At 44.4% G+C, this 144,179-nt stretch overlaps 4 protein-coding genes, 1 long non-coding RNA gene and 1 other non-coding gene across 10 annotated transcripts; 3 read left to right on the top strand and 3 right to left on the bottom strand.

The window, feature by feature from the left end:
* Nucleotides 1–32,923: 32,923 nt before the first annotated feature.
* On the bottom strand, nt 32,924–63,395 carry LOC118379652 (spastin-like). The gene is made up of 16 exons (XM_052496501.1): nt 63,015–63,395; nt 62,702–62,785; nt 62,514–62,597; nt 58,713–58,879; nt 56,591–56,727; nt 55,328–55,421; nt 49,453–49,527; nt 48,383–48,454; nt 47,591–47,666; nt 46,542–46,665; nt 41,808–41,855; nt 39,994–40,036; nt 39,766–39,845; nt 39,591–39,661; nt 36,710–36,750; nt 32,924–36,327 (listed from the first exon to the last, which is right to left on the bottom strand). The coding sequence occupies exons 1-16, from the start codon at nt 63,130–63,132 to the stop codon at nt 36,202–36,204; spliced, it is 1,440 nt and encodes a 479-aa protein (XP_052352461.1). The 5' UTR covers nt 63,133–63,395; the 3' UTR covers nt 32,924–36,201.
* Nucleotides 63,396–63,966: 571 nt separating this feature from the next.
* Nucleotides 63,967–81,468, top strand: LOC127915840 (protein dpy-30 homolog). Of its 2 annotated transcripts, none has more exons than XM_052496487.1 (4): nt 63,967–64,169; nt 67,387–67,427; nt 80,256–80,395; nt 81,149–81,468. In XM_052496487.1, the coding sequence occupies exons 1-4, from the start codon at nt 64,160–64,162 to the stop codon at nt 81,219–81,221; spliced, it is 264 nt and encodes an 87-aa protein (XP_052352447.1). In that variant the 5' UTR covers nt 63,967–64,159; the 3' UTR covers nt 81,222–81,468. The 2 variants fall into 2 exon arrangements, with proteins under 2 accessions (XP_052352447.1, XP_052352436.1); XM_052496476.1 differs by having other exon boundaries at nt 63,974–64,169; nt 80,253–80,395.
* Nucleotides 81,469–84,457: 2,989 nt separating this feature from the next.
* On the top strand, nt 84,458–84,529 carry trnah-gug (transfer RNA histidin (anticodon GUG)). Its single transcript has one exon. It is a non-coding gene; the product is annotated as a tRNA-His (tRNA).
* A 368-nt stretch (nt 84,530–84,897) lies between these two features.
* memo1 (mediator of cell motility 1) lies at nt 84,898–118,978 on the top strand. Its single transcript, XM_052496460.1, has 9 exons — nt 84,898–85,383; nt 102,909–102,990; nt 103,272–103,340; nt 103,780–103,892; nt 108,429–108,540; nt 113,762–113,904; nt 114,556–114,632; nt 115,805–115,909; nt 118,445–118,978. Exons 1-9 carry the CDS (start codon nt 85,323–85,325, stop codon nt 118,574–118,576), a joined length of 894 nt encoding a protein of 297 aa, XP_052352420.1. The 5' UTR covers nt 84,898–85,322; the 3' UTR covers nt 118,577–118,978.
* A 245-nt stretch (nt 118,979–119,223) lies between these two features.
* On the bottom strand, nt 119,224–120,097 carry LOC127915838 (uncharacterized). Of its 4 annotated transcripts, none has more exons than XR_008092457.1 (5): nt 119,961–120,097; nt 119,793–119,904; nt 119,681–119,708; nt 119,513–119,596; nt 119,224–119,428 (listed from the first exon to the last, which is right to left on the bottom strand). It is a non-coding gene; the product is annotated as an uncharacterized LOC127915838 (long non-coding RNA). The 4 variants fall into 4 exon arrangements; XR_008092462.1 differs by having other exon boundaries at nt 119,793–119,876; nt 119,933–120,051; XR_008092465.1 differs by lacking the exon at nt 119,513–119,596 and having other exon boundaries at nt 119,224–119,484; nt 119,653–119,708; nt 119,793–119,876; nt 119,933–120,051.
* Nucleotides 120,098–120,712: 615 nt separating this feature from the next.
* Nucleotides 120,713–124,735, bottom strand: LOC127915971 (uncharacterized). The gene is made up of 12 exons (XM_052497050.1): nt 124,730–124,735; nt 124,135–124,168; nt 123,980–124,096; nt 123,716–123,789; nt 123,186–123,263; nt 122,998–123,036; nt 122,460–122,544; nt 122,162–122,382; nt 122,060–122,131; nt 121,920–121,991; nt 120,900–120,935; nt 120,713–120,861 (listed from the first exon to the last, which is right to left on the bottom strand). Exons 1-12 carry the CDS (start codon nt 124,733–124,735, stop codon nt 120,748–120,750), a joined length of 948 nt encoding a protein of 315 aa, XP_052353010.1. The 3' UTR covers nt 120,713–120,747.
* Between the last annotated feature and the right edge of the window lie 19,444 nt (nt 124,736–144,179).

The following is a 144,179-nucleotide window of genomic DNA, read 5'->3' as shown; positions in this document are numbered from 1 at the left end:
AATGGAGACTATCCTGGACAGACAACCTGGTTTATTATTCTGTAGAATGGAGACTATCCTGGACAGATGGACAGACAACCTGGTTTATTATTCTGTAGAATGGAGACTATCCTGGACAGATGGACAGACAACCCGGTTTATTATTCTGCAGAATGGAGACTATCCTGGACAGATGGACAGACAACCTGGTTTATTATCCTGCAGAACGGAGACTATCCTGGACAGATGGACAGACAACCTGGTTTATTATTCTGTAGAATGGAGACTATCCTGGACAGATGGACAGACAACCTGGTTTATTATTCTGCAGAATGGAGACTATCCTGGACAGATGGACAGACAACCTGGTTTATTATCCTGCAGAACGGAGACTATCCTGGACAGATGGACAGACAACCTGGTTTATTATTCTGTAGAATGGAGACTATCCTGGACAGATGGACAGACAACCTGGTTTATTATTCTGTAGAATGGAGACTATCCTGGACAGATGGACAGACAACCTGGTTTATTATTCTGTAGAATGGAGACTATCCTGGACAGACAACCTGGTTTATTATTCTGTAGAATGGAGACTATCCTGGGTAGATGAACCCGGTTTCAGCATTATGATCCCCAGCTGTTAAGTCCTGGTCACAGATTGCAGCTTTGTTTTTCAAGTCAGAGTAAAAGATCTTTACTTGAGAGCAAGTGGTTTCCATTGACATCAATGGATGATTTAAGGGGAAATGTCTGATCTACCTCTCAACAGAAGATTCAGCCCCACGCGTTAAGGCCAATGACGGACAACGGAAACCCCCTGCTCTGTTTAGTCAGGCTACATCCAGATGTCCAGTCAGCGGAGGGTTGGAGACATGGTCACGTTCAGCCTCTCAGTTTGCGGAGACATGTCTTAGCAAGAAATGTGTGGACGTGACAGACTGATTCATCCTCCCCAACCCCCGTCCACTACATCCCCCGTCCACTACATCCCCCGTCCCCAACCCCCGTCCACTACATCCCCCGTCCACTACATCCCCCGTCCCCAACCCCCGTCCACTACATCCCCCGTCCACTACATCCCCCGTCCCCAACCCCCGTCCACTACTCTCTTTTATAGCTTTGTGGCTGTTTGGGGTGTTAGTGGTGAGTTAACTCTACGGTATGGAAACATGGTATGGCTGTGGGGTACACACACTCACTCACACACTCACTCACTCCCCCCCACACACACACACACACACACACACACACACACACACACACACACACACACAAAGTTAGCGATACGCTCTTAAAATGAAAGGTTCTATCTAGAACCTAAAAGGGTTCTTCGGCTGTCCCAATAGGAGAACCGTTTGAAAAGCCATTGGTTCCAGGTAGAACCCTTTTGGTTCCAAGTAGAACTGTTTTGGGTTCCATGTATAACCCTTTCCCCAGAGGGTTCTACATGGAACCAAAATGATTCTCCCTGCAACCAAAAAGGGGTTTTACCTGGAACCCAAAATGTTCCCCTGTGGGCACAGCAGCACAAACCCTTTTGGAACTATTTTCTGTAAATGGGGAATGTGTAAGCCAGCCCTATGGAAACCAGATCACATAAAGCTAGACCTAGGGCTCTTGAACACATAAACTGCTACCTCAACGGCATTTATGGAACAGGTGGGTCTAATCTGGATACTGATTGGTTAAAACCGCATTCCAGTCGGTGTCTATTCCACAAGTTACCACCTGCTAAATCTATGATGTTAAAATGCCTGTTCCATCTGACTGCGCAATCCACTGTCTCATCAGCCCAGCCAGGCAATTTATAAACAATAAATAGCATCTAGACGTTATCTCACATTTCTTATAGACTCATATTTAGTTTTGAACAGCAGAGGTTTGTAATAGCCTTGCTGTCTCTCTCTCTCTGACAATGTTCTCCAGTTGTCCTCTGGTAATAAATGCCTTCGGGAGTTGGGATGAGACAGACAGGCAGCCAGTCGAAATCATGAATCAGCTGGCATTATTTTGAGGGATATATACAAAGAAATGTCAACAGAAAAACAGGAACTTCAGCTACTTTCTGGCTGCACTGTTTGACGTGACTGTGGTAGCCAAAGTTGGCTGGCTAGGAGTAAGAACGTTGCCAGTAATCATGCCAATGGAACATTTAGAATGAATGACTGGGATTTCCTCCTCCCCCTCTTCCTCATCATCCTCTTCTTCCTCCTCCTCCCCCTCTTCCTCCTCTTCTTCCTCCTCCCCTCCTATTCCTCCTCCCCTTCCTCCTCCTCTCCCTCCTTCTCCTCTTCTTCCTCCTCCCCCTCCTCCTCCTTTTCCTCCTCCTCCCCCTCTTCCTCATCCTCCTCTTCTTCCTCCTCCTCCCCCTCCTCCTCCTCTTCCTCCTCCCCTCCTCCTCCTCTTCTTCCTTCCTTTAACCAGGGAGCCCAATTGAGCCCAGAGTCTCATTTTCAATGAGACCACAAAGCAAGATATCAAAATATAATCAGATCCAATAAGAAGTCCATTACATCGGAACATCACCATCACCAACATCATCAGAACCTAAGTTACTAAATCAATCAATCAAAACAATTCCACACCTCCTCGGTTAATTAACCCGTTTATCATCAGGGTTTTCAAAATGGCCTAGTGGCACCAGGGAATTCAAATGTAATTCATTTTGTAAGTGATTCTAAAAATGTGGAGCGTGAAGTCTAGAGGTGGTAACTCTCATGTCTAAAGTTTAGTAACGATGTTAGGTAACAGTGGAAGCTTTTGTAAAAAGGCTTTAGAAATGAAAACACAGCAATGTATCAATCTACGTGACATCACAGAGGACCAACCAACTGTCTGGTAGAGAAATGTAGTGATGACATCACAGAGGACCAACCAACTGTCTGGTAGAGAAATGTAGTGATGACATCACAGAGGACCAACCAACTGTCTGGTAGAGAATGCAATGATGACATCACAGAGGATCAACCAACTGTCTGGTAGAGAAATGCAGTGATGACATCACAGAGGACCAACCAACTGTCTGGTAGAGAATGCAATGATGACATCACAGACGACCAACCAACTGTCTGGTAGAGAAATGTAGTGATGACATCACAGAGGACCAACCAACTGTCTGGTAGAGAAATGCAGTGATGACATCACAGAGGACCAACCAACTGTCTGGTAGAGAAATGCAGTGATGACATCACAGAGGACCAACCAACTGTCTGGTAGAGAAATGCAGTGATGACATCACAGAGGACCAAGCAACTGTCTGGTAGAGAAATGTAGTGATGACATCACAGAGGGCCAACCAACTGTCTGGTAGAGAATGCAATGATGACATCACAGAGGACCAACCAACTGTCTGGTAGAGAATGCAATGATGACATCACAGAGGACCAACCAACTGTCTGGTAGAGAAATGCAGTGATGACATCACAGAGGACCAACCAACTGTCTGGTAGAGAAATGTAGTGATGACATCACAGAGGACCAACCAACTGTCTGGTAGAGAAATGCAATGATGACATCACAGAGGACCAACCAACTGTCTGGTAGAGAAATGCAGTGATGACATCACAGAGGACCAACCAACTGTCTGGTAGAGAATGCAATGATGACATCACAGAGGACCAACCAACTGTCTGGTAGAGAAATGCAGTGATGACATCACAGAGGACCAACCAACTGTCTGGTAGAGAAATGCAGTGATGACATCACAGAGGACCAACCAACTGTCTGGTAGAGAAATGTAGTGATGACATCACAGAGAGCCAACCAACTGTCTGGTAGAGAAATGTAGTGATGACATCACAGAGGACCAACCAACTGTCTGGTAGAGAATACAATGATGACATCACAGAGGACCAACCAACTGTCTGGTAGAGAAATGCAGTGATGACATCACAGAGGGCCAACCAACTGTCTGGTAGAGAAATGCAGTGATGACATCACAGAGGGCCAACCAACTGTCTGGTAGAGAAATGTAGTGATGACATCACAGAGGGCCAACCAACTGTCTGGTAGAGAAATGCAGTGCTGACATCACAGAGGACTAACCAACTGTCTGGTAGAGAAATGCAGTGCTGACATCACAGAGGACCAACCAACTGTCTGGTAGAGAAATGCAGTGCTGACATCACAGAGGACTAACCAACTGTCTGGTAGAGAAATGCAGTGCTGACATCACAGAGGACCAACCAACTGTCTGGTAGAGAAATGCAGTGATGACATACATGGGCCTCCTTCCAGACCTTGGGGATAGTACCAGATATAATCATCAGGTTAGGAGGAGTAAATGGGCCTCCTTCCAGACCCTGGGGATAGTACCAGATATAATCATCAGGTTAGGAGGAGTAAATGGGCCTCCTTCCAGACCCTGGGGATAGTACCAGATATAATCATCAGGTTAGGAGGAGTACATGGGCCTCCTTCCAGACCCTGGGGATAGTACCAGATATAATCATCAGGTTAGGAGGAGTACATGTGCCTCCTTCCAAACCCTGGGGATAGTACCAGGTATAATCATCAGGTTAGGAGGAGTACATGGGCCTCCTTCCAAACCCTGGGGATAGTACCAGATATAATCATCAGGTTAGGAGGAGTACATGGGCCTCCTTCCAAACCCTGGGGATAGTACCAGATATAATCATCAGGTTAGGAGGAGTACATGGGCCTCCTTCCAAACCCTGGGGATAGTACCAGATATAATCATCAGGTTAGGAGGAGTACATGGGCCTCCTTCCAAACCCTGGGGATAGTACCAGATATAATCATCAGGTTAGGAGGAGTACATGGGCCTCCTTCCAAACCCTGGGGATAGTACCAGATATAATCATCAGGTTAGGAGGAGTACATGGGCCTCCTTCCAAACCCTGGGGATAGTACCAGATATAATCATCAGGTTAGGAGGAGTACATGGGCCTCCTTCCAAACCCTGGGGATAGTACCAGATATAATCATCAGGTTAGGAGGAGTACATGGGCCTCCTTCCAGACCCTGGGGATAGTACCAGATATAATCATCAGGTTAGGAGGAGTACATGGGCCTCCTTCCAAACCCTAGGGATAGTACCAGATATAATCATCAGGTTAGGAGGAGTACATGGGCCTCCTTCCAGACCCTGGGGATAGTACCAGATATAATCATCAGGTTACATTACATTACATTTACATTTAAGTCATTTAGCAGACGCTCTTATCCAGAGCGACTTACAAATTGGTGCATTCACCTTATGACATCCAGTGGAACAGCCACTTTACAATAGTGCATCTAAATCTTTTAAGGGGGGTGAACACGGCCCCATCCACATCAACGGGGCTGTAGTGGAGCAGAGCTTCAAAGTTAAACACCATCGAGAGCATCTTGACTGGCTGCATTGCTGCTTTGTATGGCAACAGCACCGCCCTCAATCACATGGCACTGAAGAGGGCGGTGCGAACAGCCCAGTACATTACTCACTCTAATGACATCACAATACCCCATAATAACATCACAATACCCCATAATGACATCACAATACCCCATAATAACATCACAATACCCCCATAATGACATCACAATACCCCATAATAACATCACAATACCCCATAATGACATCACAATACCCCATAATGACATCACAATACCCCATAATGTCAAAGTGGAATTATGTTATTTTCAAGAATTTTACATATGATTTAACAATGAAAAGCTGGAATGTCAGTAAGTATTCAACCCCTTTGTTATGGCAAGTTCAGGGGTAAAAAATGTCACATAAGATGGACTCTGTGTGTGATAAGTGATTTTTGAATAACTCTCTGTACCCCAACACATAATAATGATCTGTAAAGTCCCTCAGTCGATCAGTGAATTTCAAACAGATTCAAACCACAAAGACCAGGGAGGTTTTCCAACGCCTTGCAAAGAAGGGCACCTATTGGTAGATGGGTAAAAAACCAAAACAGACATTGAATATCCCTTTGAGCCTGGTAAAGTTATTAGTTACACTTTAGATGGTGAATCAACAAACCCATTCACTACAAAGATAAAGGGGTCCTTTCTAACTCAGTTGACGGAGAGAGAGGAAACCGCTCAGAGATTTCACCATGAGGCCAATTTAAAACAGTTATAGAGTTTAATGGCTGTGATTGGAGAAAACTGAGGATGGATCAACTAAATTGTAGTTACTCCACAATACTAACCTAAATGACAGAGTGAAAAGAAGGAAGCCTGTACAGAATAAAAAATATTCCAAAACATGCGTCCTGTTTGCAACAAGGCACTAAAGTAATACTGCAAAAAATGTGGCAAAACAATTTACTTTTTTGTTCTGAACACATTACTGAATACCACTGTCCATATCTTCAAGCATAGTGGTGGCTGCATCATGTTATGGGTATGCTTGTAATTGTTAAGAACTGGGGGGGGTTCAGGATAAAAAAAAAACTGAATGGAGCTAAACAGAGGAAAACCTGTTTCAGTCTGCCTTCCACCGGACACTGGGAGATGAATTCACCTTTCAAGATATATAACCTAAAACCTAAAACACAAGTACACTGGAGTTGCTTACCAAGAAGACAGTGAATGTTCCTGAGTGGCCAAGTTACATATTTTACTTACACATCTACTTGAAAATCTATTTCAGTGATCAACAACCAACTTAACAAACTTTATTTTTTTTATTTAAACAGGCAAGTCAGTTACATTCTTATTTTCAATGACAGACTGGGAACAGGGTTAACTGCCGGTTCAGGGGCAGAACGACAGATTTGTACCTTGTCAGCTCGGGGGTTTGAACTTGCAACCTTCCAGGTCCTAGTCCAACGCTCTAACAACTAGGCTACGCTGCCGCCGTTAAGAAACTTTGAAAAACATGTTTTCACTTTGTCATTATGGGATATTGTGTGAAGGAAAACAAAATGTCTGGAACACAATGTGGAATAAGTCAATACAATTACCTCGTACCCACATCAAGGAAACACCATCCACCTGGTGACCGTGTCAGCCAGTTACGATGGGATAAGGACATCCCAGCCGGCCCTCCCCTAGCTCAGTCAACGCTGTGCTAATCGTGCGTCACCCGGGTGCAGCAGGCACGGGTCTCGAACAGATACAGGACTATTAAATAATTGAATATAAATGTTGTTTGTATTTTTTGATCACAGAAACAATGGTTCAAGCCCAGTCAGAGGCAAGTTCAGAGAGGTGTTGCTAACACACCTGCTATATGAACACGGAGAACACGTTTTCATTTAGCGTTAACTTTCTCGAGTGTGTTTTTTTTTTCTGCAATTGATTTAATTGAGGCCACAGGGTCTCTGTTGTGGTGGAGTCTCCCAAGTCTGGAGCCATTCCACTCTGTCTATTCACAGACGGCTGCACAGGGGCACAACCTAGGGAGAGTAAGTTGAGCCAAACGGATAAATTGACCCACCCCTGTTTCTAGGAAACCATACACAAAATGATTCATTTGACCAAATATTTAGCAAGAGGTCCTCATTTAATGGAGTCTGTGAAGGAAGAACGGGTATGCAAATTAGGTTTAAAAAAAAGATTTTCACCAAGTCAAATTAATTAATTGCGTCTCATGATGCTTGTATCTAAACCAAAGTAGATCATTTTAAGATTGTTCTATACATCAGTTGGGAGTCTCTATAAGCTTCAATATTTGTTTTTAAATGTGACCTTTATTTAACTACGTAAGTCAGTTAAGAACAAATTCTTATTTACAATGACGGCCTACACCGGGCCAAACCTGAATGGCGCTGGGCCAATTGTGCGCTGCCCTATGGGACTCCCAAGCATGGCTGGTTGTGATACAGCCAGGATTCGAACCAGGATGTCTGTAGTGATACCTCCAGCACTCCTATGAAGTCCTAAACCTAGCATTAAAGTGAATATTTGTACTGTAGCTGAGTGGGCTAATATAGTCAAAATGTTTGCCTTGGGGTATGTTGAGCCAATGGCCATGGGGTTAGTTGGCCCAATGGTTGAGCAAATTCAAGCATTTTCTTCCCAGGCGTAACGCATAGAATCTGAGTTATAGATCTGTCATTCTCATTGACAGCAAGTCTAACACTTCCGGTTCCGGTTGGAGCGAGCGGTCGCATTCGCACTTCGCTCTGCAGGTTGTATAACTTTTTCATTACATTTCATTATAGTACAACGGTTGATTTGTCTAATCTTAGCAATTCTTCTTAGCTAGCTACATAGCCGTCCTTGTATCAGAGATAATTGCATAATTATCGTATTTCGTCGCCCTAACGTAGCCTTCACTGCTATTCGCCCAGGAGCTAGCAACGCTAGCTAACGCACACAGATTAGCATCACTGTAGTGCTATTCACTCAACTGTACGACTTGATTAGTTCAGTGTTAGCTAGCTACATAGCTGTCTTTGTTTCCAAGATAATTGTGTAGTTTAGTGTGTGTAGCCTTGGAGTGATTATCTTAATTCACTGAGGTTCGCTAGCCAGCTATTGTCGTTCTTTTAACTCAACGTAACGTAAACAACACTGCTAGCTATTAGTGTAGTGTCTACAACGCAGCTACTGCCAGCTAGCCTACTTTAGCAGTACTGTATCATTTTAATCATTTTAGTCAATAAGATTCTTGCTACGTAAGCCTAACTTTCTGAACATTCGAGACGTGTAGTCCGCTTGTCATTCCAATTTCCTTGCATTAGCGTAGCCTTTTCTGTAGCCTGTCAACTATGTGTCTGTCTATCCCTGTTCTCTCCTCTCTGCACAGACCATACAAACGCTCCACACCGCGTGGCCGCGACCACCCTAACCTGGTGGTCCCAGCGCGTACGACCCACGTGGAGTTCCAGGTCTCCGGTAGCCTCTGGAACTGCCAATCTGCGGCCAACAAGGCAGAGTTCATCTCAGCCTATGCCTCCCTCCAGTCCCTTGACTTCTTGGCACTGACGGAAACATGGATCACCACAGATAACACTGCTACTCCTACTGCTCTCTCCTCGTCCGCCCACGTGTTCTCGCACACCCCGAGAGCTTCTGGTCAGCGGGGTGGTGGCACCGGGATCCTCATCTCTCCCAAGTGGTCTTTCTCTCTTTCTCCCCTTACCCATCTGTCTATTGCCTCCTTTGAATTCCATGCTGTCACAGTTACCAGCCCTTTTCAAGCTTAACATCCTTATCATTTATCGCCCTCCAGGTTCCCTTGAGAGTTCATCAATGAGCTTGATGCCTTGATAAGCTCCTTTCCTGAGGACGGCTCACCTCTCACAGTTCTGGGCGACTTTAACCTCCCCACGCCTACCTTTGACTCATTCCTCTCTGCCTCCTTCTTTCCACTCCTCTCCTCTTTTGACCTCACCCTCTCACCTTCCCCCTACTCACAAGGCAGGCAATACGCTTGACCTCATCTTTACTAGATGCTGTTCTTCCACTAACCTCATTGCAACTCCTCCAAGTCTCCGACCACTACCTTGTATCCTTTTCCCTCTCGCTCTCATCCAACACTTCCCACACTGCCCCTACTCGGATGGTATCGCGCCGTCCCAACCTTCGCTCTCTCTCCCCGCTCTCTCTCCTCTTCCATCCTATCTTCTCTTCCCTCTGCTCAAACTTTCTCCAACCTATCTCCTGATTCTGCCTCCTCAACCCTCCTCTCCTCCCTTACTGCATCCTTTGACTCCCTATGTCCCCTATCCTCCAGGCCGGCTCGGTCCTCCCCTCCCGCTCCGTGGCTCGACGACTCATTGCGAGCTCACAGAACAGGGCTCCGGGCAGCCGAGCGGAAATGGAGGAAAACTCGCCTCCCTGCGGACCTGGCATCCTTTCACTCCCTCCTCTCTACATTTTCCTCCTCTGTCTCTGCTGCTAAAGCCACTTTCTACCATTCTAAGTTCCAAGCATCTGCCTCTAACCCTAGGAAGCTCTTTGCCACCTTCTCCTCCCTCCTGAATCCTCCCCCCCTCCCTCCTCCCTCTCTGCAGATGACTTCGTCAACCATTTTGAAAAGAAGGTCGATGACATCCGATCCTCGTTTGCTAAGTCAAACGACACCGCTGGTTCTGCTCACACTGCCCTACCCTATGCTCTGACCTCTTTCTCCCTCTCTCTCCAGATGAAATCTCGCGTCTTGTGACGGCCGGCCGCCCAACAACCTGCCCGCTTGACCCTATCCCCTCCTCTCTTCTCCAGACCATTTCCGGAGACCTTCTCCCTTACCTCACCTCGCTCATCAACTCATCCCTGACCGCTGGCTACGCCCCTCCCGTCTTCAAGAGAGCGAGAGTTGCACCCCTTCTGAAAAAACCTACACTCGATCCCTCCGATGTCAACAACTACAGACCAGTATCCCTTCTCTCTTTTCTCTCCAAAACTCTTGAGCGTGCCGTCCTTGGCCAGCTCTACCGCTATCTCTCTCAGAATGACCTTCTTGATCCAAACCAGTCAGGTTTCAAGACTAGTCATTCAACTGAGACTGCTCTTCTCTGTATCACGGAGGCGCTCCGCACTGCTAAAGCTAACTCTCTCTCCTCTGCTCTCATCCTTCTAGACCTATCGGCTGCCTTCGACACTGTGAACCATCAGATCCTCCTCTCCACCCTCTCCGAGTTGGGCATCTCCGGCGCGGCCCACGCTTGGATTGCGTCCTACCTGACAGGTCGCTCCTACCAGGTGGCGTGGCGAGAATCTGTCTCCTCACCACGCGCTCTCACCACTGGTGTCCCCAGGCTCTGTTCTAGGCCTCTCTTATTCTCGCTATACACCAAGTCACTTGGCTCTGTCATAACCTCACATGGTCTCTCCTATCATTGCTATGCAGACGACACACAATTAATCTTCTCCTTTCCCCCTTCTGATGACCAGGTGGCGAATCGCATCTCTGCATGTCTGGCAGACATATCAGTGTGGATGACGGATCACCACCTCAAGCTGAACCTCAGCAAGACGGAGCTCCTCTTCCTCCCGAAGGACTGCCCGTTCCATGATCTCGCCATCACGGTTGACAACTCCATTGTGTCCTCCTCCCAGAGCGCTAAGAACCTTGGCGTGATCCTGGACAACACACTGACGTTCTCAACTAACATCAAGGCGGTGTCCCGTTCCTGTAGGTTCATGCTCTACAACATCCGCAGAGTACGACCCTGCCTCACACAGGAAGCGGCGCAGGTCCTAATCCAGGCACTTGTCATCTCCCGTCTTGATTACTGCAACTCGCTGTTGGCTGGGCTCCCTGCCTGTGCCATTAAACCCCTACAACTCATCCAGAACGCCGCAGCCCGTCTGGTGTTCAACCTTCCCAAGTTCTCTCACGTCACCCCGCTCCTCCGCTCTCTCCACTGGCTTCCAGTTGAAGCTCGCATCCGCTACAAGACCATGGTGCTCGCCACGGAGCTGTGAGGGGAACGGCACCTCAGTACCTCCAGGCTCTGATCAGGCCCTACACCCAAACAAGGGCACTGCGTTCATCCACCTCTGGCCTGCTCGCCTCCCTACCACTGAGGAAGTACAGTTCCCGCTCAGCCCAGTCAAAACTGTTCGCTGCTCTGGCCCCCAATGGTGGAACAAACTCCCTCACGACGCCAGGACAGCGGAGTCAATCACCACCTTCCGGAGACACCTGAAACCCCACCTCTTCAAGGAATACCTAGGATAGGGTAAGTAAGGGTAGGTAATCCTTCTCCCCCAACAAGATTTAGATGCAAGTGGCTGTTCCACTGGTTGTCATAAGGTGTATGCACCAATTTGTAAGTCGCTCTGGATAAGAGCGTCTGCTAAATGACTTAAATGTAAATGTAAATGTAACAAGCTGTATATCTGTTCTAGGTGCGCTATTTCTATGCTTGCCGTTCTGAAAATTTCGTTTTTGCGTCTTTTTTACACCATCTTCAAACATCTGGAAATAAAATATTAGGTGTTTATTGAAAAGATAACACTTTAGTTTACGATAAGGTTCCATTTGTAAAAGGTTTATAAAGGCATTATAATTACGTTATGAATGATTAAATTATTTTATGTTAAACCATTAATGAACGGTTAAATCGCATTGGTCCAAAATAGTGTAATAACTGGTCAGTGTTTTTACAGCGGTTTAGATGGTACAATGACTGACTGTCTATTCTCTACATTGCTTGTTTTGTCACATAAACTGAAATTAGCCGAACAATTATAATTTTAGCAACCAGGAATTTGCTGAGCGATTTCTGCGTATTGCACCTTTAAAAGATGCAACAACAAAAACGAAAATGAAGACAAAAAAAGTGATTGTGTTTGTTTGAGAAATAAGGATAGACATGGTTTTAAAAAGGTCGTGGTTTAATTCAGTACAGAAATGTGTAGGTGGCTTAATTTACCAGGCTAAGTTGTGTAAATAAAATTAAAAACTGTTATATGAACATGAGTTTTGATTATTTTCAGGGAAACACATCCTAAAGTATATGTAGATATCTTTGTTAGAAAGAATACTATATTTCCCTTGACCCCATTCTCCCCACTGTTAAGAGTTAGAAAAGTAGAATCCACAAGGTGCAATATCCCAATTTTGGTAGTGCAGCAGTAGTTTTGTTAAGTCAGTCACTCAGTAGGCCCATGTCAGCTAAAAATGTTTAGATTGCTAATTAAGGTAATCTAGCCAGCACCAAATGACTGACCCGGCATACAGGGCATGTGGTCAGGGGCCCTAACCTCCAGGGGGGCCCCCGTTGATTATGTTAGGCCCTCTCACTCAGATATCATTTGAATATGGCATAAGTCATGGCAATTTTTATTTTTATTTTTTTTAGAATTGACAGAAATATGTTTTAAAACTGCAACAATAAAAATAAAAGTTTTAAATTAAATTGGTTTTAATAGATGTTCTCCGCTCCATGAAAAAATTATTGTAGAAAAAAGGGCTTTAAAACCGCAACATTTTCTCATTAGTTCATTCATGAGTCCAATCAGTTAGTTGGTTTACCTTTCTTTGCTCTGTCATGTCTGTGTAGTTGGTCCCGAGGGTCTTTAGCATTAGTGGATTATATTAGGCTGACATTTATAACTGTAGTCTGTGTAGTTGGTCCCGAGGGTCTTTAGCATTAGTGGATTATATTAGGCTGACATTTATAACTGTAGTCTGTGTAGTTGGTCCCGAGGGTCGCTCGCATTAGTGGATTATATTAGGCTGACATTTATAACTGTAGTCTGTGTAGTTGGTCCCGAGGGTCTTTAGCATTAGTGGATTATATTAGGCTGACATTTATAACTGTAGTCTGTCTAGTTGGTCCCGAGGGTCTTTAGCATTAGTGGATTATATTAGGCTGACATTTATAACTGTAGTCTGTGTAGTTGGTCCCGAGGGTCTTTAGCATTAGTGGATTATATTAGGCTGACATTTATAACTGTAGTCTGTGTAGTTGGTCCCGAGGGTCTTTAGCATTAGTGGATTATATTAGGCTGACATTTATAACTGTAGTCTGTGTAGTTGGTCGCGAGGGTCGCTCGCATTAGTGGATTATATTAGGCTGACATTTATAACTGTAGTCTGTGTAGTTGGTCCCGAGGGTCTTTAGCATTAGTGGATTATAATAGGCTGACATTTATAACTGTAGTCTGTGTAGTTGGTCCCGAGGGTCTTTAGCATTAGTGGATTATATTAGGCTGACATTTATAACTGTAGTCTGTGTAGTTGGTCCCGAGGGTCGCTCGCATTAGTGGATTATATTAGGCTGACATTTATAACTGTAGTCTGTGTAGTTGGTCCCGAGGGTCTTTAGCATTAGTGGATTATATTAGGCTGACATTTATAACTGTAGTCTGTGTAGTTGGTCCCGAGGGTCTTTAGCATTAGTGGATTATATTAGGCTGACATTTATAACTGTAGTCTGTGTAGTTGGTCCCGAGGGTCTTTAGCATTAGTGGATTATATTAGGCTGACATGTATAACTGTAGTCTGTGTAGTTGGTCCCGAGGGTCGCTCGCATTAGTGGATTATATTAGGCTGACATTTATAACTGTAGTCTGTGTAGTTGGTCCCGAGGGTCTTTAGCATTAGTGGATTATATTAGGCTGACATTTATAACTGTAGTCTGTGTAGTTGGTCCCGAGGGTCTTTATCATTAGTGGATTATATTAGGCTGACATTTATAACTGTAGTCTGTCTAGTTGGTCCCGAGGGTCTTTAGCATTAGTGGATTATATTAGGCTGACATTTATAACTGTAGTCTGTGTAGTTGGTCCCGAGGGTCTTTATCATTAGTGGATTATATTAGGCTGACATTTATAACTGTAGTCTGTCTAGTTGGTCCCGAGGGTCTTTAGCATTAGTGGATTATATTAGGCTGACATTTATAACTGTAGTCTGTGTAGTTGGTCCCGAGGGTCTTTATCATTAGTGGATTATATTAGGCTGACATTTATAACTGTAGTCTGTCTAGTTGGTCCCGAGGGTCTTTAGCATTAGTGGATTATATTAGGCTGACATTTATAACTGTAGTCTGTGTAGTTGGTCCCGAGGGTCTTTAGCATTAGTGGATTATATTAGGCTGACATTTATAACTGTAGTCTGTGTAGTTGGTCCCGAGGGTCTTTATCATTAGTGGATTATATTAGGCTGACATTTATAACTGTAGTCTGTCTAGTTGGTCCCGAGGGTCTTTAGCATTAGTGGATTATATTAGGCTGACATTTATAACTGTAGTCTGTGTAATTGGTCCCGAGGGTCTTTAGCATTAGTGGATTATATTAGGCTGACATTTATAACTGTAGTCTGTGTAGTTGGTCCCGAGGGTCTTTAGCATTAGTGGATTATATTAGGCTGACATTTATAACTGTAGTCTGTGTAGTTGGTCCCGAGGGTCTTTATCATTAGTGGATTATATTAGGCTGACATTTATAACTGTAGTCTGTGTAGTTGGTCCCGAGGGTCTTTAGCATTAGTGGATTATATTAGGCTGACATTTATAACTGTAGTCTGTCTAGTTGGTCCCGAGGGTCTTTATCATTAGTGGATTATATTAGGCTGACATTTATAACTGTAGTCTCTGTAGTTGGTCCCGAGGGTCTTTAGCATTAGTGGATTATATTAGGCTGACATTTATAACTGTAGTCTGTGTAGTTGGTCCCGAGGGTCTTTAGCATTAGTGGATTATATTATGCTGACGTTTATAACTGTAGTCTGTCTAGTTGACAGACACTTTAAACACTTTAATGACTCAACACTTTAATGACTCTAAACACTTTAATGACTCAACACTTTAATGACTCCCTTGTAAACACTTTAATGACTCTAAACACTTTAATGACTCCCTTGTAAAAACTCTCTTTCTGTTCCAAGTCAGAAAGTTAATCAACTTGGCACACCTGATATTGCATCAATCATAATGGCCATGTTGAAACGAATACCCTCAGGCAAAACGAACCTTTACCTTAACGCACTCTAAACTTTACCTTAATGAACTCCGACCTTTACCTTAACAAACTCCAACCTTTAACTTAACATACCTTAAGGGAAGATTTCGGCAGTACCTGTATGGTTAGTGAGAAAGTCCATATTGCAAATGTACGGTCCCTTACTAGACGTCCGAAATCGTTTGTAAAATTCGCGGACGGCGTCGGGCCGAGCGGCAGGGCCGGACCTACCAGGAAGTCATCAAATGAACGTTGTCGGACATTCGGTTTCCGTTTTACAAAAATAATAAGATTTATGTCATTTTTCCCATGTCCCGGAAATTCCCACAAGAGGGCATAAGCAATCATATGGCTATTGCTACAAAACATCACGATTCACGACGGGGCCTTATCTCGAAAACTGAAAATATTTAGAAGCCGAAACTCGGTGAGCGTAGGGCGGCATAATGGGCAGTTGGCCCCGAACAAGATGGCGTCTAGGCCTCAACGGTTTTTGAGTTATGGCCATTTATCTGGGATTAAAGGTCCAAAATGAAAATAGAGAAATTATTTTTCCACTTCACGTCAAAGTCAAGGAGCCTCCGGTGTCAATAAAAAAGAACCAGCCATTTATCTATCGTCATTTAAGAGAAATCGTACAACGACACCTTGGTGATGTTCACGGATAGGTGTTTTTTTTTTCAACGGTTACAGATCCAGTTGCAGGTTGTTCTTACGAATCTTTTTAAAGTGTGCTGCGGAGCTCTGCGAGATTTCTGTGATTTTCTATGATTTTCTGAAATAACACACACTCACTAAACCCTCCGTAAATAACTCAGTTCTTAACGTAAAGACTTAAAACTCAGGATTCTGTAAAGGCATACCCCAATCATGATATGAGTTTATTTATAGCTTCCTGTGCCAACCGGAAGTGCCTTTAATGGTGTCACAGTGGCAGTTTCCATGGGTTAAAAAGGTCAGATCTTTTCAAAACTTCATATGTGTGACTAGGTAACCCTCATGAACTGTAAATCAGTCATTTCTCCCAACAGATGTCAAAGAAAATCTCTCACACGCACACACAGCAAGGATGGAGTGAAAAGTGCGGTTCTCAAAGACACAGAGAGCAGGCAATGGCATAAACATAATAATCTCTAGGCCGTGCCGAGTTCAACGAGATATCCCGCTTGACCGTAGCTCGCTCGGTCTAAGCGCAGCGACCATTTGAAAATTAGGCCCAAAATGAAGCCTGCCCCACAACGTAATTTGCTTTTGGGTGACAGTGAGAGAACCGTTAGGGTGAGAAGCACAATTCGACCTCAGGTACGTTCCTAAGGTCCTTCCGATCCGTGCAAGCCTAACCTTGACCGTGTGGCATTAACCCTTAATAGTTAAAAGAAGGTGTTTACTTCAAAGAGTTTGCATTGACTTCTCTCCCCATAGGAATACATTGCCTTTACCCCTAAATTCAACCTGAAGTCTATATGGGTTATGAATGCCGTATGAACCTGTCTTTGGTAACAGTCCATCAGGCCAGTATGAGGTCTACCTGTGTTGATTCTAAGCTTCCTGGACCAACCGGAAGTGGTTAAAATCACCCTAAAAGTGTTTTTCCATTACCTGCCTGCAGTTTGATAGACATAGTGCATTCAACCCTGTGTAAATCAGTCAATTCTTAACGTAAGGACTTAAAACTCAGGATTCTGTAAAAGCATAGCCCAGTGAGGATATATGTTGACTTATAGCTTCCTGTGACAACCGGAAGTGCCTTAATTGGTGTCTCAGGGGGTGTTTCGAGGGGTTAAAAAAGTCAGATCTGTCCAAAACTTCATATGTGTGATTAGGCAACCCCCATGAACTGTAAATCAGTCATTTTTCCCATAAAATTTCAAAGGAAAACTAAATCACACAGACACACAACTTGGAAGGAGGGACGTATTGGGGTTTGTAGAGACAGACAGTGCCTCCAATAGTTAGCTTTGTTCGAGCTAAAAAGAACCGTCAGACCTAGAGTTCGAAACTTTAGAAACCTGTTCTAGACCTCGGGTCGATAGTGCGTGGTGAGTTAGGTGGCTCTAGAAGGTTCTCGGACCGAGAAATAGCCTCGTACATTTGCAATGACTTCAATTCATTTTGACCATTACGAAAATGGCGACATTTAGAAAAGTCTCAGAGACACAAGACTAGGTGCATTGAAACCGGCTCGGCCCATAGAGACGGACCCCAACGTTTCGGTCCGATAGCTCATTCAAGGACCCCATAGCAAGGCATGGAAAAAAGTGGATTTTCAGCACCAATTAGGGTTTTACTCGGGCACCGAAGGACCTATCGAGCCGAAACTCGGGATTCGGGGTCGCCTCACATAGGCCTTCACATAATGTCCGACCTGGACCCGCAGCTAGAACGTAACTATGTGTTTTACGTTTTTATTATGTTTTAAACTAAAGGCGCTGTGAATTATGGGCCTGCTCTGACATATATGATAGTTGGCTTCTAAATGAGTTGGAAAAAGTGGGTTTGGTGTCAATTGGTATCAGTTTGGTGTCAAAATGACATCTAATTGACTGATGGACACTGACTTGCTAGTTGACTTTTGTACATTAGCAATATGTTTAAACGGAGAGGGACCATCACCAAAATGGCATTCTGAAATCAACACAAAAAATGGCATCACCATAGTCTCCAGGCTGTGCAGAGTTCAACGAGACGCCCCGCTTGACCGTAGCTCGCTCTGAGTGCAGTGACCTTGAAAAAGCAGAACCAAAATGAAGCCTGGCCCTCAATGTCATTTGCTTTTGGGTGACAGTGAGAGAACCGTTAGGGTGAGAAGCACAATTCGACCTCGGGTACGTTCCTAAGGTCCTCCCGATCCGTGCAAGCCTAACCTTGACCCTGTGGCATTAACCCTTAATAGTTAAAAGAAGGTGTTTACATCAAAGAGTTTGCATTGACTTCTCTCCCCATAGGAATACATTGCCTGCACCTCTAAATTCAACCTGAAGCCTATGTGGGTTATGAATGCCTTATGAACCTGTCTTCTATGACAGTCCATCAGACCACTATGAGGTCTACCTGTGTCGATTCTAAGCTTCCTGGAGCAACCGGAAGTGGTTAGATTGACCCAAAAGGAGTTTTGATGTACATAACCTTCAAAGGTGAAAATGACTGCATTCAACACTGTGTAGATCATAGATCAGTCAATTCTTAACTTAAAGACTTAAAACTCAGGATTCTGTAAGTGTTTATGTCAATCAAGACATGTGTTTACTTATAGCTTCCTGTGCCAACCGGAAGTGCCTTTAATTGGGTCACACTGTCTGTTTTGAAGGGTTAGAAAAGTCACATCTCTCCAAAACTTCATATGTGTGACCAGGTAACCCTCCTAAACTGTAAATCAGTCATTTCTCCCAGCAGATGTCAAAGAAAAGCTCTCACACGCACACACAGCAAGGATGGAGTGAAAAAGTGTGGTTCTTAAAGACACAGAGAGCAGGCAATGGCATAAACATAATCTCTAGGCCGTGCCGAGTTCAACGAGATATCCCGCTTGACCGTAGCTCGCTCGGTCTGAGCGCAGCGACCATTAGAAAAGTAGGCCCAAAATGAAGCCTGCCCCACAACGTCATTTGCTTTTGGGTGACAGTGAGAGAACCGTTAGGGTGAGAAGCACAATTCGACCTCAGGTACGTTCCTAAGGTCCTTCCGATCCGTGCAAGCCTAACGTTGACCGTGTGGCATTAACCCTTAATAGTTAAAAGAAGGTGTTTACTTCAAAGAGTTTGCATTGACTTCTCTCCCCATAGGAATACATTGCCTTTACCCCTAAATTCAACCTGAAGTCTATATGGGTTATGAATGCCGTATGAACCTGTCTTTGATGACAGTCCATCAGGACAGTATGGGGTCTACCTGTGTTGATTCTAAGCTTCCTGGACCAACCGGAAGTGGTTAAAATCACCCTAAAAGTGTTTTTCCATTACCTGCCTGCAGTTTGATAGACATAGTGCATTCAACCCTGTGTAAATCAGTCAATTCTTAACGTAAGGACTTAAAACTCAGGATTCTGTAAAAGCATAGCCCAGTGAGGATATGTGTTGACTTATAGCTTCCTGTGCCAACCGGAAGTGCCTTAATTGGTGTCTCAGGGGCTGTTTCGAGGGGTTAAAAAAGTCAGATCTGTCCAAAACTTCATATGTGTGATTAGGCAACCCCCATGAACTGTAAATCAGTCATTTTTCCCATAAAATTTCAAAGGAAAACTAAATCACACAGACACACAACTTGGAAGGAGGGACGTATTGGGGTTTGTAGAGACAGACAGTGCCTCCAATAGTTAGCTTTGTTCGAGCTAAAAAGAACCGTCAGACCTAGAGTTCCGAAACTTTAGAATCCTGTTCTAGACCTCAGGTCGATAGTGCGTGGTGAGTTACGTGGCTCTAGACGGTTCTCGGACCGAGAAACAGCTTCGTACATTTGCAATGACTTCAATTCATTTTGACCATTACGAAAATGGCGACATTTAGAAATGTCTCAGAGACACAAGACTAGGTGCATTGCGACCGTCTCGGCCCATATAGACAGACCCCAACGTTTCTGTCCGATAGCTCATTCAAGGACCCCGTAGCAAGTCATGGAAAAAGTGGATTTTCAGCACCAATTAGGGTTTTGCTCGGACACCAAATGACCGATCGAGCCGAAACTTAGGATTCGGGGTCGCCTCAGCTAGGCCTACACGTAACATAAGAAATGGACCCGCAGCTAGAACGTAACTACATGTTTTATGTTTTTTAATGGTTTGAACCAAAGGCGTTGTGAATTTTGGGCCAGCTCTGAAGTGTGTGATAGTTGGCTACTAAACAGGTTGGAAAAAGTGGGTTTAGTGTCAATTTGTATCAGTTTGGTGTCAGAATGACATCTAATTGACTGGTGGACACTGACTTGCTAGTTGACTTTTGTACATTAGCAATATGTTTAAACGGTGAGGTACCATCACCAAAAGTGACATTCTGAAATCAACCCTAACGAGCCATTGAGATGAACCAGAATCACTGCCCAGCCATGCCGAGTTCATCGGGCCAGTCAATTTCACATTCCTGCAGGATTTTTATAGCATGACAAATTCGTGATGGTACCTGCCCATTGAACCATATTGCAAATGCACAGTGACTTTGCAAAAGTGAGAAAACATAAACAAATGGACATGATGAAATCAACACAACGAGTGATGGAAATGTACAACTATCACTGTTCGGCCATCCTGTGTTCATCAGACCAGTCAATTTTGCATTTTTGAGCAAGGTCAAATTTCATATGGTAAATGCACATTGAAACATATTGCAAATGCACGTGCACTTACAATATGATTCTATAGTGAAAAAAATCACCTAATGGACATGATGAAATCAACACAACGAGTGATGGAAAGGAACAACTATCACTGCCCGGCCATCCTGTGTTCCCATAGCGGGCATTAATATCAGAATGACCGGTAAATGCATTCACAAGCATATTTTCATTTTTGGGTTACCAGGTGCCTATTTTCAATCACCAGTTGCACAACAATGCGTATCCATCAGAATATTTTAAACAGTCCATAAAGCACTCCGGACTGCCCCCATAGATAGAGGGCCGTAGTAGGGTACTCCCATAGCGGGCATGGATAATAGGAGTCCCGGTAAATGCATTTACAACCATATTTTAATTTTTGGGTTACCAGTTGCACAACAATGCACGTGCATTTGCAATATGATTCTATAGTGAAAAAACATCACCTAATGGACATGATGAAATCAACACAACGAGTGATGGAAAGGAACAACTATCACTGCCAGGCCATCCTGTGTTCATCAGGCCAGTCAATTTCGCATTCCTGCAGGATTTTTATAGCATGACAAATTCGTGATGGTACATGCCCATTGAACCATATTGCAAATGCACAGTGACTTTGCAAAAGTGAGAAAACATAAACAAATGGACATGATGAAATCAACACAACGAGTGATGGAAAGGTACAACTCTCACTGCTCGGCCATCCTGTGTTCATCAGACCAGTCAATTTTGCATTTTTGAGCATGTCAAATTTCATATGGTAAATGCACATTGAAACATATTGCAAATGCACGTGCACTTACAATATGATTCTATAGTGAAAAAACATCACCTAATGGACATGATGAAATCAACACAACGAGTGATGGAAATGTACAACTATCACTGCTCGGCCATCCTGTGTTCATCAGACCAGTCAATTTTGCATTTTTGAGCAAGGTCAAATTTCATATGGTAAATGCACATTGAAACATATTGCAAATGCACGTGCACTTACAATATGATTCTATAGTGAAACAACATCACCTAACGGAGATGTTGAAATCAACACAACGAGTGATGGAAATGTACAACTATCACTGCTCGGCCATCCTGTGTTCATCAGACCAGTCAATTTTGCATTTTTGAGCAAGGTCAAATTTCATATGGTAAATGCACATTGAAACATATTGCAAATGCACGTGCATTTGCAATATGTTTCAATGTGCATTTACCATATGAAATTTGACATGCTCAAAAATCATGCAGAAATGAAAAATTGACTGGCCAGATGAACACAGGATGGCCTGACAGTGATAGTTGCTCCTTTTTCCATCCCGAGTTCATCTGGCCAGTCAATTTTGCATTTCTGCAGGATTTTGAGCATGTCAAATTTCATATAGTAATTGTCCATTGAACCATATTGCAAATGCACGTGCACTTGCAATATGATTATATAGTGAAAAACATCACAAAATGGACATGATGAAGTCAACACAACGAGTGATGGAAATGTACAACTATCACTGCCCGGCCATCCCGAGTTCATCAGGCCAGTCAATTTTGCATTTCTGCAGGATTTTTGAGCATGTCAAATTTCTTATGTCATTTGGCCCACAAAAAAATTCCTTATTCACAATTTAAAAAAATATATAAAAAAATATGATAATAAAATTGGACAAAAGTATATTCATACAGTTCTTAAACGGTCCAGAAAGCACTTTTTTACAAAATTTTGACATTTTTGACTTTTGACTTTTGACTTCCTATGAAATCATATTGGAATTGGACAAAACATATTCCTTATGCGCATGTAAAAAAAAAAAAAAAAATTATGATAATAAAATTGGACAAAAGTATATTCATACAGTTCTTAAACGGTCCAGAAAGCACTTTTTTACAAAATTTTGACATTTTTGACTTTTGACTTTTGACTTCCTATGAAATCATATTGGAATTGGACAAAACATATTCCTTATGCGCATGTAAAAAAAAAAAAAAAAATTATGATAATAAAATTGGACAAAAGTATATTCATACAGTTCTTAAACGGTCCAGAAAGCACTTTTTTACAAAATTTTGACATTTTTGACTTTTGACTTTTGACTTCCTATGAAATCATATTGGAATTGGACAAAACATATTCCTTATGCGCATGTAAAAAAAAAAAAAAAAAAAAAAATTATGATAATAAAATTGGACAAAAGTATATTCATACAGTTCTTACACATGTGTAATTGACAAAAAAATCGAAAGAATTTCGAAAAACGGTCCAGAAAGCACTTTTTTAAGGGGTGATAAGTTTTTGAAAAAAATTTCATTTTTTCAAAATTTTACTTTTGGACATTGACTTGGGTTACATATCCAATATGAAAAACCCCGGTGGAGCGCATTTGCCCCCTGTTGAATTTTTAAAGTGTTACAACTGGCAATTGCCATATGGCATTTGCAATACACTTTGCATGAATCAACGCCGAATTGGGTGGTATTGGCCAATGTGTATATGGTTTGTCCGATGCCAATGACTTGCCATTCATTTTTGTCCAATACAGGGGGGACTTCCCTTACAAACTCTAACCTTTAACTTAACGAACTCTAACCTTTAACTTAACGAACTCTAACATTTACCTTAATGAACTCTTAACCTTTACCTTAACGAACTCTGACCTTTACCTTAACGAACTCTGACCTTTACCTTAACGAACTCTGACCTTTACCTTTACTCTAACCTTTAGCATTTTCTTGGGTATATAATATTTATGCTGATGTAACTTTCTCACTCATCATTATTCACGATTCATTCAGGATTATCCATAATCATGGTAGCATCCATATTAACATAGATCTTAGGCTTGTGTGCGGCTGCTCAGCCATGGAAACCCATTTCATGAAGCTCCCGACAAAACAGTTGTTGTGCTTCGTTGCTTCCAGAGGCAGTTTGACACTCGGAAGTGAGTGTTGCAACACAAATTGCACACCATTTTTACGTGTAATGTGCTTCAGCACACAGAGTCCCATTCTGTGAGTCTGTGTGGCCTACCACTTCACGACTGAGCCGTTGTTGCTCCTAGATGTTTCCACGTCACAATAACTGCACTTACAGTTGACCCGGAGCAGCTCTAGCAGGGCAGAAATTCGACAAACTGACTTGTTGGAAAGGTGGCATCCTATGACGGTGCCACGTTGAAAGTTACTTAGCTCTTTAGTACGGGCCATTCTATTGCCAATGTTTGTCTATGGAGATTGCATGTCTGTGTGCTCGATTTAATACATCTGGCAGCAACGGGTGTGGCTGAAATAACCAAATCAACTAATTTGAAGGAGTGTCCACATACTTTTGGCCATGCAGTGTATGTATATACAGTTAGGGATAAAGTGACTGAACTCTCATGCATGGTTCAGTGTTGTTTCGAAACGAGCAAAGAAGGTACAGTAGTTAGTACCCCTGGTAGGCTCGCATCACTGGGCAGCTCACGGCTGGGTTTCCCTATGTAATCCATGATAGTTTGCAAGCCAGTGTAGTAGGATTCGATCAAGGTCCTGTATTGATGCTTTGCCTGTTTGATGGTACGTCGGAGGGCGTAGCAGGATTTCATATAACTGTCCGGAATAGTGTCCCGCTTCCTGAAAGCGGCAGCTCTAGCCTTTAGCTCGGTGTGGATGTTGCCTGTAACCCATGGCTTCTGGTTGGGATATGTACGTACGACACAGGAGGTTGGTAGCACCTTAACTGGGGAGGACGAGCTTGTGGTTAGTGGCTAGAGGCGGAAATTAGAGGAAATATATATAGTATCAAATACATCATTCAGACACAGTTTTCAAATACATCATATAGTTTTCATGTGTTTGATGCCATTCCCTCAGCAGCCCCTTGTGACGTGTCATCGATGCACTTATTAATGAAGTCGATGACTAATGTGGTAAACTCCTCTATTCCATCTGATGAATCCCGGGAACATATTCCAGTCTGTACTAGCCAAACAGTCCTGTAGCTTAGCATCCGCTACATATTTAGCAAGTCACTGATACTTCCTGTTTGAGTTGTTGCTTGTAAGCAGGAATCAGGAGGATAGAGGTATGGTAACATTTTTCCAAATGGAGGGTCATCTATAATTTTCTATGTGTCAGCGGTCATGAGGTCACAAAAACAAACAGCCCAAAATAAACTTTATGTCAAACTTCAGGCCTCACCTCTAACTGACTGACTGACATGGGGAAAAGAGAATCGTTTGAGTGAGATTGATTTGACGAGGATCTGCTCTTCAACGCAGAAGGGTTTTTAAGACGTTGACGTTCTGTAACAGACTCCGTCCGACCTGAACGACAGCAGCTGACCCCCGTCACTCTTTATTGACGTATGGCACTTGGAGAGAGAGAGTCCGTGAGATCAAGCTGCTTATCATAACTGACGTCATCATCAGTGCTGTTGACCTCTCCCTGAAGAGGACATGCACAAACATGAAGACACCGGTACATAATACATATCCTACAGGGACATGAAGGAGGGCTGAGGACTACACAGGGACAGGTAGGAGGGCTGAGGACTACACAGGCACATGTAGGAGGGCTGAGGACTACACAGGGACAGGTAGGAGGGCTGAGGACTACACAGGGACATGTAGGAGGGCTGAGGACTAGACAGGGACAGGTAGGAGGGCTGAGGACTACACAGGGACAGGTAGGAGGGCTGAGGACTACACAGGCACATGTAGGAGGGCTGAGGACTACACAGGGACAGGTAGGAGGGCTGAGGACTACACAGGGACAGGTAGGAGGGCTGAGGACTACACAGGGACAGGTAGGAGGGCTGAGGACTACACAGGGACAGGTAGGAGGGCTGAGGACTACACAGGGACAGGTAGGAGGGCTGAGGACTACACAGGGACAGGTAGGAGGGCTGAGGACTACACAGGGACAGGTAGGAGGGCTGAGGACTACACAGGGACAGGTAGGAGGGCTGATGACTACACAGGCACATGTAGGAGGGCTGAGGACTACACAGGGACAGGTAGGAGGGCTGAGGACTACACAGGGACAGGTAGGAGGGCTGAGGACTACACAGGGACAGGTAGGAGGGCTGAGGACTACACAGGGACAGGTAGGAGGGCTGAGGACTACACAGGGACAGGTAGGAGGGCTGAGGACTACACAGGGACAGGTAGGAGGGCTGAGGACTACACAGGGACAGGTAGGAGGGCTGAGGACTACACAGGGACAGGTAGGAGGGCTGAGGACTACACAGGGACATGTAGGAGGGCTGAGGACTACACAGGGACAGGTAGGAGGGCTGAGGACTACACAGGGACAGGTAGGAGGGCTGAGGACTACACAGGGACAGGTAGGAGGGCTGAGGGATACACAGGGACAGGTAGGAGGGCTGAGGACTACACAGGGACATGTAGGAGGGCTGAGGACTACACAGGGACAGGTAGGAGGGCTGAGGGATACACAGGGACATGTAGGAGAGCTGAGGACTACACAGGGACAGGTAGGAGGGCTGAGGACTACACAGGGACAGGTAGGAGGGCTGAGGACTACACAGGGACAGGTAGGAGGGCTGAGGACTACACAGGGACAGGTAGGAGGGCTGAGGACTACACAGGGACAGGTAGGAGGGCTGAGGACTACACAGGGACAGGTAGGAGGGCTGAGGACTACACAGGGACATGTAGGAGGGCTGAGGACTACACAGGGACATGTAGGAGGGCTGAGGACTACACAGGGACAGGTAGGAGGGCTGAGGACTACACAGGGACATGTAGGAGGGCTGAGGACTACACAGGGACAGGTAGGAGGGCTGAGGACTACACAGGGACAGGTAGGAGGGCTGAGGACTACACAGGGACAGGTAGGAGGGCTGAGGACTACACAGGGACAGGTAGGAGGGCTGAGGACTACACAGGGACAGGTAGGAGGGCTGAGGACTACACAGGGACATGTAGGAGGGCTGAGGACTACACAGGGACAGGTAGGAGGGCTGAGGACTACACAGGGACAGGTAGGAGGGCTGAGGACTACACAGGGACAGGTAGGAGGGCTGAGGGATACACAGGGACAGGTAGGAGGGCTGAGGGATTCACAGGGACAGGTAGGAGGGCTGAGGACTACACAGGGACAAGTAGAAGGACTACACAGGGACAGGTAGAAGGGTTGAGGACTACACAGGGACATGTAGAAGGACTACACAGGGACAGGTAGGAGGATTGAGGACTACACAGAGGCAAGGTAGGAGGGCTGAGGACTACACAGGGACAGGTAGGAGGGCTGAGGACTACACAGGGACAGGTAGGAGGGCTGAGGACTACACAGGGACAGGTAGAAGGACTACACAGGGATAGGTAGGAGGGCTGAGGACTACACAGGGACAGGTAGGAGGGCTGAGGACTACACAGGGACAGATAGGAGGGTTGAGGACTACACAGGGACATGTAGAAGGACTACACAGGGAGAGGTAGGAGGGTTGAGGACTACACAGGGACAGGTAGAAGGACTACACAGGGACATGTAGGAGGGCTGAGGACTACACAGGGACAGGTAGGAGGGTTGAGGACTACACAGGGACAGGTAGGAGGGCTGAGGACTACACAGGGACAGGTAGGAGGGTTGAGGACTACACAGGGACCGGTAGAAGGACTACACAGGGACAGGTATAAGGACTACACAGGGACCGGTAGAAGGACTACACAGGGACCGGTAGAAGGACTACACAGGGACAGGTATAAGGACTACACAGGGACCGGTAGAAGGACTACACAGGGACAGGTAGAAGGGTTGAGGACTACACAGGGACATGTAGAAGGACTACACAGGGACAGGTAGAAGGACTACACAGGGACAGGTAGAAGAACTACACAGGGACCGATTGGAGGGTTGAGGACTACACAGGGACCGGTAGAAGGACTACACAGGGACAGGTATAAGGAGTACACAGGGACCGGTAGAAGGACTACACAGGGACAGGTATAAGGACTACACAGGGACAGGTAGAAGGACTACACAGGGACCGGTAGAAGGACTACACAGGGACAGGTAGAAGGACTACACAGGGACAGGTAGGAGGGCTGAGGACTACACAGGGACATGTAGAAGGACTACACAGGGACAGGTAGGAGGGTTGAGGACTACACAGGGACAGGTAGGAGGGCTGAGGACTACACAGGGACATGTAGAAGGACTACACAGGGACAGGTAGGAGGGTTGAGGACTACACAGGGACAGGTAGAAGGACTACACAGGGACAGAGGAGGAGGGTTGAGGACTACACAGGGACAGGTAGAAGGACTACACAGGGACAGGTAGGAGGTTTGAGGACTACACAGGGACAGGTAGAAGGACTACACAGGGACAGGTAGGAGGGTTGAGGACTACACAGGGACAGGTAGAAGGACTACACAGGGACAGGTAGAAGGACTACACAGGGACCGGTAGAAGGACTACACAGGGACAGGTAGAAGGACTACACAGGGACAGGTAGAAGGACTACACAGGGACATGTAGGAGGGCTGAGGACTACACAGGGACAGGTAGGAGGGTTGAGGACTACACAGGAACAGGTAGGAGGGCTGAGGACTACACAGGGACAGGTAGGACTACACAGGGACATGTAGGAGGGCTGAGGACTACACAGGGACAGGTAGGAGGCTGGGTTGGGGATGTGGCACTGTACACATATGTGATTCATGACGACCTGATACACACACACACACACACACACACACACACACACACACACACTCCCCAAAACCGAACCCACCCCACTTGTGATTTATACTCACACCTGCACACCTCATCCAGCCTCCTCAGTCAACCTATGGTAGCCAACCAACCAGAAAACGTCCTTCCTGATGTACTGTGCTCAGCAAAGTTGGACAGGAATGTACAACAGAAATACAACCTTATGCAAAAGGACATATAAGAATCTCTGACCTACATGTTAATATGAATCCGTTTGTGTTGTGGTTCACTGTGTGTTTTGAGATGGGGTTAAGCGCAGCTATTGAGAAGTTGAGCAAACTAGCACTGTGGCGCCATCTAGCTACAAGACCTGGGATATGTTCTCTGAGTGAGTCCCAAGCGTGTCGTATCAGTATCCTCAAATTCAAGACCTTGAAGCCAGTTCCACTTAACGTTTTCATTGTTCCCCTTTAAGCAGGGGACTGATTTAGATCTATGACACCAATTCATTATCAGGTATGACAGAAAACTAGAAGTAGTCAGTCGGGGCCTCGTAAGGTAACATTGAATTACCCATGGTATTGTCTTTCAGGATAGGTTATTGCAGAGCAACAGTGGATACAATTTTGAGACACACAAAACAAAACTTTCAGAGTGGATTCTTCTTTAGACGCGTCTCTGTGTCATAACAACATCACACGATTAAAAACAAAACATTGGTTTATTTTCACACAAGACAAGCCCTTCCAACCCCCTCTAGTTGGAAGACAGGCCCTTCCAACCCCCTCTAGTTGGAAGACAGGCCATTCCAACCCCCTCTAGTTGGAAGACAGGCCATTCCAACCCCCTCTAGTTGGAAGACAGGCCCTTCCAACCCCCTCTAGTTGGAAGACCTTGCCATTCCAACCCCTCTAGTTGGAAGACCTTGCCATTCCAACCCCCTCTAGTTGGAAGACAGGCCACTCCAACCCCTCTAGTTGGAAGACAGGCCACTCCAACCCCCTCTAGTTGGAAGACAGGCCATTCCAAACCCCTCTAGTTGGAAGACAGGCCACTCCAACCCCCTCTAGTTGGAAGACAGGCCACTCCAACCCCCTCTAGTTGGAAGACAAGCCATTCCAACCCCCTCTAGTTGGAAGACAAGCCATTCCAAACCCCTCTAGTTGGAAGACAGGACACTCCAACCCCTCTAGTTGGAAGACAGGACACTCCAACCCCCTCTAGTTGGAAGACAGGCCCTTCCAACCCCTCTAGTTGGAAGACAGGCCCTTCCAACCCCTCTAGTTGGAAGACAAGCCATTCCAACCCCCTCTAGTTGGAAGACAGGCCATTCCAACCCCTCCAGTGGGAAGACAGGCCATTCCAACCCCCTCTAGTTGGAAGACAGGCCATTCCAACCCCCTCTAGTTGGAAGACAGGCCATTCCAACCCCCTCTAGTTGGAAGACAGGCCACTCCAACCCCCTCTAGTTGGAAGACAGGCCACTCCAACCCCCTCTAGTTGGAAGACAGGCCACTCCAACCCCCTCTAGTTGGAAGACAGGCCATTCCAACCCCCTCTAGTTGGAAGACAGGCCATTCCAACCCCCTCTAGTTGGAAGACAGGCCATTCCAACCCCCTCTAGTTGGAAGACAAGCCATTCCAACCCCCTCTAGTTGGAAGACAAGCCATTCCAACCCCCTCTAGTTGGAAGACAAGCCATTCCAACCCACTCTAGTTGGAAGACAAGCCATTCCAACCCCCTCTAGTTGGAAGACAAGCCATTCCAACCCCCTCTAGTTGGAAGACAAGCCATTCCAACCCCCTCTAGTTGGAAGACAAGCCATTCCAACCCCCTCTAGTTGGAAGACAAGCCATTCCAACCCACTCTAGTTGGAAGACAAGCCATTCCAACCCCCTCTAGTTGGAAGACAAGCCATTCCAACCCCCTCTAGTTGGAAGACAAGCCATTCCAACCCCCTCTAGTTGGAAGACAAGCCATTCCAACCCCCTCTAGTTGGAAGACAAGCCATTCCAACCCCTCTAGTTGGAAGACAAACCATTCCAACCCCCTCTAGTTGGAAGACAAACCATTCCAACCCCTCTAGTTGGAAGACAAGCCATTCCACCCAACCCACTCTAGTTGGAAGACAGGCCATTCCAACCCACTCTAGTTGGAAGACAAGCCATTCCAACCCCTCTAGTTGGAAGACAAGCCATTCCAACCCACTCTAGTTGGAAGACAGGCCCTTCCAACCCCCTCTAGTTGGAAGACAAGCCATTCCAACCCCTCTGGAAGACAAGCCATTGGAAGACAAGCCATTCCAACCCCTCTAGTTGGAAGACAAGCCATTCCAACCCCCTCTAGTTGGAAGACAAGCCATTCCAACCCCCTCTAGTTGGAAGACAAGCCATTCCAACCCACTCTAGTTGGAAGACAAACCATTCCAACCCACTCTAGTTGGAAGACAGGCCATTCCAACCCCCTCTAGTTGGAAGACAAACCATTCCAACCCACTCTAGTTGGAAGACAGGCCATTCCAACCCCTCTAGTTGGAAGACAGGCCATTCCAACCCCCTCTAGTTGGAAGACAAGCCATTCCAACCCCTCTAGTTGGAAGACAAGCCATTCCAACCCCTCTAGTTGGAAGACAAGCCATTCCAACCCCTCTAGTTGGAAGACAAGCCATTCCAACCCCCTCTAGTTGGAAGACAAACCATTCCAACCCCCTCTAGTTGGAAGACAAACCATTCCAACCCACTCTAGTTGGAAGACAGGCCATTCCAACCCCTCTAGTTGGAAGACAAGCCATTCCAACCCCTCTAGTTGGAAGACAAGCCATTTTAACCCACTCTAGTTGGAAGACAGGCCATTCCAACCCACTCTAGTTGGAAGACAAGCCATTCCAACCCCCTCTAGTTGGAAGACAAGCCATTCCAACCCCTCTAGTTGGAAGACAAGCCATTCCAACCCCCTCTAGTTGGAAGACAAGCCATTCCAACCCACTCTAGTTGGAAGACAAGCCATTCCAACCCCTCTAGTTGGAAGACAAGCCATTCCAACCCCTCTAGTTGGAAGACAAACCATTCCAACCCCTCTAGTTGGAAGACAAACCATTCCAACCCCTCTAGTTGGAAGACAAGCCATTCCAACCCACTCTAGTTGGAAGACAAGCCATTCCAACCCCTCTAGTTGGAAGACAAGCCATTCCAACCCCCTCTAGTTGGAAGACAAGCCATTCCAACCCACTCTAGTTGGAAGACAAGCCATTCCAACCCCTCTAGTTGGAAGACAAGCCATTCCAACCCCCTCTAGTTGGAAGACAAACCATTCCAACCCCTCTAGTTGGAAGACAAGCCATTCCAACCCACTCTAGTTGGAAGACAAGCCATTCCAACCCCCTCTAGTTGGAAGACAAGCCAGTCCAACCCCCTCTAGTTGGAAGACAAGCCATTCCAACCCCCTCTAGTTGGAAGACAAGCCATTCCAACCCCCTCCAGTGGCAGTTACAGCAGCTGAGTGACCGGCCGATATAATCATTCTCAGTGAAATCATCCTTTGGCCGACAGGTGTGAAACTCATCATTCCACGGAGGGCAGCGTGACTCCTCCCTTGTACTTGATTGATCAATTAACAAAATGTTACTTATGAGTTATAAAACACCCAATACCATGACACAACATTTTGGGATGTTCAGATAGAAATATGTAGACCAAGGAATCATGGGGCAGCAGGGTAGCCTAGTGGTTAGAGCGTTGGACTCGTAACGAGACGAAGGCCGAGAGTCATGAGTCCCCCCCGGAAGCCAGTATATCGGAGGACACACCGTACACCTGGCAACCTTGGTTAGCGCGCACTGCACCCGGCCCGCCACAGGAGTCGCTGGTGCGAGATGAGACAAGGACATCCCTACCAGCCAAACCCTCCCTAACCCGGACGACCCATGGACCTCCCGTTCGCGGCCGGCTGCAACAGAGCCTGGGCACGAACCCAGAGTCTCTGGTGGCACAGCCTTAGACCACTGCGCCACCCGGAAGGTGTTCCGATTTTAATTGAACTGAAAGGAAACAACTGAAACCAGCAGCCTCTCAGCCCTCCATGGAATGAGTTGGGACACCCCCAGCCCTCCATGGAATGAGTTGGGACACCCCCAGCCCTCCATGGAATGAGTTGGGACACCCCCCCAGCCCTCCATGGAATGAGTTGGGACACCCCCCAGCCCTCCATGGAATGAGTTGGGACACCCCCCAGCCCTCCATGGAATGAGTTGGGACACCCCCCACCCCTCCATGGAATGAGTTGGGACCCCCCCACCCCTCCATGGAATGAGTTGGGACACCCCCCACCCCTCCATGGAATGAGTTGGGACACCCCCCAGCCCTCCATGGAATGAGTTGGGACACCCCCAGCCCTCCATGGAATGAGTTGGGACACCCCCAGCCCTCCATGGAATGAGTTGGGACCCCCCCCACCCCTCCATGGAATGAGTTGGGACCCCCCACCCCTCCATGGAATGAGTTGGGACCCCCCCCCCAGCCTCAGATGAAGTTTGTAAGATGTAGACAGCAAATCAGAGGATGATGGGAATAAAACCAAAACGGATCATCAGTTACATTACAAAATAAGTCAATCAATCAATCAATCAATCAATCAATCATATCGATCAGAAATCTGGAGCTGTAGGATGCAACTTTATGACTTTATTGGGATCCCCCATAAATAGCGACAGCCCATCTTCCTGGGGTTCGACAAATAACGAAAAATACATTAAACATTGTAAAGTGTTTTAGTCTGTAAACACACGAACATAGACAGACTTACATGAACACATAGGGATAGGCCCGCGGTTGAATCTCGTTGCTGAGCCTTGGTTTTAAAAAGGTGATAACTTCTTGCTAAGTCTCCTCAATTTGCTCAACAGCCACACTTATTCATTGCCAGATTCAGAGGAGGTGTCGAACTTGCGAAGAATGATTTGTACCAAATACAATAATCTTTTAGTTTTAGAGATGTTCAGGACTAGTTTATTTTTTTATTTTAACTTTATTTAACTAGGCAAGTCAGTTAAGAGCACATTCTTATTTTCAATGACGGCCTAGGAACGGTGGGTTAACTGCCTTGTTCAGGGGCAGGACGACAGATTCGTACCTTGTCAGCTCAGGGGTTTGAACTTGCAACCTTCCGGTTACTAGTCCAACGCTCTAACCACTAGGCTACCTGCCGTCCCTACACTCTAACCACTAGGCTACCTGCCGACCCTACACTCTAACCACTAGGCTACCCTGCCGGCCGTCCATTCTAAAACTCTTTGTTTAGAGAGTTGCCGTGGTTTCACTAGCTGTCATGTACACTGAATGGACAAAACATTAGGAACGACTGCTCTTTCCATGACAGGGTGATTGATACCCTATTGATGTCACTTGCTAAATCCACTTCAAATCAGATTTTTGTTGTTGTTTTTAAATATGTTTTTTTTTTTAAGCCTTGAGACATGGATTGGGTGTGTGTGCCATTCAGAGGGTGAATGGGCAAGACAGAAGGTTTAATTGCCTTTGAACAGGGTATGGTAGTAGGCCCCAGGTGCACCGGTTTGTGACAACTGTAGGAAGCATTGGAGTCAACATGGACCAGCTTCTCTGTGGAACGCTTTCGACACCTTGAGGAGGCAATATGGGAGTAAGGGGTGGGGTAATATCCTGTCTTTAAGCAGTAGCTATATACACAGTAGTAAGGGGTGGTGGGGTGGGGGGGTAATATCCTGTCTTTAAGCAGTAGCTATATACACAGTAGTAGAAGTTCAACTCTCATGGCAGTCAATACAACAATATCAACAAATCAGAACGTAATTCCTGTCTCTATGCAATTTTCTACATTTTTAACCAATCAAATTCTACAGTGGTCTATTCTATGCATCTCAATTTCCCTCCCACAAAACTGAAGCAAAACGTTGAAACTGGGAGAGACTGTTTGCTATGGTGGTGTGCACTAATGAACACACCCCTGGTTCCATCACGTCTCAGATGGAACTAACCCAGCTAGCAGATTTGATTCGTTGGAAGTTAAGGGAACATACGGTTTACGTTTCACAATGGTTGTGGGAACGAAGCCATATGCTTCCCGAGCATTTAAAAAAATAAAAAAAGACGTTCTGAGAATAGAAGTGAAAACGTTGACTGTTCTGGGTTTAATTTTTAGGTTGCAGGGAGGTTCTGAGAACGTTTTACTCTGGTTACTTGATAAAACATTTTTTTAAAGATTTTTTAAAAATGTTATTTTATTTTCACAGTTTTTTTTTCTTTCTTCTATTTGTTAGTTGTATAACTTTTAAACTGCATTGTTGGGAAAGGACTCGTAAGGAAGCATTTAATGGTAAAGTCTATACTTCCCGGGGTTTTTTAATTAGCGCAGTGAAAATGGCAATTATAGGTTATTTTGGAGGTTTCTGAAAAACTTCCTTAAAAAGTTCACTGAATATTTCAATGGGACTTTTAATAACACTGCTTAGGTTGTTTGGAACTCCCAGCACAGCTTAGGTTGTTTGGAACTCCCAGCACAGCTTAAGGTTAATTGTTTGGAACTCCCAGCACACCTTAAGGTTAATTGTTTGGAACTCCCAGCACAGCTTAAGGTTAATTGTTTGGAACTCCCAGCACAGCTTAAGGTTAATTGTTTGGAACTCCCAGCACAGCTTAAGGTTAATTGTTTGGAACTCCCAGCAGACCTTAAGGTTAATTGTTTGGAACTCCCAGCACAGCTTAAGGTTAATTGTTTGGAACTCCCAGCAGACCTTAAGGTTAATTGTTTGTAACTCCCAGCACAGCTTAAGGTTAATTGTTTGGAACTCCCAGCACAGCTTAAGGTTAATTGTTTGGAACTCCCAGCACAGCTTAAGGTTAATTGTTTGGAACTCCCAGCAGACCTTAAGGTTAATTGTTTGGAACTCCCAGCACAGCTTAAGGTTAATTGTTTGGAACTCCCAGCACAGCTTAAGGTTAATTGTTTGGAACTCCCAGCACAGCTTAAGGTTAATTGTTTGGAACTCCCAGCACAGCTTAAGGTTAATTGTTTGGAACTCCCAGCACAGCTTAAGGTTAATTGTTTGGAACTCCCAGCACAGATAGGACACATGGAAATTAATTTGCTCAGGTATTAAATCATCCATAACACAGTTTTTTTATTTTTTATTGTGACACGGCATCAGTGAGATTCAAACTTATAATCTTCTGTTCTTCATCCATGAAATGAGTCCACTGCACCACCAGGATGCAGCTGGAATGCCGTGTTTTTTTAAACTCATACGAAGCTGTGCCATTTTTAGTCCATTTTAAAAACAGACCACGTTTCAAAAGGAAACAAGCACTCATTAAGATCAGCTATGGCCAATTAGTGGGTTACGGCCAACACACCTGAACACACTTATTAACAAGATAGAGGATAGAGAGCGTTTTGTTGACGCTGAGAACGGTATGTTTTTAAATAAGATTCTCAGAATGTTCTGTGAACGTTAAAGTTGTCTTGTGGTTTTTATGGAACGTTTTAATGCTCTCAGATTATTATTTGTATTTCTTAAATAGAACCATGAGGCAATCAGAAGGGAACGTTATGTTAAAGTACTGAAATTCCCACAGAAGAACGTTGTTTCTTAGCATTCTCTGAACAAGTTTAGAACATTCCCAACGTCAAACCAGCTGGAGAACGTTCCCAGAACGTAACCATGTTTGAACGTTTAGGAAACATTCTGGTTAAAGCAATGAAATACCGCAAAAAAAAAAAATGTTTTGTCAAGTTCCTTAAATGTGCTGAGAATGTTCCAAAGCCAAGCGGCTCCCTGTACCATTCCCAGAAAGTTGTGAAAAGGTTTTATGGCAAAATAAACATAGAACAACAACCACGTTCTAAGAGACATATGGTTCTCAGAACGTTATGTGCTAGCTGGGAAATGAGTTAGTTCCATGGTTCTAGAAGGCTGTAGTGTCTCCGTAGTCAGTGTTCCATCGTACATAGAGGTCCAGGGTTGTGGGACTGACACTGGGCTTAATACGCTTCAGAGAATCCTCAAAGTCCTTGCAGCGGATGTTACGCATCTGTAACAGCATACACAGAAATATATTCTCTATTTCATACGCAGAAATATATTCTCTATTTCATACGCAGAAATATATTCTCTATTTCATACACAGAAATATATTCTCTATTTCATACGCAGAAATATATTCTCTATTTCATACGCAGAAATATATTCTCTATTTCATACGCAGAAATATATTCTCTATTTCATACACAGAAATATATTCTCTATTTCATACACAGAAATATATTCTCTATTTCATACACAGAAATATATTCTCTATTTCATACACAGAAATATATTCTCTATTTCATACACAGAAATATATTCTCTATTTCATACACAGAAATATATTCATGTCAGACAGTCTATTATAGCTTTGAGCTGTTATAACTTACATCACTAGCAGCCATGTTTTTCACTTGCTCTGGTCCCAGTTCTGTGTGAACAGACAAAACAAACATGATCAGGGGCAAGGCATAAAGACACTTAGCGACCGCGTCAAGGCATAAAGACATTGTAGCGACCTTAACCCAACACTTAGTGACCGCGTCAAGGCATAAAGACACTGTAGTGACCTTAACCCAACACTTAGCGACCGCGTCAAGGCATAAAGACACTGTAGTGACCTTAACCCAACACTTAGTGACCTCGTCAAGGCATAAAGACACTGTAGAGACCTTAACCTGTTAGTCCTCTAGCGGCAATATTTCATTTTTGGATAAAAAGACATTGTAGCCCGTTTTAAGCGCAATATTTTGTCACGAAAAGATGCTAGACTATGCTTGGAATTGATAGTTTTGCAAAAAGACATTGAGCGTTTCCAGAACTGCAAAGATTTTCACTGTGAGTGCCGTTGAACAAAAGCTTCAGGCAAAACCAAGATGTTTGAGCGCCCAGGAAATGAACAGGATTTCTGAACACTTTTCCATGATCGCCTTATATGGCATGAATGCGACAGGAATGAACGCACACTTCCTATCGTTTCCCCAAGGTGTCTGCAGCATTGTGACATTTGTAGGCATATCATTGGAAGATTGACCATAAGAGACTACAATTAGTGTGACGGTGTCTGCGTGGAAATTGGGCAAAAGTCAGCTACCAGTATTTTTCCACCCGAATCAGAGAAGAATGCAGGCTTCCAGGGACGGCATTTCAATGAAGAGATATATGACAAAACACCTTGAGGATTGATTCAAACAACGTTTTCCATGTTTCAGTCGATATTATGGAGTTAATTCGGAAAAAAGTTCACGTGTAGGTGACTGAATTTTCGGTTAGTTTCGGTAGCCAAATGCATAGTAACAAACGGAACGTTGTGTCCTACACAATAATCTTTCAGGAAAAACTGGACATCTGCTATGTAACTGAGAGTCTCCTCATTGAAACATCTGAAGTTCTTCAAAGGTAAATTATTTTATTTGATCCCTTTGCTGTTTTTTGTGAATATGGCGTGCTAAATGCTAACGCTAAATGCTAAGCTAGCTATCACCACTCTTACACAAATTATTGATTTTCTCTGGTTCTAAAGCATATTTTGAAAATCTGAGACGACAGGATTGTTAAGAAAAGGATAAGCTTGAGAGCAGGCATATTTATTTCATTTCATTTGCGATTTTTAGAAATCGCTAACCCAACGTTATGGTAATGAGCTTGAGGCTGTATAAAGAAACGGGATGGGGCGGACTATGAGGTTAACCCAACACTTAGCGACCTCGTCAAGGCATAAAGACATTGTAGTGACCTTAACCCAACACTTAGCGACCTCGTCAAGGCATAAAGACACTGTAGCGACCTTAACCCAACACTTAGCGACCTCGTCAAGGCATAAAGACATTGTAGCGACCTTAACCCAACACTTAGCGACCTTGTTAAGGCATAAAGACATTGTAGTGACCTTAACCCAACACTTTGCGACCTCGTCAAGGCATAAAGACATTGTAGCGACCTTAACCCAACACTTAGCGATCTTGTTAAGGCATAAAGACACTGTAGCGGCCTTAACCACCCCTCAAGTTTGCTACAATATTATAATATACACCGAGCAGATAGTTTATTAGGTACACCCAACTAGTACAGGGGACGGACTCCGCTATGCCTCCAGAACGGACTGAATTATTCGGGGCATTCTACAAGGGTGTCGGAAACGTTCCACAAGGATGTCGGTCCATGCTGACGTGATGGCATCATGCAGTTGCTGCAGATTGGACGGCAGTACATTCATGCTGCTAACGGCTCGTTCCATCTCATCCCATTAGACTCTATTAGGTCGAGGTGTGGGACTGACCAGGCCACTCAAATACACTGAACTGACGGTCACGTTCCAGGAAATGGTTTTCCACTCTTCAATTGTCCACTGTACTCTATATCATCTACTGCATCTTTATGTAATACATGTATCACTAGTCACTTTAACTATGCCACTTTGTTTACATACTCATCTCATATGTATATACTGCACTCAATACCATCTACTGTATCTTGCCTATGCCGCTCTGTACCATCACTCACTCATATATCTTTATGTACATATTCTTTATCCCCCTACACTTGTGTGTATAAGACAGTAGTTTTGGAATTGTTAGTTAGATTACTTGTTGGTTATTACTGCATTGTCGGTACTAGAAGCACAAGCATTTCGCTACACTCGCATTAACATCTGCTAACCATGTGTATGTGACAAATAAAATTTGATTTGATTTGTGTTGGCGATGGCGTTGTTCACTGGAGCTGCTTCCTCTTGTGTTCAGCTGATAGGAGTGGTACCCAGTGTGGTTGGCAGCTGCAACAGCCCATCCATGACAAGGATCGGTTGAGTTGTGAGTTCCCCCCCGAGTTGCCTTTCTGCACATCACTGTTGCACTGCGCCGTCATTTGCCTGTTAGCTTGCGCCATTCTCCTTTTCACCTCTTTCATCAACATTTTCCCCCACCAGGACTGCCGCTGACTGGATGTTTCTGTTTTGTCGACACCCTGCCCAGGAAACCCTAGACGCTGTCCTGCGTGAAAAGCCCAGGAGGGCGTCTGTTTCAGTGATTATGGATCCGGTCCGCTTGGCACCGACGATCGCACCACGCCCAACGTCACTTAGGTCACTAGTTTAGCCCATTCTAACATTCAGTGGAGCATTACCTGAGTGCCTTGATGCCTGTTTTATATAGTAGGAGCGTACCTAATAAACTGTCCGGATAGTGTATAATAGGTACATTGTCTATTACTATTGCACATAGCCATAATTTTTGGCCATTGGGACAAGCTGAAAGATAGGCCTTTACTCACCCCTGATTGGTCCAAGAGCAGCATCCTTAGCCAACGATGTAAGATCACTTCCTGAATAGCCCCCCGTCATTCTGAGAAGGTTTATATTTCGGTTAGAGCATGTTTAGGTTGTATAGTTTTATCTCTATGGTTTATGCTGGGGGGTGGCCTAGAGTAGCGTAGTGTGAGAACTTACTTTGCTAGATGGGCTAATTCCTTCTGATTGAGTGGGTGTCCATGTTTTCCCAATAGATTCTTCAGCAACTTGAAACGAGTCTGTGATGATAGCAAACATAACATTGGTTAAAAAAATATATTTATTTTTATTATTGTTGTTTTTTAAAATCTACCCAGTAAACCACTCAAGACATAACAACGTTCAGTGTTGGTCCTACACAAGAGGAAACATGCAACAAGGGTTTACCTCCTCTGTTGGTAAGGCCACATGCACCCTTTTGGCAAATCGCCTGTGGAGGGAAAAACAAAATAACAAATTAAATATTGTCACCGGGGGTTTGAACCGGTTCAGGGAACAGAACCGGAAACAGAAGAAAAACAAATGACATGAACAGAATCACAACAGGGAATGAAAGTGATCTATACTGGTTTTGGAACAGAACTGTTATTTCCCCCAGCCGTTTTAGGCTACCTGCCTCTCCCCATCTGATGCATAGGCTACAGTAGCCTACCGACGTTACAAGACTGATTCAGAAACTAGGGAAAGACAGAGATTTTTTTTTTAAATGAGAAAATAATAGATAAAACGTTTTCAATGCTAATTAAGTATACTATATTTATCACTTTTCGCGTTGGACGTGTTTTGATTTTACTTCTGGTGACTCTCCGCACACACAAGCTTATCAGCTAGCTAACTCTGGCTTAACATTGGACCAAAACCAGGAAGTTCAAAGACATTCCAAGGTTCCTTCCTTCATAGAAGCTGCTATGTCACATGTCTAATTCTGTGGACCTAATTATCAGATAATGCATATCATAACAACATGCCCAGTGCTACAAGCCAAACCCTCTCCTCCTTCACCATCTCTCCCCCACCTGCCAAATGTTTTGTCACATCTCGCGCCCTACACTGGTCTGTCCACAATGCATATACTGTACATAGTTCCAGTACCTGAGACACTCTGTTGTGTCCAGTACCTGAGACCAGCTTCCTGTGTGTGTGTTGTGTCCAGTACCTGAGACCAGCTTCCTGTGTGTCAGTGCATCATATCCAGTACCTGAGCACAGCTTCCTGTGTGTCAGTGCATCATATCCAGTACCTGAGACCAGCTTCCTGTGTGTGTGGTGTGTCCAGTACCTGAGACCAGCTTCCTGTGTGTGTGGTGTGTCCAGTACCTGAGACCAGCTTCCTGTGTGTGTGTTGTGTCCAGTACCTGAGACCAGCTTCCTGTGTGTGTGTTGTGTCCAGTACCTGAGACCAGCTTCCTGTGTGTGTTGTGTCCAGTACCTGAGACCAGCTTCCTGTGTGTGTGTTGTGTCCAGTACCTGAGCACAGCTTCCTGTGTGTGTGTTGTGTCCAGTACCTGAGCACAGCTTCCTGTGTGTGTGTTGTGTCCAGTACCTGAGCACAGCTTCCTGTGTGTGTGTTGTGTCCAGTACCTGAGACCAGCTTCCTGTGTGTGTGTTGTGTCCAGTACCTGAGACCAGCTTCCTGTGTGTGTGTGTTGTGTCCAGTACCTGAGACCAGCTTCCTGTGTGTGTGTTGTGTCCAGTACCTGAGACCAGCTTCCTGTGTGTGTTGTGTCCAGTACCTGAGACCAGCTTCCTGTGTGTGTTGTGTCCAGTACCTGAGACCAGCTTCCTGTGTGTGTGTGTTGTGTCCAGTACCTGAGACCAGCTTCCTGTGTGTGTTGTGTCCAGTACCTGAGACCAGCTTCCTGTGTGTGTGTTGTGTCCAGTACCTGAGCACAGCTTCCTGTGTGTGTGTTGTGTCCAGTACCTGAGCACAGCTTCCTGTGTGTGTGTTGTGTCCAGTACCTGAGCACAGCTTCCTGTGTGTGTGTTGTGTCCAGTACCTGAGACCAGCTTCCTGTGTGTGTGTGTTGTGTCCAGTACCTGAGCACAGCTTCCTGTGTGTGTGTCCAGTACCTGAGCACAGCTTCCTGTGTGTGTGTCCAGTACCTGAGCACAGCTTCCTGTGTGTGTGTCCAGTACCTGAGCACAGCTTCCTGTGTGTGTGTCCAGTACCTGAGCACAGCTTCCTGTGTGTGTGTCCAGTACCTGAGCACAGCTTCCTGTGTCTGTGTAGCTCCCATCACCAGAAGCCTCCTGTGTGTGTGTCCAGTACCTGCAACCATCCAGGAGACTGTTGAAGGCACAGCTTCCTCCAGGAGTGTTGTGTCCATATACAACCATTCTTCCTGTGAGACTGTTGTGTGTCCAGTACCTGATACAGCTTCCTGTGTGAAGTGTACAACCTTCCAGGAGTGTTGTGTCCAGTACCTGAGACAGCTTCCTGAAGTGTGTACAACCATTCAGGAGACTGTGAAGGATCCCATATACACCTGAGACTGTTGAAGGATACCATATACTTCCTGAGACTGTTGTGTCCAGTACCTGAGCACAGCTTCCTGTGTGAAGTGTCCAGTACCTAGCAAGCTTCCAGGAGACTGTTGTCCAGTACCTGAAGCACAGCTTCCTGTACAACCATCCAGGAGACTGTTGATCCCAGTACAACCATCCAGGAGACACATATACAACCATCCAGGAGACTGTGAAGGATCCCATATATACAACCATCCAGGAGACTGTTGAAGGATCCAGTACCTGAGCTGTTGAAGCTTACAACCATCCAGGAGACTGTTGAAGGATCCCAGTACAACCATCCAGGAGACTGTTGAAGGATCCCATATATACAACCATCCAGGAGACTGTTGAAGGATCCCATATATACAACCATCCAGAGACAGCATATTACAACCATCCAGGAGACTGTGATCCAGTACCTGAACCATCCAGCTGTTGAAGGATCCTCCAGGAGACTGTTGAAGGTCCCAGTACAACCATCCAGGAGACTGTTGAAGATCCCATATATACAACCATCCAGACTGTTGAAGGATCCCATATATACAACCATCCAGAGACTGTTGAAGGATCCCTATATACAACCATCCAGGAGACTCTGAAGGATCCCATATATACAACCATCCAGGAGACTGTTGAAGGATCCCATATATACAACCATCCAGGAGACTGTTGAAGGATCCCATATATACAACCATCCAGGAGACTGTTGAAGGATCCCATATATACAACCATCCAGGAGACTGTTGAAGGATCCCATATATACAACCATCCAGGAGACTGTTGAAGGATCCCATATATACAACCATCCAGGAGACTGTTGAAGGATCCCATATATACAACCATCCAGGAGACTGTTGAAGGATCCCATATATACAACCATCCAGGAGACTGTTGAAGGATCCCATATATACAACCATCCAGGAGACTGTTGAAGGATCCCATATATACAACCATCCAGGAGACTGTTGAAGGATCCCATATATACAACCATCCAGGAGACTGTTGAAGGATCCCATATATACAACCATCCAGGAGACTGTTGAAGGATCCCATATATACAACCATCCAGGAGACTGTTGAAGGATCCCATATATACAACCATCCAGGAGACTGTTGAAGGATCCCATATATACAACCATCCAGGAGACTGTTGAAGGATCCCATATATACAACCATCCAGGAGACTGTTGAAGGATCCCATATATACAACCATCCAGGAGACTGTTGAAGGATCCCATATATACAACCATCCAGGAGACTGTTGAAGGATCCCATATATACAACCATCCAGGAGACTGTTGAAGGATCCCATATATACAACCATCCAGGAGACTGTTGAAGGATCCCATATATACAACCATCCAGGAGACTGTTGAAGGATCCCATATATACAACCATCCAGGAGACTGTTGAAGGATCCCATATATACAACCATCCAGGAGACTGTTGAAGGATCCCATATATACAACCATCCAGGAGACTGTTGAAGGATCAACCATCCAGGAGACTGTTGAAGGATCCCATATATACAACCATCCAGGAGACTGTTGAAGGATCCCATATATACAACCATCCAGGAGACTGTTGAAGGATCCCATATATACAACCATCCAGGAGACTGTTGAAGGATCCCTGTTGAAGGATATATACAACCATCCAGGAGACTGTTGAAGGATCCCATATATACAACCATCCAGGAGACTGTTGAAGGATCCCATATATACAACCATCCAGGAGACTGTTGAAGGATCCCATATATACAACCATCCAGGAGACTGTTGAAGGATCCCATATATACAACCATCCAGGAGACTGTTCCAGGAGACTGTTGAAGGATCCCATATATACAACCATCCAGGAGACTGTTGAAGGATCCCATATATACAACCATCCAGGAGACTGTTGAAGGATCCCATATATACAACCATCCAGGAGACTGTTGAAGGATCCCATATATACAACCATCCAGGAGACTGTTGAAGGATCCCATATATACAACCATCCAGGAGACTGTTGAAGGATCCCATATATACAACCATCCAGGAGACTGTTGAAGGATCCCATATATACAACCATCCAGGAGACTGTTGAAGGATCCCATATATACAACCATCCAGGAGACTGAAGGTTGAAGGATCCCATATATACAACCATCCAGGAGACTGTTGAAGGATCCCATATATACAACCATCCAGGAGACTGTTGAAGGATCCCAGGAGACTGTTATATACAACCATCCAGGAGACTGTTGAAGGATCCCATATATACAACCATCCAGGAGACTGTTGAAGGATCCCATATATACAACCATCCAGGAGACTGTTGAAGGATCCCATATATACAACCATCCAGGAGACTGTTGAAGGATCCCATACAACCAGGAGACTGTTGAAGGATCCCATATATACAACCATCCAGGAGACTGTTGAAGGATCCCATATATACAACCATCCAGTGGAGACTGTTGAAGGATCCCATATATACAACCATCCAGGAGACTGTTGAAGGATCCCATATATACAACCATCCAGGAGACTGTTGAAGGATCCCATATATACAACCATCCAACCATCCAGGAGACTGTTGAAGGATCCCATATATACAACCATCCAGGAGACTGTTGAAGGATCCCATATATACAACCATCCAGGAGACTGTTGAAGGATCCCATATATACAACCATCCAGGAGACTGTTGAAGGATCCCATATATACAACCATCCAGGAGACTGTTGAAGGATCCCATATATACAACCATCCAGGAGACTGTTGAAGGATCCCATATATACAACCATCCAGGAGTCTGTTGAAGGATCCCATATATACAACCATCCAGGAGACTGTTGAAGGATCCCATATATACAACCATCCAGGAGACTGTTGAGGGATACCTACACCATATATACAAAAGTATGTGGACACCACTTCAAGGAAACGTCTAGGATCAACAACGGCTCAGCCGCGAAGTGGTAGGACACACAAGCTCACGGAAAAGGACCGCTGAAACGCATAGAAACCGTCTGTCCTCGGTTGCAACACTCACTACCAAGTTCAAAACTGCCTCTGGAAGCAAGGGTCAGCACAATAACTGTTAGTCGGGAGCTTCATGAAATGGGTTTCCATGGCCGAGCTGCTGCACACAAGCCTAATATCACCATGCACAGTGCTAAGCGTCGGCTGGAATGGTGTAAAGATCCCCACCATTGGACTCTGGAGCAGTGGAAACGCGTTCTCTGGAGTGATGAATCACGCTTCACCATCTGACAGACAAATCTGGGTTTGGCGGATGGCAGGAGAACAGTACCTGCCCCAATCCATAGTGCCAACTGTAAAGTTTGGTGGAGGAGGAATAATGGTCTGGGCTGTTCATGGTTTGAGCCCCTTAGTTCCAGTGAAGGGAAATCTTAAACGCTACAGCATTCAATGGCATTCTAGACGATTCTGTGCTTCTAACTTTGTGGCAACAGTTTGGGGAAGGCCCTTTCCTGTTTGAGCATGACAATGCCCCCCGTGCACAAAGCAAGGTCTATACAGATGGTTTGTCGCAATCGGTGTGGAAGAACTTGACTGTCCTGCACAGAGCCCTGATCTCAACACCATTGATCCCCTTTGGGATGAATCGGAATGCCGACTGCGAGCCAAGCCTAATCTCCCAGGCCTAATTGCTCATTAGTGAGGCTGTCAGTGGACAGCAATGTTCAAACATCTAGTGGAAAGCCTTCCGAGAAGAGTGGAGGCTGTTATAGCAGCAATGTTCCAACATTTAGTGGAAAGCCTTCCCAGAAGAGTGGAGGCTATTATAGCAGCAATGTTCCTACATCTAGTGGAAAGCCTTCCCAGAAGAGTGGAGGCTGTTATAGCAGCAATGTTCCTACATCTAGTGGAAAGTCTTCCCAGGAGAGTGGAGGCTGTTATAGCAGCAATGTTCCTACATCTAGTGGAAAGCCTTCCCAGAAGTGTGGAGGCTGTTATAGCAGCAATGTTCCTACATCTAGTGGAAAGCCTTCCCAGAAGAGTGGAGGCTGTTATAGCAGCAAAGGGGGGACTAACTCCACACTAATACCCATGGTTTTGGAATGAGATGTTCGATGAGCTGGTGTCCACATACTTTTGGTCATGTAGTGTGCATAAGGTCTTTTATAGCTCATTGATAACCCATACAGGAAACACTCATAAGGTCTTTTATAGCTCATTAATAACCCATACAGGAAACACTCATAAGGTCTTTTATAGCTCATTGATAACCCATACAGGAAACACTCATAAGGTCTTTTATAGCTCATTGATAACCCATACAGGAAACACTCATAAGGTCTTTTATAGCTCATTGATAACCCATACAGGAAACACTCATAAGGTCTTTTATAGCTCATTAATAACCCATACAGGAAACACTCATTAAACAGTACACAGACGGGAGTAACATTACCGGGACATAACTAAAATGGTCGTTGGTCTTACCCCGTCAAACTGTATGAGAAACTCTGTTTTTAAACGTCGGCTGGCATCGTGTTCTCCTTCCCGTCTCTCACAGAGCAGGCTGTCGATCTCATCTGGGAGGACGGCAAACAGACAGGGATCATAGCGAACGTCACCACAACAGCTACTGTCTGTTCAGTCTCTCAGAAACAAACAAAAATATTTTTTGTTTGGGTTTTTTATATATATATATATATTTATATATATATATATATATATATATATGCCATTTAGCAGACGCTTTTATCCAAAGCGACTTACAGTCATGTGTGCATACATTCTACGTATGGGTGGTCCCGGGAATCGAACCCACTACACTGGCGTTACAAGCGCCATGCTCTACCAACTGAGCTACAGAAGGACCACAATTGATTGATTGAAAGCTGTAAAATGTCACTTTTTTTTGGACGACCTGACCAAATTCACATAGAAATGTGTGTTATAGATCTGTCACTCTCATTGACAGCCTGTCTAAGAAACTGTACATCTGATCTATGTGAGCGAGTTCTATGCTTCCCGTTCTTAAGTTTAGTTTTTGCGTCTTTTACTTTCGGTTTTGTACACCAGCTACGAACAAGCTGAAAATACAATATTTATGCTTATGGAAAATATATTTCACAGCGATTTAGATGGTACAATGATTCTCTTACACTACACTTACTTGTTTAGTCACATAAAAACTGAAATTAGGCAAACTATTGGAATATTAGCTACCAGGAAATGTCAGTGATTTCTGCATCTTTAACGAGTCCAATTCACCCCTTACTATGTAAAGCGCTTCGAGTAACTCATTATGTAGAAAGTCGCTATAAAAATTCAATCCATTATCACTATTAAACGAATGCAATGAACGGTCGGTTTCTTTGGACAGACTAAAAGCCTAGTCCGAGACTAACAAAAAAACAAAAAAAATGGAAAATGTCAAGTTCAAATATTAATGTTGGACGTCAGATCACTGTTGGATGATACTGAATATAGAGTAAAATCACTCAAACCAACCAATGAAGATGATGGCAGGCTGTAGTTCTCTGGCCACAGCAAACAGAGATCTGACCAGCTTCTCTCCCTCTCCCACCTGGGAAGGAGAGATACAGGTCAGAGGTCACTCAAGTAAAGGTCAACTTTATACAGTGGTTTTAAAAGAGTTCATAAGCAGTTTAAAGACTTATAACCATCTGTTTATTGATAGTTAAACTGATCAGCTAGTTAGCTAATCCACTAGTTGGGACATATTTCTACTTGGGCACTGGTCTACAGTAGTCCACTACCCTGGTCTACAGTAGTCCACTACCCTGGTCTACAGTAGTCCACTACCCTATAGACCCTGGTCAACAGTAGTCCACTACCCTGGTCTACAGTAGTCCACTACCCTGGTCTACAGTAGTCCACTACCCTGGTCTACAGTAGTCCACTACCCTGGTCTACAGTAGTCCACTACCCTGGTCAACAGTAGTCCACTACCCTGGTCTACAGTAGTCCACTACCCTGGTCAACAGTAGTCCACTACCCTGGTCAACAGTAGTCCACTACCCTGGTCAACAGTAGTCCACTACCCTATAGACCCTGGTCAACAGTAGTATACTACGCTGGTCTACAGTAGTCCACTACCCTGGTCTACAGTAGTCCACTACCCTATAGACCCTGGTCTACAGTAGTCCACTACCCTGGTCTACAGTAGTCCACTACCCTGGTCTACAGTAGTCCACTACCCTGGTCAACAGTAGTCCACTACCCTGAGAATAGGGTGCCATTTTGGACACAGTAAATCACCACAGTCTTAAGACTCCTCACCCATTTAGAGGTCAGACTGGAGGCACTGATGTTAAAGAAGGTGGCATGGGACTCCATGGCTACTGCTTTGGCCTGGGTAGAGGGACAAAACAGATCAATCATTATCACGAGAAAGAGGACTCCATTTCTACTGCTTTGGCCTGGGTAGAGGGACAAAACAGATCAATCATTATCACGAGAAAGAGGACTCCATTTCTACTGCTTTGGCCTGGGTAGAGGGACAAAACAGATCAATCATTATCACGAGAAAGAGGACTTCATTTCTACTGCTTTGGCCTGGGTAGAGGGACAAAACAGATCAATGATTATCACGAGAAAGAGGACTCCATTTCTACTGCTTTGGCCTGGGTAGAGGGACAAAACAGATCAATGATTATCACGAGAAAGAGGACTCCATTTCTACTGCTTTGGCCTGGGTAGAGGGACAAAACAGATCAATCATTATCACGAGAAAGAGGACTCCATTTCTACTGCTTTGGCCTGGGTAGAGGGACAAAACAGATCAATCATTATCACGAGAAAGAGGACTCCATTTCTACTGCTTTGGCCTGGGTAGAGGGACAAAACAGAGCAATCATTATCACGAGAAAGAGGACTCCATTTCTACTGCTTTGGCCTGGGTAGAGGGACAAAACAGATCAATCATTATCATGAGAAAGAGGACTCCATTTCTACTGCTTTGGCCTGGGTAGAGGGACAAAACAGATCAATCATTATCATGAGAAAGAGGACTCCATTTCTACTGCTTTGGCCTGGGTAGAGGGACAAAACAGATCAATCATTATCATGAGAAAGAGGACTCCATTTCTACTGCTTTGGCCTGGGTAGAGGGACAAAACAGATCAATCATTATCATGAGAAAGAGGACTCCATTTCTACTGCTTTGGCCTGGGTAGAGGGACAAAACAGATCAATCATTATCACGAGAAAGAGGACTCCATTTCTACTGCTTTGGCCTGGGTAGAGGGACACAATAGATACATTTATTATCAGGAGGTAGAGGCATAATGTCTTCAACATGCAGTCAACACCATGTGATGTCATTTGATGGTCACAAACGTCTGACTCACCAGCATAGTCTTTCCGTTGCCTGGGGGACCGAAGAGGAGCAGACCTCGTGCCGGGGATCTGAGACCAGTGAACAGCTAGAGGGGACCAACACAACACCATAGACTGGAGTAGAGACACCACCATAGACTGGAGTAGAGACAACACCATAGACTGGACTAGAGACACCACTATAGACTGGAGTAGAGACAACACTATAGACTGGAGTAGAGACAACACTATAGACTGGAGTAGAGACTTCACTATAGACTGGAGTAGAGACAACACTATAGACTGGAGTAGAGACAACACTATAGACTGGAGTAGAGACTTCACTATAGACTGGAGTAGAGACAACACTATAGACTGGAGTAGAGACACCACTATAGACTGGAGTAGAGACACCACTATAGACTGGAGTAGAGACACCACTATAGACTGGAGTAGAGACACCACTATAGACTGGAGTAGAGACAACACTATAGACTGGAGTAGAGACACCACTATAGACTGGAGTAGAGACACCACTATAGACTGGAGTAGAGACACCACTATAGACTGGAGTAGAGACACCACCATAGACTGGAGTAGAGACACCACTATAGACTGGAGTAGAGACACCACTATAGACTGGAGTAGAGACACCACCATAGACTGGAGTAGAGACAACACTATAGACTGGAGTAGAGACAACACTATAGACTGGAGTAGAGACACCACTATAGACTGGACTAGAGACACCACTATAGACTGGAGTAGAGACAACACTATAGACTGGAGTAGAGACAACACTATAGACTGGAGTAGAGACACCACTATAGACTGGAGTAGAGACAACACTATAGACTGGAGTAGAGACACCACTATAGACTGGAGTAGAGACACCACTATAGACTGGAGTAGAGACAACACTATAGACTGGAGCAGAGACAACACTATAGACTGGACTAGAGACACCACTATAGACTGGAGTAGAGACACCACCACTATAGACTGGACTAGAGACACCACCATAGACTGGAGTAGAGACACCACTATAGACTGGACTAGAGACAACACTATAGACTGGAGTAGAGACAACACCATAGACTGGAGTAGAGACAACACAATAGACTGGAGTAGAGACACCACCATAGACTGGAGTAGAGACACCACCATAGACTGGAGTAGAGACAACACCATAGACTGGAGTAGAGACAACACTATAGACTGGAGTAGAGACAACACTATAGACTGGAGTAGAGACACCACCACTATAGATTGGACTAGAGACACCACCATAGACTGGAGTAGAGACACCACTATAGACTGGACTAGAGACAACACTATAGACTGGAGTAGAGACACCACTATAGACTGGAGTAGAGACACCACTATAGACTGGAGTAGAGACACCACCATAGACTGGAGTAGAGACACCACTATAGACTGGAGTAGAGACAACACTATAGACTGGACTAGAGACACCACTATAGACTGGAGTAGAGACAACACTATAGACTGGAGTAGAGACAACACTATAGACTGGACTAGAGACAACACTATAGACTGGACTAGACACCACTATAGACTGGAGTAGAGACAACACTATAGACTGGAGTAGAGACAACACTATAGACTGGACTAGAGACAACACTATAGACTGGACTAGAGACAACACTATAGACTGGACTAGAGACAACACTATAGACTGGAGTAGAGACAACACTATAGACTGGAGTAGAGACAACACCATAGACTGGAGTAGAGACAACACTATAGACTGGAGTAGAGACAACACCATAGACTGGAGTAGAGACAACACTATAGACTGGAGTAGAGACACCACTATAGACTGGAGTAGAGACACCACATAGACTGGATAGACTGGACTAGAGACAACACTATAGACTGGAGTAGAGACAACACATAGACTGGAGTAGAGACAACACTATAGAGACACACCACTATAGACTGGAGTAGAGACAACACCTAGACTGGACTAGAGACAACACTATAGACTGGAGTAGAGACAACACCATAGACTGGAGTAGAGACAACACTATAGACTGGAGTAGAGACACCACTATAGACTGGAGTAGACACCACCATAGACTGGAGTAGAGACAACACTATAGACTGGAGTAGAGACAACACTATAGACATAGACTGGAGTAGAGACAACACCATAGACTGGAGTAGAGACAACACTATAGACTGGAGTAGAGACAACACTATAAACTGGACTAGAGACACCACTATAGACTGGAGTAGAGACAACACTATAGACTGGGTAGAGACAACACTATAGAGACTAGAGACAACACCATAGACTGGACTAGAGACAACACCATAGACTGGACTAGAGACAACACTATAGACTGGAGTAGAGACAACACTATAGACTGGAGTAGAGACAACCACCATAGACTGGAGTAGAGACAACACATAGACACTATAGACTGACTAGAGACAACACTATAGAGAGTAGAGACACCACTATAGACTGGACTAGAGACACCACTATAGACTGGAGTAGAGACACCACTATAGACTGGAGTAGAGACACCACTATAGACTGGAGTAGAGACAACACTATAGACTGGAGTAGAGACAACACTATAGACTGGAGTAGAGACACCACTATAGACTGGAGTAGAGACACTATAGACTATAGACTGGAGTAGAGACACCACTATAGACTGGAGTAGAGACACCACACTATAGACTGGACTAGAGACAACACTATAGACTGGAGTAGAGACAACACTATAGACTGGAGTAGAGACAACACTATAGACTGGAGTAGAGACAACACTATAGACTGGAGTAGAGACACCACTATAGACTGGAGTAGAGACAACACTATAGACTGGAGTAGAGACAACACTATAGACTGGAGTAGAGACAACACTATAGACTGGAGACTAGAGACAACACTATAGACTGGAGTAGAGACAACACTATAGACTGGAGTAGAGACAACACTATAGACTGGAGTAGAGACAACACTATAGACTGGAGTAGAGACAACACTATAGACTGGAGTAGAGACAACACTATAGACTGGAGTAGAGACACCACTATAGACTGGAGTAGAGACACCACTATAGACTGGAGTAGAGACAACACTATAGACTGGAGTAGAGACACCACTATAGACTGGAGTAGAGACAACACTATAGACTGGAGTAGAGACAACACTATAGACTGGAGTAGAGACAACACCATAGACTGGAGTAGAGACACCACTATAGACTAGAGACAACACCATAGACTGGAGTAGAGACAACACTATAGACTGGAGTAGAGACAACACTATAGACTGGAGTAGAGACAACACTATAGACTGGAGTAGAGACAACACTATAGACTGGAGTAGAGACAACACCATAGACTGGAGTAGAGACAACACTATAGACTGGAGTAGAGACAACACCATAGACTGGAGTAGACACACAACACCATAGACTGGAGTAGACACACAACACCATAGACTGGAGTAGAGACACCACTATAGACTGGAGTAGAGACAACACTATAGACTGGAGTAGAGACAACACTATAGACTGGAGTAGAGACAACACCATAGACTGGAGTAGAGACAACACTATAGACTGGAGTAGAGACAACACTATAGACTGGAGTAGAGACAACACTATAGACTGGAGTAGAGACAACACTATAGACTGGAGTAGAGACAACACCATAGACTGGACTAGAGACAACACCATAGACTGGACTAGAGACAACACTATAGACTGGACTAGAGACAACACTATAGACTGGACTAGAGATACCACTATAGACTGGAGTAGAGACAACAACACTATAGACTGGAGTAGAGACAACACTATAGACTGGACTAGAGACAACACTATAGACTGGAGTAGAGACAACACTATAGACTATAGACTGGAGTAGAGACAACACTATAGACTGGAGTAGAGACAACACTATAGACTGGAGTAGAGACACCACTATAGCCATAGAGACACTGGACTAGAGACAACACCATAGACTGGAGTAGAGACAACACCATAGACTGGAGTAGAGACAACACTATAGACTGGAGTAGAGACAACACTATAGACTGGACATAGACTAGAGACACCACTATAGACTGGACTAGAGACAACACTATAGACTGGACTAGAGATACCACTATAGACTGGAGTAGAGACAACAACACTATAGACTGGAGTAGAGACAACACTATAGACTGGACTAGAGACAACACTATAGACTGGACTAGAGACAACACTATAGACTGGACTAGAGACAACACTATAGACTGGAGTAGAGACAACACTATAGACTGGAGTAGAGACAACACTATAGACTGGACTAGAGACAACACTATAGACTGGACTAGAGACAACACTATAGACTGGACTAGAGACAACACTATAGACTGGACTAGAGACAACACTATAGACTGGACTAGAGACAACACTATAGACTGGAGTAGAGACAACACACTATAGACTGGAGTAGAGACAACACTATAGACTGGACTAGAGACAACACTATAGACTGGACTAGAGACAACACTATAGACTGGACTAGAGACAACACTATAGACTGGAGTAGAGACAACACTATAGACTGGACTAGAGACAACACTATAGACTGGACTAGAGACAACACTATAGACTGGACTAGAGACAACACTATAGACTGGAGTAGAGACAACACTATAGACTGGACTAGAGACAACACTATAGACTGGACTAGAGACAACACTATAGACTGACTAGAGACAACACTAGAGACAACACTATAGACTGGACTAGAGACAACACTATAGACTGGACTAGAGACAACACTATAGACTGGACTAGAGACACCACTATAGACTGAACTAGAGACAACACTATAGACTGGACTAGAGACAACACTATAGACTGGAGTAGAGACAACACCACTATAGACTGGACTAGAGACACCACTATAGACTGGACTAGAGACACCACTATAGACTGGACTAGAGACACCACTATAGACTGGACTAGAGACAACACTATAGACTGGACTAGAGACAACACTATAGACTGGACTAGAGACAACAATAGACTGGACTAAAGACAACACTATAGACTGGACTAGAGACAACACTATAGACTGGACTAGAGACAACACTATAGACTGGACTAGAGACAACACTATAGACTGGACTAGAGACAACAATAGACTGGACTAGAGACAACACTATAGACTGGACTAGAGACAACAATAGACTGGACTAGAGACAACACTATAGACTGGACTAGAGACACCACTATAGACTGGACTAGAGACAACACTATAGACTGGACTAGAGACAACACTATAGACTGGAGTAGAGACAACACCACTATAGACTGGACTAGAGACACCACTATAGACTGGACTAGAGACACCACTATAGACTGGACTAGAGACAACAATAGACTGGACTAAAGACAACACTATAGACTGGACTAGAGACAACACTATAGACTGGACTAGAGACAACACTATAGACTGGACTAGAGACAACACTATAGACTGGAGGAGAGACAACACTATAGACTGGACTAGAGACAACAATAGACTGGACTAGAGACAACACTATACCTTAAAAATTGCACTGTTGGTTAGGGGCTGTAAATAAGCATTTCACTGTAAGGTCTACACCTGTTGTATTCGGCGCACATGACAAATAAACTTTGATTTGATTTGACTAGAGACATTAGACTGGACAAGAGACAACAAGACAACTGTGAAGCCTGATTCCCACAATAGGGCCGACCTCAACTGTACTGTGCCCTGCTCGGGGATGTGTAAACAGACCAGATCGAAGCAGCTCAGCTTGGGTAGGTTTGACCCTCGAATGAGAATCAGGCATAACTGACAGACAGCAGCTCATAACACAGAGTAGAAAGCAAACATGTTCACCTCAGGTCTGAGTGCAGGCAGGATAACTATCTCCTGAAGAGCTTGTTTAGCCAGCTCCTGACCCGCTATGTCTTCAAAGCTCACTGACGACCCACTGAAATACACACACAATGTTTAAATGACTCCAGAACCCCAGCAGTCTCAATTACAGACATGGGTTGTAAAAACAGGAGAGCTAGAAACCCGCCTTAACAAAAGTATCAGTGTGTGCAGCCTCAAAGGTCTAAGAGTTTGACGTCAGGGCGTCCCCAAGATGTTCAGCGTGTAATTTGATCCTGACTGTAGTCCACTGCGCTATCCGCTATCATCGACTCTAGAATCCCTCCATTGAACGTGCTGAGGGTCTTCTCCGTCATAGCCTGGTCACACGTCTGTTAGTTCTGTATAGCCAACTCCCCAGACAATGACCAAGACTACACGGAGACCGGGCTACACGGATCGCTCATCGCTCCGGGGACCGGGCTACGCGGATCTCTCCGGAGACCGGGCTACACGGATCGCTCCGGAGACCGGGCTACACGGATCGCTCCGGAGACCGGGCTACACGGATCGCTCCGGAGACCGGGCTACACGGATCGCTCCGGAGACCGGGCTACACGGATCGCTCCGGAGACCGGGCTACACGGATCGCTCATCGCTCCGGGGACCGGGCTACGCGGATCGCTCCGGAGACCGGGCTACACGGATCGCTCCGGAGACCGGGCTACGCGGATCGCTCCGGAGACCGGGCTACGCGGATCGCTCTGTGGACCGGGCTACACGGATCGCTCCGGAGACCGGGCTACACGGATCGCTCCGGAGACCGGGCTACACGGATCGCTCATCGCTCCAGGGACCGGGCTACACAGATCGCTCCGGAGACCGGGCTACGCGGATCGCTCCGGAGACCGGGCTACGCGGATCGCTCCGGAGACCGGGCTACGCGGATCGCTCCGGAGACCGGGCTACGCGGATCGCTCCGGAGACCGGGCTACGCGGATCGCTCCGGAGACCGGGCTACGCGGATCGCTCCGGAGACCGGGCTACGCGGATCGCTCCGTGGACCGGGCTACGCGGATCGCTCCGGAGACATGGCTACGCGGATCGCTCATCGCTCCCTGGACCGGGCTACGCGGATCGCTCCGTGGACCGGGCTACACGGATCGCTCCGGAGACCGGGCTACACGGATCGCTCCGGAGACCGGGCTACACGGATCGCTCCGTGGACCGGGCTACGCGGATCGCTCCGGGGACATGACTACACAGATTGCTCATCTATCCTACCCGTCTACGATTTCATTCAGTATGAAGCTGGCCAACTTGCTGTCCACATTCTTGAAGTTCTTCATATCCCTCTTCTGTGGTTCCTTCGATGCTGCTGGTCTACCATTCTGTCCTCTCCCTGCAGCCCGAGGGACAACCTTAGAGAGAACACTCCGTAAATGCACAATATCATAGGACCATAAAAATACACATAGAACAAACAGGATACACTATGAGCAACAACGTCCCATTCGAAACAGTATTTAAAACAAATTACGACTCAGAAACGTTGTTTTCCGTAAACTGTTAGCGGGGAGGTTATAAAACTAGGACTAAATAATTTATGGGACTATAGAGGATAGGGGACGGGGATAGAACAAGGCCTGTACTTTAATGGGACCAGAGACAGAGACAGGACAAGGCCTGTACTTTAATGGGACCAGGGACAGAGACAGGACAAGGCCTGTACTTTAATGGGACCAGGGACAGAGACAGGACAAGGCCTGTACTTTAATGGGACCAGGGACAGGACAAGGCCTGTACTTTAATGGGACCAGGGACAGAGACAGGACAAGGCCTGTACTTTAATGGGACCAGGGACAGAGACAGGACCTGTACTTTAATGGGACCAGAGACAGAGACAGGACAAGGCCTGTACTTTAATGGGACCAGAGACAGAGACAGGACAAGGCCTGTACTTTAATGGGACCAGGGACAGAGACAGGACAAGGCCTGTACTTTAATGGGACCAGGGACAGAGACAGGACAAGGCCTGTACTTTAATGGGACCAGGGACAGAGACAGGACAAGGCCTGTACTTTAATGGGACCAGGGACAGGACAATGGCCTGTACTTTAATGGGACCAGAGACAGAGACAGGACAAGGCCTGTACTTTAATGGGACCAGGGACAGAGACAGGACAAGGCCTGTACTTTAATGGGACCAGGGACAGAGACAGGACAAGGCCTGTACTTTAATGGGACCAGGGACAGAGACAGGACAAGGCCTGTACTTTAATGGGACCAGGGACAGGACAATGGCCTGTACTTTAATGGGACCAGAGACAGAGACAGGACAAGGCCTGTACTTTAATGGGACCAGGGACAGAGACAGGACAAGGCCTGTACTTTAATGGGACCAGGGACAGAGACAGGACAAGGCCTGTACTTTAATGGGACCAGGGACAGAGACAGGACAAGGCCTGTACTTTAATGGGACCAGGGACAGAGACAGGACATGGCCTGTACTTTAATGGGACCAGGGACAGAGACAGGACAAGGCCTGTACTTTAATGGGACCAGGGACAGAGACAGGACAAGGCCTGTACTTTAATGGGAACAGGGACAGAGACAGGACATGGCCTGTACTTTAATGGGACCAGGGACAGAGACAGGACAAGGCCTGTACTTTAATGGGACCAGGGACAGAGACAGGACAAGGCCTGTACTTTAATGGGACCAGGGACAGAGACAGGACAAGGCCTGTACTTTAATGGGACCAGGGACAGACACAGGACAAGGCCTGTACTTTAATGGGACCAGAGACAGAGACAGGACAAGGCCTGTACTTTAATGGGACCAGGGACAGGACAAGGCCTGTACTGTAATGGGACCAGGGACAGAGACAGGACAAGGCCTGTACTTTAATGGGACCAGGGACAGAGACAGGACAAGGCCTGTACTTTAATGGGACCAGGGACAGAGACAGGACAAGGCCTGTACTTTAATGGGACCAGGGACAGAGACAGGACAAGGCCTGTACTTTAATGGGACCAGAGACAGAGACAGGACAAGGCCTGTACTTTAATGGGACCAGGGACAGAGACAGGACAAGGCCTGTACTTTAATGGGACCAGAGACATGACAAGGCCTGTACTTTAATGGGACCAGGGACAGAGACAGGACAAGGCCTGTACTTTAATGGGACCAGGAACAGAGACAGGACAAGGACTGTACTTTAATGGGACCAGAGACAGGACAAGGCCTGTACTTTAATGGGACCAGGGACAGAGACAGGACAAGGCCTGTACTTGAATGGGACCAGGGACAGAGACAGGACCTGTACTTTAATGGGACCAGGGACAGAGACAGGACAAGGCCTGTACTTTAATGGGACCAGGGACAGGACCTGTACCAGGGATACCTTGATATTGTTGGTCCTGCTTGAGCCAGTGCTTGCTGGCTTACTGTGTCCTGGTCCTGGTCCTGGTCCTGGCTTGTTCTTTGGACCAGCAGGCCTCACTGGAGGGGTAGGGAGATGGCCTGGTGGACTCTGAGGGCTGTGGCTCGTTTTAGACGCCGATGTACCTTCTGTGGCGAGAGACAGAGAGAGACAGAGAGACAGACAGAGAGACAGAGAGGACAGAGGGTGAGAGAGAGAAGACGGAGAGAGAGAGGACGGAGAGACAGGGTGAGAGAGAGAAGACCGAGAGAGAGAGAGGTTGAGAGAGAGAGGACGGAGAGAGAGGACGGAGAGAGAGAGAGAGAGGTTGAGAGGACGGAGAGAGAGGATGGTGAGAGAGAGAGAGGACGGAGAGAGAGGATGGTGAGAGAGAGAGGACGGAGAGAGACAGAGGGTGAGAGAGAGGGTGAGAGAGAGAGGATGTAGAGAGACAGAGGGTGAGAGAAAGAGAGGGTGAGAGAGAGAGGATGGAGAGAGACCGAGGGTGAGAGACAGAGGGTGAGAGAGAGGATGGAGAGAGAGGACGGAGAGAGAGGACGGAGAGAGAGGATGGAGAGAGAGAGAGGATGAGAGAGAGGGGATGGAGAGAGAGGGGATGGAGAGAGACAGAGGGTGAGAGAGAGAGGATGGAGAGAGACCGAGGGTGAGAGAGAGTAAGCGAGAATGGAGAGAGAGACCCTACAAGGTTAAATTTTTAAAAACAAAAACATTAGTAATATAACTATTTGCAAATTACTAAAACACATAGCTGCTAATATAACAATTCAAATGTCAATCTCTTTTAAACATTTTTGAGTGAGAAGTACTGATCTTAGTCAGGGATTTATTTACAACACAAAGCTGTGTCGCTCAAAATCTAAGTGTGGCATCACTTCAAAGTGTTATGAGAGAAGACTGCAGCATGCCTCATATATTACAATGAATGGAAAGTCATCATGAAGACTGCGGCATGCCTCATATATTACAATGAATGGGAAGTCATCATGAAGACTACAGCATGCCTCATATATTACAATGAATGGGAAGTCATCATGAAGACTACAGCATGCCTCATATATTACCAGAATGGAAAGTCATCATGAAGACTACAGCATGCCTCATATATTACCAGAATGGGAAGTCATCATGAAGACTACAGCATGCCTCAATGAATGGGAAGTCATCATGAAGACTACAGCATGCCTCATATATTACAATGAATGGGAAGTCATCATGAAGACTACAGCATGCCTCATATATTACCAGAATGGAAAGTCATCATGAAGACTACAGCATGCCTCATATATTACCAGAATGGGAAGTCATCATGAAGACTACAGCATGCCTCATATATTACCAGAATGGGAAGTCATCATGAAGACTACAGCATGCCTCATATATTACAATGAATGGGAAGTCATCATGAAGACTACAGCATGCCTCATATATTACAATGAATGGGAAGTCATCATGAAGACTACAGCATGCCTCATATATTACAATGAATGGGAAGTCATCATGAAGACTACAGCATGCCTCATATATTACCAGAATGGGAAGTCATCATGAAGAGCATGCCTCATATTACAAGAATGGGAAGTCATCATGAAGACTACAGCATGCCTCATATATTACCAGAATGGGAAGTCATCATGAAGACTACAGCATGCCTCATATATTACCAGAATGGGAAGTCATCATGAAGACTACAGCATGCCTCATATATTACCAGAATGGGAAGTCATCATGAAGACTACAGCATGCATTACCAGAATGGGAAGTCATCATGAAGACTACAGCATGCCTCATATATTACCAGAATGGGAAGTCATCATGAAGACTGCGGCATGCCTCATATATTACAATGAATGGGAAGTCATCATGAAGACTACAGCATGCCTCATATATTACAATGAATGGGAAGTCATCATGAAGACTACAGCATGCCTCATATATTACCAGAATGGAAAGTCATCATGAAGACTACAGCATGCCTCATATATTACCAGAATGGGAAGTCATCATGAAGACTACAGCATGCCTCATATATTACCAGAATGGGAAGTCATCATGAAGACTACAGCATGCCTCATATATTACCAGAATGGGAAGTCATCATGAAGACTACAGCATGCCTCATATATTACCAGAATGGGAAGTCATCATGAAGACTACAGCATGCCTCATATATTACCAGAATGGGAAGTCATCATGAAGACTACAGCATGCCTCATATATTACCAGAATGGGAAGTCATCATGAAGACTATGCCTCATATATTACCAGAATGGGAAGCATGCCTCATATATTACCAGAATGGGAAGTCATCATGAAGACTACAGCATGCCTCATATATTACCAGAATGGGAAGTCATCATGAAGACTACAGCATGCCTCATATATTACCAGAATGGGAAGTCATCATGAAGACTACAGCATGCCTCATATATTACCAGAATGGGAAGTCATCATGAAGACTACAGCATGCCTCATATATTACCAGAATGGGAAGTCATCTTGAAGACTCATGCCTCATATATTACCAGAAGAAGTCATCATGAAGACTACAGCATGCCTCATATATTACCAGAATGGGAAGTCATCATGAAGACTACAGCATGCCTCATATATTACCAGAATGGGAAGTCATCATGAAGACTACAGCATGCCTCATATATTACCAGAATGGGAAGTCATCATGAAGACTACAGCATGCCTCATATATTACCAGAATGGGAAGTCATCATGAAGACTACAGCATGCCTCATATATTACCAGAATGGGAAGTCATCATGAAGACTACAGCATGCCTCATATATTACCAGAATGGGAAGTCATCATGAAGACTACAGCATGCCTCATATATTACCAGAATGGGAAGTCATCATGAAGACTACAGCATGCCTCATATATTACCAGAATGGGAAGTCATCATGAAGACTACAGCATGCCTCATATATTACCAGAATGGGAAGTCATCTTGAAGACTACAGCATGCCTCATATATTACCAGAATGGGAAGTCATCATGAAGACTACAGCATGCCTCATATATTACCAGAATGGGAAGTCATCATGAAGACTACAGCATGCCTCATATATTACCAGAATGGGAAGTCATCATGAAGACTACAGCATGCCTCATATATTACCAGAATGGGAAGTCATCATGAAGACTACAGCATGCCTCATATATTACCAGAATGGGAAGTCATCATGAAGACTACAGCATGCCTCATATATTACCAGAATGGGAAGTCATCATGAAGACTACAGCATGCCTCATATATTACCAGAATGGGAAGTCATCATGAAGACTACAGCATGCCTCATATATTACCAGAATGGGAAGTCATCATGAAGACTACAGCATGCCTCATATATTACCAGAATGGGAAGTCATCATGAAGACTACAGCATGCCTCATATATTACCAGAATGGGAAGTCATCATGAAGACTACAGCATGCCTCATATATTACCAGAATGGGAAGTCATCATGAAGACTACAGCATGCCTCATATATTACCAGAATGGGAAGTCATCATGAAGACTACAGCATGCCTCATATATTACCAGAATGGGAAGTCATCATGAAGACTACAGCATGCCTCATATATTACCAGAATGGGAAGTCATCATGAAGACTACAGCATGCCTCATATATTACCAGAATGGGAAGTCATCATGAAGACTACAGCATGCCTCATATATTACCAGAATGGAAAGTCATCATGACGTGAAACAATCTAAAACAACGTTCTCAACATCGTCAGAGAGCTGACCTAGAAGAGCGAGTCGGTCCTTTGCCATGGTGAGATTGTTGATCATCTTAGTTTGAAGCCTCTTGGAACGATCACAATGTTCTCCTAAAGTGAAAGTGAAAGACAGCGAAACGTGGTCACTGGCCAACGGCCACAACACAAACAACCTCATATTGACTTGAAAGATAATGAGGTAGGAATTAGCTTACCTTGTCCTGTGACTTCAATAGCAATCCCCCTTTGAAGCTCTGCAATGCCTTTCTGATACCACTGTACCGCCTCCTCCTTGACACCTGCCATAACAAACCGCCAGACAGACAGACAGACAGACAGGCAGACAGACAGACAGGCAGACAGACACTCCCAGTGAGCCATTGCATAGTCACACAACATGTACGATTGGCTTCGATGCAACCAAGAGTTTTAACATTGTAAAACTCTTCTTGGTTTCATCGAAGCTACTAAATGTATGATAAACATATACAATATATATATATTTTAAGATAAGGAGATGCATTCAACCTTTGTCATCTTCATCGATCTTTAGTGCCACGGATATGTATTCAAATGCTCGTTTATGGTAGTTTCTAATGATTTCTCCGTTGTCGTTGCTGTCCCCCGCCCTAACTTTGGCCGACATGGTAGTGAAATAATGTACAACTAGTTTACAGTCGCTAGCTACATCAGAATCTCAAATACAGGAGTAAACAGAGAGATCTAAACACCAGAAAAGGGCGTCAGCGAACTCAGCAATGTATTATTGTATCTCTAACCATTTTCATATCCGACAGATGATCGTAAACGTGTCTATTTTTACAATAATATCAAAACCAATGCAGAGACCCAGTTCCAAGACATCGGTGTTTTGTTGAAACAGGAAGTTGGCGTTACGCATGCGTGGAACTAGCGCACTTGTCGAACATTTAAACAAGATCCTAAATACGGTAATAAGTGTATAGACGCAAATATAATGTACTACGGTCACGTAAATCGATAAGCACTGACAGTAGATAAATAGGGTGGAAGTTTACCGTGGCATACCAAAAGTAATGTAATATTAGTTTATTTTTAGAAATAACGGGGGAAGACGCGAAACGAGAGGGATAACTGGACACAAAATCTGTCATCTCCAGGTTCACTTTTTTCCCCGCTCAACAAGCGGCGAGTTTTGTATGCAGGTCAATGAGTGTTGCGTTTGGTTAATTAAAACACAATTGAATGGTTTATTTGTTACTTGTGTCTTATTTAATCGAATAAACGTGTCGTAATGTTTAGGTTCTTACGAGTGTACTGATATATACGTAGGACAAGTGACATCCCGCCAACTTTTAGGGGAAAAAAACACTTTATATCGGAGTTGTTCAAGCGCATATCTGCTCTCTCATTGGCTTGAATGGTCCCACCTGATCTTGCGTCATCCCGACTGCCTTCCATTTCTGAAGACATTTCTTTTCATTGTTTGAACGGTCACTTGAGCATCCGGTCATACATCATCGATCATCTGTGGCTCTGCGTTCAGAAATGTCAGTACTGTCCCTTTAAAAGTCACATTTCCGGGTTTTGGATAGCCAATCAGAGCGCCTTATTTTCTGACGCCTGCTCAGTTATCTCTCCGCGGCTGTAGTTGTTTCGGCGGCGACATCAATTTTTGGAAACCAACATAAACCATGGCAGAAGGTAACCAAAATTACGATTGTACGAATATCTAACGCCTAAGATCACGTAGAAAATATTTATTTTGCAGCCAGTTTCAGATTTATAAGCGTTTTTGGAAGCCGTAGATTCGAGACCACGTCGAGTAGCTAGCGAGCTAACATTAGCTAGCTCGTAGTTGATGACTTGTCCATTGTTGGGGAGTAAATTAACAATTTAACGTTACATGTATATAGAAATAAAATATAAACTAAATAATTTCGAAGATTTTACTGTGTTACAGTTCATATCAGGAAATCGGTCAATGTAAATCAATTGGGCATTAATATGTGGCTTTCAACATGGAAGGGAATACAGATTCCTAATATCTGTTGGGCAGATACCTTAGAAGGAAAAAAAATAAGGACAAAAAAAAGTAGGTTCTTGGATCAGAACCAGTCAGTATCTGGTGTGACCACCATTTATTTGCCTCATGCAGCGCAATACATCACCTCGTTGGTATAGAGTTGATGAATCTGTTCATTGTGGCCTGTGGACTGTTGTCCCACTCGTCTTCAATGGCTGTGTGAAGTTGCTGGAATTTTGACTTCCATATTAGGAATGTGACGAAAATAGCTTTTTACCACCTGAGGAACATTGCCAAGGTGCAGCCGTTTCTCTCTCAGGCTGATACAGAGAGACTCATCGCTTTAATTACAAGCAGGCTTGACTGCTGTAATGCTCTCCTGTCTGGTCTGCTCATGAAAGCCATTGGTCAACTGCAAAACATACAGAATGCTGCAGCATAAGTACTGACCAAGACCAGATGGAGAGGACACATTACACTGGTGTAATGGCTGCCTGAGAGTGTTAGAATTCATTTTAGGATTCCACTATTGGTTTTTAAATCAATCCACCATTGTGCAGCTCAATACATATCAGACATGCTTTATGTTATGTACCCAGTAGGTCCCTCAGATCCTCTGGCCTTTTAACTATCCCAAAACCTAGAACCAAGAGGCATGGAGAGACAGCCTTTAGTTATTATGCCTCTGGAACGGCCTGGCCTGCCAGAGAACCTGAGGAGGACCAAGAGGCATGGAGAGACAGCCTTTAGTTACTATACCCCCAGCTCCCAAACAGCCTGCCAGAGAACCTGAGGAGGACCAAGAGGCATGCTTCCCCAACCCCGCTGCCGTCGTGTTCAGCTTCCCCAACCCCGCTGCCGTCGTGTTCAGCTTCCCCAACCCCGCTGCCGTCGTCATGTTCAGCTTCCCCAACCCCGCTGCCGTCGTCATGTTCAGCTTCCCCAACCCCGCTGCCGTCGTCATGTTCAGCTTCCCCAACCCCGCTGCCGTCGTCATGTTCAGCTTCCCCAACCCCGCTGCTGTCGTCATGTTCAGCTTCCCCAACCCTGCTGCCCCGTCATGTTCAGCTTCCCCAACCCTGCTGCCGTCGTCATGTTCAGCTTCCCCAACCCTGCTGCCGTTGTCATGTTCAGCTTCCCCAACCCTGCTGCCGCCGTCATGTTCGGCTTCCCCAACCCTGCTGCCGTCGTCATGTTCAGCTTCCCCAACCCTGCTGCCGTCGTCATGTTCAGCTTCCCCAACCCTGCTGCCGCCGTCATGTTCGGCTTCCCCAACCCCGCTGCTGTCGTCATGTTCAGCTTCCCCAACCCTGCTGCCGTCGTCATGTTCAGCTTCCCCAACCCTGCTGCCGTCGTCATGTTCAGCTTCCCCAACCCTGCTGCCGTCGTCATGTTCAGCTTCCCCAACCCCGCTGCCGTCGTGTTCAGCTTCCCCAACCCCGCTGCCGTCGTCATGTTCAGCTTCCCCAACCCTGCTGCCGTCGTCATGTTCAGCTTCCCCAACCCTGCTGCCGTCGTCATGTTCAGCTTCCCCAACCCTGCTGCCGTCGTGTTCAGCTTCCCCAACCCCGCTGCTGCCGTCATGTTCAGCTTCCCCAACCCCGCTGCCGTCGTCATGTTCAGAGTGGCTTCCCCAACCCCGCTGCCGCCGTCATGTTCAGAGTGGCTTCCCCAACCCCGCTGCCGCCGTCATGTTCAGAGTGGCTTCCCCAACCCCGCTGCCGCCGTCATGTTCAGAGTGGCTTCCCCAACCCCGCTGCCGCCGTCATGTTCAGAGTGGCTTCCCCAACCCTGCTGCTGTCGTCATGTTCAGAGTGGCTTCCCCAACCCTGCTGCTGTCGTCATGTTCAGAGTGGCTTCCCCAACCCCTGCTGCCGCCGTCATGTTCGGCTTCCCCAACCCTGCTGCCGCCGTCATGTTCGGTCTTCCCCAACCCTGCTGCCGCCGTCATGTTCAGCTTCCCCAACCCTGCTGCCGTCGTCATGTTCAGCTTCCCCAACCCTGCTGCCGCCGTCATGTTCGGCTTCCCCAACCCTGCTGCCGTCGTCATGTTCGGCTTCCCCAACCCTGCTGCCGCCGTCATGTTCGGCTTCCCCAACCCTGCTGCTGTCGTCATGTTCAGAGTGGCTTCCCCAACCCTGCTGCTGTCGTCATGTTCAGAGTGGCTTCCCCAACCCTGCTGCTGTCGTCATGTTCAGAGTGGCTTCCCCAACCCTGCTGCTGTCGTCATGTTCAGAGTGGCTTCCCCAACCCTGCTGCTGTCGTCATGTTCAGAGTGGCTTCCCCAACCCTGCTGCTGTCGTCATGTTCAGAGTGGCTTCCCCAACCCCGCTGCTGTCGTCATGTTCAGCTTCCCCAACCCTGCTGCTGTCGTCATGTTCAGCTTCCCCAACCCTGCTGCTGTCGTCATGTTCAGCTTCCCCAACCCCGCTGCCGTCGTGTTCAGCTTCCCCAACCCCGCTGCCGTCGTGTTCAGCTTCCCCAACCCCGCTGCCGTCGTCGTGTTCAGATTGGCTTCCCCAACCCCGCTGCCGCCGTCATGTTCAGAGTGGCTTCCCCAACCCTGCTGCTGTCGTCATGTTCAGAGTGGCTTCCCCAACCCTGCCGCCGCCGTCATGTTCAGAGTGGCTTCCCCAACCCTGCTGCTTCCCCAACCCTGCTGCTTCCCCAACCCTGCTGCTTCCCCAACCCTGCTGCTGCCGTCATGTTCATTTGACAGAGACTAGCTACTAGAATCGACTCCATCTGTTTGCTGCAGATGGTTGGTTGCTTTGACATCCTAGATCAGAACGGAGACCAATGCTATCGTAGAAATAGAATTGCTATGTCACTAACTTTGATACCTGATCAACACCTTTTGCCTTTTTACTCATGTTGTGTTTTGTTGACATTCAGATCACACAGGCATGGACCAGAGCAGGGAGAGCCATACAGCTGTAAGTCACCGTACTGTGTGTTGAATCAGAGTCTGGGCTTACAGGAGACATGGAACATGGCGATTCTCCTTTAAACCCACGAGTCGGCCATTCAACTTGCCATTCACCACATTTTCAAGCTTAAGAAAATGTCAAAATACATGTTGGTACTTACCAAAGAATGTAGTTTCGCTGAACAACCACTGTCATTGCAGCTGTTACGGCCGGTATGTACTTCCACAAAAGGTTTAAATAATAAGTCACATGGGCCCGGGAAAAATACCTTGTCTGGAAAAATTCAAAGTATTATTTTTGGCCAAATCCACCTCTTCTGCACCTCCAATAAAATGACTCATTGCTGCCACCTACAGGTTGGCTGATCCAGCAGCAGGAAAGGTCATTGAGTTTTATCACCGACAACAACCGTGTGTTTACGGCACAACAATCTGTTTCAGCCGAGTTAAATGTGATCATGTTTTATGTAAGTAGATTTAGTTGACACATTTTACGTAGGATTTAGTCAGTAGACACTAGGATACATGTTTACAGTGATTTAGTCAGTAGACACTAGGATACATGTTTACAGTCCCTGTATATTTCTAGATGGGATTTAGTCAGTTGACACTAGGATACATGTTTACAGTGATTTAGTCAGTAGACACTAGGATACATGTTGACAGTGATTTAGTCAGTAGACACTAGGATACATGTTTACAGTGATTTAGTCAGTAGACACTAGGATACATGTTGACAGTGATTTAGTTGGTAGACACTAGGATACATGTTGACAGTGATTTAGTTAGTAGACACTAGGATACATGTTTACAGTGATTATATATTTCTAGATGGGATTTAGTTGGTAGACACTAGGATACATGTTTAGTGATTTAGTTAGTAGACACTAGGATACATGTTGACAGTGATTTAGTCAGTAGACACTAGGATACATGTTGACAGTGATTTAGTTGGTAGACACTAGGATACATGTTGACAGTGATTTAGTTAGTAGACACTAGGATACATGTTTACAGTGATTATATATTTCTAGATGGGATTTAGTTGGTAGACACTAGGATACATGTTTAGTGATTTAGTTAGTAGACACTAGGATACATGTTGACAGTGATTTAGTCAGTAGACACTAGGATACATGTTGACAGTGATTTAGTTGGTAGACACTAGGATACATGTTGACAGTGATTTAGTTAGTAGACACTAGGATACATGTTGACAGTGATTTAGTCAGTAGACACTAGGATACATGTTGACAGTGATTTAGTCAGTAGACACTAGGATACATGTTTACAGTGATTTAGTCAGTAGACACTAGGATACATGTTTACAGTGATTTAGTTAGTAGACACTAGGATACATGTTTACAGTGATTTAGTTGGTAGACACTAGGATACATGTTGACAGTGATTTAGTTGGTAGACACTAGGATACATGTTTAGTGATTTAGTTGGTAGACACTAGGATACATGTTTACAGTGATTTAGTTAGTAGACACTAGGATACATGTTTAGTGATTTAGTTGGTAGACACTAGGATACATGTTTAGTGATTTAGTTGGTAGACACTAGGATACATGTTGACAGTGATTTAGTCAGTAGACACTAGGATACATGTTTACAGTGATTTAGTCCGTAGACACTAGGATACATGTTTAGTGATTTAGTTGGTAGACACTAGGATACATGTTTAGTGATTTAGTTGGTAGACACTAGGATACATGTTGACAGTGATTTAGTTGGTAGACACTAGGATACATGTTTACAGTGATTTAGTTAGTAGACACTAGGATACATGTTTACAGTGATTTAGTTAGTAGACACTAGGATACATGTTGACAGTGATTTAGTTAGTAGACACTAGGATACATGTTTACAGTGATTTAGTCAGTAGACACTAGGATACATGTTGACAGTGATTTAGTTAGTAGACACTAGGATACATGTTGACAGTGATTTAGTCAGTAGACACTAGGATACATGTTGACAGTGATTTAGTTAGTAGACACTAGGATACATGTTTACAGTGATTTAGTTAGTAGACACTAGGATACATGTTTACAGTGATTTAGTTGGTAGACACTAGGATACATGTTTACAGTGATTTAGTCAGTAGACACTAGGATACATGTTGACAGTGATTTAGTTGGTAGACACTAGGATACATGTTTACAGTGATTTAGTTAGTAGACACTAGGATACATGTTTAGTGATTTAGTTGGTAGACACTAGGATACATGTTTACAGTGATTTAGTTGGTAGACACTAGGATACATGTTGACAGTGATTTAGTTAGTAGACACTAGGATACATGTTGACAGTGATTTAGTCAGTAGACACTAGGATACATGTTGACAGTGATTTAGTTGGTAGACACTAGGATACATGTTGACAGTGATTTAGTTGGTAGACACTAGGATACATGTTGACAGTGATTTAGTCAGTAGACACTAGGATACATGTTGACAGTGATTTAGTCGGTAGACACTAGGATACATGTTTACAGTGATTTAGTTAGTAGACACTAGGATACATGTTTACAGTGATTTAGTCAGTAGACACTAGGATACATGTTGACAGTGATTTAGTTAGTAGACACTAGGATACATGTTTACAGTGATTTAGTCAGTAGACACTAGGATACATGTTGACAGTGATTTAGTTAGTAGACACTAGGATACATGTTTACAGTGATTTAGTCAGTAGACACTAGGATACATGTTGACAGATTTGATTTAGTTGGTAGACACTAGGATACATGTTTACAGTGATTTAGTCAGTAGACACTAGGATACATGTTTACAGTGATTTAGTTGGTAGACACTAGGATACATGTTTAGTGATTTAGTTAGTAGACACTAGGATACATGTTTACAGTGATTTAGTTAGTAGACACTAGGATACATGTTTACAGTGATTTAGTTAGTAGACACTAGGATACATGTTTACAGTGATTTAGTCAGTAGACACTAGGATACATGTTTACAGTGATTTAGTTAGTAGACACTAGGATACATGTTGACAGTGATTTAGTTGGTAGACACTAGGATACATGTTGACAGTGATTTAGTCGGTAGACACTAGGATACATGTTTACAGTGATTTAGTTAGTAGACACTAGGATACATGTTTACAGTGATTTAGTTGGTAGACACTAGGATACATGTTGACAGTGATTTAGTCAGTAGACACTAGGATACATGTTTACAGTGATTTAGTTAGTAGACACTAGGATACATGTTTACAGTGATTTAGTTAGTAGACACTAGGATACATGTTGACAGTGATTTAGTCAGTAGACACTAGGATACATGTTTACAGTGATTTAGTCAGTAGACACTAGGATACATGTTGACAGTGATTTAGTCAGTAGACACTAGGATACATGTTTACAGTGATTTAGTTGGTAGACACTAGGATACATGTTGACAGTGATTTAGTTAGTAGACACTAGGATACATGTTGACAGTGATTTAGTTAGTAGACACTAGGATACATGTTTACAGTGATTTAGTCAGTAGACACTAGGATACATGTTGACAGTGATTTAGTTGGTAGACACTAGGATACATGTTGACAGTGATTTAGTCAGTAGACACTAGGATACATGTTTACAGTGATTTATTCAGTAGACACTAGGATACATGTTTACAGTGATTTAGTCAGTAGACACTAGGATACATGTTTACAGTGATTTAGTTAGTAGACACTAGGATACATGTTTACAGTGATTTAGTTAGTAGACACTAGGATACATGTTGACAGTGATTTAGTTGGTAGACACTAGGATACATGTTTACAGTGATTTAGTTAGTAGACACTAGGATACATGTTTAGTGATTTAGTCAGTAGACACTAGGATACATGTTTACAGTGATTATATATTTCTAGATGGGATTTAGTTAGTAGACACTAGGATACATGTTTAGTGATTTAGTCAGTAGACACTAGGATACATGTTTACAGTGATTGTATATTCTAGATGGGCTTTATTCAGTAGACACTAGGATACATGTTGACAGTGATTTAGTTAGTAGACACTAGGATACATGTTTACAGTGATTTAGTTAGTAGACACTAGGATACATGTTGACAGTGATTTAGTTAGTAGACACTAGGATACATGTTTACAGTGATTTAGTTGGTAGACACTAGGATACATGTTGACAGTGATTGTATATTTCTAGATGGGCTTTATTCAGTAGACACTAGGATACATGTTGACAGTGATTTAGTTAGTAGACACTAGGATACATGTTTACAGTGATTTAGTCAGTAGACACTAGGATACATGTTTACAGTGATTTAGTCAGTAGACACTAGGATACATGTTGACAGTGATTTAGTTAGTAGACACTAGGATACATGTTGACAGTGATTTAGTCAGTAGACACTAGGATACATGTTTACAGTGATTTAGTTAGTAGACACTAGGATACATGTTTACAGTGATTTAGTTAGTAGACACTAGGATACATGTTTACAGTGATTTAGTCAGTAGACACTAGGATACATGTTTACAGTGATTTAGTTAGTAGACACTAGGATACATGTTGACAGTGATTTAGTCAGTAGACACTAGGATACATGTTTACAGTGATTTAGTTAGTAGACACTAGGATACATGTTTACAGTGATTTAGTTAGTAGACACTAGGATACATGTTTACAGTGATTTAGTTAGTAGACACTAGGATACATGTTTACAGTGATTTAGTTAGTAGACACTAGGATACATGTTGACAGTGATTTATTCAGTAGACACTAGGATACATGTTTACAGTGATTTAGTTAGTAGACACTAGGATACATGTTGACAGTGATTTAGTTAGTAGACACTAGGATACATGTTTACAGTGATTTAGTTAGTAGACACTAGGATACATGTTTACAGTGATTTAGTTAGTAGACACTAGGATACATGTTGACAGTGATTTAGTTAGTAGACACTAGGATACATGTTTACAGTGATTTAGTTAGTAGACACTAGGATACATGTTTACAGTGATTTAGTTAGTAGACACTAGGATACATGTTTACAGTGATTTAGTTGGTAGACACTAGGATACATGTTGACAGTGATTTACATAGACACTAGGATACATGTTTACAGTGATTTAGTTAGTAGACACTAGGATACATGTTGACAGTGATTTAGTTAGTAGACACTAGGATACATGTTTACAGTGATTTAGTTAGTAGACACTAGGATACATGTTTACAGTGATTTAGTTGGTAGACACTAGGATACATGTTGACAGTGATTTAGTTAGTAGACACTAGGATACATGTTTACAGTGATTTAGTTGGTAGACACTAGGATACATGTTGACAGTGATTTAGTTAGTAGACACTAGGATACATGTTGACAGTGATTTAGTCAGTAGACACTAGGATACATGTTTACAGTGATTTAGTTAGTAGACACTAGGATACATGTTGACAGTGATTTAGTTAGTAGACACTAGGATACATGTTTACAGTGATTTAGTTAGTAGACACTAGGATACATGTTGACAGTGATTTAGTTAGTAGACACTAGGATACATGTTTACAGTGATTTAGTCAGTAGACACTAGGATACATGTTTACAGTGATTTAGTCAGTAGACACTAGGATACATGTTGACAGTGATTTAGTTGGTAGACACTAGGATACATGTTTACAGTGATTTAGTTAGTAGACACTAGGATACATGTTTACAGTGATTTAGTTAGTAGACACTAGGATACATGTTGACAGTGATTTAGTTAGTAGACACTAGGATACATGTTTACAGTGACTTAGTTAGTAGACACTAGGATACATGTTTACAGTGATTTAGTTGGTAGACACTAGGATACATGTTTACAGTGATTTAGTTAGTAGACACTAGGATACATGTTTACAGTGATTTAGTTAGTAGACACTAGGATACATGTTTACAGTGATTTATTCAGTAGACACTAGGATACATGTTTACAGTGATTTAGTTAGTAGACACTAGGATACATGTTTACAGTGATTTAGTTAGTAGACACTAGGATACATGTTTACAGTGATTTAGTTAGTAGACACTAGGATACATGTTTACAGTGATTTAGTTAGTAGACACTAGGATACATGTTTACAGTGATTTATTCAGTAGACACTAGGATACATGTTTACAGTGATTTAGTTCAGTAGACACTAGGATACATGTTTACAGTGATTTAGTCAGTAGACACTAGGATACATGTTTACAGTGATTTAGTTGGTAGACACTAGGATACATGTTTACAGTGATTTATTCAGTAGACACTAGGATACATGTTTACAGTGATTTAGTCAGTAGACACTAGGATACATGTTTACAGTGATTTAGTTAGTACAGTGACACTAGGATACATGTTTACAGTGATTTAGTTAGTAGACACTAGGATACATGTTTACAGTGATTTAGTCAGTAGACACTAGGATACATGTTTACAGTGATTTAGTTAGTAGACACTAGGATACATGTTTACAGTGATTTAGTCAGTAGACACTAGGATACATGTTTACAGTGATTTAGTTAGTAGACACTAGGATACATGTTTAGTGATTTATTCAGTAGACACTAGGATACATGTTTACAGTGATTTATTTAGTAGACACTAGGATACATGTTTACAGTGATTTATTCAGTAGACACTAGGATACATGTTTACAGTGATTTAGTTGGTAGACACTAGGATACATGTTGACAGTGATTTAGTTAGTAGACACTAGGATACATGTTTACAGTGATTTAGTTGGTAGACACTAGGATACATGTTTACAGTGATTTAGTCAGTAGACACTAGGATACATGTTGACAGTGATTTAGTTAGTAGACACTAGGATACATGTTGACAGTGATTGTATATTTCTAGATGGGCTTTTTTCAGTAGACACTAGGATACATGTTTACAGTCTCTGTATATTTCTAGATGGGATTTAGTTAGTAGACACTAGGATACATGTTTACAGTCTCTGTATATTTCTAGATGGGATTTAGTTAGTAGACACTAGGATACATGTTTACAGTGATTTAGTTAGTAGACACTAGGATACATGTTTACAGTGATTTAGTTAGTAGACACTAGGATACATGTTTACAGTGATTTAGTCAGTTGACACTAGGATACATGTTTACAGTGATTTAGTTAGTAGACACTAGGATACATGTTGACAGTGATTTAGTTGGTAGACACTAGGATACATGTTGACAGTGATTTAGTTAGTAGACACTAGGATACATGTTTACAGTGATTTAGTTGGTAGACACTAGGATACATGTTTACAGTGATTTAGTTAGTAGACACTAGGATACATGTTGACAGTGATTTAGTCAGTAGACACTAGGATACATGTTTACAGTGATTTAGTCAGTAGACACTAGGATACATGTTTACAGTGATTTAGTCAGTAGACACTAGGATACATGTTGACAGTGATTTAGTCAGTAGACACTAGGATACATGTTTACAGTGATTTAGTTAGTAGACACTAGGATACATGTTTACAGTGATTTAGTTAGTAGACACTAGGATACATGTTTACAGTGATTTAGTTAGTAGACACTAGGATACATGTTTACAGTGATTTAGTTAGTAGACACTAGGATACATGTTTACAGTGATTTAGTTAGTAGACACTAGGATACATGTTGACAGTGATTTAGTTAGTAGACACTAGGATACATGTTGACAGTGATTTAGTTGGTAGACACTAGGATACATGTTTACAGTGATTTAGTCAGTAGACACTAGGATACATGTTGACAGTGATTTAGTTAGTAGACACTAGGATACATGTTGACAGTGATTTAGTTAGTAGACACTAGGATACATGTTGACAGTGATTTAGTTAGTAGACACTAGGATACATGTTGACAGTGATTTAGTTAGTAGACACTAGGATACATGTTTACAGTGATTTAGTTAGTAGACACTAGGATACATGTTTACAGTGATTTAGTTAGTAGACACTAGGATACATGTTGACAGTGATTTAGTTGGTAGACACTAGGATACATGTTTACAGTGATTTAGTTAGTAGACACTAGGATACATGTTTACAGTGATTTAGTTAGTAGACACTAGGATACATGTTTACAGTGATTTAGTTAGTAGACAATAGGATACATGTTTACAGTGATTTAGTTAGTAGACACTAGGATACATGTTTACAGTGATTTAGTCAGTTGACACTAGGATGCATGTTTACAGTGATTTAGTCAGTAGACACTAGGATGCATGTTTACAGTGATTTAGTCAGTAGACACTAGGATGCATGTTTACAGTGATTTAGTTAGTAGACACTAGGATACATGTTTACAGTGATTTAGTCAGTTGACACTAGGATACATGTTGACAGTGATTTAGTCAGTAGACACTAGGATACATGTTTACAGTGATTTAGTCAGTAGACACTAGGATACATGTTTAGTGATTTAGTTAGTAGACACTAGGATGCATGTTGACAGTGATTTAGTCAGTAGACACTAGGATACATGTTGACAGTGATTGTATATTTCTAGATGGTCTTTATTCAGTAGACACTAGGATACATGTTTACAGTGATTTAGTCAGTAGACACTAGGATACATGTTTACAGTGATTTAGTTAGTAGACACTAGGATACATGTTTACAGTGATTTAGTTAGTAGACACTAGGATACATGTTTACAGTGATTTAGTTAGTAGACACTAGGATACATGTTTAGTGATTTAGTTAGTAGACACTAGGATACATGTTTACAGTGATTTATTCAGTAGACACTAGGATACATGTTGACAGTGATTTAGTCAGTAGACACTAGGATACATGTTGACAGTGATTTAGTCAGTAGACACTAGGATACATGTTGACAGTGATTTAGTTAGTAGACACTAGGATACATGTTTAGTGATTTATTCAGTAGACACTAGGATACATGTTTACAGTGATTTAGTCAGTAGACACTAGGATACATGTTTACAGTGATTTAGTCAGTAGACACTAGGATACATGTTTACAGTGATTTAGTCAGTAGACACTAGGATACATGTTGACAGTGATTTAGTTAGTAGACACTAGGATACATGTTGACAGTGATTTAGTTAGTAGACACTAGGATACATGTTGACAGTGATTTAGTCAGTAGACACTAGGATACATGTTTACAGTGATTTAGTTAGTAGACACTAGGATACATGTTTACAGTGATTTAGTCAGTAGACACTAGGATACATGTTGACAGTGATTTAGTTAGTAGACACTAGGATACATGTTGACAGTGATTTAGTTAGTAGACACTAGGATACATGTTTACAGTGATTTAGTTAGTAGACACTAGGATACATGTTTACAGTGATTTAGTCAGTAGACACTAGGATACATGTTTACAGTGATTTAGTCAGTAGACACTAGGATACATGTTTACAGTGATTTAGTTAGTAGACACTAGGATACATGTTTACAGTGATTTAGTTAGTAGACACTAGGATACATGTTTACAGTGATTTAGTTAGTAGACACTAGGATACATGTTTACAGTGATTTAGTTAGTAGACACTAGGATACATGTTTACAGTGATTTAGTTAGTAGACACTAGGATACATGTTTACAGTGATTTAGTCGGTAGACACTAGGATACATGTTTACAGTGATTTAGTTAGTAGACACTAGGATACATGTTTACAGTGATTTAGTCAGTAGACACTAGGATACATGTTTACAGTGATTTAGTTGGTAGACACTAGGATACATGTTTACAGTGATTTAGTTGGTAGACACTAGGATACATGTTGACAGTGATTTAGTCGGTAGACACTAGGATACATGTTTAGTGATTTAGTCAGTAGACACTAGGATACATGTTTAGTGATTTAGTCAGTAGACACTAGGATACATGTTGACAGTGATTTAGTCAGTAGACACTAGGATACATGTTTGACAGTGATTTAGTCAGTAGACACTAGGATACATGTTTACAGTGATTTAGTCAGTAGACACTAGGATACATGTTTACAGTGATTTAGTTGGTAGACACTAGGATACATGTTTAGTGATTTAGTTAGTAGACACTAGGATACATGTTTACAGTGATTTAGTTAGTAGACACTAGGATACATGTTTACAGTGATTTAGTCAGTAGACACTAGGATACATGTTTACAGTGATTTAGTCGGTAGACACTAGGATACATGTTTAGTGATTTAGTCAGTAGACACTAGGATACATGTTTAGTGATTTAGTCAGTAGACACTAGGATACATGTTTAGTGATTTAGTCAGTAGTAGACACTAGGATACATGTTTAGTGATTTAGTCAGTAGACACTAGGATACATGTTGACAGTGATTTAGTCAGTAGACACTAGGATACATGTTTGACAGTGATTTAGTCAGTAGACACTAGGATACATGTTTAGTGATTTAGTCAGTAGACACTAGGATACATGTTTACAGTCCCTGTATATTTCTAGATGGGCTTTATTCAGTAGACACTAGGATACATGTTTAGTGATTTAGTCAGTAGACACTAGGATACATGTTTACAGTCCCTGTATATTTCTAGATGGGCTTTATTCAGTAGACACTAGGATACATGTTTACAGTCCCTGTATATTTCTAGATGGGATTTAGTTAGTAGACACTAGGATACATGTTTACAGTGATTTAGTTAGTAGACACTAGGATACATGTTTAGTGATTTAGTTGGTAGACACTAGGATACATGTTTACAGTGATTTAGTTAGTAGACACTAGGATACATGTTTAGTGATTTAGTTGGTAGACACTAGGATACATGTTGACAGTGATTTAGTTGGTAGACACTAGGATACATGTTTACAGTGATTTAGTCAGTAGACACTAGGATACATGTTTACAGTGATTTAGTTAGTAGACACTAGGATACATGTTGACAGTGATTTAGTCAGTAGACACTAGGATACATGTTTACAGTGATTTAGTTAGTAGACACTAGGATACATGTTTACAGTGATTTAGTTAGTAGACACTAGGATACATGTTGACAGTGATTTAGTTAGTAGACACTAGGATACATGTTTACAGTGATTTAGTTAGTAGACACTAGGATACATGTTTACAGTGATTTAGTTAGTAGACACTAGGATACATGTTGACAGTGATTTAGTCAGTAGACACTAGGATACATGTTTACAGTGATTTAGTTAGTAGACACTAGGATACATGTTGACAGTGATTTAGTTAGTAGACACTAGGATACATGTTGACAGTGATTTAGTCAGTAGACACTAGGATACATGTTTACAGTGATTTAGTCAGTAGACACTAGGATACATGTTTACAGTGATTTAGTTAGTAGACACTAGGATACATGTTTGACAGTGATTTAGTTAGTAGACACTAGGATACATGTTTACAGTGATTTAGTTAGTAGACACTAGGATACATGTTTACAGTGATTTAGTTAGTAGACACTAGGATACATGTTGACAGTGATTTAGTTAGTAGACACTAGGATACATGTTGACAGTGATTTAGTTAGTAGACACTAGGATACATGTTGACAGTGATTTAGTTAGTAGACACTAGGATACATGTTTACAGTGATTTAGTTAGTAGACACTAGGATACATGTTTACAGTGATTTAGTCAGTAGACACTAGGATACATGTTTACAGTGATTTAGTCAGTAGACACTAGGATACATGTTGACAGTGATTTAGTTAGTAGACACTAGGATACATGTTTACAGTGATTTAGTTAGTAGACACTAGGATACATGTTGACAGTGATTTAGTCAGTAGACACTAGGATACATGTTGACAGTGATTTAGTTAGTAGACACTAGGATACATGTTTACAGTGATTTAGTCAGTAGACACTAGGATACATGTTTACAGTGATTTAGTCAGTAGACACTAGGATACATGTTGACAGTGATTTAGTTAGTAGACACTAGGATACATGTTTACAGTGATTTAGTCAGTAGACACTAGGATACATGTTGACAGTGATTTAGTCAGTAGACACTAGGATACATGTTTACAGTGATTTAGTCAGTAGACACTAGGATACATGTTGACAGTGATTGTATATTTCTAGATGGGCTTTATTCAGTGTATTTTAATTATATTACTAATATTGCAAGAGGCAAGAGGTGGATTTGACAGATGGTCAAATACAATACTTATATTCTTTCCAGACAACAATTTTCCAGTTGCTTTGTAACTTTTTATTTAAACCTGTTTTGCATGTACATACTGACCGTAATGACGATAGTTGCTCAGCGAAACTCCATTCTTTGAACATATTTTGACATGGTTAATCTTGAAAAGCTGGTGAGTGCTAAGTTGAATGGATGCTTCTTGGGTTTAAAGGTGAATCGCCATATTTAACGTCTCCTGTAAGCCCAGATGCTGGTGTGTGTGTGTGAGACTGTGTTTTTTTGGGGAAATATTTGCCTCTGCTACAGTGTTTCACCTCAAAGTGAATGAATCCTTGAGCTGAGGTTAGGAAAATATTAGCCCATGTTGTAGACATTGAAGTTACTGTTTAATGATAACTATTGTCTACATGATGGTGAACTGGTGAAGCTAGGGAACTATTAACACATGTTATAGCCATTGATCTTACTGTATACTTACTGTCTGCATTAAGTGATGGTGAACTGGTGAAGCTAGGGAACTATTAACACATGTTATAGCCATTGATCTAACTGTCTGCATTACGTGATGGTGAACTGGTGAAGCTAGGGAACTATTAACACATGTTATAGCCATTGATCTTACTGTATACTTACTGTCTGCATTAAGTGATGGTGAACTGGTGAAGCTAGGGAAATACAGGCTGACATGCTTCTACATTACTCCTCCCCTCCAGAAGATGGAGGATACCGAGAGGTCCAACACGGAGAAGTCGTCTAAACAGAAAGTGGATCTTCAGTCTCTCCCAACACGGGCATATCTGGACCAGACTGTTGTGCCCGTCCTACTACAGGGGCTCTCTGTGTTAGCCAAAGAACGGTGGGCTTAAATAAATCAAATATTTATAAAGTCCTTTTTTTTTCTGTCAACCTGAAAAAGCCAGCAATTGCGGAGGCAGAAGCACAATGGCTAGGGGGAAACGTCCCTAGAAGGCAGGAACCTAGGAAGAAAAATAGATGAACCAGGCACCAATACATTATATTTTATTTATTTACTTCACCTTTTATTTAACCAGGTAGGCTAGTTGAGAACAAGTTCTCATTTACAACTGAGATCTGGCCAAGATAAAGCGTAGCAGTGTGAACAAACACAGAGTTAGACATGGAATAAAACAAACATACAGCCAATAATAGAGTAGGGAATATACAGTGTGTGCAAATGAGGTAGGATAAGAGAGGTAAGGCAATAAATAGGCCACGGTGGCAAAGTAATTACAATATAGCAATTAAACACCAGAATGGTTGAATGTGCAAGTAGAGATACTGGGGTGCAAAGGAGCTAGATGGATAAATACAGTATGGGGATGAGGTAGATGGGCTACATGTCCTTTCCCTGTCTTTTATGCTGTAGAACCCCAGTCTCACAACATCAGCCTGTGTTGTGTGGTCGGGCTGGGCACTGAAATAAAGAATGGATACCCGCACACTGAATAACGCCTTCGTTGTTTTTATTGATCACTGTGTCAAATGAAACAACACATTTCAGTTTCTGTAGAATGGACCAATAAAGATATTGTATCGTTTTATTTGATTACTGATTTGTGTATTAATCCTAGCTCTTCTCCTCTTCTAGGCCTCATAATCCCATTGAATTTCTCGCTGCACATCTCCACCAGAACCAGTTTCAATATGAGAACCGCATCTAACACCTCTGAAGAAACTACACTGGCCGACTTATCAGAGACAAGCTGTGTGTTTTCATTTAGCATCTGAATTGTAAAGTTTTTTTTTTTTTCTCTCTTTTTCCAATACTGTATGTACCGGCTGGAGTATACTGATTTCTTATTATTTTCTATCATACATGTTTGTTGAACAAACACTTTTTTTTCTGTAATTGGCTGTACGTGTTAGTTCCCCACATATTCCCATTAAATACCCATGACTGATATCAAATGTCTGATATTCTGATTTAGAACATTCTGCATTTATAAGAGAACCAACTATCACAGTCATGGTAAGAGAAACTTTAATCGAGTAAAGTAACGATCAGCTAAATCATTGTTCGTAAGCAGTGCTTGACTTGGGATGAAATAAGTTCAGGAGCTGTCATTTCCCAAATCGGTTCACTGAAATTCACAAATTACATTATGCTATATATAGAGACCTCTGATTATTCACTGTTAAGGGTTCATACACATTTTCCATTACATCTCAAATTACTTTTAACCACGTTTTCATTATAGCCTGGAAAAGTAAGCGTTATTGACATTTGAAGGCTGCTGTGTCTGATTCCCATGTAGACCTACTATCTCCTGCCGTTGTGCCCTTGTCAACATGTGGTCAACCCTCCATCTGGAGAGCTCCTGTTTTGTTCTGTTCCTGTTCTTGGCTTTTGATCCAACCCCGAAACACCCAAGTCTGCCCAAGTCGGTCCTGTTGAGCAGCTGATGTTTAGGCTACAATGTGGTTAGAGCAGGGCTTGAACAAAAGCCTGCACACCCAGTAGCTATCCTGGAGGATGGGTGCCACCCTTGATATAAAATATTACAACCATATTATTCCCTCATTCAATGAATCAGGGGGATCAAATGGATATGGTCAGCTACTTCAGAGCCAGGAACTGTATCTAACTAGACATGTTCACATACAGTATATACTATTCTCTAATATACATCTTTCAGGGGAGATCTATGCACAGCAAATTATTTGTCAATTAGGCTATTCTTACATGTTTTACCCTTATCGAATATACATGAATACTGTTTAATTGAGGGGAAGCCCAGCTTTCCAACGGTACATATTTGTTTAGGCTATCTACTGTGCCGGCGGAAAGGGGTCAACATGAATGCTTAGTTAGCTATAGTTACCTAGCGAGAACTGCTTTAAGTTAAGTTTTTAATTGGTAGTCTAGTTAGTCGTTATTATATACCTGCTGCTGAAATGTCGCTTGCTCTATCCTCACGCTGGTTCAGACATGCACTAAAAGGCCATTCCAATGATGGCTGATATGTAGATTTTTTTTTAAAAACGATTCATAATATTTAGAAGTGTGAATTACTTTAACTTGGAATCATGTGCGTTCAGGTTGGCGCATTTTCAATTTTCCGCAATGCACAGATTGACAGACTAGCGGGTCAGTAAACATGAACAATTCAGATTCAGGAAATGAATCCCCACTCTGCATTACTATTCAATGCAGATCCCGCTTTTATTGCGCATTGGTCAACCTTTTTTGCCTCTGTGTGTGTAACAGTATAGCTTTATAACGCCAATACCCGGGCGTGAACCAGGGACACTCTGCATCAACAATAGTCACCCACGAAGCATCGTTACCCATTGCTCCACAAAAGCCACTAGTTCAAGGCCTCAGAGCGAGTGACGTCACCGATTGAAACGCTATTTAGCGCGCACCACCGCTAACTAGCTAGCCGTTTCACATCCGTTACAAGTGAATCTGGGCCGGCGATAGGCTACTTTGTTTTATAGAAGAGACGTATGCAAGTACTACAGAAGCCCACAGAGGACATAGAGATACAAAAATAATTCCCTCGTGTCTAGATCACTATTTATCTCATGATCACGGCATAACAAAAGTTGTTTTGTCAAGGTCACGAGATAATTTTCTCATGATCGTGACATTACAAAAATGTTTTTTTATAAATAGGAATATAATAATTTATGATAGGTTGACAGCATGGATGAGCAGGCAGAGCCCACTGTGGATCTGGGTGTGTTTTAAGTGATTGCTACACTAGACATGTCATGCTAACATTATGCTTTCATTATCAGTTTATAAATTAAGAGTGTTAGCAGGCTAAATGTTCCTTACCGTGAGCTAAGAGCTTGCCATCTGAGCCCTAAACAATGCCTGACAGACAACTAAGCCTCCCAGGCTCTATGACACCCCCAAGACCAAAGCCAATCCCATGCAAGCAGCTAACTTGGCTAGTCTTGTGAGCGAGCTAGCTAGCCAGGTAGTCTTGCTAGTTAGCGAGCTAGTTATATATGCTACTTGTTAGCATGCATAACTGATATGTGTATAATTGTAAGGGACACTTCATGTTTTATGGATAATATTTATATTTACAGTGGGTGAGCTCCATGCCTGACAGTCTGATCAAATTCAATTGCAGTCTCAGTGGCTGATAAATCAGGATTCTACCTTGTAGGCTATTTCATAGGTGAAGCTCCTGGCAGGCGGATTAGCAGTCAGTGCATTATGTATATGATAAAGACTGGGTGGGCTCTATTCCTGGCAGGTTTATCAGATTCAATAGCAGCCCCAGAGACTGATAAATCAGGACGCTGCCTTGTAGGCTGACTGCAGGGAGCCTTATATATGAAACAGTCTACAAGGCAACATCCTGATTGATTGATTATTTATTCCTATTGATTTAAAGCCCACTGCGAAATCGGTTTAAAACAAAGTGATTTAAAGGGCATGTGGAGTAATGAGTAGCCAGCCCTCTTTGTTTTCACATGTAAAAGTGATTGCTTTTGGGCTTTATCTGTCTTTCCGAATGAAGACGAGTTAGACAAGTAAAACATTTATTTTATGTTTCTGGCCTTGTTGACCAAATTACGAAGTGGCACAGATTCCCGATGTTGCAACGAGCAGATGTCCGGTGCCCGCCGCTCAGCAAAATCGAATCCGCCTATTTATACACAACAATGGGCGAGTTCGTTTTGCATGGCCCAGTGGTGGGCAGAGTTTGTACGTTTTAGATCAATCCGGCGAAATCTCCACTCAACCGGGGAACCGGGCCATGGTGTCCCAAAGAAGTGACGAAAATGCACAGTTTGCATTGAGAAAAATCAGCTTTGTACCATGATTTCAAATAAATGAGAATTACAGGATAAGCAACACCTCCAACGAAATGCGGTGAATGCGCGTTCTATGGGAGGGGGAGATATCCCACATGCATATAAGCCCTGGTAGCTCGCCGTGATCGTATAGTGGTTAGTACTCTGCGTTGTGGCCGCAGCAACCCCGGTTCGAATCCGGGTCACGGCATTGCGGTAGACAATATCACGGCAAAAGGGCTCTTTTTGAATAGCTTCAAAACCTAATAACTATTATTTGTTACGATATCTATTTAAGTATTTCATGGGAAGAAATTAATAAATATATAATATTTGTTATGCCGGTGAACCGACTCTTTCTACAGCTGGGGTCATAGCCACGCCTAACACATTTTTTTTTTAACGAATCGTTTCACGTGCTCTTCGAGCAGCCAATCCACGCAGCCTTACGTCATTTTTAGTAAACGTTTAACACCGCCTTATTTACCTGCCATCAAGAAGCAACCAATCCGTGTAAAGTAAAATATGGTGCCGGCCAATGGCTGGTTGTTATTTACTTGGGAGTCGGATCTAACGAAAGCTGCAGGCGTAAAAAGAATCTGATGCACAGTGAGCTACTAGCTATCCCGATTTATGTCATACCGGTTTTAGTCAAGTCAAATGGTGTTATTTATGACAACCAACTGACAACACTGCATTGAGATTTTGTTCATCCGTAATTATCGTTTAAAAGTATTGTATTTTAAAGTAGTCTGCTGGCTAACTATCAAATAGAATCACTTTTCTCAGCATTTTTTTTTTTAATCTAACGTTAGCTGGCTGGCTAACTTCCTATTTTTTTTTTTTTTTGCATTCCTTCTTTGTCTTTAGTCGACGTTTTTGTTTTTGTTGGTGGTTTCTATCTGGCCAGTTGTTTTCTTCTCTCCCCACCCCACTCCCGGAGTTTTTACTTTTTCTACCTGACAAGGTTCCAGTTTACCAAGATTGGCAGCTCCGGAGTTAAGATGTCCAACCGAACAGTGTGCAGAGAAGCAAGTCACGCTGGCAGTTGGTACGCCGCCTCAGGTATAGAACTGAACCGGGGGAATGGGCCAGAGACCAGGGAAGTTGCGAGCTGGGTTAGCTAACCTAGCTAGCTAGCAGACTGGTCTCTAATGTTTGGGTTGTTGTCCAGGGAAGTTGCTAGCAGGGTTAGCTAACCTAGTTAGCAGACTGGTCTCTAATGTTTGGGTTGTTGTCCAGGGAAGTTGCTAGCTGGGTTAGCTAACCTAGCTAGCTAGCAGACTGGTCTCTAATGTTTGGGTTGTTGTCCATGGAAGTTGCTAGCTGGGTTAGCTAACCTAGCTAGCAGACTGGTCTCTCTAATGTTTGGGTTGTTGTCCAGGGAAGTTGCTAGCTGGGTTAGCTAACCTAGCTAGCAGACTGGTCTCTGTAATGTTTGGGTTGTTGTCCAGGGAAGTTGCTAGCAGGGTTAGCTAACCTAGCTAGCGAGCAGACTGGTCTCTGTAATGTTTGGGTTGTTGTCCAGGGAAGTTGCTAGCTGGGTTAGCTAACCTAGCTAGCGAGCAGACTGGTCTCTGTAATGTTTGGGTTGTTGTCCAGGGAAGTTGCTAGCTGGGTTAGCTAACCTAGCTAGCGAGCACACTGGTCTCTAATGTTTGGGTTGTTGTCCAGGGAAGTTGCTAGCTGGGTTAGCTAACCTAGCTAGCTAGCACACTGGTCTCTGATGTTTGGGTTGTTGTCCAGGGAAGTTGCTAGCTGGGTTAGCTAACCTAGCTAGCAGACTGGTCTCTGTAATGTTTGGGTTGTTGTCCAGGGAAGTTGCTAGCTGGGTTAGCTAACCTAGCTAGCTAGCAGACTGGTCTCTAATGTTTGGGTTGTTGTCCAGGGAAGTTGCTAGCTGGGTTAGCTAACCTAGCTAGCTAGCACACTGGTCTCTAATGTTTGGGTTGTTGTCCAGGGAAGTTGCTAGCTGGGTTAGCTAACCTAGCTAGCAGACTGGTCTCTCTAATGTTTGGGTTGTTGTCCAGGGAAGTTGCTAGCTGGGTTAGCTAACCTAGCTAGCAGACTGGTCTCTGTAATGTTTGGGTTGTTGTCCAGGGAAGTTGCTAGCTGGGTTAGCTAACCTAGCTAGCAGACTGGTCTCTCTAATGTTTGGGTTGTTGTCCAGGGAAGTTGCTAGCTGGGTTAGCTAACCTAGCTTGCAGACTGGTCTCTGTAATGTTTGGGTTGTTGTCCACGGAAGTTGCTAGCTGGGTTAGCTAACCAAGCTTGCTAGCTGACCTGTCTTTCAGGGGCTGTTGTTGTGAGGGGTAGTACCTAGTTAGCAGGGTTACTATAGCAAGCCTACCTAGCTGCAGACTACTCTCTCTGGGCTGGTGTCCTGGAAATTATTTTACAGAGTTACACTTCATATAAGGAAATCAGTCAATTGAAATATATTAATTATGTCCTAATCTATGGATTTCACATGACTGGTAAGGAGCACAGAAATACTACTCAGTTTCATCAGCTGGCCGGGTGGCTGGTCTCAGACGCTGGCTGGCGTGGTTACATGTGGTCTGCAGTTGTGAGGCAGCCAAATTCTCTAAAATCACGAAAGTGGCTTATGGTAGAGAAATTAACATTATTCTCTGGCAACAGCTCTGGTGGACAATCCTGCAGTCAGCATGTCAATTACACGCTCCCTCAACTGGAGACATCTGTGGCACTGACATAACTGCACATTTTAGTGGTCTTTTATCACCCCCAGCACAAGGTGCACCTGTGTAATGATCACGTTATTTAATCAACTTCTTGATATGCCACACCTGTCAGGTGGATTGATTTCCTTAGCAAAGGAGAAATGCTCATGAACAGGGATGTAAACAAACATGTGCACAATTTGAGCTAAGTAAGTTTTTTTTTGTGCATATGGAACATTTGAGATCCTTTTTTTCAGCTCATGAAACCAACACTTTATATGTTTGTTCAGTATAGATGGGTTGCTAGCTCGTTGACTAATTGAGGAGGATAGCAGTGAGGAAAGAACAGACTGTGCTCTCTCTCTGTTGGTTGAGAGCAACAAAACCTGCAAATGTTTATTTTTCTTCTTTTTTCCTGTCCTGGCCAGATGAAATGGCCTGGTCATATAAACCTTAGATTGCTGGTACTACGTATTGGCCAGTGAGATGCTTTGAAGACGGCCATATTGGCACCCCCCAGTAGGAGCAGTCCTCCATAGGAATGGATGGAATTCTATAGTGTTTCAAGGACAAAATTACATATATTTAAGTATTTTTGTTGGAGTAGGGACAGTAGCATTAATAATCTAAAATTATCCCTTAGGAAAATGTTTTTACATGTTTTCTATTTTTTGTTTTACAAACATGCAATGTGTCATATAATATATAAAACGAATGTAAGACATTAATGAATTCATTTCTATAGCTTCCAAAAATATTTTTTACAATAGGTGTACCAAGATGGAGGCACTGTGGCTTCAACACAATGGTGAGGGAGTACCAAGATGGAGGCACAGTGGCTTCAACACAATGGTGAGGGAGTACAAAGATGGAGGCACAGTGGCTTCAACACAATGGTGAGGGAGTACAAAGATGGAGGCACAGTGTCTTCAACACAATGGTGAGGGAGTACAAAGATGGAGGCACAGTGGCTTCAACACAATGGTGAGGGAGTACAAAGATGGAGGCACAGTGTCTTCAACACAATGGTGAGGGAGTACAAAGATGGAGGCACAGTGGCTTCAACACAATGGTGAGGGAGTACAAAGATGGAGGCACAGTGTCTTCAACACAATGGTGAGGAGTACAAAGATGGTTCCAAGATGGAGGCACAGTGGCTTCAACACAATGGTGAGGAGTACAAAGATGGAGGCACAGTGGCTTCAACACAATGGTGAGGGAGTACAAAGATGGAGGCACAGTGGCTTCAACACAATGGTGAGGGAGTACAAAGATGGAGGCACAGTGGCTTCAACACAATGGTGAGGGAGTACCAAGATGGAGGCACAGTGGCTTCAACACAATGGTGAGGGAGTACAAAGATGGAGGCACAGTGGCTTCAACACAATGGTGAGGGAGTACAAAGATGGAGGCACAGTGGCTTCAACACAATGGTGAGGGAGTACCAAGATGGAGGCACAGTGTCTTCAACACAATGGTGAGGAGTACCAAGATGGAGGCACAGTGTCTTCAACACAATGGTGAGGGAGTACCAAGATGGAGGCACAGTGGCTTCAACACAATGGTGAGGGTGTTCCAAGATGGAGACACTGTGGCTTCAACACAATGGTGAGGAGTACAAAGATGGAGGCACAGTGGCTTCAACACAATGGTGAGGAGTACCAAGATGGAGGCACAGTGGCTTCAACACAATGGTGAGGGTGTTCCAAGATGGAGGCACAGTGGCTTCAACACAATGGTGAGGGTGTACCAAGATGGAGGCACAGTGGCTTCAACACAATGGTGAGGGAGTACAAAGATGGAGGCACAGTGGCTTCAACACAATGGTGAGGGAGTACCAAGATGGAGGCACAGTGTCTTCAACACAATGGTGAGGGAGTACAAAGATGGAGGCACAGTGGCTTCAACACAATGGTGAGGGAGTACAAAGATGGAGGCACAGTGGCTTCAACACAATGGTGAGGGAGTACAAAGATGGAGGCACAGTGTCTTCAACACAATGGTGAGGGAGTACAAAGATGGAGGCACAGTGTCTTCAACACAATGGTGAGGGAGTACCAAGATGGAGGCACAGTGGCTTCAACACAATGGTGAGGGAGTACCAAGATGGAGGCACAGTGGCTTCAACACAATGGTGAGGGAGTACCAAGATGGAGGCACAGTGGCTTCAACACAATGGTGAGGGTGTTCCAAGATGGAGGCACAGTGGCTTCAACACAATGGTGAGGGTGTTCCAAGATGGAGGCACAGTGGCTTCAACACAATGGTGAGGGTGTTCCAAGATGGAGGCACAGTGGCTTCAACACAATGGTGAGGGTGTTCCAAGATGGAGGCACAGTGGCTTCAACACAATGGTGAGGGTGTTCCAAGATGGAGGCACAGTGGCTTCAACACAATGGTGAGGGTGTTCCAAGATGGAGGCACAGTGGCTTCAACACAGAGCCCCCTATGGAGCAATTTCAGTGCCAAAAGAAACTGCATTTGAATTCAATATTTTTGAATTTGGATATTGAATTTGAATGTAATAGTTTGGAAATGCACACATTTTCTAATTTAAATCATAAATTTAACTTGTATTTCATGGTTTGAAATTGAATTAATATTGCGTTCAGTTTTTAAATGTCTAATTACATTTTGAAATTCAATAATTATTCAGTTTCAATACGTAAATATTACATGCATTGTTTGTATCGAGTTTCCAAACTATAATTTCAAGTTTCTCAAAGTGTAATTTATTTTCTTCCAATGAAATTGTCTCTAGCGTTTGAACCGTTCGCCTACACGCTGTTATAAGGTCCTTCTGTGGCTCAGTTGGTAGAGCATGGCGCTTGTATCGCCAGGGTAGTGGGTTCGATTCCCGGGACCACCCATACGTAGAATGTATGCACACATGACTGTAAGTCGCTTTGGATAAAAGCGTCAGCTAAATGGCATATATGATCCCATTTCTGAAAGCTAAGACTCTCTTAGCCTTCTGTTCCCCTCTATAGACACGTTATAATGGAGTGTGAATAGCCCTGTCATAGCCCCATAACACTCCCTTAATCTTGATCTTGTGATTGACTGAGTGTGAACCAGGTACCCTTTTGAACTCAATAGAGACAGAATCAATGCCTAGGCTTTAGCTCAGTAGGCTAACCGTCTTAACCCAGTCAGTCACATTACCCCTTTTTTTTTAATGAGTACTCTTGCAAGAGACTTGTCTAACTAACACGTCTTCAGGTCTCCACCAAGTATCTCATCACACAAGCGTGGGGTCACCAAACCGCACTATTTTCTATTTTGATGACTAACCTTGCTAGATCTTGAAGGGATTAGTGTAGCAGATGAAATCTGTTACTCACTAAGTAAGCAGCATGTCGTCCTTTAGCTTCCAGATCTCATCCCTACAGGTTGTAGTCAATAACATCAAAGGCTGCACTGAAATCTAACTCTATAGCTCCCACAATTCTATTATCGATTGTCTTTCAACCAATCATCGGTCGTTTGTTGTCAGTGCAGTGCATTCTGTAAGTCTGTCAATTTGTTTACAGAGAAATGGCATTGCTTCCAGTTGAACACGATTTATTTTTTTTGATTGGTCGGCTATTAGAACCAGTACTTTTACCGTTCTTGGGTAGGGGAATTCTCTTCTCCCAGTAAACCAGTGCGCTGTTGCATACAGACTAAAGCTGTGCCCTATAGAGCAAGAGTGTGGAAACACGCACTCCTCAGTCCTATAGCTCAGTGACATCATGCCGGTACACATCAAATCACCGTTTGTTATACTGACCCGTGTGGGGTAGAGCTCCTCACATAAGTCATCACGGTCTCTATTCCATGGTCTTTATTCCATGGTCAGTGGGTCTCTATCCCAACGTTCTCTATTCCATGGTCAATGGGTATTTATTCCATGGTCTTTATTCCATGGTCAGTGGGTCTTTATTCCAACAGTCTTTATTCCGTGGTCATTGGGTCTTTATTCCAACGGTCTTTATTCCGTGGTCATTGGGTCTTTATTCCAACGGTCTTTATTCCGTGGTCAGTGGGTCTTTATTCCAACGGTCTTTATTCTGTGGTCAGTGGGTCTTTATTCCAACAGTCTTTATTCCGTGGTCATTGGGTCTTTATTCCAACGTTCTTTATTCCGTGGTCAGTGGGTCTTTATTCCAACGGTCTTTATTCCGTGGTCATTTGGGTCTTTATTCCAACAGTCTTTATTCCATGGTCATTGTGTCTTTATTCCAACAGTCTTTATTCCATGGTCATTGGGTCTTTATTCCAACGTTCTTTATTCCATGGTCATTGGGTCTTTATTCCAACAGTCTTTATTCCATGGTCATTGGGTCTTTATTTCATACAGTCTTTATTTCATGGTCATTGGGTCTTTATTCCAACAGTCTTTATTCCATGGTCATTGGGTCTTTATTCCAACGTTCTTTATTCCATGGTCATTGGGTCTTTATTCCAACGTTCTTTATTCCATGGTCATTGGGTCTTTATTCCAACGTTCTTTATTCCATGGTCCATGGTCTTTATTCCATGGTCAGTGGGTCTTTATTCCAACGGTCTTTATTCCGTGGTCATTTGGGTCTTTATTCCAACAGTCTTTATTCCATGGTCATTGGGTCTTTATTCCAACGGTCTTTATTCCGTGGTCATTGGGTCTTTATTCCAACGGTCTTTATTCCGTGGTCATTGGGTCTTTATTCCAACAGTCTTTATTCCATGGTCATTGGGTCTTTATTCCAACAGTCTTTATTCCATGGTCTTTATTCCATGGTCAGATGGTCTTTATTCCAACAGTCTTTATTCCATGGTCAGTGGGTCCTTATTCCATGGTCAGTGGGTCTTTATTCCAACTGTCTTTATTCCATGGTCAGTGGGTCTTTATTCCAACGGTCTTTATTCCGTGGTCAGTGGGTCTTTATTCCATGGTCATTGGGTCTTTATTCCAGCTGTCTTTATTCCGTGGTCATTGGGTCTCTATTCCATGGTCATTGAATCTTCATTCCAACGGTCTTTATTCCAACGGTCTTTATTCCAACGGTCAGTGGGTATTTATTCCATGGTCAGTGGGTCCTTATTTCATGGTCAGTGGGTCTTCATTCCCACTGTCTTTATTCCATGGTCAGTGGGTCTTTATTCCAACGGTCTTTATTCCATGGTCAGTGTGTCTTTATTCCGTGGTCAGTGGGTATTTATTCCGTTCCCTATATATGTCACTCCCTTTGGTTCCTTCCCTATATATGTCACTCCCTGTGGTTCCTTCCCTATATATGTCACTCCCTTTGGTTCCTTCCCTATATATGTCTCTCCCTTTGGTTCCTTCCCTATATATGTCGCTCCCTTTGGTTCCTTCCCTATATATGTCGCTCCCTTTGGTTCCTTCCCTATATATGTCGCTCCCTTTGGTTCCTTCCCTATATATGTCGCTCCCTTTGGTTCCTTCCCTATATATGTCTCTCCATTTGGTTCCTTCCCTATATATGTCCCTCCCTTTGGTTCCTTCCCTATATATGTCCCTCCCTTTGGTTCCTTCCCTATATATGTCTCTCCCTTTGGTTCCTTCCCTATATATGTCTCTCCCTTTGGTTCCTTCCCTATATATGTCCCTCCCTTTGGTTCCTTCCCTATATATGTCCCTCCCTTTGGTTCCTTCCCTATATATGTCCCTCCCTTTGGTTCCTTCCCTATATATGTCTCTCCCTTTGGTTCCTTCCCTATATATGTCTCTCCCTTTGGTTCCTTCCCTATATATGTCTCTCCCTTTGGTTCCTTCCCTATATATGTCCCTCCCTTTGGTTCCTTCCCTATATATGTCTCTCCCTTTGGTTCCTTCCCTATATATGTCTCTCCCTTTGGTTCCTTCCCTATATATGTCCCTCCCTTTGGTTCCTTCCCTATATATGTCCCTCCCTTTGGTTCCTTCCCTATATATGTCCCTCCCTTTGGTTCCTTCCCTATATATGTCGCTCCCTTTGGTTCCTTCCCTATATATATGTCGCTCCCTTTGGTTCCTTCCCTATATATGTCGCTCCCTTTGGTTCCTTCCCTATATATATATGTCTCTCCCTTTGGTTCCTTCCCTATATATGTCGCTCCCTTTGGTTCCTTCCCTATATATGTCGCTCCCTTTGGTTCCTTCCCTATATATGTCGCTCCCGTTGGTTCCTTCCCTATATATGTCGCTCCCGTTGGTTCCTTCCCTATATATGTCGCTCCCTTTGGTTCCTTCCCTATATATGTCGCTCCCGTTGGTTCCTTCCCTATATATGTCGCTCCCTTTGGTTCCTTCCCTATATATGTCGCTCCCGTTGGTTCCTTCCCTATATATGTCGCTCCCGTTGGTTCCTTCCCTATATATGTCGCTCCCTTTGGTTCCTTCCCTATATATGTCCCTTTGGTTCCTTCCCTCCCTTTGGTTCCTTCCCTATATATGTCACTCCCTTTGGTTCCTTCCCTATACACTCCCTTTGGTTCCTTCCCTATACACTCCCTTTGGTTCCTTCCCTATATATGTCTCTCCCTTTGGTTCCTTCCCCAGGCGTTATTGTTGTTTCTTATAATATATGCCATTTAGCAGACGCTTTTATCCAAAGCGACTTACAGTCATGTGTGCATACATTCTACGTATTGGTGGTCCCGGGGATCGAACCCACTACCCTGGCGTTACAAGCGCCATGCTCTACCAACTGAGCTACAGAAGGATTATGATTTCTATTTATTTATTTAACGTTTCACTTCCTGAACTTGCTTCCTGACTGCTAGTGTACATGCCAGTATTCCCTTAGAAACTGTAGTCTTTAGTATAGGTGTTAGTAGTGTATTTTTCTTCAACTGTGTGTGTGTGTGTGTGTGTGTGTGTGTGTGTGTGTGTGTGTGTCATTGTTCCTGCATACTGCTGTGTAAACTCACCTTGGTCTCCAGAGGAAATCAACTCTGTCTTGAATACAAAACCATGTCTACTTATTTTCTTTATTGACAGACTAATCTACTGGTTTATTGAAACATGTTTACTTGCCAAGAAATACAAGATTAAATGATACACCAACTCCCTGCATCGTTTTGATTTCGCAGTAAGATTGTAGGATCCAGGTGGGACGGATGGGGAGCCCGTCCCTGGGACGACAACCCAATATGAGATTAGGGAGGTTAAGGGGGTGGCATAGTGGAGAACAATTGGAGGTTTACTTAATAACAGTGCAAATATCTTGGTGCAGCAAAATGGACACTCACATGATGATAAATATAATTGAAACTTTGGTATCTCGTTATGGTGAAATAAGCACAGCCAGTTATAATTGTAATGGCTTAGTATTTTCTGCTATCTGTATTTATCTGGCTAAAATAGAAGGGATATCATATCTGTTTAGATTTAAGTTGTGGATAAAGGACTGGGGTGGTGAAATATATTTCTCCCAAACTATTCTGTCTAGGTATAGCAGATCCTCCTTATTGTATGGGACCCTTTAAAAAAAAAAAAAAGTGCTTTTAGAGGCCATGCAATTCCGTGCTCGTCTTTAAAACAAAAGCATTTTTAGGTCGGGTTTATATGAACGAAGGAAATAGGGGGACTAACAGTTAGACAGCAATAAAAACTGAACCATAGAGGCAACGAATAAGTTAGAGGAGAAACAAAAAGAAATTTAGGAATTTATTCAAGACAGATCATGTGTAATATAATATATTATTTTATATTTTTTAAATAACGTGAACTGGATAGAATGAGTCACCCGTGATTCACCGAACAATTTTTTTGAAAGAGGAAGCGAAGTACTTGTAAGCATATGTTTTCGTTTCAGTCTCTATCTCCACTAACCAAAGTTAATTGTAAGGATTTGTGTTCTATTTAATCATGTAAAATTAACGTCTGTACAGGAAGACTCATGTGAAGGTCAAATTACAGAGGAGGAACTTCTTGATGCGATTAAAGCCTTTAAGTCTGGGAAAATTCCAGGCCTGGATGGCCTACCAGTGGTAGTATACTAAACTCCAGGGCTGGATGGCCTACCAGTGGTAGTATACTAAACTCCAGGCCTGGATGGCACACCAGTGGTAGTATACTAAACTCCAGGCCTGGATGGCCTACCAGTGGTAGTATACTAAATTCCAGGCCTGAATGGCCTACCAGTGGTAGTATACTAAACTCCAGGCCTGGATGGCCTACCAGTGGTAGTATACTAAATTCCAGGCCTGGATGGCCTACCAGTGGTAGTATACTAAATTCCAGGCCTGGATGGCCTACCAGTGGTAGTATACTAAACTCCAGGCCTGGATGGCCTACCAGTGGTAGTATACTAAACTCCAGGCCTGGATGGCATACCAGTGGTAGTATACTAAACTCCAGGCCTGGATGGCAGACCAGTGGTAGTATACTAAACTCCAGGCCTGGATGGCCTACCAGTGGTAGTATACTAAACTCCAGGCCTGGATGGCACACCAGTGGTAGTATACTAAACTCCAGGCCTGGATGGCCTACCAGTGGTAGTATACTAAACTCCAGGCCTGGATGGCACACCAGTGGTAGTATACTAAACTCCAGGCCTGGATGGCAGACCAGTGGTAGTATACTAAACTCCAGGCCTGGATGGCCTACCAGTGGTAGTATACTAAACTCCAGGCCTGGATGGCCTACCAGTGGTAGTATACTAAACTCCAGGCCTGGATGGCCTACCAGTGGTAGTATACTAAACTCCAGGCCTGGATGGCCTACCAGTGGTAGTATACTAAACTCCAGGCCTGGATGGCACACCAGTGGTAGTATACTAAACTCCAGGCCTGGATGGCCTACCAGTGGTAGTATACTAAACTCCAGGCCTGGATGGCCTACCAGTGGTAGTATACTAAACTCCAGGCCTGGATGGCCTACCAGTGGTAGTATACTAAACTCCAGGCCTGGATGGCACACCAGTGGTAGTATACTAAACTCCAGGCCTGGATGGCACACCAGTGGTAGTATACTAAACTCCAGGCCTGGATGGCACACCAGTGGTAGTATACTAAACTCCAGGCCTGGGTGGCACACCAGTGGTAGTATACTAAACTCTAGGCCTGGATGGCACACCAGTGGTAGTATACTAAACTCCAGGCCTGGATGGCACACCAGTGGTAGTATACTAAACTCCAGGCCTGGATGGCACACCAGTGGTAGTATACTAAACTCCAGGCCTGGATGGCACACCAGTGGTAGTATACTAAACTCCAGGCCTGGATGGCAGACCAGTGATAGTATACTAAACTCCAGGCCTGGATGGCACACCAGTGGTAGTATACTAAACTCCAGGCCTGGATGGCAGACCAGTGGTAGTATACTAAACTCCAGGCCTGGATGGCAGACCAGTGGTAGTATACTAAATTCCAGGCCTGGATGGCCTACCAGTGGTAGTATACTAAATTCTAGGCCTGGATGGCACACCAGTGGTAGTATACTAAACTCCAGGCCTGGATGGCCTACCAGTGGTAGTATACTAAACTCCAGGCCTGGATGGCACACCAGTGGTAGTATACTAAACTCCAGGCCTGGATGGCACACCAGTGGTAGTATACTAAACTCCAGGCCTGGATGGCAGACCAGTGATAGTATACTAAACTCCAGGCCTGGGTGGCATACCAGTGGTAGTATACTAAACTCCAGGCCTGGATGGCAGACCAGTGGTAGTATACAAAACTATATATTTTTTATACTCAGAGGGCCATTATTAACATGTTAACCACTCCTATGTAAATGGTAGATTATCAGATACTCAGCAAGAAGGCCTGATTTTATGATGCAAAAATTCTAGCAACATGCTTAGCGCATATAATTTAAAAAGATTTTGTCCGATATTATTCATTCTGATCAGACTTTAAAAAAACATTTTTTTACGTGGACTAGACATTTTAGATAATATAAGTCAAGTACTGGACACAATAGAAAACTATGAAAAATCAGGAGTGCCAAGCTTGTAGAGTCAAACCGAAGAAGAGGTCTATTTAATCCATTATTGTTGTATTGTGTTCAGATTGATGAGGGGGGTCTATTTAATCCATTATTGTTGTATTGTGTTCAGATTGATGAGGGGGTCTATTTAATCCATTATTGTTGTATTGTGTTCAGATTGATGAGGGGGGTCTATTTAATCCATTATTGTTGTATTGTGTTCAGATTGATGAGGGGGGTCTATTTAATCCATTATTGTTGTATTGTGTTCAGATTGATGAGGGGGGTCTATTTAATCCATTATTGTTGTATTGTGTTCAGATTGATGAGGGGGGTCTATTTAATCCATTGTTGTTGTATTGTGTTCAGATTGATGAGGGGGGTCTATTTAATCCATTGTTGTATTGTGTTCAGATTGTGAGGGGGGTCTATTTAATCCATTGTTGTTGTATTGTGTTCAGATTGATGACGGGGGGGGTCTATTTAATCCATTATTGTTGTATTGTGTTCAGATTGATGAGGGGTGGGGTCTATTTAATCCATTGTTGTTGTATTGTGTTCAGATTGATGAGGGGGGTCTATTTAATCCATTGTTGTATTGTGTTCAGATTGATGAGGGGGGTCTATTTAATCCATTATTGTTGTATTGTGTTCAGATTGATGAGGGGGGTCTATTTAATCCATTATTGTTGTATTGTGTTCAGATTGGTGAGGGGGGTCTATTTAATCCATTATTGTTGTATTGTGTTCAGATTGATGACGGGGGGTCTATTTAATCCATTATTGTTGTATTGTGTTCAGATTGATGAGGGGGGTCTATTTAATCCATTATTGTTGTATTGTGTTCAGATTGATGAGGGGGGTCTATTTAATCCATTATTGTTGTATTGTGTTCAGATTGTGAGGGGGGTCTGAATTTAATCCATTATTGTTGTATTGTTTCAGATTGATACAGTGGGGGTATATTTAATCCATTATTGTTGTATTGTGCAGATTGTTTGTCCTGGGGGACTATTTAATCCATTATTGTTGTATTGTGTTCAGATTAAACCGGGGGCTACTAAAGCTTTAATCCATTATTGTTGTATTGTACACAGATTGATGACGGGGGGTCTATTTAATCCATTTTAGATTGAGGCTGTAACGTAACAAAATGTGAAGGGGGTCTGAATACTTCCCGAATGCCCTTACACAACAGCTAGTAATATTTATAGCAAAATACAGTGGTGAGTATACTAGGCGTTCTATAGTCGACCTCTTGCGGATTTGTTTGTCCTGGAAAGACCATGAAGACTGATCGTGAGGATGTGTAACCATACAATAAACCATGTGCTACTAAAGCTGGTGTTATCAGCAGCGGGGTTAGTCTGTACACAGTAGCCATCATTTGACTACTTTGTCCCTATCAATACACACTCAAACAAGGCACAGAAGTTACATTTAAGGCATTTACCCCCCCCATGTCAATAAATCATGCGTACTTGACTGACCTTCACACACAATACTCACATCCAACAGACACCAGTCAGTCACCCACACCATCATCCCCTCATACGAATACCTCCTTTTCTCCAACTCAAGCCTTACATGAACCAATCAGCTCAGCGATTCCACGCCCGGAAATAATACAGAAACGACGACAGCAGAAGTTACATTTAACATTTAAGTCATTTAGCAGACGCTCTTAGCCAGAGCGACTTAAGTTGCAGTTGAATTGTAGACGCACCCAACAGAACACTTGACTGTGCGTAGTTCCGGTGTATTTATTTTCCTCGCCAGGTGAGGTGATCGAGAGGTGACTTGCATTAGTTCCTGGTGCTGAGCTTGACGTTGATGCTGCTGCGGATATTGATGAGAGCGGACTCTAAATAGAGTCGTTGGTTAGCTAGCTAACGGTTACAGTGCCTTCAGACTTCTTGGTGCTGAGCTTGACGTTGATGCTGCTGCGGATATTGATGACAGCGGACTCTAAATAGAGTCGTTGGTTAGCTAGCTAACGGTTACAGTGCCTTCAGACTTCTTGGTGCTGAGCTTGACGTTGATGCTGCTGCGGATATTGATGACAGCGGACTCTAAATAGAGTCGTTGGTTAGCTAGCTAACGGTTACAGTGCCTTCAGACTTCTTGACTTCCTGTGAATGTGTTCACAGCCTGAATTTTAAAAAAGGAAGACATTTCTTTTTTCTCCCTCAACCGTCTACAAACAATACCCCATAATGATAGTGAAAAACGTGTTTTTAGACATCTCATAAGTATTCGCACCCCTGGGTCAATACTTTGTAAAATAACTTTTGTTAACGATTACAACTTTGAGTCTTAAGTCTGTAAGAGCTTTCCACACCTGAATTGTGTAACATTTGCCCGTCAAATGCTCAAAAGCTCTGTCAAATTTGGTTGTTGATCATTGCTGGACAGTCATTTTAAAGTTGATTTTAAGTCAACTGTTACTCAGCCACTCGGGAACATTCACTGTCTTCATGCTAAGCAACTCCAGTGTAGATGTGGCCTTGTGTTTTAGTGTGTCTGGTGGAAAGCAGACTGAACCAGCTTTTCCTCTAGGATTTTGCCTGTGCTTAGCTTCATTCCATTTCTTTTAATCTTGGGGGAAAACTCTCCAATCCTTAACGATTACAAGCATACCCATAACATGGTGCAGCCTCCACAATACTTGAAAATATGGAGTGTGGTACTCTGTAATGTGTTGTATGTTTGGGACAAATCAAATACAACTTTTTTTTGCAGTGTTACTTTAGTTCCTTGTTGTGGAATATTTGTATTGGATACAGGCTTCCTTTTCACTCTGTACATTAGGTTCGGTTTGTGGAGTAACTACAATGTTGTTGTTCCATCCTCAGTTTTCTCTTATCACAGCCATTAAAGTCTGTCGTTTAGGTTAGTATTGTGGAGTAACTACAATGTTGTTTATCCATCCTCAGTTTTCTCCAATCACAACCCATTTAAATTCTATAACTGTTTTAAAAGTCAACATTTGCCTCATGGTGAAATCCCTGAGAAGTTTCCTTCCTCTCTGGCAACCTAGTTATCTTTGTTAGTGACTGGGTGTATTGAGTGTAATTAAATACTTCAGTTCAATGTCTGCTTTTTTTTTCTTTTTTTTTTTTTACACAAATACCAATAGGTAGAGTTGGAGTTTATTTGTTAGGAATTGGAAAACTTCCCTGGTCTTTGAAATTCACTGCTCCACTGTGGGACTTTACATATAATTGGATGTGTGGGGTATAGAGATGACATGGTCATTCAAAAATCATATTAAACATGTAAAATTACAGTGGTATTATTACAGGTAGAGTTTGTCCTTTTGTCCATCTTAATCTTTTCTTCTTTTTATTGGCCAGTCTGAGATGTGGCCTTTTCTTTGCAACTCTGCCTAGAAGACCAGCATCCCGGAGTCGCCTCTTCACTGTTGACGTTGAAACTGGTGTTTTGTGGGTACTATTTAACGAAGCTGTCAGTTGAGGACTTGTGAGGCGTCCGTTTCTCAAACTGGCCGCTAATCTACTTGTCCTCTTGCTCAGTTGTGCACGGGGGGCCTCCCACTCTTTCTATTCTGGTTAGGGCCAGTTTGCGCTGTTCTGTGAAGGGAGTAGTACACAGCATTGTACGAGATCTTTAGTTTCTTGGCAATTTCTCAGAACAAGAATAGACTGACCAAGTTTCTGGCCATTTTTGAGCCTGTAATCGAACCCACAAATGCTGATGCTTCAGATACTCAACTAGTCTAAAGAAGGCCAGTTTTATTGCTTCTTTAATCAGGACAACAGTTTTCAGCTGTGCTAACATAATTGCAAAAGGGTTTTCTAATGATCAATTAGCCTTATAATTATAAAAGCTTGGATTAGGCCCCCGTAATATGCAACTTTTCCGGTAAGTTAGGAACAAATATATAGGCAGGCAGTTAGGAAAGTAAAGTGAAGGCTAGCTTTTTCAAACAAATTTGCATCCTGTAGCACAAACTCGAAAAAGTTCTGGGACATTGTAAAGTCCATGTAGAATAAGAACACCTCCTCCCAGCTGCCCACTGCACTGAGGCTAGGAAACACTGTCACCACTGATACATCCACAATAATTTAGCATTTCAATAAGCATTTTTCTACAGCTGGCCATGCTTTCCACCTGGCTACCCCTACCCCGGTCAACAGCCCTGCACCCCTCCACAGCAACTTTCCCAAACCTCCATTTCTCCTTCTCCCAAATCCAGATAGCTGATGTTCTGAAAGAGTTGCAAAATCTGGACCCCTACATATCAGCTGGGCTAGACAATCTGGACCCTCTTTCTAAAACTATCTGCCGAAATGTTGCAACCCCTATTTACCAGCCTGTTCAACCTCTTTCGTTTCGTCTGAGATCCCCCAAAGATTGGAAAACTGCAAGTAAAACTAAATATATGCTCTTCAACTGATCGTTGCTCGCACCTGCTCGCCCATCCAGCATCACTACTCAAGACGGTTCTGACATAGAATATGGGGACAATTCGAAATACCTAGGTGTCTGGTTAGACTGTAAACTCTCCTTCCAGACTCTTTAAGCATCTCCAATCCAAAATGATATCTAGAATCGGCTTTCCATTTCGCAACAAGCGTCCTTCACTTATGCTGCCAAACACACCCTCGTATAACTGACCATCCTACCGATCCTTGACTTCTTCGATGTCATTTACAAAATAGCCTCCAACACTCTACTCAACAAATTGGATGCATTCTATCACAGTGCCATCTGTTTTGTCACCAAAACCCCATATACTACCCACCACTGCGACCTGAATTCTGGCCCTCGCTTCATATTCGTCGCCAAACCCATTGGCTCGTGGTCATCTATAAGTCTTTGCTAGGTAAAGCCCCGCCTTATCTCAGATCACTGGTCACCATAGCTGCACCCACCCATAGCACACGCTCCAGCAGGTATATTTCACTGGTCACCCCCAAAGCCAATTCCTCCTTTGGTCATCTTTCCTTCCAGTTCTCTGCTGCCAATGACTGGAATGAATTGCAATAATCACTGAAGTTGGAGACTCATATCACCCCCACTAACTTTAAGCATCAACTGTCAGAGCAGCTCACAGATCACTGCACCTGTACATAGCCCATCTTTAAATAGCCCACCCAACTCCCCCATCCCCATCTCCAGCCTCTCTGAGCCTATTGTGGACAGTCTGAGCACTGATGATGGGATTGTGGGTTCCTGGTGTAACTAGGGCAGTTGTTGTCATCCTGTACCTGTCCCGCAGGTGTGATGTTCGGATGTAGCGATCCTGTGCAGGTGTTGTTACACGTGGCCTGCCACTGCGAGGACGATCAGCTGTCCGTCCTGTCTCCCTGTAGCTCTGTCTTCGGCGTATCACAGTACGGGCATTGCAATTTATTGCCCCGGCCACATCTGCAGTCTTCATGCCTCCTTGCAACATGCCTGTTCACGCAGATGAGAAGGGACCCTGGGCATCTTTCTTTTGGTGATTTTCAGTCCGTAGAAAGGCCTCTTTTAGTGTCCTAAGTTTTCATAACTGTGACCTTAGTTGCCTACCGTCTGTAAGCTGTTAGTGTCTAAATGATCGTTCCACAGGTGCATGTTCATTAATTGTTTATGGTTCATTGAACAAGCATGGGAAACAGTGTTCAAACCCTTTACAATGAAGATCTGTAAAGTTATTTGGATTTTTACAAATTGTCTTGGGAAAACGGGGTCCTGAAAAAGGGCTGTTTCTTTTTCATTTTTTTGCTTGTGAGTTTGAGTTTGTGTGTGTTTAGATATATATATGAGAAACGATTAGACTTTGACATTATGGGGTAGTGTGTGTAAGCCATCGACACAATCTCAATGTAATTCGTTTTAAATTCTGGCTGTAACACAACAAAATGTGGGAAAGGTCCAGGGGTGTGAATACTTTCTGAAGGCTCTGTGTGGTTGGCTACAGCAGAAGACAAATTTCTGTTTTTTTTGTATGAAGTGTAATTCTCTTCAAATTGTTTCCCCCTCTTCCCTTTCTGCAGGCTCCCAGCTAAATACACAACTAGAAGGTTGGTTGTCTCAAGCACAATCCACGATCAGCCCCGCTAGAGCCATCATAGCACCGTAAGCTCCACTGCTGCTTATAATATCAAGGCCTCGTCTTGGTCATCAAGAGTCACTCCTAAATATGATTTGATAACGATTTATGAATGACTAAAATGTGTACTTGTTGATGGGGGAAGTGGAGGTCAAACATCCTCAAAGGGATGTCATGTTTTATGTTGTTGTAATGGTGTCTGGCCTGCCATGATGTCATTTCCTCCTAACAGACATCTGTGTTTGTTGTAATGGTGTCTGGCCTGCCGTGATGTCATTTCCTCCTAACAGACATCCTGTGTTTTCAGGCACGCTGGATATTCCTACTGTGGTGCTTGTGCTGCACACGCCTACAAACAAATAGACCCTTCTGTCACGTAAGTAATTTACCACGTCTCGTTTAGTTACGGTAAAAATGTCCAGGGAACTTTCTAAACGGAACAGCTTTTGTCAGTAACAAAATTAATTTCCGTGTAAAAGTATAATAATAATATTATATCGAAATTTAGATGTTTTAAAATGTAAATGTATTGTTTTTTTTTTTTCTTCGTTTCTACATTTTCCCTCCTTATCAAACCTTAGATCTGCCTGCCCTGTTTCACCCTGAAGGAACTATCTGCCCCTTAGTTACCTCAGACAGAGAGTAGTTAGCAGTATTGGCCTAGCCTCTGTCACAGCCTCACCTTGGAACGACGTGAGCGAAGCCTGCTGGGCCGAGGCTACTAATGACTGGGTCCACTGAGCTGCTATGCTAATGTGAGTCAGGGAGGTAAAGGTGACAGAGTGAGGTGACGGACTCCTCTCTTCCCCCTGTAGTCGCAGGGTGTTCATCTTGGGTCCGTCTCACCATGTTCCTCTGTCCCGCTGTGCCCTGTCCTCTGCTGAGGTTTATAAAACACCTCTCTACGACCTCAGGATTGACCAGAATGGTAGGTACATGCATACGTACATACATGCATACGTACATACATGCATACATACATACATGCATACATACATACATGCATACATACATGCATGCATACATACATACATACATGCATACATGCATACATGCATGCATACATACATACATGCATACGTACATACATGCATACGTACATACATGCATACGTGCATACATGCATACGTGCATACATGCATACATACATACATACATACATACATACATACATACATACATACATACATACATACATACATGCATACATACATACATACATACATACATACATACATACATACATACATACATACATACATACATACATACATACATACATACATACATACATACATACATACATACATACATACATACATACATACATACATACATACATACATACATACATACATACATACATACATACATACATACATACATACATACATACATACATACATACATACATACATACATACATACATACATACATACATACATACATACATACATACATACATACATACATACATACATACATACATACATACATACATACATACATACATACATACATACATACATACATACATACATACATACATACATACATACATACATACATACATACATACATACATACATACATACATACATACATACATACATACATACATACATACATACATACATACATACATACATACATACATACATACATACATACATACATACATACATACATACATACATACATACATACATACATGCATACATACATACATACATACATACATACATACATACATACATACATACATACATACATACATACATACATACATACATACATACATACATACATACATGCATACATGCATACATGCATACATACATGCATACATACATACATGCATACATACATGCATACATACGTTACGTTACGTTCCCTGTCCTCTGCTGAGGTTTAAAAAACACCACTCGGCAATCTCCGGATTGATCAGAATGGTAATTTTCAACTTTAACAAAATAATCCTGTTTTGATGTTTCTGTGTATTTTGTTTTAAACTGTGAAGCTTGACACGTGTAGGGGGGGTCGTAAATGTCCTCTGTGGACCCAACCATCTGACTAACGCTGCCAAACAAGCTGCAGTGTGTCTAGTAGGCCGGGGTATGTATTGTGGTTTTGGGATCGCGGTCCGGGGTATGTTTTGGGATCGCGGCCCGGGGTATGTTTTGGGATCGCGGTCCGGGGTATGTATTGTGGTTTTGGGATCGCGGTCCGGGGTATGTATTGTGGTTTTGGGATCGCGGTCCGGGGTATGTATTGTGGTTTTGGGATCGCGGTCCGGGGTATGTATTGTGGTTTTGGGATCGCGGTCCGGGGTATGTTTTGGGATCGCGGTCCGGGGTATGTTTTGGGATCGCGGCCCGGGGTATGTTTTGGGATCGCGGCCCGGGGTATGTTTTGGGATCGGCCCGGGGTATGTTTTGGGATCGCGGTCCCGGGGTATGTATTGTGGTTTTGGGATGGGCGGTCCGGGGTATGTATTGTGGTTTTGGGATCGCGGTCCGGGGTATGTATTGTGGTTTTGGGATCGCGGTCCGGGGTATGTTTTGGGATCGCGGCCCGGGGTATGTATTGTGGTTTTGGGATCGCGGTCCGGGGTATGTATTGTGGTTTTGGGATCGCGGTCCGGGGTATTGTGGTTTTGGGATTGCGGTCCGGGGTATTGTGGTTTTGGGATCGCGGCCCGGGTATGTATTGTGGTGTTGGGATCGCGGTCCGGGGTATGTATTGTGGTTTTGGGATCGCGGTCCGGGGTATGTATTGCGGTCCGGGGTATGTGTTGTGGTGTTGGGATCGCGGTCCGGGGTATGTATTGTGGTTTTGGGATCGCGGTCCGGGGTATGTATTGCGGTCCGGGGTATGTGTTGTGGTTTTGGGATCGCGGTCCGGGGTATGTATCGCGGCCCGGGGTATGTGTTGGGATCGCGGCCCGGGGTATGTGTTGGGATCGCGGCCCGGGGTATGTGTTGCGATCGCGGCCCGGGGTATGTGTTGTGGTTTTGGGATCGCGGTTCAGTTTCGGTACAGCGGGAAAATTAAATTCCAAAAGTTCCTGTAGTTCATTTTAGTTTAAGAAAATACAACGTGTTGGTATTCCTGATTTTGAAGACACGATTACTCATCAACAACACTGAAATAAAGTGCCATTATGCATGTGTATAGGTTGGAAAGTTTTTTCTTACAACAACAAAAAGTTTTTAAGATTTGATTACAACGACTGTGTCAGCTCTAGATATTTTAACGGAATAGCCTTATATGCTTATGCACACTACCATTCAAAAGTTTGGGGTCACTTAGAAATGTAATTGTTTTTTAAAGAAAAGCGAGAGAGAAAAAATGGTAAATTCTTTTAAATAACATAAAATTGATCCGACCAGCATCCGAGTTGTCTCTTCAGTGTTGACATTGAGACTGGTGTTTTTCAGGTACTATTTAATGAAGCTGCCAGTTGAGGACTTGTGAGGCATCTGTTTCTCAAACTACACACTAATCTACTTGTCCACTGGCTCAGTTGTGCACCGGGGCCTCCCACTCCTCTTTCTATTCTGGTTAGCGCCAGTTTGCACTGTTCTGTGAAGGGAGTAGGACACAGTGTTGTATGAGATCTTCAGTTTCTTGGCGATTGCCTTCATTTCTCAGAACAAGTATAGACTGAGGAGTTTCTGGACATTTTGAGCCTGTAATTGAACCCACAAATGCGGATGCTCCAGATACTCAACTAGTCTAAGGAAGGCCAGTTGCTTCTTTAACTTCTTGTGCTGAGCCATGCCGGATCCGGTAGCGTAATCATAGCCTCAAGCTCAATACCATAACGCAACGTTAACTATTCATGAAAATCGCAAATGAAATTAATATGCTAACTCTCAAGCTTAGCCTTTTGTTAACAACACTGTCATCTCAGATTTTCAAAAATATGCTTCTCAAGCATAGCAAACTAGCGTTTGTAACAGTACTGATAACTAGCGTAGCATTTAGCATTAGCATCAGCAGGAAACATTTTCACAAAAACCAGCAAAAACATTCAAATGAATCTTTTACCTTTGAAGAACTTTGGATGTTTTCAATGAGGAGACTCTCAGTTAGATAGCAAATGTTCAGTTTTTCCTGAAATATTTTTTGTGCAGGAGAAATCGGTCCGTTTGGTGCGTCACGTTTGGCTACCAAAAAAAAAACGAAAATTCAGTTATCCAAACGCCAAACTTTTTTCCAAATTAACTCCATAATATCGACTGAAACATGGCAAACGTTGTTTAGAACCAATCCTCAAGGTGTTTTTCACATATCTCTTCAATGATGCACACTTCCAGGAACGACACCTCTCTGTCTGTATCGCACGGTAAAAGTTTTGCCGCTGAGAGTTACGCACCAACGTGGACAAAGGACACCGGACGGGACCCTGGCAAATGTAGTCTCTTATGGCCAATCTTCCAATGATATGCCTACAAATACGTCACAATGCTGCAGACATCTTGGAGGAACGGCAGAGCGCATAAGCTCGTTCACAGCATATTCACAGCCATATAAGGAGCGAATGGGAAACAGAGCCTCAAAAATCCTGCTCATTTCCTGGTTGAAGTTGCATCTTGGTTTCGCCTGTAAGATCAGTTCTGGGGCACCCAAAGATAATATCTTTGCAGCTTTGAAAACGTCAGTGTTTTCTTTCCAAAGCTGACAATTATATGCATAGTCGAGCATCTTTTCGGGACAAAATATTGTGCTTAAAACGGGCACGTTTTTTTTATCCAATAATGAAATGGCGCCCCCCTAGCTTCAACTTTAATCAGGACAACAGTTTGCAGCTGTGCTAACATAATTGCAAAAGGGTTTTCTAATGATCAATTAGCCTTTTAAAATGATAAACTTGTATTAGCTAACACAACGTGCCATTGGAACACAGGAGTGATGGTTGCTGATAATGGGCCTCTGTACGAATATGTAGATATTCCATAGAAAATCGTCCGGTTCCAGCTACAATAGTCATTCGCAACATTAACAATGTCTACACTGTATTTCTGATCAGTGTAGTCGTGACCTACAAGGCAGCGTAGCCCTCGGGCCTAGTGTTTTTTTCCTTTTTATGTTTTCATTTGTGTTCACAGTGCGGACCGAACCCAGGTCCGCACTGGTTACACCCCTAGTGTCTAAACGAATGACTCGTTGTAATATGCTAATTCAAACCTCACATGGCCAGTAATAATGAGTATGTGTATATTGAACCCTCACCTCCCTCTAGTCTATGCTGACCTCCTGTATATTGAACCCTCACCTCCCTCTAGTCTATGCTGACCTCCTGTATATTGAACCCTCACCTCCCTCTAGTCTATGTTGACCTCCTGTATATTGAACCCTCACCTCCCTCTAGTCTATGTTGACCTCCTGTATATTGAACCCTCACCTCCCTCTAGTCTATGCTGACCTCCTGTATATTGAATCCTCACCTCCCTCTAGTCTATGCTGACCTCTGGAAGACTGGGATGTTTGAGAGGATGAGTCTTCAGACAGATGAGGAGGAGCACAGCATTGAAATGCATCTGCCTTACACTGCTAAAGCCATGGAGAGGTAAGACAGACTAACACACTGCAGCTATAAAATAAAAAGGACCTGTCAAATGTCTGCTTCAATAATCACTAAGCCATCCATCAGTCGAGAGTACAGTAACATAGGACTGAGAGGCTCTTCAGACCTAGCCTGTCTGCCTGGTAGGGGTATTGGTGGGAGCCAGCAGGGATTCACGACTGGTTTGTCTTGACATTTTGTTAAGCGCTTTCTCTCCCCCCACAGTTCCAGGATGGTTTGAGTCTTTACTATGGCGTATGATTGGTTGTTTACTAAAGAAGTAAGGCCTGCATGCTCAATTAATAGGCCCGCTATATGAACACACACACACCTTTTATCAGGAATACACAACATGGCCAAAAGTATGTGGACACACCTTCAAATTAGTGGATTTTTCAGCCACAATTGTTGCTGACGGGTGTATGAAATCGGGGCACACCGCCATGCAATCTCCATAGACAAACGTTGGCAGTAGAATGTCCCTTCCTGAAGAGCTCAGTGACTTTCAACCTGGCACCGTCATGGGATGCCACCTTCCCAACAAGTCAGTTCGTCAAATTTCTGCCCTGCTCGAGCTGCCCTGGTCAGCTGTAAGTGCTGATATTGTGAGGTTGGAAACGTCTAGGAACAACGACGGCTCACAGAAACGGTCCGCTCGTTGCGCATAGAAGTGGTCTGTCCTCGGTTGCAACACTCACTACCGAGTTCCAAACTGCCTCTGGAAGCAACGTCAGCACAAGAACTGTTCGTTGGGAGCTTCATGAAATGGGTTTCCATGGCCGAGCTGCCGCACACAAGCCTAATATCACCATGAGCAATGCCAAGCGTCGGCTGGAGTCGTATAAAGCTCACTGCCATTGGACTCTGGAGCAGTGGAAACGCGTTCTCTGGAGTGATGAATCACGCTTCACCATCTGGCAGTCTAACGGACCAATCTTGGTTTGGGGGATGCCAGGAGAACGCTACCTGCCCCAATGCATAGCGCCCACTGTAAAGTTTGGTGGAGAATAAATAATGGTTCTGGCTATGCCCTTTTAGTTTCAGTGAAGGGAAATCTTAACACCACAGCTTAAAATGACATTCGAGATGATTCTGTGCTTCTAACTTTGTGGCATCATTTTGAGGAAGGCCATTTCCTGTTCCAGCATGACAATGCACAACGTGCACAAAGCGAGGTCCATGCAGAAATGGTTTGTCAGGATCGGTGTGGAAAAACTTGACTGTCCTGCACAGAGCTCTGACCTCAAACCCATCAAACACCCTTTGGGATGAATTGGAGCCTCCGACTGTGAGCCAGGTCTAATCGACATCAGACCTCACTAATGTTCTTGACTAACTCCATATTAATATCTCTCTCATCACTCAATGCCTCGGTTTACCTCCAATGTACTCACATCCTACCATACCCTTTGTCTGTACATTATGCCTTGAATCTATTCTACCGCACCCAGAAACCTGCTCCTTTTACTCTGTTCCGAACCTACAAGACGACCAGTTCTTATAGCCTTTATCCGTACCCTTATCCTACTCCTCCTCTGTTCCTCTGGTGATGTAGAGGTTAATCCAGGCCCTGCAGTGCCCTGCAGTGCCTAGCTCCTAGCTCCACCCCGCTCTCATTCGTTGACTTCTGTAACTGTAAAAGCCCTGGTTTCATGCATGTTAACATCAGAAGCCTCCTCCCTAAGTTTTTGTTTTATTCACTGCTTTACCACACTGCCAACCCTGATGTCTTAGCCGTATCTGAATCCTGGCTTAGGAAGACCACCAAAAACCCTGAAATTTCCATCCCTAACTATAACATTTTCTGACAATATAGAACTGCCAAAGGGGGTGGAGTTAGCCTGCAGAGTCATGTATACTATCCAGGTCTGTGCCCAAACAATTTGAGCTTCTACTTTTAAAAATCCACCTTTCCAGAAACAAGTCTCTCACCGTTGCTGCTTGTTACAGACCTCCCTCTGCCCCCAGCTGTGCCCTGGACAGCATATGTGAATTGATTGCCCCCCATCTGTCTTCAGAGCTCGTGCTGTTAGGCGACCTAAACTGGGACATGCTTAACACGCCGGCCATCCTACAATCTAAGCTCGATGCCCTCAATCTCACACAAATTATCAATGAACCTACTAGTTACAACCCCAAATCCGTAAACACAGGCACCCTCATAGATATCATCCTAACCAACTTGCCCTCCAAATACACCTCTGCTGTCTTCAACCAGGATCTCAGCGATCACTGCCTCGTTGCCTGCATCCGTAATGGGTCTGCTGTCGAACGACCTCCACTCATCACTGTCAAACGCTCCATTAACTTCAGCGAGCAGCCCTTTCTAATCGACCTGGCCGTGGGTATCCTGGAATGACATTGACCTCATCCCGTCAATAGAGGATGCCTGGTTATTCTTTAAAAATGCCTTCCTCACCATCTTAAATAAGCATGCTCCATTCCAAACAATTAGAACTAGGAATAGATATAGTTCTTGGTTCACCCCAGACCTCACTGGCCTTAACCAGAACAAAAACATCCTGTGGCTTTCTGCATTCGCATCGAATAGCCCCTGTGATATGCAACTTTTCAGGGAAGTTGGGAACCAATATACACAGTCAGTTAGGAAAGCCAAGACTAGCTTTTTCAAACAAATGTGCATCCTGTAGTACTAACTCAAAAAAGTTCTGGGACATTGTAAAGTCCATGAAGAATAAGGGCACCTCCTCCCAGCTGCCAACTGCACTGAGGCTAGGAAACACTGTCACCACCGATTTTAAATCCATTATAATTGAGAATTTCAATTAACATTTTTCTACAGCTGGCCATGCTTTCCAGGCCAGGCTACCCCTACCCCGGTCAACTGCCCGGTACCTCCCACAGCAACTCACCCAAACCTCCCCCACTTCTCCTTCACCCAAATCCAGATAGCTGATGCTCTGAAAGAGCTGCAAAATCTGGACTCCTACAAATCAGCCGGACTAGACAATCTGGACCCTTTCTTTCTAAAATGATCTGCCCGAAATTGTTGCAACCTCAATTACTAGCCTGTTCAACCTCTTTCGTATCATCTGAGATCCCCAAAGATTGGAAAGCAGCTTCGATCATCCCCTTCTTCAAAGGGGAGACACTCGAGACCCAAAATGATTTTGGAATGAAATGTTCAATGAGCACGTGTCCACATACTTTTGATCATGTCGTGAGAATCTACAGAAATAAGACAGATCCTTCCTCTGTTTCCTGTTTGAGTGTTTAATTAGGTTGGGTTTAATTAGGTTGGGTTTAATTAGGTTGGGTTTAATTAGGTTGGGTTTAATTAGGGTGGGTTTAATTAGGGTGGGTTTAATTAGGGTGGGTTTAATTAAAACACACACTGTTTAATTAGGTTGGGTTTAATTAGGTTGGGTTTAATTAGGTTGGGTTTAATTAGGGTGGGTTTAATTAGGGTGGGTTTAATTAGGTTGGGTTTAATTAGGGTGGGTTTAATTAAAACACACACTGTTTAATTAGGTTGGGTTTAATTAGGTTGGGTTTAATTAGGTTGGGTTTAATTAGGGTGGGTTTAATTAGGTTGGGTTTAATTAGGGTGGGTTTAATTAAAACACACACTGTTTAATTAGGGTGGGTTTAATTAGGTTGGGTTTAATTAGGTTGGGTTTAATTAGGGTGGGTTTAATTAGGGTGGGTTTAATTAGGGTGGGTTTAATTAGGTTGGGTTTAATTAGGGTGGGTTTAATTAAAACACACTGTTTAATTAGGTTGGGTTTAATTAGGTTGGGTTTAATTAGGTTGGGTTTAATTAGGGTGGGTTTAATTAGGGTGGGTTTAATTAAAACACACACTGTTTAATTAGGTTGGGTTTAATTAGGTTGGGTTTAATTAGGGTGGGTTTAATTAAAACACACACTGTTTAATTAGGTTGGGTTTAATTAGGGTGGGTTTAATTAGGTTGGGTTTAATTAGGGTGGGTTTAATTAAAACACACACTGTTTAATTAGGTGGGTTTAATTAGGTTGGGTTTAATTAGGTGGGTTTAATTAGGTTGGGTTTAATTAGGTTGGGTTTAATTACTGTTTAATTAGGTGGGTTTAATTAGGTGGGTTTAATTAGGTGGGTTTAATTAGGTGGGTTTAATTAGGTTGGGTTTAATTAGGGTGGGTTTAATTAAAACACACACTGTTTAATTAGGTGGGTGGGTTTAATTAGGTGGGTTTAATTAGGGTGGGTTTAATTAAAACACACACTGTTTAATTAGGTTGGGTTTAATTAGGTGGGTTTAATTAGGGTGGGTTTAATTAGGTTGGGTTTAATTAGGGTGGGTTTAATTAAAACACACACTGTTTAATTAGGGTGGGTTTAATTAGGGTGGGTTTAATTAGGGTGGGTTTAATTAGGGTGGGTTTAATTAGGGTGGGTTTAATTAAAACACACACTGTTTAATTAGGTGGGTTTAATTAGGGTGGGTTTAATTAGGGTGGGTTTAATTAGGTGGGTTTAATTAGGGTGGGTTTAATTAAAACACACACTGTTTAATTAGGTTGGGTTTAATTAGGGTGGGTTTAATTAGGGTGGGTTTAATTAGGGTGGGTTTAATTAGGTTGGGTTTAATTAGGGTGGGTTTAATTAAAACACACACTGTTTAATTAGGTTGGGTTTAATTAGGTTGGGTTTAATTAGGTTGGGTTTAATTAGGTTGGGTTTAATTAGGGTGGGTTTAATTAGGTTGGGTTTAATTAGGGTGGGTTTAATTAAAACACACATTGTTTAATTAGGGTGGGTTTAATTAGGGTGGGTTTAATTAGGGTGGGTTTAATTAGGTTGGGTTTAATTAGGGTGGGTTTAATTAGGGTGGGTTTAATTAGGGTGGGTTTAATTAAAACACACTGTTTAATTAGGTGGGTTTAATTAGGTGGGGGTGGGTTTAATTAGGGTGGGTTTAATTACACTGGGTTTAATTAGGTGGGTTTAATTAGGGTGGGTTTAATTAAAACACACACTGTTTAATTGGGTGGGTTTAATTAGGGTGGGTTTAATTAGGTTGGGTTTAATTAGGGTGGGTTTAATTAGGGTGGGTTTAATTAGGGTGGGTTTAATTAAAACACACACTGTTTAATACAGATACCTTCGGTTGGTTTACATGTGTTCAGTCCCTGTAACAGCTTCTACCATCTCGGTCAGGTAACTGCCCAGTGCACCACGCCCATACAGACTTGTAATGTGTTGTCTCCGTCTCCTACTGCAGTCATAAAGATGAGCTCAGCATTGTCCCGGTGCTGGTTGGAGCCCTCAGTGAGTCTAAAGAACAGGATTATGGGAAACTGCTCAGCAGGTATCTGGCTGATCCCTCCAACTTGTTCATCATCTCCTCTGACTTCTGCCACTGGGGTACGTACTGAACGGGACTGGTAGAGATCAATATATTATACCCTGTTCACCCTGCTGAGTTGCGCTAGTCTGGTTATACATCCATTCATCGAAGTTGCTGGAACCGTGCTGGAAAGACCATGTGAAAGAAAAGCCAGCACAGTTTGGTTCAGGACAAGTGATATGAAAAGCCAGCACAGTTTGGTTCAGGACAAGAGAGAAGGAAAGCCAGCACAGTTTGGTTCAGGACAAGTGAGAAGAAAAGCCAGCACAGTTTGGTTCAGGACAAGTGATATGAAAAGCCAGCACAGTTTGGTTCAGGACAAGTGATAAGAAAAGCCGGCACCGTTTGGTTCAGGACAAGTGATATGAAAAGCCAGCACAGTTTGGTTCAGGACAAGTGATAAGAAAAGCCGGCACAGTTTGGTTCAGGACAAATGATATGAAAAGCCAGCACAGTTTGGTTCAGGACAAGTGTTATGGAAAGCCAGCACAGTTTGGTTCAGGACAAGTGATATGAAAAACCAGCACAGTTTAGTTCGGGACAAGTGATATGAAAAACCAGCATCTTGTGAAAGGGGTTCTAAATATAGAAACAATGGTTCTGTCTCCTTGAAAAACCCTCTCCTTCACGGTTGGGCCTGACTTAATATATTTACCTCCTTCCCACAGGCCAACGGTTCCGCTACACGTACTATGACGAGGCTCAAGGAGAGATCCACAGATCCATTGAACACCTTGATAAAATGGTTAACACATTTTGATATTCAGTTTCTACCAAGTTGTAACATGAAACCCCTCAGCTCCTTCCATGTATAAAATTGAGACATCACCACCTCTCTCCAGGGTTAGGGTTATACAGTTAACTGTATCAGACTGGGTTCTAAACCCCTCTCTCTTGTCTCTCCGGGGTTAGGGTTATATAGTTAACCATATCAGACTGGGTTCTAAACCCCTCTCTCTGGGGTTAGGGTTATATAGTTAACTGTATCAGACTGGGTTCTAAACCCCTCTCTCTTGTCTCTCCAGGGTTAGGGTTATATAGTTAACCATATCAGACTGGGTTCTAAACCCCTCTCTCTTGTCTCTCCGGGGTTAGGGTTATATAGTTAACCATATCAGACTGGGTTCTAAACCCCTCTCTCTTGTCTCTCCGGGGTTAGGGTTATATAGTTAACTGTATCAGACTGGGTTCTAAACCCCTCTCTCTTGTCTCTCCAGGGTTAGGGTTATATAGTTAACCATATCAGACTGGGTTCTAAACCCCTCTCTCTTGTCTCTCCGGGGTTAGGGTTATATAGTTAACCATATCAGACTGGGTTCTAAACCCCTCTCTCTTGTCTCTCTGGGGTTAGGGTTATATAGTTAACCATATCAGACTGGGTTCTAAACCCCTCTCTCTTCTCTCCGGGGTTAGGGTTATATAGTTAACCATATCAGACTGGGTTCTAAACCCCTCTCTCTTGTCTCTCCAGGGTTAGGGTTATACAGTTAACCATATCAGACTGGGTTCTAAACCCCTCTCTCTTGTCTCTCCAGGGTTAGGGTTATATAGTTAACCATATCAGACTGGGTTCTAAACCCCTCTCTCTTGTCTCTCCAGGGTTAGGGTTATACAGTTAACTGTATCAGACTGGGTTCTAAACCCCTCTCTCTTGTCTCTCCAGGGTTAGGGTTATACAGTTAGTCATATCAGACTGGGTTCTAAACCCCTCTCTCTTGTCTCTCCAGGGTTAGGGTTATATAGTTAACCATATCAGACTGGGTTCTAAACCCCTCTCTCTTGTCTCTCCAGGGTTAGGGTTATACAGTTAGTCATATCAGACTGGGTTCTAAACCCCTCTCTCTTGTCTCTCCAGGGTTAGGGTTATACAGTTAGTCATATCAGACTTGGTTCTAAACCTCTCTCGTGTCTCTCCAGGGTATGGGCATTATAGAAACACTGGACCCCATGTCCTTCACCAACTACTTGAAGAAATACCACAACACCATCTGTGGCCGTCATCCTATTGGAGTGCTGCTAAATGTGAGTCATAACAAGTACAACAGCTAGCATATGGGTACAACAGCTAGCATATGGGTACAACAGCTAGCATATGGGTACAACAGCTAGCATATGGGTACAACAGCTAGCATATGGGTACAACAGCTAGCATATGGGTACAACAGCTAGCATATGGGTACAACAGCTAGCATATGGGTACAACAGCTAGCATATGGGTACAACAGCTAGCATACGGGTACAACAGCGAGCATACGGGTACAACAGCGAGCATACGGGTACAACAGCTAGCATACGGGTACAACAGCGAGCATACGGGTACAACAGCGAGCATACGGGTACAACAGCGAGCATACGGGTACAACCGCTAGCATACGGGTACAACCGCTAGCATACGGGTACAACCGCGAGCATACGGGTACAACCGCGAGCATACGGGTACAACCGCGAGCATACGGGTACAACCGCGAGCATACGGGTACAACAGCGAGCATACGGGTACAACAGCGAGCATACGGGTACAACAGCGAGCATACGGGTACAACAGCGAGCATACGGGTACAACAGCGAGCATACGGGTACAACAGCGAGCATACGGGTACAACAGCGAGCATACGGGTACAACAGCGAGCATACGGGTACAACCGCGAGCATACGGGTACAACCGCGAGCATACGGGTACAACCGCGAGCATACGGGTACAACAGCGAGCATACGGGTACAACAGCGAGCATACGGGTACAACAGCTAGCATACGGGTACAACAGCTAGCATATCAGTATAGCCTCAGTCGTACGATAATCTGACATCTACAGTACACCTTCTGTTAGTTAAACAGGTCTTCTTGCACAAAGGATGCCTGTCTTACTGCTCCCGTGTCACGTGATGCCTGTCTTACTGCTCCCGTGTCACGTGATGCCTGTCTGACTGCTCCCGTGTCACGTGATGCCTGTCTTACTGCTCCCGTGTCACGTGATGCCTGTCTGACTGCTCCCGTGTCACGTGATGCCTGTCTTACTGCTCCCGTGTCACGTGATGCCTGTCTTACTGCTCCCGTGTCACGTGATGCCTGTCTTACTGCTCCCGTGTCACGTGATGCCTGTCTTACTGCTCCCGTGTCACGTGATGCCTGTCTGACTGCTCCCGTGTCACGTGATGCCTGTCTTACTGCTCCCGTGTCACGTGATGCCTGTCTTACTGCTCCCGTGTCACGTGATGCCTTGTCTTACTGCTCCCGTGTCACGTGATGCCTGTCTGACTGCTCCCGTGTCACGTGATGCCTGTCTGACTGCTCCCGTGTCACGTGATGCCTTGTCTTACTGCTCCCGTGTCACGTGATGCCTGTCTGACTGCTCCCGTGTCACGTGATGCCTGTCTGACTGCTCCCGTGTCACGTGATGCCTGTCTGACTGCTCCCGTGTCACGTGATGCCTGTCTTACTGCTCCCGTGTCACGTGATGCCTTGTCTTACTGCTCCCGTGTCACGTGATGCCTGTCTGACTGCTCCCGTGTCACGTGATGCCTGTCTGACTGCTCCTGTGTCATGTGATGCCTGTCTTACTGCTCCCGTGTCACGTGATGCCTTGTCTTACTGCTCCCGTGTCACGTGATGCCTTGTCTTACTGCTCCCGTGTCACGTGATGCCTTGTCTTACTGCTCCCGTGTCACGTGATGCCTTGTCTTACTGCTCCCGTGTCACGTGATGCCTGTCTTACTGCTCCCGTGTCACGTGATGCCTTGTCTTACTGCTCCCGTGTCACGTGATGCCTTGTCTTACTGCTCCCGTGTCACGTGATGCCTGTCTTACTGCTCCCGTGTCACGTGATGCCTTGTCTGACTGCTCCCGTGTCACGTGATGCCTTGTCTGACTGCTCCCGTGTCACGTGATGCCTGTCTGACTGCTCCCGTGTCACGTGATGCCTGTCTGACTGCTCCCGTGTCACGTGATGCCTGTCTTACTGCTCCTGTGTCATGTGATGCCTGTCTGACTGCTCCTGTGTCACGTGATGCCTTGTCTGACTGCTCCCGTGTCACGTGATGCCCTGTCTTACTGCTCCCGTGTCACGTGATGCCCTGTCTTACTGCTCCCGTGTCACGTGATGCCTGTCTTACTGCTCCCGTGTCACGTGATGCCTGTCTTACTGCTCCCGTGTCACGTGATGCCTTGTCTTACTGCTCCCGTGTCACGTGATGCCTGTCTGACTGCTCCCGTGTCACGTGATGCCTGTCTGACTGCTCCCGTGTCATGTGATGCCTGTCTGACTGCTCCCGTGTCACGTGATGCCTGTCTGACTGCTCCCGTGTCACGTGATGCCTGTCTGACTGCTCCCGTGTCACGTGATGCCTGTCTGACTGCTCCCGTGTCATGTGATGCCTGTCTGACTGCTCCCGTGTCATGTGATGCCTGTCTGACTGCTCCCGTGTCATGTGATGCCTGTCTGACTGCTCCCGTGTCATGTGATGCCTGTCTTACTGCTCCCGTGTCATGTGATGCCTTGTCTTACTGCTCCCGTGTCACGTGATGCCTGTCTTACTTACTTGATTGATTGTGTTTTCCAGGCCGTGTCTGAGCTGAGGAAGAGTGGAACAGAGATGAACTTCTCCTTCCTGGACTATGCCCAGTCTTCCCAGTGCAGGAACTGGCAGGACAGCTCTGTTAGCTACGCAGCCGGGGCCCTCATTGTACATTGATGTGGTCCCAAATGGCACCCTATTACCTATATAGTGCACTTCTTTTGACCAGGGCTCATGGTAGCCTTGTCCGAGCCGGAATGGCCCGTAGGTCAGGAGCCCATCTCCTGTTTCTGTAGCGGCGAGGCAGCTTGATACACAAGTACAAACCCTGGACAGGACGCTAGTCTATCGCAGGGTCCATAGGACTGGTCAAAAGTAGTGCACTATTTAGGGAATAGGGTGCCACTGCAGCTCTACACCACCCAAACTTCTATCGCCATAACGATGATCTGGACTAGCCAATGAGGAGAGATATTATATTCACAGCACCCCCCTACCTGCCTCCCCCTCTCTCCGAGAGTTTTCTTTGTCTTAACTTTTGCTTGAAGTGCAGTTGCAGTTTTTGAGATTGAAGGGAAGGAGTGTTATTTTGGCATGGAGCAGGGATGGTTGGGGGGGGGGGTGTGTATTTGGGGCTCGTTCACGTGGTCTTGTAGGACTGGGTTACGTGGGGAATGTTTGGGTGTCTTGTTGGGGTGTCTTCACGGGGGTCTTGTAGGGGGTTAAGGATGGGGGTCTTGTAGGGGGTTAAGGATGGGGGTCTTGTAGGGGGTTGTAGGGGTTAAGGAGGAGGGGTATTTGGGCGTCTTGTAGGGGGTTAAGGAGGGTGTATTTGGGGCTGTTGTAGGGGGTTGAGGGGAGGGTGTATTTGGGGATCTTGTAGGGCACTCGTCTTGTTCCATATGACCCTGGTTTCCCGAATGAGAAAAGTAAAATTAATATTAAAATGTTAAATAATGTATAAACATTAATTAATCTATACATTTGCTCTCTTTGCAAACCTGTGGTCGTGTAATCTGATTTACAGACCTGCGCTCATGTAATCTGATTTAAAGACCTGCGCTCATGTAATCTGATTTAAAGACCTGCGCTCATGTAATCTGATTTAAAGACCTGCGCTCATGTAATCTGATTTACAGACCTGTGCTCATGTAATCTGATTTACAGACCTGTGCTCATGTAATCTGATTTACAGACCTGCGCTCATGTAATCTGATTTAAAGACTTGCGCTCATGTAATCTGATTTACAGACCTGCGCTCATGTAATCTGATTTACAGACCTGTGCTCATGTAATCTGATTTACAGACCTGCGCTCATGTAATCTGATTTAAAGACCTGCGCTCATGTAATCTGATTTACAGACCTGTGCTCATGTAATCTGATTTAAAGACCTGCGCTCATGTAATCTGATTTACAGACCTGCGCTCATGTAATCTGATTTACAGACCTGCGCTCATGTAATCTGATTTACAGACCTGTGCTCATGTAATCTGATTTACAGACCTGTGCTCATGTAATCTGATTTACAGACCTGCGCTCATGTAATCTGATTTACAGACCTGCGCTCATGTAATCTGATTTACAGACCTGCGCTCATGTAATCTGATTTACAGACCTGCGCTCATGTAATCCTACTGCAAATGGAAAAGTGATCCCTGATGATAAGGAAATAAATGTTGACTGACTGCTTAACAAGCTATTATAATGTCTTAGTAGTTATACCCTCCTTCAGTCACAAATAGCACCCTATGCCCTATGTAGTGCACTACTTTTGACCAGTCTCCTTAGGGTGCAATTTGGGACGTACTGAGAATAGAATCCTAGGTGGCTACTACCTTCCACCATTGTTTAACATATTAAGGCCGCACAAATGTGTCCCAAATCGCACCCTATAGCTTATCTAGTGCACTTCCCTATTGGAGCCGTTCGGCCATCCGGATCTCGTAAGCTTATATATATATATTACACACACACACATATATATATATATATATATATATAGGGTGCAGTGTTCAGGATGGGAGGATCAGGTTACTGCCCTATAGGGTCCTGGTCTGAAGTCGTGCCCTATAAAGGGATCAGGGTGCCATGTGGGATATAGATAACCAGTTCACTAACTGACCCTCTGCTGTCAAATACCAACAAAACAAGTGTTTTTTTAAATTAGATATATAGTATGTTTGCTTTTTAATTTGAGACTGTTTACCTCCTGACAGGTCTGCTCGTGTAGGTCTGCTCTCACCTAGTGCCCAGAAATATATCTCCTAATATGCCCTATAGTCCACAGTAGAGTATATGATCTGTTCTGATCGCTTGTCTGAGATGGTATTGCCTGTTGTCCACCCTCTACCTTTGTCTGAGATGGTATCTCCTGTTGTCCCCCTCTACCTGTCTGAGATGGTATCGCCTGTTGTCCCCCTCTACCTGTCTGAGATGGTATCTCCTGTTGTCCACCTCTACCTTTGTCTGAGATGGTATCTCCTGTTGTCCCCCTCTACCTGTCTGAGATGGTATCGCCTGTTGTCCCCCTCTACCTTTGTCTGAGATGGTATCTCCTGTTGTCCCCCTCTACCTGTCTGAGATGGTATCTCCTGTTGTACAGACCCCTCTACCTTTGTCTGAGATGGTATCTCCTGTTGTACCCCTCTACCTGTCTACAGATGGTATCTCCTGATTGTCAGACCTCTACCTTTGTCTGAGATGGTATGTCGCCTGTTGTCCACCCTCTAACCTACCTTTTCTGAGATGGAAATAAATGTTGACTGCCTGTTGTCAAGCTCTATAATGTCTGAGATGGTATCTCCTGTTGTCCAGTGCACTACTTTTGACCAGTCTCCTTAGGTGCAATTTGGGATGTACTCTACCTTTGTCTGAGACCGCCTGTTGTCCACCCTCTACCTTTTTCTGAGATGGTATCGCCTGTTGTCCACCTCTACCTTGTCTGAGATGGTATCGCCTGTTGTCCCCCTCTACCTTTGTCTGAGATGGTATCGCCTGTTGTCCCCCTTCTACCTGTCTGAGATGGTATCTCCTGTTGTCCACCCTCTACCTTTGTCTGAGATGGTAGGATCAGGTTACTGCCCTATAGGGTCCTGTCTGAAGTCGTGCCCTATTGTAACCCACCTCTACCTGTCTGAGATGGTATCTTTTAATTTGAGTGTTTACCTCTGACAGGTCTGCTCGTGTAGGTCTGCTCTCACCTAGTGCCCAGAAATATATCTCTGAGATGGTATAGCCTGTTGTCTGTTCTACCTTTGTCTGAGATGGTATCTCCTGTTGTCCCCCTCTACCTTTGTCTGAGATGGTATCTCCTGTTGTCCACCTCTACCTTTGTCTGAGATGGTATCGCCTGTTGTCCACCCTCTACCTTTTTCTGAGATGGTATCGCCTGTTGTCCACCTCTACCTGTCTGAGATGGTATCTCCTGTTGTCCACCTCTACCTTTGTCTGAGATGGTATCGCCTGTTGTCCACCCTCTACCTTTTTCTGAGATGGTATCGCCTGTTGTCCACCTCTACCTGTCTGAGATGGTATCTCCTGTTGTCCCCCTCTACCTGTCTGAGATGGTATCGCCTGTTGTCCCCCTCTACCTGTCTGAGATGGTATCTCCTGTTGTCTACCTTTGTCTGAGATGGTATCTCCTGTTGTCCCCCTCTACCTGTCTGAGATGGTATCTCCTGTTGTCCCCCTCTACCTGTCTGAGATGGTATCGCCTGTTGTCCCCCTCTACCTGTCTGAGATGGTATCTCCTGTTGTCTACCTTTGTCTGAGATGGTATCTCCTGTTGTCCCCCTCTACCTGTCTGAGATGGTATCGCCTGTTGTCCACCCTCTACCTTTTTCTGAGATGGTATCGCCTGTTGTCCACCTCTACCTGTCTGAGATGGTATCTCCTGTTGTCCACCCTCTACCTTTGTCTGAGATGGTATCGCCTGTTGTCCACCCTCTACCTTTGTCTGAGATGGTATCGCCTGTTGTCCACCTCTACCTTTATCTGAGATGGTATCGCCTGTTGTCCACCCTCTACCTTTTTCTGAGATGGTATCGCCTGTTGTCCACCCTCTACCTTTATCTGAGATGGTATCGCCTGTTGTCCACCCTCTACCTTTATCTGAGATGGTATCGCCTGTTGTCCACCCTCTACCTTTGTCTGAGATGGTATCTCCTGTTGTCCACCTCTACCTGTCTGAGATGGTATCGCCTGATTTCCCCCTCTACCTTTATCTGAGATGGTATCGCCTGTTGTCCCCCTCTACCTTTGTCTGAGATGGTATCTCCTGTTGTCCCCCTCTACCTTTGTCTGAGATGGTATCTCCTGTTGTCCCCCTCTACCTTTGTCTGAGATGGTATCGCCTGTTGTCCCCCTCTACCTTTATCTGAGATGGTATCTCCTGTTGTCCCCCTCTACCTTTGTCTGAGATGGTATCTCCTGTTGTCCCCCTCTACCTTTGTCTGAGATGGTATCTCCTGTTGTCCACCCTCTACCTTTATCTGAGATGGTATCTCCTGTTGTCCCCCTCTACCTTTGTCTGAGATGGTATCTCCTGTTGTCCCCTCTACCTTTGTCTGAGATGGTATCTCCTGTTGTCCCCTCTACCTTTATCTGAGATGGTATCGCCTGTTGTCCACCCTCTACCTTTGTCTGAGATGGTATCTCCTGTTGTCCCCCTCTACCTGTCTGAGATGGTATCTCCTGTTGTCCCCTCTACCTTTGTCTGAGATGGTATCGCCTGTTGTCCCCCTCTACCTTTATCTGAGATGGTATCTCCTGTTGTCCCCCTCTACCTTTGTCTGAGATGGTATCTCCTGTTGTCCACCCTCTACCTTTATCTGAGATGGTATCGCCTGTTGTCCACCCTCTACCTTTGTCTGAGATGGTATCGCCTGTTGTCCCCCTCTACCTTTGTCTGAGATGGTATCGCCTGTTGTCCCCCTCTACCTTTGTCTGAGATGGTATCTCCTGTTGTCCCCCTCTACCTTTGTCTGAGATGGTATCTCCTGTTGTCCCCCTCTACCTTTGTCTGAGATGGTATCTCCTGTTGTCCCCCTCTACCTTTGTCTGAGATGGTATCTCCTGTTGTCCCCCTCTACCTTTGTCTGAGATGGTATCGCCTGTTGTCCCCCTCTACCTTTATCTGAGATGGTATCGCCTGTTGTCCACCTCTACCTGTCTGAGATGGTATCTCCTGTTGTCCACCTCTACCTGTCTGAGATGGTATCGCCTGTTGTCCCCCTCTACCTTTGTCTGAGATGGTATCTCCTGTTGTCCCCCTCTACCTTTGTCTGAGATGGTATCGCCTGTTGTCCCCCTCTACCTTTATCTGAGATGGTATCGCCTGTTGTCCACCTCTACCTGTCTGAGATGGTATCTCCTGTTGTCCACCTCTACCTGTCTGAGATGGTATCGCCTGTTGTCCCCCTCTACCTTTGTCTGAGATGGTATCGCCTGTTGTCCCCCTCTACATTTGTCTGAGATGGTATCGCCTGTTGTCCACCCTCTACCTTTGTCTGAGATGGTATCGCCTGTTGTCCCCCTCTACCTTTATCTGAGATGGTATCGCCTGTTGTCCACCCTCTACCTTTGTCTGAGATGGTATCGCCTGTTGTCCACCCTCTACCTTTATCTGAGATGGTATCGCCTGTTGTCCACCCTCTACCTTTATCTGAGATGGTATCGCCTGTTGTCCACCCTCTACCTTTATCTGAGATGGTATCGCCTGTTGTCCCCCTCTACCTTTGTCTGAGATGGTATCGCCTGTTGTCCCCCTCTACCTTTGTCTGAGATGGTATCTCCTGTTGTCCCCCTCTACCTTTGTCTGAGATGGTATCGCCTGTTGTCCCCCTCTACCTTTGTCTGAGATGGTATCGCCTGTTGTCCCCCTCTACCTTTGTTCTTAGATGGTATCGCCTGTTGTCCCCCTCTACCTTTGTCTGAGATGGTATCGCCTGTTGTCCCCCTCTACCTTTGTCTGAGATGGTATCGCCTGTTGTCCCCCTCTACCTTTGTCTGAGATGGTATCGCCTGTTGTCCCCCTCTACCTTTTTCTGAGATGGTATCGCCTGTTGTCCCCCTCTACCTTTTTCTGAGATGGTATCGCCTGTTGTCCCCCTCTACATCTTTCTGAGATGGTATCGCCTGTTATCTCCTTACTTGTCCCCCTCTACATCTTTCTGAGATGGTACATTGAATGTATAAGGCCCTGTTATCTCCTTGGAACTGGCCCAGCAGGGGAGAAGGCCCTATTCAGTCCCTGTTCAGGGCCCTCAATTCTGTCCCCACCCCTTCTCCTGTTGGCTCGATTAACTGTCCTTGTTCGGGAGGGCCCTACCAACATTGAATGTATAAGGCCAAATGAAAATGCTAGGGAGTGAATTGGAACTGGCCCTCAACTTACTGTCCCTGTTCGGGAGGGCCCTCAACTTACTGTCCCTGTTCGGGAGGGCCCTCGATTTACTGTCCCTGTTCGGGAGGGCCCTCAATTTACTGTCCCTGTTCGGGAGGGCCCTCGATTTACTGTCCCTGTTCGGGAGGGCCCTCGATTTACTGTCCCTGTTCGGGAGGGCCCTCGATTTACTGCCCCTGTTCGGGAGGGCCCTCGATTTACTGCCCCTGTTCGGGAGGGCCCTCGATTTACTGCCCCTGTTCGGGAGGGCCCTCGATTTACTGCCCCTGTTCGGGAGGGCCCTCGATTTACTGCCCCTGTTCGGGAGGGCCCTCGATTTACTGCCCCTGTTCGGGAGGGCCCTCGATTTACTGCCCCTGTTCGGGAGGGCCCTCGATTTACTCTCTCTGCTCGGGAGGATTGATTATTGTTTTTTCTTTTTGTGTTCTGTTGCGTAGAGAGAATGAACGTTACTCCACACATTAAACCTCCATTAATAAATATATTGAAGTAAATCTCCCCAGAAGGAGTTATTTAATCTCAGGTTAAACTGATTTAAAGCATCTCTAAGACAATATGTAGGTAGGATTCATGTTACCAAAAAAGAAGTAAAATTGATTGAAAATCTAAAGTTTTGTCTGTTTCTTAAAGCATTTATCATGCTTGTTCATTGTCAACTTTATAAAATGTTTTCTCTAAATTAGAGTAATTCAGCAATACTGAAACCGGGATTCAATCCCATCGCGCTGCCAGCTATTCGCCTTTTAAAGGGGATGTTTCAGCGTCGTGCACGAGACCACGTTCTCGGTAAACCTTGCATATGTCAGCCGTGGTATATCAGATTGTATACTACTGTACTGTATGACAACATTTATTTTTACTGCTCTAACGACGTTGGTAACCAGTTTTTAATAGCAATATATAGTATTTACAATTAAGCAATAAGGCGTGGGTTGGTCCAAATACCACGGCTAAGGGCTGTGTGTCCGGGCACTCTGCGTTGCGTCGTGCATAAGAACAGCCCTTAGCCGTGATATATTGGCCATATACCAAATCAAGTCAAATTTTATTTGTCACATACACATGGTTAGCAGATGTTAATGCGAGTGTAGCGAAATGCTTGTGCTTCTAGTTCCGACAATGCAGTGATAACCAACAAGTAATCTATCTAACAATTCCAAAACTACTGTCTTATACACAGTGTAAGGGGATAAGGAATATGTACATAAGGATATATGAATGAGTGATGGTACAGAGCAGCATACAGTAGATGGTATCGAGTACAGTATATACCACACCAGAGTGGACTGTTATTGCTTAATTGTAAATACTAGATGAGCTATATGTTGCCAGCTGAGGGAGTCTGGGGATGGAAGTTGGTCAATGGACGGGAGTCGATGTCCTGACACAAAGTTCCCGGGACAGGATCACTTTTTGTGTTTAAAAAAAAATATATATATATATATGTTTCACCTTTATTTAACCAGGTAGGCAAGTTGAGAACAAGTTCTCATTTACAACTGAGACCTGGCCAAGATAAAGCAAAGCAGTTCGACACAAACAACAACACAGTTACACATGGGATAAACAAACATACAATCAATAATACTGTAGAAAAATCTATATACAGCATGTGCAAATGAGGTAGGATAAGGGAGGTAAGGCAATAAATAGGCCATGGTGAAGTAATTACAATTTAGCAATTAAACACTGGAATGGTAGAGGTACAGAGGATGAATGTGCAAGTAGAGATACTGGGGGTGCAGAGGAGCAAGATAAATAAATACATACTGTATGGGGATGAGGTAGATTGGATGGGCTAATTACAGATGAGCTATGAACAGGTGCAGTGATCTGTGAGCTGCTCTGACAGCTGGTGCTTAAAGTTAGTGAGGGAGGTAAGAGTCTCCAGCTTCAGAGATTTTTGCAGTTCGTTCCAGTCATGGGCAGCAGAGAACTGGAAGGAAAGGCGGCCAAAGGAGGAATTGGCTTTGGGGATGACCAATGAGATATACCTGCTGGAGCGTGCGCTACAGGTGAGTGTTGCTATGGTGACCAGTGAACTGAGATAAGGGTGGACTTTACCTAGCAGAGACTTGTAGATGACCTGGAACCATTGGGTTTGGCAAAGAGTATGAAGCGAGGGCCAGCCAACGAGAGCATACAGGTCGTGGGTAGTGTATGGGGCTTTGGTGACAAAACAGATGGCACTGTGATATAGACTGCATCGAATTTGTTGAGTAGAATGTTGGAGGCTATTTTATAGATGACATCACCGAAGTCGAGGATCGGTAGGATAGTCAGTTTTACGAGGGTAAGTTTGGCTGTGTGAGTGAAGGAGGCTTTGTTGCGGAATAGAAAGCCTCTGATTCGTTGATGTTTGGCTGCATGAGTGAAGGTGTGTGTAGTAGATTAGATCAGAAAATAGAAAGGTAGATTTTCTAATGTTGGTTTATATTTGTGAAACATTCAGATTGATGATACAGTTTGTTTGATTTATTTAACCTTTATTTAACGAGGCAAGTCAGTTAAGAACATATTCTTATTTTCAATGACGGTCTAGGAACAGTGGGTTAACTGGTCTAGGAACAGTGGGTTAACTGGTCTAGGAACAGTGGGTTAACTGGTCTAGGAACAGTGGGTTAACTGGTCTAGGAACAGTGGGTTAACTGGTCTAGGAACAGTGGGTTAACTGGTCTAGGAACAGTGGGTTAACTGGTCTAGGAACAGTGGGTTAACTGGTCTAGGAACAGTGGGTTAACTGGTCTAGGAACAGTGGGTTAACTGGTCTAGGAACAGTGGGTTAACTGGTCTAGGAACAGTGGGTTAACTGGTCTAGGAACAGTGGGTTAACTGGTCTAGGAACAGTGGGTTAACTGGTCTAGGAACAGTGGGTTAACTGGTCTAGGAACAGTGGGTTAACTGGTCTAGGAACAGTGGGTTAACTGGTCTAGGAACAGTGGGTTAACTGGTCTAGGAACAGTGGGTTAACTGGTCTAGGAACAGTGGGTTAACTGGTCTAGGAACAGTGGGTTAACTGGTCTAGGAACAGTGGGTTAACTGGTCTAGGAACAGTGGGTTAACTGGTCTAGGAACAGTGGGTTAACTGGTCTAGGAACAGTGGGTTAACTGGTCTAGGAACAGTGGGTTAACTGGTCTAGGAACAGTGGGTTAACTGGTCTAGGAACAGTGGGTTAACTGGTCTAGGAACAGTGGGTTAACTGGTCTAGGAACAGTGGGTTAACTGGTCTAGGAACAGTGGGTTAACTGGTCTAGGAACAGTGGGTTAACTGGTCTAGGAACAGTGGGTTAACTGGTCTAGGAACAGTGGGTTAACTGGTCTAGGAACAGTGGGTTAACTGGTCTAGGAACAGTGGGTTAACTGGTCTAGGAACAGTGGGTTAACTGGTCTAGGAACAGTGGGTTAACTGGTCTAGGAACAGTGGGTTAACTGGTCTAGGAACAGTGGGTTAACTGGTCTAGGAACAGTGGGTTAACTGGTCTAGGAACAGTGGGTTAACTGGTCTAGGAACAGTGGGTTAACTGGTCTAGGAACAGTGGGTTAACTGGTCTAGGAACAGTGGGTTAACTGGTCTAGGAACAGTGGGTTAACTGGTCTAGGAACAGTGGGTTAACTGGTCTAGGAACAGTGGGTTAACTGGTCTAGGAACAGTGGGTTAACTGGTCTAGGAACAGTGGGTTAACTGGTCTAGGAACAGTGGGTTAACTGGTCTAGGAACAGTGGGTTAACTGGTCTAGGAACAGTGGGTTAACTGGTCTAGGAACAGTGGGTTAACTGGTCTAGGAACAGTGGGTTAACTGGTCTAGGAACAGTGGGTTAACTGGTCTAGGAACAGTGGGTTAACTGGTCTAGGAACAGTGGGTTAACTGGTCTAGGAACAGTGGGTTAACTGGTCTAGGAACAGTGGGTTAACTGGCCTAGGAACAGGGGTTAACTGGCCTAGGAACAGGGGTTAACTGGCCTAGGAACATGACTAGCTAGGAGGGATCTGATGGTCGGTTACTGTAGAGGGATCTGATGGTCGGTTACTGTAGAGGGATCTGATGGTCGGTTACTGTAGAGGGATCTGATGGTCGGTTACTGTAGAGGGATCTGATGGTCGGTTACTGTAGCTAGGTGGGATCTGAAGGTCGGTTACTGTAGCTAGGAGGGATCTGAAGGTCGGTTACTGTAGCTAGGAGGGATCTGAAGGTCGGTTACTGTAGCTAGGAGGGATCTGAAGGTCGGTTACTGTAGCTAGGAGGGATCTGAAGGTCGGTTACTGTAGCTAGGAGGGATCTGAAGGTCGGTTACTGTAGCTAGGAGGTTTCTGATGGTCGGTTACTGTAGAGGTTTCTGATGGTCGGTTACTGTAGAGGTATCTGATGGTCGGTTACTGTAGAGGTATCTGATGGTCGGTTACTGTAGCTAGGAGGGATCTGATGGTCGGTTACTGTAGCTAGGAGGGATCTGATGGTCGGTTACTGTAGCTTGGAGGGATCTGATGGTCGGTTACTGTAGCTTGGAGGGATCTGATTGTTGGTTTACTGTAGCTTGGAGGGATCTGATGGTCGGTTACTGTAGCTTGGAGGGATCTGATGGTCGGTTACTGTAGCTAGGAGGGATCTGATGGTCGGTTACTGTAGCTAGGAGGGATCTGATGGTCGGTTACTGTAGCTAGGAGGGATCTGATGGTCGGTTACTGTAGCTAGGAGGGATCTGATGGTCGGTTACTGTAGCTAGGAGGGATCTGATGGTCGGTTACTGTAGCTAGGAGGGATCTGATGGTCGGTTACTGTAGCTAGGAGGGATCTGATGGTCGGTTACTGTAGCTAGGGGGGATCTGATGGTCGGTTACTGTAGCTAGGAGGGATCTGATGGTCGGTTACTGTAGCTAGGAGGGATCTGATGGTCGGTTACTGTAGCTAGGAGGGATCTGATGGTCGGTTACTGTAGCTAGGAGGGATCTGATGGTCGGTTACTGTAGCTAGGAGGGATCTGATGGTCGGTTACTGTAGCTAGGAGGGATCTGATGGTCGGTTACTGTAGCTAGGAGGGATCTGATGGTCGGTTACTGTAGCTAGGAGGGATCTGATGGTCGGTTACTGTAGCTAGGAGGGATCTGATGGTCGGTTACTGTAGCTAGGAGGGATCTGATGGTCGGTTACTGTAGCTAGGAGGGATCTGATGGTCGGTTACTGTAGCTAGGAGGGATCTGATGGTCGGTTACTGTAGCTAGGAGGGATCTGATGGTCGGTTACTGTAGCTAGGAGGGATCTGATGGTCGGTTACTGTAGAGGGATCTGATGGTCGGTTACTGTAGAGGGATCTGATGGTCGGTTACTGTAGAGGGATCTGATGGTCGGTTACTGTAGAGGGATCTGATGGTCGGTTACTGTAGAGGGATCTGATGGTCGGTTACTGTAGAGGGATCTGATGGTCGGTTACTGTAGAGGGATCTGATGGTCGGTTACTGTAGAGGGATCTGGTGGTCGGTTACTGTAGAGGGATCTGGTGGTCGGTTACTGTAGAGGGATCTGGTGGTCGGTTACTGTAGAGGGATCTGGTGGTCGGTTACTGTAGAGGGATCTGGTGGTCGGTTACTGTAGAGGGATCTGGTGGTCGGTTACTGTAGAGGGATCTGGTGGTCGGTTACTGTAGAGGGATCTGGTGGTCGGTTACTGTAGAGGGATCTGGTGGTCGGTTGCTGTAGCTAGGAGGGATCTGATGGTCGGTTGCTGTAGCTAGGAGGGATCTGGTGGTCGGTTACTGTAGAGGGATCTGATGGTCGGTTACTGTAGCTAGGAGGGATCTGATGGTCGGTTACTGTAGCTAGGAGGGATCTGGTGGTCGGTTACTGTAGAGGGATCTGATGGTCGGTTGCTGTAGCTAGGAGGGATCTGATGGTCGGTTGCTGTAGCTAGGAGGGATCTGATGGTCGGTTGCTGTAGCTAGGAGGGATCTGATGGTCGGTTGCTGTAGCTAGGAGGGATCTGATGGTCGGTTGCTGTAGCTAGGAGGGATCTGATGGTCGGTTGCTGTAGCTAGGAGGGATCTGATGGTCGGTTGCTGTAGCTAGGAGGGATCTGATGGTCTGTTGCTGTAGCTAGGAGGGATCTGATGGTCGGTTGCTGTAGCTAGGAGGGATCTGATGGTCGGTTGCTGTAGCTAGGAGGGATCTGATGGTCGGTTACTGTAGAGGGATCTGATGGTCGGTTGCTGTAGCTAGGAGGGATCTGATGGTCTGTTGCTGTAGCTAGGAGGGATCTGATGGTCGGTTACTGTAGCTAGGAGGGATCTGGTGGTCGGTTACTGTAGAGGGATCTGGTGGTCGGTTACTGTAGAGGGATCTGGTGGTCGGTTACTGTAGAGGGATCTGGTGGTCGGTTACTGTAGAGGGATCTGGTGGTCGGTTACTGTAGAGGGATCTGGTGGTCGGTTACTGTAGCTAGGAGGGATCTGGTGGTCGGTTACTGTAGCTAGGAGGGATCTGGTGGTCGGTTACTGTAGCTAGGAGGGATCTGGTGGTCGGTTACTGTAGCTAGGAGGGATCTGGTGGTCGGTTACTGTAGCTTGGAGGGATCTGATGGTCGGTTACTGTAGCTAGGAGGGATCTGATGGTCGGTTACTGTAGCTAGGAGGGATCTGATGGTCGGTTACTGTAGCTAGGAGGGATCTGGTGGTCGGTTACTGTAGAGGGATCTGATGGTCGGTTACTGTAGCTAGGAGGGATCTGATGGTCTGTTGCTGTAGCTAGGAGGTATCTGATGGTCTGTTGCTGTAGCTAGGAGGGATCTGATGGTCGGTTGCTGTAGCTAGGAGGGATCTGATGGTCGGTTGCTGTAGCTAGGAGGGATCTGATGGTCGGTTGCTGTAGCTAGGAGGGATCTGATGGTCGGTTGCTGTAGCTAGGAGGGATCTGATGGTCTGTTGCTGTAGCTAGGAGGGATCTGATGGTCGGTTGCTGTAGCTAGGAGGGATCTGATGGTCGGTTGCTGTAGCTAGGAGGGATCTGATGGTCTGTTGCTGTAGCTAGGAGGGATCTGATGGTCGGTTGCTGTAGCTAGGAGGGATCTGATGGTCGGTTGCTGTAGCTAGGAGGATCTGATGGTCGGTTGCTGTAGCTAGGAGGGATCTGATGGTCGGTTGCTGTAGCTAGGAGGGATCTGATGGTCTGTTGCTGTAGCTAGGAGGGATCTGATGGTCGGTTGCTGTAGCTAGGGGGGATCTGATGGTCGGTTGCTGTAGCTAGGAGGGATCTGATGGTCGGTTACTGTAGCTAGGAGGGATCTGATGGTCTGTTACTGTAGCTAGGAGGGATCTGATGGTCGGTTACTGTAGAGGGATCTGATGGTCGGTTACTGTAGAGGGATCTGTTGGTCGGTTACTGTAGAGGGATCTGTTGGTCGGTTACTGTAGAGGGATCTGATGGTCGGTTACTGTAGAGGGATCTGATGGTCGGTTACTGTAGAGGGATCTGATGGTCGGTTACTGTAGAGGGATCTGATGGTCGGTTACTGTAGCTAGGAGGGATTTGATGGTCGGTTACTGTAGAGGGATCTGATGGTCGGTTACTGTAGAGGGATCTGATGGTCGGTTACTGTAGCTAGGAGGGATCTGATGGTCGGTTACTGTAGCTAGGAGGGATCTGATGGTCGGTTACTGTAGCTAGGAGGAATCTGATGGTCGGTTACTGTAGCTAGGAGGGATCTGATGGTCGGTTACTGTAGCTAGGAGGGATCTGATGGTCGGTTACTGTAGAGGGATCTGATGGTCTGATCTGGGAAACTGGATCACGTTGTGTGGAACAGAACGTTGGTTGAAAACATCTTTTCACCATGGGAGACCAGCGTTCTCCCTCCTAGTGTTTTTAATCCTTCTGTTTGGCCAACCTTTACCCTTTTTTATTGTTTACAAAGGGTATGCCAATCAGATTAACAGAATCGGCAGGATTACATTGTAATTTTACACAGCTGCAAAAAAATAGGAAAGTCCATGCTATGTTGACCCAGGTGTTTCATACGTTAAGTCTGTCATGACAGACCAAGAGAGCTTCATTCTTTAACAGTCTGTCATGACAGACCAAGAGAGCTTCATTCTTTAACAGTCTGTCATGACAGACCAAGAGAGCTTCATTCTTTAACAGTCTGTCATGACAGACCAAGAGAGCTTCATTCTTTAACAGTCTGTCATGACAGACCAAGAGAGCTTCATTCTTTAACAGTCTGTCATGACAGACCAAGAGAGCTTCATTCTTTAAGTCTGTCATGACAGACCAAGAGAGCTTCATTCTTTAACAGTCTGTCATGACAGACCAAGAGAGCTTCATTCTTTAACAGTCTGTCATGACAGACCAAGAGAGCTTCATTCTTTAACAGTCTGTCATGACAGACCAAGAGAGCTTCATTCTTTAACAGTCTGTCATGACAGACCAAGAGAGCTTCATTCTTTAACAGTCTGTCATGACAGACCAAGAGAGCTTCATTCTTTAACAGTCTGTCATTACAGACCAAGAGAGCTTCATTCTTTAACAGTCTGTCATGACAGACCAAGACCAAAAGATGGGGAGTTAAAATTAATCTAGTAGGTGACAGAATGGTATACTATGAAGCAAGCTTGATCTAGTCAGGCTTTTCTAAAGTTAGCCAGCTTCAGTTAGCTTCACATTCCATCTGTATGGTGGATATTGCTCTTCCGCCTGCCGCTAACGCTAGCAGTAACTGCATGTCGAATGCCGAACTTTATTGAGACAATGCTGAAACATCAATTCATGGGCGAGTCAATCCTACAATTTTTCAACGAAAAGTATGCTGTATGCTGATGACACAATTATTTATTCTAATATTGACTAGGCTTTTCAGGACTTACTGTTGGCCTTATTCAAAGGCAGTTTTTCCAATTGAAACTTGTTCTTCATTACATTTACATTTAAGTCATTTAGCAGACGCTCTTATCCAGAGCGACTTACAAATTGGTGCATTCACCTTATGACATCCAGTGGAACAGCCACTTTACAATAGTGCATCTAAATCTTTTAGGGGGGGGGGGTGAGAAGGATTACTTATCCTATCCTAGGTATTCCTTAAAGAGGTGGGGTTTCAGGTGTCTCCGGAAGGTGGTGATTGACTCCGCTGTCCTGGCGTCGTGAGGGAGTTTGTTCCACCATTGGGGGGCCAGAGCAGCGAACAGTTTTGACTGGGCTGAGCGGGAACTGTACTTCCTCAGTGGTAGGGAGGTGAGCAGGCCAGAGGTGGATGAACGCAGTGCCCTTGTTTGGGTGTAGGGCCTGATCAGAGCCTGGAGGTACTGAGGTGCCGTTCCCCTCACAGCTCCGTTGTAGAGCATGAACCTACAGGAACGGGCCACCGCCTTGATGTTAGTTGAGAACGACAGGGTGTTGTCCAGGATCACGCCAAGGTTCTTAGCGCTCTGGGAGGAGGACACAATGGAGTTGTCAACCGTGATGGCGAGATCATGGAACGGGCAGTCTTTCCCCGGGAGGAAGAGCAGCTCCGTCTTGCCGAGGTTCAGCTTGAGGTGGTGATCCGTCATCCACACTGATATGTCTGCCAGACATGCAGAGATGCGATTCGCCACCTGGTCATCAGAAGGGGGAAAGGAGAAGATTAATTGTGTGTCGTCTGCATAGCAATGATAGGAGAGACCATGTGAGGTTATGACAGAGCCAAGTGACTTGGTGTATAGCGAGAATAGGAGAGGGCCTAGAACAGAGCCCTGGGGGACACCAGTAGTGAGAGCGCGTGGTGAGGAGACAGATTCTCGCCACGCCACCTGGTAGGAGCGACCTGTCAGGTAGGACGCAATCCAAGCGTGGGCCGCGCCGGAGATGCCCAACTCGGAGAGGGTGGAGAGGAGGATCTGATGGTTCACAGTATCGAAGGCAGCCGATAGGTCTAGAAGGATGAGAGCAGAGGAGAGAGAGTTAGCTTTAGCAGTGCGGAGCGCCTCCGTGATACAGAGAAGAGCAGTCTCAGTTGAATGACTAGTCTTGAAACCTGACTGATTTGGATCAAGAAGGTCATTCTGAGAGAGATAGCTTTAGAGCTGGCCAAGGACGGCACGTTCAAGAGTTTTGGAGAGAAAAGAAAGAAGGGATACTGGTCTGTAGTTGTTGACATCAGAGGGATCGGGTGTAGGTTTTTTCAGAAGGGGTGCAACTCTCGCTCTCTTGAGGACGGAAGGGACGTAGCCAGCGGTCAGGGATGAGTTGATGAGCGAGGTGAGGTAAGGGAGAAGGTCTCCTGAAATGGTCTGGAGAAGAGAGGAGGGGATAGGGTCAAGCGGGCAGGTTGTTGGGCGGCCGGCCGTCACAAGACGCGAGATTTCATCTGGAGAGAGAGGGGAGAAAGAGGTCAGAGCGCAGGGTAGGGCAGTGTGAGCAGAACCAGCGGTGTCGTTTGACTTAGCAAACGAGGATCGGATGTCGTCGACCTTCTTTTCAAAATGGTTGACCAAGTCATCTGCAGAGAGGGAGGAGGGGGGAGGATTCAGGAGGGAGGAGAAGGTGGCAAAGAGCTTCCTAGGGTTAGAGGCAGATGCTTGGAATTTAGAGTGGTAGAAAGTGGCTTTAGCAGCAGAGACAGAGGAGGAAAATGTAGAGTGGAGGGAGTGAAAGGATGCCAGGTCCGCAGGGAGGCGAGTTTTCCTCCATTTCCGCTCGGCTGCCCGGAGCCCTGTTCTGTGAGCTCGCAATGAGTCGTCGAGCCACGGAGCGGGAGGGGAGGACCGAGCCGGCCTGGAGGATAGGGGACATAGAGAGTCAAAGGATGCAGAAAGGGAGGAGAGGAGGGTTGAGGAGGCAGAATCAGGAGATAGGTTGGAGAAGGTTTGAGCAGAGGGAAGAGATGATAGGATGGAAGAGGAGAGAGTAGCGGGGGAGAGAGAGCGAAGGTTGGGACGGCGCGATACCATCCGAGTAGGGGCAGTGTGGGAAGTGTTGGATGAGAGCGAGAGGGAAAAGGATACAAGGTAGTGGTCGGAGACTTGGGGGAGTTGCAATGGGGTTAGTGGAAGAACAGCATCTGGTAAAGATGAGGTCGAGCGTATTGCCTGCCTTGTGAGTAGGGGGAAGGTGAGAGGGTGAGGTCAAAAGAGGAGAGGAGTGGAAAGAAGGAGGCAGAGAGGAATGAGTCAAAGGTAGACGTGGGGAGGTTAAAGTCGCCCAGAACTGTGAGAGGTGAGCCGTCCTCAGGAAAGCAGCTTATCAAGGCATCAAGCTCATTGATGAACTCTCCGAGGGAACCTGGAGGGCGATAAATGATAAGGATGTTAAGCTTGAAAGGGCTGGTAACTGTGACAGCATGGAATTCAAAGGAGGCGATAGACAGATGGGTAAGGGGAGAAAGAGAGAACGACCACTTGGGAGAGATGAGGATCCCGGTGCCACCACCCCGCTGACCAGAAGCTCTCGGGGTGTGCGAGAACACGTGGGCGGACGAGGAGAGAGCAGTAGCAGTGTTGTCTGTGGTGATCCATGTTTCCGTCAGTGCCAAGAAGTCGAGGGACTGGAGGGAGGCATAGGCTGAGATGAACTCTGCCTTGTTGGCCGCAGATCGGCAGTTCCAGAGGCTACCGGAGACCTGGAACTCCACGTGGGTCGTGCGCGCTGGGACCACCAGATTAGGGTGGCCGCGGCCACGCGGTGTGGAGCGTTTGTATGGTCTGTGCAGAGAGGAGAGAACAGGGATAGACAGACACATAGTTGACAGGCTACAGAAGAGGCTACGCTAATGCAAGGAGATTGGAATGACAAGTGGACTACACGTCTCGAATGTTCAGAAAGTTAAGCTTACGTAGCAAGAATCTTATTGACTAAAATGATTAAAATGATACAGTACTGCTGAAGTAGGCTAGCTGGCAGTGGCTGCGTTGTTGACACTACACTAATCAAGTCGTTCCGTTGAGTGTAATAGTTTCTACAGTGCAGCTATTCGGGGGCTAGCTGGCTAGCTAGCAGTGTTGATTACGTTACGTTGCGTTAAAAGAACGACAATAGCTGGCTAGTTAACCTAGAAAATCGCTCTAGACTACACAATTATCTTTGATACAAAGACGGCTATGTAGCTAGCTATGTAGCTAGCTACAATCAAACAAATCAAACCGTTGTGCTGTAATGAAATTAAATGAAAATGTGATACTACCTGTGGAGCGAAGCGGAATGCGACCGGGTTGTTGAGTGGGAAGTTATATTCGGTAGACGTTGGCTAGCTGTTAGCTAGCTAGCAGTGTCTCCTACGTTAAGGACGACAAATAGCTGGCTAGCTACCTCGGTAAATTAAGATAATCACTCTAAGACTACACACTCTAAACTACACAATTATCTTGGATACGAAGACGGCAAAGACAACTATGTAGCTAGCTAACACTACACTAGTCGTTCAGTTGAGTGTAATAGTTTCTACAGTGCTGCTATTCGGTAGACGGTGGACGTTAGCTAGCTGGCTAGCTGCTGGGCAGTAGACTACGTTAGGACGACGAAATACGATAATTACGCAATTATCTTTGATACAAAGACGGCTATGTAGCTAGCTAAGAAGAAATTGCTAAGATTAGACAAATCAAACCGTTGTACTATAATGAAAAGTAATGAAAAGTAATACTACCTGCGGACCGAAGTGCGAATGCGACCGCTCGCTCCAACCCGGAAGTCTTCATGAAAAGGAAAACTAAGTTAATGGTTTTCTCTTCCCTGAATGTGAACAGATGGACTCACTTGTAGATTTGAACTAGAACAAGCCAGCAAATTGATAGGGTCACCTCTGATAAGTATCCTGGCATTTGGTTAGATGGAAAGTTGAATTTTTAAACAGCACATTGATAACTTGACCAAGAAACTGAAGTTCTATTCTATTCTATATTGGTGCGGCGGGGTAGCCTAGTGGTTAGAGCGTTGGACTAGTAACCGAAAGGTTGCAAGTTCAAATCTGTCGTTCTCCCCCTGAACAGGCAGTTAACCCACTGTTCCTAGGCCGTCATTGAAAATAAGAATTTGTTCTTAACTGACTTGCCTGGTTAAATAAAGGTAAAATAAAAATAAAATAAAAAAAATATATTTCATGAACAAATCTTGCTTTTCAATGTTAGAACGAATCTTGTTCAAAGCACTTTTTAATCAGTCCAGGATTATGGTGATATTATCTATATGCCTCAGCAAGTACCGTAAACTTAACCTTAACTCCGGAGTGTATCATGATGTATTACCAACGCTCGATCACTGACCCACAGCCCCCATTCTCATCGACGGGGCTGCAGTGGAGCAGGTTGAGAGCTTCAAGTTCCATGGTGTCCACATCACCAACAATCTAACATGGTCCAAGCACACCGAGACAGTCGTGAAGAGGGCACGACAAAACGTATCCCCCCTCAGGAGACTGAAAAGATTTTGCATGGGTCCTCAGATCCTCAAAAGGTTCTACAGCTGCACCATCGAGAGTATCCTGCCTGGTACGGCAACTGCTCGGCCTCCGACCACAAGGCACTACAGAGGGTAGTGCGAACGGCCCAGTACATCACTGGGGCCAAGCTTCCTGCCATTCAGGACCTCTATACCAGGCGGTGTCAGAGGAAGGCCCTAAAAACTGTCAAAGACTCCAGTCACCCTAGTCATAGACTGTTCTCTCTGCTACTGCACGGCAAGCTGTACCGGAGCGCCAAGTCTAGGACCTAAAGGCTCCTTAACAGCTTCTACCCCCCCAAGCCATAAGACTCCTGATCACCTAATCAAATGGCTACCCAGATTAATTTCATTGCCCCCCTCTTTTCCACCTCTGCTACTCTCTGTTATCATTTATGCATAGTCACTTCAATAACTCTACCTACATGTACATATTACCTCAACTAACCGGTGCCCCCGCACATTGACTCTGTACCGATACCACCCTGTATATAGCCTCCACATTGACTCTGTACCGGTACCCCCTGTATATAGCCTCCACATTGACTCTGTACCAGTACCCCCCAGTATATAGCCTCCACATTGACTCTGTACCGGTACCCCCCTGTATATAGCCTCCACATTGACTCTGTACCGGTACCCCCCTGTATAAAGTCTCCACATTGACTCTGTACCGGTACCCCCCTGTATATAGCCTCCACATTGACTCTGTACCGGTACCCCCCTGTATAAAGTCTCCACATTGACTCTGTACCGGTACCCCCCTGTATAAAGTCTCCACATTGACTCTGTACCGGTACCCCCTGTATATAGTCTCCACATTGACTCTGTACCGGTACCCCCCTGTATAAAGTCTCCACATTGACTCTGTACCGGTACCCCCCTGTATATAGCCTCCACATTGACTCTGTACCGGTACCCCCTGTATAAAGTCTCACATTGACTCTTTTACCCCCTGTATAAAGTCTCCACATTGACTCTGTTACGGTTTTATATAGCCTCCACATTGACTCTGTGTACCCCCTGTATAAAGTCTCCACATTGACTCTTGTACCCCCTGTATAAAGTCTCCACATTGACTCTTAGGGTACCCCCTGTATATAGTCTCACATTGACTCTGTACCGGTACCCCCTGTATAAAGTCTCCACATTGACTCTGTACCGGTACCCCCTGTATATAGTCTCCACATTGACTCTGTACCTAATACCCTGTATATAGTCTCCACATTGACTCTGTACCGTTACCCCCTGTATATAGTCTCACATTGACACTGTACCGTAATACCCTGTATATAGTCTCCACATTGACTCTGTACCGTAACCCCCTGTATATAGTCTCCACATTGACTCTGTACCGTTACCCCCTGTATATAGTCTCCACATTGACTCTGTACCGTAATACCCTGTATATAGTCTCCACATTGACTCTGTACTGGTACCCCCTGTATATAGTCTCCACATTGACTCTGTACCGGTACCCCCCTGTATATAGCCTCCACATTGACTCTGTACCGTAATACCCTGTATATAGTCTCCACATTGACTCTGTACCGTAACACCCTGTATATAGCCTCCACATTGACTCTGTACCGTAACACCCTGTATATAGCCTCCACATTGACTCTGTACCGTAACACCCTGTATATAGCCTCTACATTGACTCTGTACAGGTACCCCCTGTATATAGCCTCTACATTGACTCTGTACCAGTACCCCCTGTATATAGTCTCCACATTGACTCTGTACCATAACACCCTGTATATATATAGCCTCTACATTGACTCTGTACAGGTACCCCCTGTATATAGCCTCTACATTGACTCTGTACCGGTACCCCCCTCTATAAAGTCTCACTATTGTTATTTTACTGCTGCTCTTTAATTACTTGTTACTTTTATTTCAGCATTTCACTGTGGGGTCTACTACACCTGTTGTATTCAGCATTTCACTGTGAGGTCTACTACACCTGTTGTATTCAGCATTTCACTGTGAGGTCTACTACACCTGTTGTATTCAGCATTTCACTGTCAGGTCTACTACACCTGTTGTATTCAGCATTTCACTGTGAGGTCTACTACACCTGTTGTATTCAGCATTTCACTGTCAGGTCTACTACACCTGTTGTATTCAGCATTTCACTGTAAGGTCTACTACACCTGTTGTACTCAGCATTTCACTGTAAGGTCTACTACACCTGTTGTATTCAGCATTTCACTGTCAGATCTACTACACCTGTTGTGTTCAGCATTTCACTGTCAGGTCTACTACACCTGTTGTACTCAGCATTTCACTGTGAGGTCTACTACATCTGTTGTATTCAGCATTTCACTGTCAGGTCTACTACACCTGTTGTATTCAGCATTTCACTGTCAGGTCTACTACACCTGTTGTATTCAGCATTTCACTGTGAGGTCTACTACACCTGTTGTATTCAGCATTTCACTGTAAGGTCTACTACACCTGTTGTATTCAGCATTTCACTGTAAGGTCTACTACACCTGTTGCATTCAGCATTTCACTGTCAGGTCTACTACACCTGTTGTATTCAGCATTTCACTGTCAGGTCTACTACACCTGTTGTATTCAGCATTTCACTGTAAGGTCTACTACACCTGTTGTCCTCAGCATTTCACTGTGAGGTCTACTACACCTGTTGTATTCAGCATTTCACTGTCAGATCTACTACACCTGTTGTGTTCAGCATTTCACTGTAAGGTCTACTACACCTGTTGTACTCAGCATTTCACTGTAAGGTCTACTACACCTGTTGTATTCATCATTTCACTGTGAGGTCTACTACACCTGTTGTATTCAGCATTTCACTGTGAGGTCTACTACACCTGTTGTATTCAGCATTTCACTGTCAGGTCTACTACACCTGTTGTATTCAGCATTTCACTGTGAGGTCTACTACACCTGTTGTATTCAGCATTTCACTGTGAGGTCTACTACACCTGTTGTATTCAGCATTTCACTGTGAGGTCTACTACACCTGTTGCATTCAGCATTTCACTGTCAGGTCTACTACACCTGTTGCATGCAGCATTTCACTGTAAGGTCTACTACACCTGTTGCATGCAGCATTTCACTGTCAGGTCTACTACACCTGTTGTATTCAGCATTTCACTGTAAGGTCTACTACACCTGTTGCATTCAGCATTTCACTGTCAGGTCTACTACACCTGTTGCATTCAGCATTTCACTGTCAGGTCTACTACACCTGTTGCATTCAGCATTTCACTGTCAGGTCTACTACACCTGTTGTATTCAGCATTTCACTGTCAGGTCTACTACACCTGTTGTATTCAGCATTTCACTGTCAGGTCTACTACACCTGTTGTATTCAGCATTTCACTGTCAGGTCTACCTACACCTGTTGTATTCAGCATTTCACTGTCAGGTCTACCTACACCTGTTGTATTCAGCATTTCACTGTCAGGTCTACCTACACCTGTTGTATTCAGCATTTCACTGTCAGGTCTACTACACCTGTTGTATTCAGCATTTCACTGTCAGGTCTACCTACACCTGTTGTATTCAGCATTTCACTGTGAGGTCTACTACACCTGTTGTATTCAGCATTTCACTGTCAGATCTACTACACCTGTTGTATTCAGCATTTCACTGTCAGATCTACTACACCTGTTGTATTCAGCATTTCACTGTCAGATCTACTACACCTGTTGTATTCAGCATTTCACTGTCAGATCTACTACACCTGTTGTATTCAGCATTTCACTGTAAGGTCTACTACACCTGTTGTATTCAGCATTTCACTGTGAGGTCTACTACACCTGTTGTATTCAGCATTTCACTGTCAGATCTACTACACCTGTTGTATTCGGTGCATGTGATTAGCAACATTTTATTTGATCTGTGAGGGGCGGCAGGGTAACCAGCAGGTAGCCTAGTGGTTAGAGCGTTGGACTAGTAACCGGAAGGTTGCAAGTTCAAATCCCCAAGCTGACAAGGTACAAATCTGTCGTTCTGCCCCTGAACAGGCAGTTAACCCACTGTTCCCAGGCCGTCATTGAAAATAAGAATGTCTTCTTAACGGACTTGCCTGGTTCAATAAAGGTACAAATAAAAAACAATTGTATGTTATGGTGTAATGGACCTTTCTCTCCACCAGGAGGCTAAAACACTGATACACTTATTTGTACAGGCAGTTAACCCACTGTTCCTAGACCAGTTAACCCACTGTTCCTAGGCCAGTTAACCCACTGTTCCTAGGCCAGTTAACCCACTGTTCCTAGACCAGCTAACCCACTGTTCCTAGACCAGCTAACCCACTGTTCCTAGACCAGCTAACCCACTGTTCCTAGGCCAGTTAACCCACTGTTCCTAGGCCAGTTAACCCACTGTTCCTAGGCCAGTTAACCCACTGTTCCTAGGCCAGTTAACCCACTGTTCCTAGGCCGTCATTGAAAATAAGAATTTTTTCTTAACTGACTTGCCTAGTAAAATAAAGTTTAAAAAAGATTGTAAAACAAATTGTATGTTATGGTGTAATGGGCCTTTCTCTCCACCAGGAGGCTAAAACACTGATACACTTTTATCTACAAAGCATTGATGGGACTCCCTTTGTATCTCTGTTCTCTACTGAACACATCAGTTACTCAATACAGTCTTCGTTCACAGTCGCTACTGTCCTAATCTGTTCCTGAGGTTAGAACTGAGATGGGGGAATACTTCTCCCATAATGCCCCTTCATCCTGGAACATGTTTCCGAAGATATTGGAGTTCGAGGAGTTGGTGTCCTTGCCTGTTTTTAAGACTCTGATTGACAACACCGTTTGTGACAACTGCACTTGTATCTGATCTTCAATTGTATCTTTAAACTTGTGAAATTGTCTTTTGTGTGTATTCTGTGTTTTTTTCTGTAATGTTTTATGGACACGGCTTCTATTTCCCTGTTTTGACTTCTTGCCCTCGCAAAAAAAAAAAGGCTTTTAACCTCTGGGTTTTACCTGGTTAAATAAAGAGTAAATAAAAGTCAGCAGGCTGTGAAATAGGCGATTAGAAGTGGCGTTTTTATTTATTGCGAATGATGTCTTTGATGAGCTTATCAATGCAGAAACACCTTTTTTTCCCCCCACCTATCAATAAATTCATTCTATAAAGTAATTCAAAAGTTTTACTGTGTGAACTTTCAAATGTATCCTGTTATTACTTAATGTATAATGTGATGGGTATTTTAATATTACTATTTTTAAAAACATTTGATTTAATAAAATGTCATGAGTCCACTTCCTCAAACGAAAGGGATGATGATGCAATCATTGCGAGATGGAGGGAATCTGATTTCATTGGTCCTCAACTCGACAGCTCAGTCATTTCAGTCGGGGTAAGTGGAGTTAGCCCTGAGTTAGCCTGTCCCGGAGCAGGTTAGTTCTGAACAATTCGTTGCCATAGAAACGTACCTGGCTGAAAGGTGAGACACTTTCCTGTGACCGGTTATCCTGATTTTTAACGTCTTTCACCAAACCTGCACTGTAGTATAGGGCTCTGGACAGTATATCACTCAATATGTTGGCCAGGCAGGTCTAATGTAGGGAGTGGCTGAAGATCAGTCTCCTGTAAAACTGCCAGGCAGGTCTAATGTAGGGAGTGGCTGAAGATCAGTCTCCTGTAAAACTGCCAGGCAGGTCTAATGTAGGGAGTGGCTGAAGATCAGTCTCCTGTAAAAACTGCCAGGCAGGTCTAATGTAGGGAGGGAGTGGCTGAAGCTCAGACTCCTGTAAAAACTGCCAGGCAGGTCTAATGTAGGGAGTGTCTGAAGATCAGTCTCCTGTAAAAACTGCCAGGCAGGTCTAATGTAGGGAGTGGCTGAAGCTCAGTCTCCTGTAAAAACTGCCAGGCAGGTCTAATGTAGGGAGTGTCTGAAGATCAGTCTCCTGTAAAAACTGCCAGGCAGGTCTAATGTAGGGAGGGAGTGGCTGAAGCTCAGTCTCCTGTAAAAACTGCCAGGCAGGTCTAAT

The sequence above is a fragment of the Oncorhynchus keta genome, chromosome 3 (genome assembly GCF_023373465.1).
Source record: "Oncorhynchus keta strain PuntledgeMale-10-30-2019 chromosome 3, Oket_V2, whole genome shotgun sequence".
Taxonomy (NCBI): domain Eukaryota; kingdom Metazoa; phylum Chordata; class Actinopteri; order Salmoniformes; family Salmonidae; genus Oncorhynchus; species Oncorhynchus keta.
The sequence above is the reverse complement of the archived record's forward strand: the minus strand, read 5'-3'. Positions and strand labels throughout refer to the sequence as shown.

Coding starts and splice junctions, on each gene's coding strand:
- LOC127915971 (XM_052497050.1), bottom strand. Junction 123,037..123,185: donor AGATACCATCTCAGACAAAG/GTAGAGGGGGAC, acceptor TCTCAGACAAAG/GTAGAGGGTGGACAACAGGC. Junction 120,936..121,919: donor GGAGATACCATCTCAGACAG/GTAGAGGTGGAC, acceptor TCTCAGACAAAG/GTAGAGGGGGACAACAGGCG.
- LOC118379652 (XM_052496501.1), bottom strand. CDS start 63,132: ATGTCGGCCAAAGTTAGGGCGGGGGACAGCAACGACAACGGAGAAATC. Junction 56,728..58,712: donor GCAGGACCAACAATATCAAG/GTATCCCTGGTA, acceptor GTTCTCTCTAAG/GTTGTCCCTCGGGCTGCAGG. Junction 40,037..41,807: donor ACACAGGAAGCTGTGCTCAG/GTACTGGACACA, acceptor TTCCCTCCACAG/GCGATTTGCCAAAAGGGTGC.
- LOC127915840 (XM_052496476.1), top strand. Junction 67,428..80,252: donor GCAGGGAGAGCCATACAGCT/GTAAGTCACCGT, acceptor CCTCCCCTCCAG/AAGATGGAGGATACCGAGAG. Junction 80,396..81,148: donor TCTGTGTTAGCCAAAGAACG/GTGGGCTTAAAT, acceptor CTCCTCTTCTAG/GCCTCATAATCCCATTGAAT.
- memo1 (XM_052496460.1), top strand. CDS start 85,323: ATGTCCAACCGAACAGTGTGCAGAGAAGCAAGTCACGCTGGCAGTTGG. Junction 108,541..113,761: donor ACTGCTAAAGCCATGGAGAG/GTAAGACAGACT, acceptor CTCCTACTGCAG/TCATAAAGATGAGCTCAGCA. Junction 115,910..118,444: donor CTATTGGAGTGCTGCTAAAT/GTGAGTCATAAC, acceptor TGTGTTTTCCAG/GCCGTGTCTGAGCTGAGGAA.